General features: G+C 37.7%; 16 protein-coding genes across 36 annotated transcripts; 9 read left to right on the top strand and 7 right to left on the bottom strand.

The window, feature by feature from the left end:
- The first annotated feature begins 8536 nt into the window (after positions 1-8536).
- Positions 8537-15258, top strand: LOC131008861 (two-component response regulator-like APRR1). 3 transcript variants are annotated; one of them, XM_057935958.1, is made up of 8 exons: positions 9480-9598; positions 10329-10438; positions 10996-11157; positions 11239-11372; positions 11926-12096; positions 12429-12537; positions 13685-14656; positions 14753-15258. In XM_057935958.1, the coding sequence occupies exons 2-7, from the start codon at positions 10366-10368 to the stop codon at positions 14635-14637; spliced, it is 1602 nt and encodes a 533-aa protein (XP_057791941.1). In that variant the 5' UTR covers positions 9480-9598; positions 10329-10365; the 3' UTR covers positions 14638-14656; positions 14753-15258. The 3 variants fall into 3 exon arrangements, with proteins under 3 accessions (XP_057791940.1, XP_057791939.1, XP_057791941.1); XM_057935957.1 differs by lacking the exon at positions 10329-10438 and having other exon boundaries at positions 8537-9598; positions 14759-15258; XM_057935956.1 differs by lacking the exon at positions 10329-10438 and having other exon boundaries at positions 8537-9598.
- A 611-nt stretch (positions 15259-15869) lies between these two features.
- Positions 15870-18611, bottom strand: LOC131008865 (vesicle transport v-SNARE 13-like). Its single transcript, XM_057935961.1, has 6 exons — positions 18450-18611; positions 18035-18150; positions 16878-16936; positions 16605-16793; positions 16288-16458; positions 15870-16213 (listed from the first exon to the last, which is right to left on the bottom strand). Exons 2-6 carry the CDS (start codon positions 18126-18128, stop codon positions 16058-16060), a joined length of 669 nt encoding a protein of 222 aa, XP_057791944.1. The 5' UTR covers positions 18129-18150; positions 18450-18611; the 3' UTR covers positions 15870-16057.
- A 730-nt stretch (positions 18612-19341) lies between these two features.
- On the top strand, positions 19342-21322 carry LOC131008862 (probable xyloglucan 6-xylosyltransferase 3). Its single transcript, XM_057935959.1, has one exon. It carries the CDS (start codon positions 19759-19761, stop codon positions 21115-21117), a length of 1359 nt encoding a protein of 452 aa, XP_057791942.1. The 5' UTR covers positions 19342-19758; the 3' UTR covers positions 21118-21322.
- A 1060-nt stretch (positions 21323-22382) lies between these two features.
- On the bottom strand, positions 22383-25105 carry LOC131008860 (probable receptor-like protein kinase At5g61350). The gene has a single exon (XM_057935955.1). The coding sequence runs from the start codon at positions 24956-24958 to the stop codon at positions 22535-22537; it is 2424 nt and encodes an 807-aa protein (XP_057791938.1). The 5' UTR covers positions 24959-25105; the 3' UTR covers positions 22383-22534.
- A 6349-nt stretch (positions 25106-31454) lies between these two features.
- On the top strand, positions 31455-32641 carry LOC131008864 (transcription initiation factor TFIID subunit 8-like). Its single transcript, XM_057935960.1, has one exon. The coding sequence runs from the start codon at positions 31706-31708 to the stop codon at positions 32462-32464; it is 759 nt and encodes a 252-aa protein (XP_057791943.1). The 5' UTR covers positions 31455-31705; the 3' UTR covers positions 32465-32641.
- Positions 32642-35561: 2920 nt separating this feature from the next.
- LOC131008859 (uncharacterized) lies at positions 35562-37122 on the bottom strand. Its single transcript, XM_057935954.1, has one exon. It carries the CDS (start codon positions 36838-36840, stop codon positions 35908-35910), a length of 933 nt encoding a protein of 310 aa, XP_057791937.1. The 5' UTR covers positions 36841-37122; the 3' UTR covers positions 35562-35907.
- A 9129-nt stretch (positions 37123-46251) lies between these two features.
- Positions 46252-56955, bottom strand: LOC131008858 (formin-like protein 20). Of its 2 annotated transcripts, XM_057935953.1 has the most exons (17): positions 55931-56950; positions 54625-55331; positions 54275-54496; positions 51249-54196; positions 50760-50880; positions 50493-50564; positions 49904-50002; positions 49751-49792; positions 49519-49599; positions 49372-49422; positions 49206-49287; positions 48964-49058; positions 48421-48492; positions 47995-48111; positions 47848-47916; positions 47697-47763; positions 46252-47280 (listed from the first exon to the last, which is right to left on the bottom strand). In XM_057935953.1, exons 1-17 carry the CDS (start codon positions 56001-56003, stop codon positions 47150-47152), a joined length of 5049 nt encoding a protein of 1682 aa, XP_057791936.1. In that variant the 5' UTR covers positions 56004-56950; the 3' UTR covers positions 46252-47149. The 2 variants fall into 2 exon arrangements, 1 of the variants encoding a protein (XP_057791936.1); XR_009096358.1 differs by lacking the exons at positions 46252-47280; positions 47697-47763; positions 47848-47916 and having other exon boundaries at positions 48969-49058; positions 55931-56955.
- A 2217-nt stretch (positions 56956-59172) lies between these two features.
- LOC131008857 (uncharacterized) lies at positions 59173-62233 on the top strand. Of its 3 annotated transcripts, XR_009096357.1 has the most exons (6): positions 59184-59421; positions 59937-60582; positions 60682-61564; positions 61663-61746; positions 61827-61981; positions 62107-62233. XR_009096357.1 is itself a non-coding variant. In XM_057935951.1 (4 exons), the coding sequence occupies exons 2-3, from the start codon at positions 60003-60005 to the stop codon at positions 61557-61559; spliced, it is 1458 nt and encodes a 485-aa protein (XP_057791934.1). In that variant the 5' UTR covers positions 59173-59421; positions 59937-60002; the 3' UTR covers positions 61560-61564; positions 61663-62228. The 3 variants fall into 3 exon arrangements, 1 of the variants encoding a protein (XP_057791934.1); XR_009096356.1 differs by having other exon boundaries at positions 61827-62228; XM_057935951.1 differs by having other exon boundaries at positions 59173-59421; positions 61663-62228.
- LOC131009943 (uncharacterized) lies at positions 61871-63144 on the top strand. Its single transcript, XM_057937342.1, has 2 exons — positions 61871-61981; positions 62560-63144. The coding sequence occupies exons 1-2, from the start codon at positions 61871-61873 to the stop codon at positions 63142-63144; spliced, it is 696 nt and encodes a 231-aa protein (XP_057793325.1).
- A 1490-nt stretch (positions 63145-64634) lies between these two features.
- Positions 64635-71021, top strand: LOC131008856 (tip elongation aberrant protein 1-like). Its single transcript, XM_057935950.1, has 11 exons — positions 64635-65201; positions 65869-66018; positions 66519-66680; positions 67374-67526; positions 67648-67800; positions 68602-68766; positions 68866-69054; positions 69391-69577; positions 69665-69887; positions 70024-70171; positions 70735-71021. Exons 1-10 carry the CDS (start codon positions 65036-65038, stop codon positions 70162-70164), a joined length of 1689 nt encoding a protein of 562 aa, XP_057791933.1. The 5' UTR covers positions 64635-65035; the 3' UTR covers positions 70165-70171; positions 70735-71021.
- Positions 71022-73078: 2057 nt separating this feature from the next.
- On the top strand, positions 73079-74867 carry LOC131008854 (uncharacterized). Of its 2 annotated transcripts, XM_057935949.1 has the most exons (4): positions 73079-73251; positions 73619-73780; positions 73898-74020; positions 74094-74867. In XM_057935949.1, the coding sequence occupies exons 1-4, from the start codon at positions 73201-73203 to the stop codon at positions 74685-74687; spliced, it is 930 nt and encodes a 309-aa protein (XP_057791932.1). In that variant the 5' UTR covers positions 73079-73200; the 3' UTR covers positions 74688-74867. The 2 variants fall into 2 exon arrangements, with proteins under 2 accessions (XP_057791932.1, XP_057791931.1); XM_057935948.1 differs by having other exon boundaries at positions 73619-74020.
- A 1316-nt stretch (positions 74868-76183) lies between these two features.
- LOC131008853 (uncharacterized) lies at positions 76184-79910 on the top strand. Of its 3 annotated transcripts, none has more exons than XM_057935946.1 (12): positions 76200-76344; positions 76532-76636; positions 76849-76899; positions 76989-77030; positions 77537-77656; positions 78119-78264; positions 78345-78495; positions 78596-78679; positions 78829-78944; positions 79071-79129; positions 79284-79383; positions 79473-79910. In XM_057935946.1, exons 2-12 carry the CDS (start codon positions 76534-76536, stop codon positions 79698-79700), a joined length of 1200 nt encoding a protein of 399 aa, XP_057791929.1. In that variant the 5' UTR covers positions 76200-76344; positions 76532-76533; the 3' UTR covers positions 79701-79910. The 3 variants fall into 3 exon arrangements, with proteins under 3 accessions (XP_057791930.1, XP_057791929.1, XP_057791928.1); XM_057935945.1 differs by having other exon boundaries at positions 76225-76381; XM_057935947.1 differs by having other exon boundaries at positions 76184-76343; positions 79284-79910.
- A 1189-nt stretch (positions 79911-81099) lies between these two features.
- LOC131008852 (uncharacterized) lies at positions 81100-84919 on the bottom strand. 6 transcript variants are annotated; one of them, XM_057935944.1, is made up of 3 exons: positions 84507-84919; positions 83285-83516; positions 81100-82979 (listed from the first exon to the last, which is right to left on the bottom strand). In XM_057935944.1, exons 2-3 carry the CDS (start codon positions 83498-83500, stop codon positions 81333-81335), a joined length of 1863 nt encoding a protein of 620 aa, XP_057791927.1. In that variant the 5' UTR covers positions 83501-83516; positions 84507-84919; the 3' UTR covers positions 81100-81332. The 6 variants fall into 6 exon arrangements, with proteins under 6 accessions (XP_057791927.1, XP_057791922.1, XP_057791926.1 ...); XM_057935939.1 differs by having other exon boundaries at positions 83285-83521; positions 84507-84907; XM_057935943.1 differs by lacking the exon at positions 84507-84919 and adding an exon at positions 84368-84421 and having other exon boundaries at positions 83285-83521.
- Positions 84920-98535: 13616 nt separating this feature from the next.
- Positions 98536-100900, bottom strand: LOC131008851 (uncharacterized). The gene is made up of 2 exons (XM_057935938.1): positions 100464-100900; positions 98536-99435 (listed from the first exon to the last, which is right to left on the bottom strand). Exons 1-2 carry the CDS (start codon positions 100829-100831, stop codon positions 99363-99365), a joined length of 441 nt encoding a protein of 146 aa, XP_057791921.1. The 5' UTR covers positions 100832-100900; the 3' UTR covers positions 98536-99362.
- Positions 100901-102711: 1811 nt separating this feature from the next.
- LOC131008849 (ammonium transporter 1 member 3-like) lies at positions 102712-104391 on the top strand. Its single transcript, XM_057935937.1, has one exon. It carries the CDS (start codon positions 102866-102868, stop codon positions 104264-104266), a length of 1401 nt encoding a protein of 466 aa, XP_057791920.1. The 5' UTR covers positions 102712-102865; the 3' UTR covers positions 104267-104391.
- Positions 104392-104419: 28 nt separating this feature from the next.
- On the bottom strand, positions 104420-108774 carry LOC131008848 (uncharacterized). 8 transcript variants are annotated; one of them, XM_057935932.1, is made up of 11 exons: positions 108610-108747; positions 107860-107944; positions 107307-107548; positions 106925-107008; positions 106402-106488; positions 106067-106314; positions 105755-105982; positions 105575-105673; positions 105405-105500; positions 104903-105325; positions 104420-104658 (listed from the first exon to the last, which is right to left on the bottom strand). In XM_057935932.1, the coding sequence occupies exons 3-10, from the start codon at positions 107485-107487 to the stop codon at positions 104909-104911; spliced, it is 1440 nt and encodes a 479-aa protein (XP_057791915.1). In that variant the 5' UTR covers positions 107488-107548; positions 107860-107944; positions 108610-108747; the 3' UTR covers positions 104420-104658; positions 104903-104908. The 8 variants fall into 8 exon arrangements, with proteins under 8 accessions (XP_057791915.1, XP_057791917.1, XP_057791919.1 ...); XM_057935934.1 differs by having other exon boundaries at positions 106925-107005; positions 108610-108746; XM_057935936.1 differs by lacking the exon at positions 107860-107944 and having other exon boundaries at positions 106925-107005; positions 108610-108774.
- Between the last annotated feature and the right edge of the window lie 14375 nt (positions 108775-123149).

The raw sequence follows: 123149 nt of genomic DNA, 5'->3' as shown, positions 1-123149 counted from the left end.
TCGTTAAAATCCATGACCGTTGCTCCGATTCTCGTTTTTCCCTTAGTGACGTTTTCCGACCATTAATTAGATGACGTGTCACCAACGTGGCACACTTGTGCTGAGTAGATTAATTAGAAGCTAAACGACGCCGTTTTGCGTCTAACCTAATAGCGTCAAAATCCCTGAAGTTTGGCACGATTCTCGTTTTTCCCTTGACCTTAAAATGACGTTTTCTCGCCATTTTACTGAGCTTCTTGTTGAAGGTGTTTGGTTTGGTTGAGGAAACAAGGCGGTCGCCGGTTGTTTGTCGTCGTCTGACTTAGGGGCAGAGTTGAGGGAGATAAGGGAGGCTGGGTCAGCAGCGGCGGTGTCGCTGCTACCCAGCCAAGGGCGGATGGGAGTGGACAGAGAGGGAGATTCTGAGGGTGTTTTAGTTTGAGGGAATACATACGAAGGACGAGGCCAACACTCCTCGCCGAAGTTATAGCGGTGGCGGTCTCGTGCTTGTGTGTCCGTGGCGGCCGGAGGAGAAGAGAGGAGAGAGGGGTTAGCGGGAGAGAGGCACCCGGAGGAGAAGAGAGGAGACGGGCAGATCATCTCTGAAGAACCCTAATTTCATTTAAAACGACGACGTTTAATGTTCTCACTTAAACACAGTCAGCGATTCGCTGAAAATTTAATCCTACGTGGATTTCCGACAGTCATGTCAGCATAAGTTTAGGGGCCGATTAATTTTATGGGAAAATTAAGAATCGAGATTTAGGTCAAGGATTTTAACAATAATTTTTTATGTCATGGGAAAAATGCGAAACGGACGAAACTGCCGGAATTTTGATGCTATTTGCCCTAAATTAAATTTGGGGGAAGTTGGGATAAAGTGGCTCAATCACCCAATCACATTCTCAGTGTAGGAATTCAAAGATCACAAATACTCATGAACAATCGGTTGTAGGAATCACCCAATCACATTCTCAGTGTAGGAATTCGAAAAATGACACTTGAACATTTCCGAATGACACTACTTCAACAAAGTGTCATTCAGAAACCAGTTCGGTGCAATCGGTTGCATAGGAGAGTGCCTCATGTCTAGTCGAACTACACTAAAAAGAAAAAATAATCAAAGTTTACGCAATAATTTTGTTTTTATTTCTATTTTTGCATATTGACGTTGCGGATTTGAAATACAACATTGATAAAGAATTTCTATATGGAAAATAAAGTAAAATGCTCTTATACTTTTTTTTTCCTCTTGCAAATACATTAGTCATTAGCCAATACATATATTACTGTCAAAATCATATTTCTACCTATACTTGCAATCAATTTGCATTGATGACGCCAAATTAAATTCCTTGTCAGTCCCTTCATTCCAACATTCACCAATTTCTTTTCCAATATATAATTACTAGCTCTTGTTTGTCAATTTATTTGATTTATCGTTTCAATTTGTGATTTGAATTATCTAATTTATAAAGACATACCCCCTTCATTTCGAAAGAGTATGCTTAATTTGTTTGGCACGAATTTTAATAAATATTAGTTGAGTGTGTTGTGAGTGAAGAAAATGATCCACTTTTGTGAATGGATCGAAATAAAGAAATAATGGTGGACCATATTGATAAAATTATGAATAAGTGTTAAACATAAAATTAAAAAATAAAGAGTTAATTAGTAGTGATCCGTTGAAGTTATGTCCAAAAATAAATGTGCATATTACCGTGTGGACAAAAAAAAAAGTTAACATATTATTACGAGATGAAGAAGTATACAACATGTTTAAGTACTTTTATTGGTTCGGTTAGTCCCGATTCCCGAACAAATAACCCATTCCCTTGATTAAAAGTGGGACAAAATCAGAAGTTGAAATTTATTTCCAAAAATATTTGGATGATCTTTTTTAAAGGCAAATAACGCCAAAATTTACGAACATTTATCCGATTCTCGTTTTTCCCACGACTTTTAAAAGTTAGACAAAAATACATAACTTTTTGATTGATTCTGATTTTTCTCATGATTGTTAATTTTGCCCAATTTAAAGCTTAGGTGGCATGCACTCAGAATTGCCAACATGGTAACGTCGTCCGGCGAATCAAACAACGTCGTTTTCCAGTTGTTAAAAACACTGCCGTTTGTGTTAAAAACGATAGAAATTGGCTGCAACTCATAAATTATGCAAATGGATCGATTCGGAGCTTACGTCGTATTACAAGCTCTGTTTTCAGAAGTTGAAGCTTGAAAGGGACAATGCTTTGGAGCATCTGAGAACCAGAGGGTTGGTGGATGAAAAACTACATGATGAATGCTTTTTTCGAAGAAGATAAATCAGAGAGAGATACAATTGTTGGAATATAAAATTAGGGAAAGTTTAAAATTTTATGATTGAACGTCATTTTAATTTAAATTGTAACGACGTTGTATGCTCATCAACATTATCAAGCCACGCCAGCTTTGATTTTTGCTAGAAAATTCATCGTGAGTAAAATCAGAATCTACTAAAAGGTTGTGTACTTTTGTCTAACTTTTAAAAGTCGTGAAAAAAACGAAAACCGGGTAAAAATTCGTGAATTTTGGCACCATTTGCCTTTTTTTAATTATAAGATATGGGGCATCAGGATAGCAATAAGAATCAATGTCACGTCTCAAGCATGAGAAAAAATTAATTAGTTCATTCAGAAGGTTTCTTTGACAAAATTAACACGTCATACAAAGCACAATAACAATAATACGCACAAAATCTTGGGTACACCCGGGTGTACCGTACAATCGGGTTGACCCGTATTCAAAATAGTGTTATTTATATGATTTGTATCTGAATATGAGTTCAAATTAGGGTACGGATCAAAATTTAAATGAAGATGCAACTCAGTTGTACGGTACACCCATGTGTACTCAAGACCACCTCAACAATACGAAGGGGATGCATGTAACAATAAATATTTTTATAAAGATATATCGAATAGATTCGATTTAGACTGTGATAAAAACGCATAGACAGATACTAAATCTGGCCTAGTTTTGATCTCAAGAACCCATAATATCGATAATATCGACTATAATAATTTAACAAATATCAACACTATGAACTTTCTTAGGTATATATAAAGCTTGCCCCCTACCATGGATTGATGAATTCTACAGCGGAGATTTGTCCTAATTGAGTGCAATTAATACCCCAATTTTCAATTCACACGTTTTAAAAGTGCACAAACAAATATAAATTGCCAACCTGGGAATTTGGCAAGGCCAGACATTGTGCCTCGCTCCCACTGCACAATTGAAGCACCTCGTATTTAAAACTAGCATTTGCACCCCGTACATTTATTTTTATATTTTTAAATTTATACAAAATTAATATTAACTCAATATCATATTTATAAATATAATAAAAATCAACTTTAATTAATTAGATATATTTTATTTGAATATTGAAAAACGAAAAAATAAAAAAGAATTCACAATAATAAAAATTGATATTATGTAAAGAGACAAAAAAAATAAGTTAAAAATAGATTTATTCAAAAAAAAGAAAATAGAGGAGAGATTTTTTTTTAAAAAAATTAATCTTTAAATAAATATAACTTTTATATTTCAAATAAAATATTTATATAAAATATATCAAATTAAAACTCTTATTGTGATCTTTAATTTGATATACACATTAAATATATTATAATTAGGCGAATTCCATAATTTTAGAAAGAAATAAAAAGTTAAAGAAAAAGAAAATAAATCTTTTTATAGATTATAGAATTGTAAATAAACCTTTCGTGAGCTAGTGGGCTTAAATACTTTAATTAGATATGTGAGAATATGAGTGAGAGATAGTGAGGTTGTGAATGAATCATTTAATTCCTAATCTTCATGTTAAAAATATTTTCAAAATTGTCATTGAAATTGAGAACTCCTTTTTTAATATAGTATAAATATACAAAATATTTATGGTAACACTTATAAACCCTTGCATAGTAGGGTTCCATTCCATGTTGCCATCGACAGTTGTTGCACCCAAATTTCTGTCATATACATTATTCATTTTAGGCTAGCATAGAAATATGTAAATCTCACTGCAAGTATCTCTTGTAAGAGTACATCAAATGGAGCCTATATATACTCGGAATTAATTACTGATTTAAGAAGTTATAGGGGGGAGTTTGGTTCATTTTTCAGTTTGAATTTCAATAATATTTCCTATTAGATGGTAAGATGCTTTTCTTCCGGCTATTAGGTTGGACTTGGAGATTCGAGTTATAAAAACTTTAAGCGAACATGTGAAAAGAATAGAAAAATGGGGAAAATATATGTATTTCATAATTTTTCAGTATAAGACATGAAATAGTGTTGGTTAGAAAAATAAAAATTATTAGAACAACTCCAAATATTATCTATCAATTATAGCCTCAAAACCAAGCCCCCTTTTTTTCTCAGAATAATTCATATAGAGGCAAAATTGGATATACCCTTTTTGAAAGATGAAACATAAAATGTACCCACCTTTTTAAAACAATAAAATCTACCCACTTAAGACATTTTTACCCCTATGTGTAATTCGCGCATTGCTCACATTGCTCGACACTGAAGCGTCGAGCATTGAACTGTCGAGCATGTCGAGCAATAGTTCAAATTGAACTATTGCTCGACGCTTCGACGCCTCGAGCATCGAGTGTCGAGCAATTAAGAACTGTCGAGCATGTCGAGCAATAGTTCAATTGAACTATTGCTAGACATTAAGTGGAGTGTCGAGCAATGTGAATTGTCGAGCACTGAACATTTTTGGCGCAAATTCAAAAATCAAACTTCAGATCTTGGCACAATTTAAAAAATCAAACTTCAGATCGGAAATCGTGCGACTTCAGATCGAAAATCGTGCAGGTGGGGGAATCGGTAGAGAGTGAGAAGAAGAAGAAGAAGAAGAACGAGGAGGAGGTTGCGCCTGCGATTTATGGAGGAGTCGCGGCGAGGCTGCGGCGGAGGCGTGCGTGGGCGTGCTGGAGAGAAACGGAGGCAGATCTGGGCGGCCACGGCGACGGGATCTGTGGCTGCGGCGACGGTGCCAGCGCGGCGGAGGCGGAGACACCCTGGAGGGCGGCGGAGGCGCTTTGAGAGAGAGAGAGAGAGATGGGGAGAGGCTGCAAGTTTTTTTGGGGGGAGAGGCTGCGGTTTTTTATTTTTTTTGGGAGAGATGATTTGTTTGGTATTTTCTTTTTGTTTTAAGGGTATCTTAGTCATTTCAACCTCAAAATGGGTACATTTTATATGTTTAATTTTGGGTGGGTACATTTTATGTTTCATTTTTTAAATAGGGTAAAAAACACCATTAACCCATTCATATAACTACAATTGATCTCTTTCTAAGAAAAATTAGGCCAGCCCTCAAAATTTGGCAGGCCAAACTCTTTTGTGAGTATTATGTTAGTTGGGAAAAAGGAAGATATTTGAGAAGTTTTATAGGAGAGTTTAGATTGCTTAAGACATGACATTGTATTACTGTAGGAATTGGTGGTTTAATTTTGTTGGTTCAAACTAGGCGAGATGAGGTGTCAGTGGCTGTGAAGGCGTCGAGACTTGAAGCCGCAGGCTATCTTCCCAATTTGCACATGCTCTTGCAAAACTACCATTGATTAACTTAATTTATGCATATCAATTTCAATTTTCTCAGCAGCTCCAATTTTTTTTTTTATATATCTCGGGTTATCACGTGCATACTGAAAAAAGTTGTTGAACTCAATTGGATAATTAATCATAAATCCAGTTGTTTCTTTAATATTATGGTAAGAGTTGTAATGTTATGAATCATGTGGTTAATTGCCAAACAAATCATCAATTTAACTCGATCGATATTGTTTTTTTTTCTTGGGGGGTGGGGGTGGAACTCGATATTGATTTCAGATAAGGTTTATAAAACGTTTCAATAATTACATCACACACTCATAATTTTTTATGACTGAAAAAAATACCATACTACTATAATTTTTTTTAAAGATATACTATAACATTTGTTTGGCGCTTGGCTTCAACAATATTAAAAAAAGAAAAAGAAAAAAAAGTTGGGCCTTTGTTCCTAGCTATGAGGCTATGATTATGCCATCAGGCCCATCACTTTAAAATTGATTTTGATAAATGAAATAAGGAAAAATACGATTGTGTTCCATTTGACCTCGTTTAACATAGGTAAGGGCGTCTATCTTTTTGGTAAATGATAGATTTTAAAATTATATTTTGTTTTTCAACCAATATAGTCAACTTATCTACCTTTTTTTTTCTTTCTAAAGCTACCCCCTTACTTATTTAACATATCTTTCTAGATACATATAGTTTAATTCGGTCTTACTATAAAAGGAATCAACTCAATATTTTAATTTAGGAGTGGAGCCAGCAATATGATAAAAGGGAGAAAAAACATCGAATATATTTATTAAATCATCTAAACTTTTGCCCTAATTATTTTTGGAAGCGCAAGTCCAACTTTAGAGTGAGATATTAGATCGCATCTTTTTCAAAGTTCGGAAATAATACAATATTTAAGATTCCAACATAAGTAGTCACAAGCACGTGTATGTGCCTTCAATATGAACATTAGAGTTACAACTGCTATTGTCATTAAAATTAGGGCTGGGAATTCCGGGTTCGGGTAATCGGGTACCCGATACCCGACCCGAAAAAATCGGATATTGGGTACCCGATACCCGATTTTTTCGGGATCGGGTACGGGTTCGGGTATGTAGGGGTCTGCGGAATCGGGTATCGGGTATACCCGAATTACCCAATAATTTTAAATAATAAATTATAAATTTTAAACTATTTAATTAAATTAAATTAAATATGAACTCTAATTTGAAACTACTCCCAGCCTTATTCGGATTCTCCCTCCCGCCGCGGGTTCCCAAATTCATCCCTCCCAAATTCCCAATTCCCAAACGGCCAAACTGAACTCCCAGCCCGCCGGCGCCGGCCCTGACCTCTCGGCCGCCCCACTCGCCGTCGCCCCTCGCCAGCCCGGCGTCGGCGCCATCCCAGCGCAGCAGCCGTTCCGCCTCCCCTGTCCCCAGTCCGCGACCCTCGCCGCCGCAGCAGCAGCCGTTCGCCGCCGCAGGTGCAACCTCCGAGCTCCGACGACAGCGTTGACAGGTGAGCTTCTTCTTCTTTTTTTTTTTTGCTTTTTTAATGCAGATTTCTAATTTATTTCAAGATTTCTTTGTCATTGATGTTAATGTGGTTAGAGAGATGAAAAATATGTTACAGATACCAACTACTCTACAAGAGATGCAAAGAATCTCTCATTCTGTTACAGCCACAGCATGCCCTCACACTCAGAGATTGAGCGATGAGCTTTTCTCTTCATGAAGATTCTGTTTCCCTGAAAATCGGAGTCGAATATGAAGCTACAAACTTTACATTCATCTATAATAAGGCTTTTAATTACCATGGTGTCTTTTGGAGTTTCCTATTCTAATCGGGTAATTTTTTTTTAAAAAAATAGGGTATTTTTCGGGTATTAGGGTAATTCGGGTACCCTATTACCCGAAATACCCGATTTGCACAGTTGACTTGGAAGAGGATGTTTTGACCGGGTAATTTCGGGTACCCGATTACCCGACTCGGGTACCCGAGTCGGGTATTAGGGTACCCGATTTAAAATTCGGGGTCGGGGTCGGGTAGTGCATTTAGGGTATTTTCGGGTTCGGGTACCCGATTTTTTCGGGTAGGGTACCCGAACCCGACCCGATTCCCAGCCCTAATTAAAATACAAGATTCACTCAAGTAACACTTTAAATTAAGCATACTTCAAGTAAAATTCGCCAAATTAGTCAAAATCAGAATTTAAACACTAAATATCATATTGATAAATCATGTTATTGGATCCAAAGACAACAGATTTTAATACGTTAGATAGTCTTACACAAATAACTTAATTTTCAAGTTGGAGTATTTCTTTCATTTTCCATTTAATTTTTTTCCAATCATGCTTTGAGTTCTCACAATCTCCTAGTCTTAATCAATGAAGTTTTATCCCCACCAACTTGCCAAACCCACTATCAATATGATATTTAGGAGCAATCTTGATCTTCAGTTGAAGTTTGTAACTTTTTTTTAATTATTTAATATAAAGAAAAAAGTGGAATTTAAATTATGGACTCCATTGATTCATTTTAAAATCTGCATCGTTTGAATGTCTCGTCAGGACAACTTAATATCTAGTTAACATCTAATCCGAACTTAAGTTGTCATACAAAATTTATGTAACCAAGCTAATATGCTAATTGGTTGGTTCGACTAGTCTCCTCATATTTTTGAAATTAGAAATTTGCAAGGCTATTTTTTTTTTAAATCATGATTATTTGTAGGACATTTTTTTGGTAACTATAATTATAATAAAGAAATAAAATTAACGAGTAATAATGAAAGAAAAACGTATCCCTTTTGCCAAGCCAAAATTGTTTTGAAAGTATCCAAAACAACAAAAGATAGGCATTCCATCTCTTATATGATTAAATATCATAAAATATCAAGCGACACTCCCCCGAAAAAGAACAAAAAAAAATCTAGTGACATGATTGGGGAGTACAAATTATAATTTAAATTTAAAAGAAAAACAATATTTGTGGATACAAAGATTGATGGCCAATGAAAGTTGCTAAACGGGCCATTGGGGCCCACCAAAAAAATCGAAATGCTTGCTCGAGTCTATCTAGATTCACAATCACAGCTCATACATGCCCTTTAGATCTCTCGGCTGACGTGGCATCTTGCTATCTCTGGAATTAATATCTATATCTTGCTTTTCCACTTTTCCCACCCTGCCTCTCCTAACCTTCCACGTCACCCCTTTTCATAACCTGCGCCAGCTGCGCACGATCTCCGCCCTCCATTCCCAATCTAGACGGCTGCCGTCACGCCAAATCGGGCCGCTCATTTTAGCACCCACCACTACCGGTTAGAAAAGAAAAAAGCGCCATTAAAATATCTCTCTATTCTCCTTTTTCGGTATTTTATTCTGAGCTTTTCGGCAGCAAGCGAAGGCAAATTCACTGTCGCTCCATTAATAAGTGATTTATGTGCGAAGAAATGGATATAGAATTGTAGGTGCTGGATAGGTACAGGTTTTGATAGGTGGAGTGCTAAACTGCGCCGGATTGGGGACGGTGCCGACGTGGCGGCTCGGGTGCCGTTGTATTGGGGGTGCCTATTTCAGCTGCTTGCGGAGCTGACCTTCCCTGTGATGAATTGATGATTGATTGCCGTTTCTGGAGTGCGAGAATTGTCAACTGGCTGATGACTTGACGCCATCAACGCAGCTGCCTAATTGATAAGTTTGTGGTGGATTATTGTGGTTAAGTGGATTGGATTAGAGTAGTTTTGATTTTTATCGGTTGGAGAGGTATTTCGGGGTGTGAGGATGGTCTAGTGCTGATTGTTTTTGGGGGTCAATTTCAAACCCTAGTTCGTGGTTGAGATTAGTCTTGGAGGCTGATAACTGAGAGAGCGATGGAGAACAGTGAGATGGGGAAGGCCGGGGATGGGTTTATTGATCGGAGTAAAGTGAGGATTTTGTTGTGTGATAATGATGTGAGAAGTTCTGAGGAGGTTTTTACACTTTTGTGTAAATGTTCCTATCAAGGTTTTAATTTGCTATTCTTCTTCTTTATTTGGAATTCATTGATTTCCTTATTGATTGAAGTTGCTCTCTAAGTTTAGTTAGTCATTTATTATATTGATGGTTCTTACTTGCAATATGTGTTCTTTGGATGTATGTACTTCTGCTATTTATTTATAAAGTAGTTGCAAAGCTTTTAATGATCTATAGTTGTGATACGTATCTTTCATGGATCGAATCGATTAAGGAAGCTTACTGTGGATTAAGAAGCATATGCATCTCTCTACTATGGCTTTACCAGGGTAATTACGCTCTTATAGAAAATTGGTGTAATTGCCGATATGATGTGACGTAGATTAAGCCGACTATGTAGGTTACTATATTTAGACGCCTGACTTGCTCTAAGTCGCATGTCGGAAAGATTTTATTTGGAAAATGCATTGAACTCCGTTTGGAATGCTTGATTAGACCCAATAAGTAGGTAATTGGCTAAGTCTAACTGCATTCCTTAAGTTTCAGTACGATCTTCTGCTAGGCTGGATCAGAACTTAACTTCTGTAACTGGAACCGAGATGTCCCACCTGTTTCCATATGCTAAAACACGAGCCCAGCTGTTGGCTATATCAACCTTGCAGAGCTCCTCCTTACTTTTATCACTTTCATCTTTGCCATGGCAATTCACATGGAAAATATTGGACCTGTTTACTTAAGAACTCATTCTAATTAACTTTTACATCATTTGTCACTTAATCAGTTGACGAAGATATAGGACTTCATTCAACTCCGTGTATATGCAGTACTGCCCATCTCTACAATCGGTTGCTTTAGTACTACATTCTGGAATAATTCTCAATCGTATCTGCAGTAAGGGTTTCTGTTCTTTTTCTTGTCTATAAAGTTCCATCAGACACGTGTAACAGATGTCTGAATCAGATATACTTTCTTTCAAGTTCCAAATCTGTATGATGTCCTCCTTTGTACTCCTGCTGATTATTTTGGGTTGTACGCACACTAGCAAATACAGATGAGGAGAACAATATTAAATTACATTCGGTTTGGTGATGGTCTGAGTAGAAAATATGCTGCAAGTTCTAATATTAGTGTGTTCCTTCGTACCCTGGAAGGGGTTGTTAGTGTAGCTGGTGCTTGCTTCCCAGAATTTGTACTGTGATATATAATGATTTTTGGTAACTTCAAAGAAAAATGAAGACAAGTTTAGGAACTGTCTTAAGAGCTTGGAGGAACTTATGTAGTTTTGGAATTCGGCAACAGTTGCCCAGATAAGATTCTGACAGACTTGAGAAAAAAAAAACAGGGATCTAGTTATTGATTCTGGAAAGTTGATTTGAGTTTTATTTTATTTCATGCATTCAACTATCTGTGAATTTTTTATGCTGAATGTAATGGATCTTTCTTTTCAGTGACTGCTGTAAAGTCGCCAAGACAAGTGATTGATGCACTGAATGCAGAGGGGCCTGATATAGATATTATTCTTGCTGAGGTTGACCTTCCAATGTCTAAAGGACTAAAAATGTTAAAATATATCACAAGGGACAAAGAGTTGCGACGAATACCAGTGATAAGTAAGTATTCACTCTTTTGGTTCCCCGTAGAGCTTTTTAATTATAAATATTTGAATTATTTTGCTGTGTATGTTTTTCTAGTGATGTCAGCTCAAGATGAGGTTCCTCTCGTTGTCAAGTGTCTCAAATTTGGAGCAGCTGACTATCTAGTGAAGCCATTACGTACAAATGAGCTGTTGAACTTGTGGACTCACATGTGGAGAAGAAGGAGAATGGTACATACTATCTACTTTACATAAAGTAGTTACTATTAATATTTTTCAAATGGGGTTTTCCTTTAATATTTTAATACAGATTTTAAAGTTGGTGGCAAAATGAGAATATTTTGAAAGTTCAGTAATTTATATGCAATTAACCCTTTCCTTTAACAGTTGTGCCGGACTCTTTATTCTTCGTTATATGGAAATTTCCCCCCTAAAAAGGGATGTATTGAACAAATCAATCATAAATTCTGAGTTTTTACTATCTTGGCTCATGATGGGTCTAAACTGGCTAGTGCCACTTGTTCTTTGTTGAGTATAATCTACATCATGCAAACCATGTGCATAAAACTAGTTTGTCATCATTTTTAGGCATTTCTAGGACATATCAATTCTTGTATCACACTCTTTTTTGCACCCAGGCTATTACCTTGAAGCAAGGTGTCGTAGTCCTATTGTCATATTTCCTATGGATTGTGTTTTCTTCGGCAGAGTACATTAGCCATGTATTCCTTAAGGCTTTAGTATTTATACAATGATTGCATCTGTCTAACTTTTCCATCTACAGCTGGGACTTGTGGAGAAGAACATCATAAGTTATGATTTTGATCTGGTGGTGTCAGACCACAGTGATGATGCTAACACCAATAGCACTACCTTATTTTCGGATGACACAGACGACAAGTCTCGAAAGAGTACTAACCCAGAGATGTGTATCTCAACTCACCAAGAAGATGAGGTGAGTTTGGTTTTATGTACTGAAATCACCCTTGGAGGGTCCAATTCATGACTTCTAGGTTATCTAGTGGGACAAGTCATCAGGGAACTTCAATATTTATAAAAAAGAGGAGGAGTGATCTTGAGGGGAGATTAATGTGGTTAATCAATCTTGGAATCGATGTCCTTTCATTGATTCCTCGGCTTATTCACTCTTATAATTAAGAGCTTGCTATTAACAATGTCTACTACTATATCAACATCACTTGCAGATTCAACTGCTTTTAAGCTGTTTATTCTCAATTAAGATTTGATCTGCGTGCATTTGATTTGTCTTTGCATCTACATTTTCAGACAGCTACCACCACAGCTGCTCCTATAGCTACTGTAGATGAGACTCAACGGGAGTGTAAGCCTGACGTGCCAGGAATAAGTGACAGGCGTACATTTGAAATGAGGATAGGTGAATTGATCGCAGGATTTAATTATTTTGTGACTGCTGATAGCTGCTAATCTTGTGCATTCCTGTATGTGTGCATGTATTTCAAGAATGAAGTTGAAAGTGTTTTTTTTTGGCTTATTCACACATACATTTCCTATGTGACTGTTAACTAAACGCTGGAAGTATGGATCAAATAGTTAAAGTGCCTATTTCATTTGATATGTAGACCAGGAAATTTTTGGATCGCTTTGGTCCCAACTTTTTGGGAACTCCTTTTTGTTGGATACTGGTATTGTCATGAACATATGACGTGTGGTCTGTAGTCCAAATGAAACTGGAAGAAACTAAAGCAGTAGTCATAGGTTTTCCCAACCCTTGCCTCCCTTTTTGGGATTCTTAACCTTAATTCATTCTATTTCCGGACTGCTGAAAAATGTGAAGATGCTGTGCTATCATATTCTGGATGTGGCCAAACTGATACATCAAAGTTCTGAAGTTTTCCTGTGTAGACCGGAATTTATGGACAAAGTTCCATACTAACTAGTAAAGGTACATAGGTAACTATTTGGTGAAATAATTGGATTAGACTAGTCAAGATTGGAAAAGGTAAAGTTTTCACCATATGGATGTGTGTCACTTCTTCACAAGAACATGCAACTCGCTTTCTTGTTCTTGAAGCAGGCTATTGATATGTTATAGCTTCAACTAGAATGAAATTTCTTTGCTCATGAATTCAAATCATGTCCTACCTGTTTCAACTTAGAATTCTCTCTTTTGTTTCACCGAAGGGTTTTTGCCCCTTCCATCAATTTTCATATATTATTATGATTGTAAATTCTTTTGTAGCAATTTCTGTAACTCCAGTGCATTTACATGCTAGAGAACTGTAATTTCGAGTTTCTTCTTCAATCAATTTCATTTATATGAAAAACTTTGATTAAGTTTAATTTCTAGTTCACTCTGCTATTTGATAGTTTGCACGGCAAGGTTAGCATATGAGTTATCACTTATTGATTTCTTCTGGATGCAGCACTTTAGATTCTTTTGAGTTATTTCTTGAACTTCTTACTGAGATTTTGAAAGATTAAGGCTTGATCAAAGCAAGCTTTTGCTGAGCTTTCCAATTTCCATATGACATAAGTCTAAGTGTGCTTTTAAATTGCTTCAGGACAAATTTTACCGTTTTTAAAGAAGAGCGAATTGAAGATAGGTGAATCTTCTGCTTTTTTCACCTATGTCAAAGCCAGCACATCCAAAAATATCAACCATGGGTTTTCTTCTGTTCCTGAAAGTACAGCTCAACATGTGAGCTTCGTGGAGAATCACATACTGAATGGTGACGTGGGTTCGAGCATCCAAGGAGAAAAAGCTCAAGAGACCCTGGAAAACCCTTCACCACCAGATGAACAACCAAGCAGTAATAGTGCTCCTGAATCGTTTGTTATGGACAGGTCATGCACTCCTCCTATATCAGTTGACATATCTCAACAGAGGAACTCAAAGGAGTTCTCTCAGGAGCATATGCATTTAGGAAATGATTCTCCTAATGATGTGACTGGTTGTTATAACCATACCCCTTATCCTTATTACGTGTCTGGAGTAATGAATCAAGTGCCGATGTCATCAGCATCTATGTATCCCAAGAACCTACCCGACAACCATGCTAATTCTGCTTTAATTCCTCAATACAATCATGCTCCACAATGTCCTCCTCACATCCCAGGAATGGCATCTTATCCTTACTACCCGTTTGGCATATGCCTACAACCAGGTCAAATGCCTAGTCCACATCCATGGCCATCATTTGGAAATTCTACGTTCAGTGAAGTGAAGTTAAGTAAAGTCGACCGTAGAGAGGCAGCACTGCTGAAGTTTAGGCAAAAACGGAAGGAAAGGTGCTTTGACAAGAAGATCAGGTACGTGAATAGGAAAAAACTAGCAGAACGTAGACCTCGTCTAAGGGGCCAGTTTGTGAGGAAGGTAAATGGTGTTAACGTGGATCTTAATGGCCAACCTGCTCTAACCGAAGATGATGAGGAAGAAGAGGAAGAGTATGATGAGGAAGATCAAACTGTTACTATGGAACTTTCACATGAGGATGGTGCTTCCATGTGCCAATAAATATCCTTACCCAATGAAGGTACTCAGTTTGTAATGCTTTTCTCGCTTTTTCCATTACATACATTCACCTCATCATTCACTTGTGTATCTAATCTCTCTGTAATGCTGTCTGCAGAAACAGAAAGCATGTGGCCTGTGGGTCTTGTTGATTAGTACAGATAACATGTGGCAGTTCCTCTCTGATAATCACTAGATGATTTTGCATTCATCTTTGAGATCAGCCAGATGTGATCATAAAAGATAAATATCTCAGGATATGAAGGTAGGAGTACATGGAGCTATTCTTGGAGACTCTCATTGGGGCCGGACCGAGGAGACGATTTGTGGATTTCAGCAAGTTCTCTAAGTATCTCATTGGCTTCTCAAGATTGATATCCCAAAGAGGAAAAAGGTAAAGTTAGATATATGGATTAATTTCCATCTGTGACACCTGCGAGACTGCTTATGTTTTAGCTGAAACTATAGTCATCCTACGCACTGTGCATGATATGATCCTTTTCTGAAGGGCTAAGGGTGTCTTGACTATGACAATCTATGCCTTCTCTTTTACATGACTTGTGTCTAAATAGTACAAAATATGTGTTGTATTCGTTTTCTATATATGCTTTGTTGTGGTTGTTAGTTGTTATATTTTTTAGAGTATAGAGAGCTACATACCCTACAGATCATCGTACGAACTTCCTTTTCATGTAGTACTATTGATAGATCCTACCAACTTTCTTTTAGGTTAAAACTTCCATTATAGTGTAGATGTGCAGCTTAACGTAGTTTTCTTTTAGATGAAAGAACGGTGACGCGTGCTACTGTGCATTGGTGGTGCAATACTGCACTCGGTAAGTTACTCTTTCTACTTTATTTATTTATTTATATCTGTAGATGATTTTATTCATCCGTAACTGCTTAGGCTAATCTTGCTATAATTTTACCACTGCGTAACTTTAGTGTTACAACTTATCTCTTCAACTCTAGTTGCAAAAATTTAGAGTCAAATATCTCAAGTTTTTTGTTCAGTTAACGGCCGAATAAATCCTCACTTTCTGACCCATTTTGCAATTGGGACACTACTTAAAACATTTCTTTAGTTACTTCACCTTTTGACTTGTAGCTAGGAATTTTAATATTCACTACATTTTCAGCATTGAAAACATCGACATTTTTGGAAGAAATGTTTGTCTAAAATTGCGACAAATCAAAAAATGAAGTCGCTATTGAAACGTTTAAAAAGTGCAAAATGAGTCAAATATTGATTTATTTGACATGGAAACAACTCCGAGGATGACATATAAACTGGGCCTTCAAACAGATTAATGAAAAACATAATCCACACACCTCATGATTACAACAAATCAAGGGCATAGAAATACACTTGGGCGTCGTGTAATGAATGACGAGAAAACCAAGGGACTTCCTGCAGTTGAAGTCAGCGGCGGGTCAACTTGAAGTAGAGAATGACAAGTATGGCGATTACTAAGACTGCAATGATAATGCCGATGATCCATTTGTTCCTGCTCATCCGTCTTGACATGTTGGTCAGAATTTTCTTGCTCCGGCCAATGTTATCATCCACCCCATGAAGCTGCAAAAGGTTAATCTCGACAATTAAACAGTTTCAGCAAAAGGAGGTAGGCCGGGAAAGAACACGAGACGTACAGTGTTATGTGCGTGCAGGAGGGCTTGACGTTGCTGGTGCAAATCCTGAAGAATTGAGACGCCAAGCTCCTCCGTTTCAAGCATTGTTTTCCGACCTTCCCTGATCCTGTCGCTCGACTTACCTAATTTTTCAGTTGACATCAGTAGCCTTGCTCGTTGATCTGCTGATGCCTATATAATCGAGCATCAAATTGTAAGCTAAACTGGGGCATAATTTTAGGAGGAAAATAAACCAAACAAGTATAAAATCCTTACAGGACACGAATAGGTATAGGAGTAGCCAGCAATACTAGAAGAACAAAGGGAAGGATCAGTACCGTCAATGTGTTTGCCATTCCAGATTCCAACAAGTCATCCCGAGCTGCTTGGTTGGCATTACCCGATGCGATCCTCTTCACTTCTGATTTCAAATTGTTCAAATCTGTTTTGTACTCTCTCAACTTGACAAGAAGTGTAGCTTTCACACTCGGGGGCAAGCTCCGAGCTTCTAGATCCATTTTACGTATCTTGGATGTTAAGCACAGGTTGGACGTTAGTAATAGAGTCTAAGGACATAAGGATCAATAATTCTATGTGTGTTACCCAGTTACCAGTGCCTCAGCATCTTCTAATCCTTCAGTAACTTCAGATAGTTTCTGTTTCTTTTGTTCTGCCATTGGAAAAGTTACACCAGTATCAGCAGCAAATGGAAGTATAAATAAATTATGTGCTTGTTTAAGGAACTATAGTTGAGCGTCTTAAACAAGAGATAAACCGATCATCCATGAACTGATGGCTAATTGTTTCTGTCACACCTCCTAAGTTATAAAAGCTCAAAACACGCCTAGCAATTTTACTCTCAAGCAAAAGTAATAAACAAATTAAAAGGCTACATCTACCAAATTGCAAGGGAAGGTCTATCAGGGCAACTGAATCTCCATTTTAAGCAAAAACCAAAAATGGGCAACTGAATCTCCTCTCTGAAACCTGTGAAGCATCCATCAATCCCCAATATTTAGAAATTGACAGTTTACACGAATCATGGTCCACATCCTCCATCAATCCCCAATACCATTTCCCCCCAGACAAAGTCAAGAAACACCCAATCATCATGACCCATACGCCTTGGTAAAATCTATCAATCACGCACCAATCAGCCTGCATTTGAGACAAGAAGCAGAACTGCTAACACGGAGCCTAGTTCTAACTAGAAGCAGCTAGATCCATCAATTGAACAACTAAATGGAAATTTAGCATTCTAGTCCAAAGCAACTTCCTTAGATATGCACAAATCTGACACAACATCATGGTTAGAAATTTCAAAACTGCCAGAAGGAAGAATAGGAGAATCAAGCATACTGTTAAAAAGATGAAATCATCAAATCAAACGCTAGTGTACAGACTTTTATTAACACAAAAATAAAATAATTTTCAAAACATGCACAGCCAACATGTTTTCATCAAATTATGAGTATCATCACATTTAGTGTTTTGATCCATTTTCTAACATTTCATAAGTGGATCCATTGTTATTTCAAACTGGCAATGCGATTGTCATCCTACATTCAGCTAGAAGCAGCAATGCCCTCTAAAAAATTGCAGGCAATTAAAGACAGCAATACTCCCTCCTCGAAGAAATGCATAGACATTAAAGATCAGACTTATCATTACTTATTACATAACATATTGGCAAAACAATCAAAATTCACAAAACTGAATGTATAATCTAATAAGAAACTCAAAGCGGACTGGAAATATTTCGTCTCACCGCCATCAAGGACACTAGCTGAAGTAATCTTCTTCGAAAGATTAGCAGATATCTCACAGTATTGCCGCTCATAACCTTCAAATACTTGACTCATCTTTTGATCCCTCAACAATCTCCTGCAACCAATCCACAAGAACAATACTCAATTCCAAATAATCCTACACCGCACTGATTCTCATTTCTCAAATTTTAAATATTGAGACAGACATCCGATCAATAACCACTATCAACTAATTCTAGCCTCTTAAAATTTTATACGACACTCATTCGGGCAACGCCACTATCAACCAATCCAAATCGTCAATTTTCAGACATTGCATCACTGATACGATCAACGTAAACCTATTAATCACCCGGAATTCGAGGATGTGAAATGAGAAGCGCCGTTGAACTCTGATTAATCGAGACGATTTACCTTAGGTTGATCGGATCGGCGCCGGAAAAGAGAAGGCAATGATCGGAGAAAACACTCCGAAATGCGATGAAATTTTGTTGGAACAATCTAGAACGGTTAACGTTGATGGCCTTCGGAAAATTGTTTAAAACGTTAATGGAGAGAGGCTCATAATGATTCCGAGCCGTGGCGCCACGTCAGAATATGCAAAGACGGAAATGCCCCGCTTCACGTCGGATGCACAACTATGACTATCGCTCCACGTCTGATTTTGCATCGGGCTGGGCTATATTTTTGGAGCCCGATAATATTTTCGGGCTGAATTTTTCATTTGGTTTGTGGGCTTGGGTCAGCACGAAAAGAATTTGCCTTCGGCCCGACGAAATCCTTCTAGTTCGATAAAATGAAATTTTGCATCGTAATGTAATAGAGTGTTTGAATAAAAAGTTGATTTTTTTTTTGAGAGAATAAAAAGTTGAAAATTGTTATCTAAGTTGTCACGTGAAAATGTAATGCCCTTATATGTTTACTAAGTTTCTATAAATGGACCAAAAATTGCATTTTTTGAATCATTTAATTATAATTTGTAGAGGTCGTTGGAAGATGTCATTACCAAATCTACTATAACAGGTCGTTGAATTTGAATAGTCGGTCTATTTTGTTGAGATATATATCTTGGAGATTTTCCGGCAATGTTTTTAAGGAAGTTGTATTTAAAAGTATTTGTACAATTTTTTTCGTCTCAAATATAATTTTCTTACGATCTAAAGTAATTTAGTTAATCAATTTTTTGGCTCGTGCTCTTGCTAGAGCGCTTAGGAATTTTTATATCTCATATTTTTATCTTATTATTTTAAATAAACTGGTTCTTTATATAATATATAGATATGGGCTATAATATTTAGCTAATACGTAATTAAATAAACCGTTGATATTACACTGAGTTTTGCTAATATATAGCACTGGCGCCAATAAAAATAGAAAATAGGAAGATGACAAAAATAGATTTATAGAATTTAACATTTTCTTTTAATCGAAGAAGATAAGATGCAGAACCCCAACATAAAGATGGCAATCAATGGCAGCTTCAACATAGCCCCAAACAGGGCCCCCGCAGTCGCGCTCAATCCACCCACCACTCCCCTGCATTATTCATCAAAACTATTCAATTCTCACAACAAACCCACACAAAACACCATTCATTTCCAAATTAGCCTCTACACACACACACATTCTGTATGTTTCTGCATTCATTCATGAGATTATGCATTGCCATTTCTAGAGAGAGAAGGAATACCAAACCTAGCATTGTTGTGTTGGTGATTGATTGATGGGAGCGGAGGCGACGTATTCCGCCCAGAAGCGGAGCTCCACAATTCTGCCCCAAACGACGGCCGCCGCCGCCAACGGTGCCGCCCGCGGCCACCTCCCCAAGGGTCGGCAGGCCGACCGCACATTCAACAACATCAAGATAACAATCCTCTGCGGATTCGTCACCATCCTCGTCCTCCGCGGCACAATCGGCCTCAACAACCTCGTCTCCTTCGAGGCCGAAGCAGAGAGCCAATACCTAATCGAGGAAACCAGGCGAATCGTCGCCGCCATCCGCTCCGACGACGATCCGCTCGATTCCGATTCCGATTCCGATTCCAATTCCGATGCGTCCGAAAAAACCCCCAATTCCAACTCATCCTCCATTTTGGGCCCTAAAATCACGAATTGGGACGAAGACAAGAAGCTATGGCGCCGCCGGAACCCCCAATTCCCGTACTACATCAACGGCCGACCCAAAACCTACCTCGTCACGGGCTCGCCGCCGAGGCCGTGCGAGAACGCCATCGGCGACCATTACCTGCTCAAGTTCCTGAAGAACAAGATCGACTACTGCAGGATCCACGGGATCGAGATCGTGTACAACATGGCGCATTTGGATAAGGAGATGGCGGGGAGCTGGTCGAAGCTGCCGCTGATGCGGCGGCTGATGGTGGCGCACCCGGAGGCAGAGTGGATATGGTGGATGGACAGCGACGCTCTTTTTACGGACATGGTGTTCGAGATACCTTTCCATAGGTATCGGGGTTCGAATCTCGTAATACACGGCTACCCCGACATGCTCTTTAAAGAGAAGTCGTGGATAGCCCTCAACACTGGCAGCTTCCTTTTAAGAAACTGCCAGTGGTCATTGGAGTTATTGGATGCCTGGGCCCGGATGGGGCCCAGTGGCCGCATCCGGGAAGAGGCCGGGAAGGTTCTGACGAGTAACCTGAAGGGCCGGCCGGCATTCGAGGCCGACGATCAATCCGCGCTAATATACCTACTCGTCTCGGAGCAGGAGCGGTGGATGAAGATGGTGTCGATCGAGAGCTCGTACTTCCTCCACGGGTTCTGGGAGGGTTTGGTGGACCGGTACGAGGAGATGATGGAGAAGTACCGGCCCGGGTTCGGGGACGAGCGGTGGCCGTTCGTGACGCACTTTGTCGGGTGCCGGACGTGCGCGGCGGCGAGGTGCTTGAGGAGCATGGAGAGGGCCTACAACTTCGCGGATAATCAGGTGTTGAACTTGTACGGTTTTAGACATCGGGGGTTGGTTAGTCCTAATATTAAGAGGATTAGGAATGAGAGCATAACGCCGTTGGTGAATGTAGATAAGTTTGGGATTCGAAATTCTTTGCGCGGGAGAAGAGGCTGACTTGTTCACCTTCAAACAGATCTTTTGCCATGTATTAATAATAGTTTTGTCATTGGATTTAATTTAATCAGCTTGATTGTTGTTGTGTACGAGTGGGGAAATGGCGTTTCTCTTGTTGTGGACTTGTGTGTATTTTTATCTCCTACTATAGGAAGATTTGTTTTTTGTTTTTTTGGAAAATTGTATTATTATCGGAGTTTGCATAGATATGATGTTTTTGGATGAATGGGCAACACTACCCTGTGGAAGGATCAGAGGAAGGCTTGTGTTTTGAGGAAACTTTGATCCTACCATGGCCTATGGGTGTATATATAGTGTCTAAAGTTAGCTTGGATCTCACATTTTTAGATGAATTTGGGAACACTATACTCTGGTAGTTGTGGGATCAAAATTTGGCAGCATTGTGTATTCAGTTTGGATTATCGATTTGGAATGCATGAGTGAATCGATTCATTTTCTTTTATTTTTCGTAACCGTTGTTGCCAAAAAAATAAGATTTAGGTTGTATATTTGAAATTTTAAAATTTGAGAGCCAATTTGACAAATTCAATTTAAACTCAACAGAAAAACAGATGTGCTATGGTGTTTCACATGCACAAAGGAACAACGTGTGTATGTGCATACTAAAAGAAGAGGGGACATTCCGATATATATCCGGATTCACAGGGGCATCGTGTGGAGAATTTTGGAAGGCCAAAAATGAAAATATATATCTTCAAAAACTGAACACGGGTCGTTGAGAAAATTGGGGAGAGTATCAAGTTCTGCCAGTAGAAATGGTTGAAGTCACACTAATCATTATCTTTTTGTGTTTTTTTTTTTAAATAATTGAAGTTCACATCCTCTCGTTTGTATGTATGCAGATTTCAAAATTTTCTATTTCATTCTCTTTTCGTGTGTTCGTGGTATCAAAATTGATGGACCTTTCATCCTTTCTAATACTTCTGATAATCTTGAATGAGAATATCATCTTTACTTATAAAGAATGATTTTCCTTTAAATATGCTACAAGTTTTGTAATAAATGTAATCCTTTGTGTCATTATTAGTGTCTATTTTGTAATATCTTATTAAATTGATCCACATTGCACACTCTGGCTCGAGTCGATTTGATCGATGAGTCGACTAATGCAGCATATGCGTGTGTCATCCGAATTAATTCATATGAATCTGCATGAGAAGCTAACAATGCAGTACGTGAACAATAAAATTCCATAGACACAATCTCATCCGTTTTTGTAAACCATAGGAGTCGTTCAAAGTGAAGAAGAACTTAAAATTAGATTATTCATCTCCAAACAATCTTCACGAAACATTTGAAGAAGATTGCATGAAATCACATAAATTAAAAACATTGATAGATAGATACTTCCAATTAACCTATGTAAAACAAATTAAGAAGAAAGCACATTTCCTCATCATCTTGCACTCAAACCCTCAAGAAACATAGGAGAAGAAGCAACAAGCAGTCCTGAATCATCAGTCATATCTGCCCCATGAATCTTGGAATCCTCCGCCCCCTGCAGCTGCAGGGCATACTCAAGATTCCACAGCACATCCCCCATGGATGGCCGGTCCACACCATACTCCGCCAGGCACTTCTCCGCCGCCTCCACATACTTCTCCAGCGACTCCCGCGTGATCGTCCCGGCAATCGCCGGGTCCACGATCCCCTCCGTCTCCCCCTTGGCGTGCCGCTGCTTCGCCCACTCCGCCAGGTTCACCTGCTCCCTCGGCAGCGCCGGGTCCAGCGCCGCCCTCGCGCACAGCACCTCGAACAGCACCACTCCAAACGAGTAAACGTCCGACTTCTCCGTCAGCTGCTGCCGCCGGAAGTACTCCGGGTCCAGGTACCCGAAGCTCCCCTTCACCGCCGTGCTCACGTGCGTCTGATCCACCGACGCCGGCCCAGCTTTCGACAGCCCGAAATCCGAGACCTTCGCCAATAAATTCTCGTCTAGGAGAATGTTGGTTGTCTTCACGTCGCGGTGGATGATCCCTTGCGTCGACCCCGTGTGGAGGTAATGCAGCCCCCTGGCCGCGCCGATGCAGATCTCGAGGCGCCGCCGCCACGGCAGGGGAGGGAGGTGGCCGGAGCCGTAGAGGTGGTCGCGCAGGGGCCCGTTGGCCATGTACTCGTACACGAGGATCATCTCCGACTGCTCGTCGCAGTAGCCGATGAGCGAGACGAGGTGCCGGTGCCGGAGCTTCGACAGGAGGTGGATCTCCGTTTGGAACTCGTTGATCCCCTGCGATGAAGATGGATTGCCTCTCTTGATCGCGAGTTTGGTGGCGCCGCCGTCGATTTCGCCCAGGTAGACCTTCCCGAATCCGCCGACTCCGACGACGCTTTTCTCGTCGAAGTTTTTCGTTGCTTCCTTGAGCTCGTTGAGAGTGAAGAATCTGCCGAGATTGACGCCGGAGTTGGCGATGGTGGAGAAGGTCTTGCTCTTGCTAGACATGAAGCTGCATTGACTCGAATTCAGAGGGAGCAGCCATGAAGAGAAGGTTTTTTGTTTCTCATACCCTAATTTCGGCCTCCTGCACCATCTCACAGCCGCAAAGAGGAGCAGCGCCGCCGCTGTGGCTGACAGCGCTAGGCCAACGACGGCGGCAACTCTCATGCCTGAATTAATCTTCTTCGCGCCATCGGATGAGAAGAGGCCGTCCAAACTGCCGGCGGAGTTGCTCATCTTCATCACCTCGATGCCGTTGAGGATGGCGTTGGGCAAGGCGGAGACGACGTTGGAAGCGGGGCCGACCTGAACCACCACGCTGCCATTGGTGATCGCGGAGGCGTTGAGCACGAAGTCCTTGTAGTAAGGTATCGCTAAACCATTCGTGAGAGTGGAGAGGTCGAGATTGGCGGCGCCGGTGGCTCCGTTTATGTAGACGTTGAAGTAGAGCTCGTTGAGCCCTTTGCTCACAATGTCACAAAAATGGAGTCTAATTAGGTATGAAAAGCTCGGATCAACGCTCATTATCCATGTTAGGTTGAAATTCGGATCGCTGGTGGCGGAGTCCGCCATCTGGTCCGCCGTCGCGTAGACGGGGTACGGGGCGGTAAGCGGCGTCGCGCCGCCACTCGGGTAGGTTATCGCGTCGTTGGGCACCGACACGTTCCTCGCGCCATCAGGGAAGGCCATGAACTCCCCGGAGGTCCGCCACGTCCGAGAAAGAGTGTCGTTTCTCGGGGTGACGGCGGGGCCGCCGACGTTGAGGCGGTAGGAGACTTCAAAAGCGTATTTATTGACGACGGAGGCTTCTCCGGCGGGGACGGCGGAGGCGGAGTCGGGGACGAGGTCGTCCGGGGCGGAGACGACCTCGAGGGCGTTGACGAAGGCGACGGAGTTTCTCATCGGGGAGAATTTTAAGGTGAGCTTGTCGGAGGTGGTGTTGATGAGGTACTCCTTGAAGACGGCTGTGGCGGCGGAGAAGCCATGCAGGAGCACGGTGTCGTCGGTGGAGACGGAGAAGGTGGCGGAGGTGAGGTTGTAGGTGGGGTGGGGGAGGGGGTGGAAGTGGAGGCGGATCCAATGGAGGCCGGGTTTGGTTATGAGGAACCTGTACATGGAGGTGTGGTGGAAGATTCTTGCAGTCAGAAACAGCGACGGCGGCGGAGCGTCGGGAAGAGAAGCGACGGAAGCTAGAATGTCTTCGTCTGTGGATAAGTAGGAAGAGGATTGGGGGTCGGATTTGAAAGTCCTGGCGTCGTCGAGAAGGGTGGGATCAGGTGATCCGCAGTTGATGAGGTAGTTATCTGCGGGAGTGAATGAGGAAGAAGAAGATTTGGCGTCGGCATTGATGAAGAGGAGGAGGAGGAGGAGGGAAATGGGACCCATTTCCGCGGCGGTGTTAGGGCGGCGGAGATGGGAAGTATGAGAAGAGTTTGTGTTTTGACAAACTAAAAACACTAGTGTTTTTTAGGGTGGGAATGATTGTTGGAAGCATGTTGGGGTTGGGGGAGAACGTGCGATCTTGTAATGAAAAAACGAGGGTTGTTTATATTTGAAGAGGAGAGGAGACTTTTCGGTTATGAAAAAAATTAGTTGTCGCGGATGACAGTTTCTTAATTTGGGTTTAATGTTTTGTTTTTAATTAGAATTGTTGTTGTTGTTATTATTGTTATTAAGATTAAGATTGAATGTATAAGGTCGTACATAGGGTGAGAATTTCAAACCGCGTATCCAGCTGGGAATGGCTGAAGCGAATTAGTTTATGATTTGACTTGCAAGGAAGATTAGGTTTCTTATTAGTATAATCTGAAGAAGAAAAAAAATGAGGGAAAAGAACCACATTTGATGCCGGGAATTGGGTATGATTTGATGATTATGTAAATTATTATTCATTTGGAACGACTCTGTGGTATAATAATAATAATAATAATAATAATAATAATAATAATAATAATATTATTATTATTATTATTATTATTATATTTTATTTTATTATTATTATTACTTCATCCGTCCCTGAAATAAGTTCATCTTTTTCCTTTTTGAAACGTCCCCCAAATAAGTTCATCTTTCTTTCCTTCCATTTTTGGACAACTACACCATCATTAATAATACTTTATTTATTCTTACTTTTCACTTTTTCACCGCTCCCAATACTAATTATAACATTTTTTCACATTTTCACCACTCTCAATACTAATTATAACTATTTTTCTCCACTATCAATACACTTTATCATTTTTCCTTAAAACCCGTGCCGTCCTCAAAGAAAAATTTATTTTGGGGACGGATGGAGTATTATTTATTGATAGTTTGCAGAAGTTTTATTTTGCTATATATATAAAAAAAATTGACATTATATATACATACATGGAGAGGTTCAAATGAATACGAAAAATATTACTATGAACTTTTGGATGATGAAGGTCTATTATAGATATATGATGTATCATTTTGATGATGAATGCATTCTCAACTCGAGTGCAATTAATTGCATTATTGCACATTAATGAATGTAGTAACTTTACACGCTAATACAATATGCTCATTTTAAATTACGATTTTCACTATAACCAACCCCTCTCTCTATCTCTCTCTCTCTCTCTATATATATATATATATATATATATATATATATATATAGGGGAGGGCTAGAATAAAAACACTCTTAAGTGTATAAAATATAAATGATTTTCAGCCCTTAGATCATCAAGATCTACGGTTGATTCGTAATCCTTTTGGATGAATTCGTGGTCCTGGGTTCGAATCCCAAAGGTAACAAAAATTTATTTTTCACAATTCGTAACCATGTTGGATGAATTCGTACATTAAAAAACGTTTATATTTATATTTTAAGAAGTGTTTTTACTGTAGCCCTCCCCTATATATATATATATATAGGGCGGGGTTAATATATATATATATATATATATATATATATATATATATATATATATAACCCCCCTTATATATATAGGGTGGGGTTAATATAACCAATCTCTCTCTCTCTCTATATATATATAATAAATAGTAAGTTTAATCACTTGTTTACTTTGATGGATTGAAATTTTAGAATATTCCAAATCCTTGATTATTTCAATTATTTGAGCTAATTTGACTTAATCTCTATCATTTGGTGGAATTAAAAAAATCTTAATCTTAAGAATAAACGCTCTCTTGACAAACTAAGCACAGATTGGGAAGTACATACATATATATATACTGCACCAATTCATAATATGTACCTGATAATCAGCTAGAACACATTATTTTTAGGAACTTTTTTTATTTTTAATACTCCTTCCGTCTCACTTCAATAGGCTCATTTTTCTTTTTGGGTAAAAAATTGTACTTAATTGGTGTGGACCACACCATTTTACTACCACTTTCCTACTAAAAAGTAATTTTTCTTAATCTCCGTGCCCAAAAGAAGTGAGCCTATTGGAGTGGAACGAATGAAGTAATATATATGGTAGATCCTACTGTCACATATCACAGAATTATAAGTTGCTGTATTAATTACATCCATATACCGTCACATATCATACAATATGATATACAATACGATCGAGTAACTTTCGAGACTGAAGTAGCAGTGTCCTGGACTCACAGAAGTTTCTGAATATATGACTTTAATTCCAGCTTGTTGGTGTCCAAAGAAATAAAATTATATTCTAGCTTCTTGGTGACGATAGAAATTACTTCTATGTGATCTTCAACTAATCTTTTACTCGGCCATTGAAATTGATACGCTAAGGGTCGTTTATTTTCTAGAATTGATACAAGTTACTAAGTTAGAGTATGTATGTACACATTATGTAGAGACATATGGTGTTACGCGTTTATCATATATGATATTTTTATGGTATGCGCGAGACTTTTACTTGAAGTATAATTAATATTCAAATATATTTCAAAGCTTTCTAATAACCCATGAATTTGTTCAAGCTAGCATCATGCGATTGATCTCTTATTTCTTGAAGAATAATTATTAAATTGATAGATCAATTAAGATCATCCGAGCAGAATCTTCATTGAGCTAGAACTTTTGTTTCCATCTACAATTAGAAAATGATTAACTTGAGCAACAAAGATTCTTGTTTCCATCTACAACTAGGAAATGATTAACTTGGGCAATAAAGAAGATCGAAGGCGTGAGGTGTTTGTCGGTGTTCACACCTAGAAAGTTAGTCGTTGTCTAGCTTTTAATTGTAGTGAAGTTTTGGGAAATTATAGAGGCGTAGTTAGGAAAGAGTTTTATTGTATAAGACCTTGTATATCTTAACTTTATATAGTGGATAATTTTTCTTGTGTGAAGCTCCCAAACCTAGGTTTTCTATCACCGAACTATATTATCATTTTTTATGTTTCGTTTGATATAGCTTTCGTTATATTCTGTATTATTGTATCTGCATACGTACTCACACTGACTGATACAATACATCTCACCACATACCCATTCGAAAAAAAAAATGAAACAATCGTTAATGAGTGAGTTAGAATTCTTACATACATACAGGTGAGTTAGGACAGCACCTGCGCAGAAGTAAATAAATGCAAGAAACAACTAGCCTATCTAGTAGCTAGAGATATATATAGGCTTGCATTAATTCTGTACCATATATAAATTTGATTCAACATATATAGCAACACAATTCAGTGTCCATCAGTTTTCACCATTCCCTTCTGCATATCATTTTGGATAACACACCATGACCACTGTGTATCTATAGAGAGACACTCATGCATTCAAATGCTTTCCCAAAATGCAACCGAGGTGCCATCCTGCTCATCAATATGAAAGCAACCCAACATCAGACAAGATCAAAAAATTTCCTAAAGCGTGCTGAATCTTTGTCTACAGTGACTGCTATCATTATCCACAAATTGTAACATGATTTTCTCCTATCCACGAATTGAATAAAGGGTGACCTACTCATATAGTCATATGGGTAAATTTACTCCTAAAAATTACTCCCTCCTCCCAAATAGACACAAAAATTAAGAAAATGTAGATAAAGTAAGTGAAGAGAGCTAGAGAGAGTAGTGAAAAAGTAACAAAGAGAGAGATTAGTGAAAAAAGTAAAAGACAGTGTAGATAAAATAAATTATTTTCAATGAGACATTATAGATGGGACGCCAAAGAAAAAAATTGGGACTATTATTATTGGGACGAAGGGTGTAGTTTGGATAGATAAAAATAATATAGACTTTTCTAAAATTAATTGAAACTTTGAGATATAAATAATATCCATTAAAGATGGCACTTGTGAAACCAAAAGATAGATAAGTTGACAAAAACTTAAGAAAGTCTTAATATTTCCTTCAAGTAGATGAAAGCAAGTGTATCGATTCTGTTCTCTCAATATATTCTTAAGATTTTAGGTAACTTTTTTTAACTTATAAAAGAGGAACGATGGGGTTTAAATACTGATCAACGACATCGTGTATGGTGTATTAGTCCGTTATATTGGAAAGCTTAAATAAAACCAAACTATTCAGTCTTAGGTTTCTCATTAATCCCGGGGGGCCGTTCGGTTTGAAGGATTAGATAGGATTGGATTAGATTAATCTTATGATATCTTGTTCGGTTGAGTGGATATGGCCCGTGATTCAATCTTGGAACAATGTCACATAGGAATAGTCTTGGCTTATGAGTATTGGCTTATCTCCTATGATAAAATTAATCTCGAGCCAACTCAATCTCAGATAATTTCGAACTAATTTAATCTCGGCAACCGAACACCCCCTAATACATAGAGTTGGGGTACAGCTGTACCCCAAGTTTTTTTTTTTGGAGATGATGTAATATTGTATGTTAATTTATTTTATATTCAGATTTTGAATCCCCATGGCTTATAGTTTGAAATAGACGTGTCTTCAGCCCACTTATCATTGGGCTTTGGGCTTTTTTCCTAAAAATAACCTCACGCTAAGAAAAGAAAAAGAAAAAAGTTAATTGGGAGAACTGGATACAGATTCTGTTTCTTTTTTTTTTGAAGGAAAAAAAAAAGAGCTACTCAACTTTAGAGAGACAAAGACTGTCGAGAGAAGAGCTCCTCGAATCTTTTCTTCCTTTTAATCTCATTGCGTTATTCGTCTTCTCTCCTCAAATTGAGCTCTTCAAAAAAAATTAATTCTTGTTTCTTTTAATAATGAAAATTTGGTTGAAAAGAAATAATGAGTTACAAAACTTAGCCCATGAAGCGTGACCCATTTCTTTTCGGCACGGGAATTAAGAAATTGATATTTTGTGTGTTAAGTGTGGTAGGTGAAAAAGTGAATAAAGGATAAATCTTTTGCCATTTTTAGAAACAGGTCAAGCTTCGTGGGACAACCCAAAAAGAAAAGTGGGTCACGCTTCGCGGGACGGAGGGAGTATTAATTCTCTTTCAATGAAGCTTGTTGATACAAAGAAACATATGATGTTTTTGTTAATTAAACTGGTGTTGATTTTTCCAATGTCAATATCATTGCAAGTGTGGAGAGTGCGTTCTAAAATGACTTATATTAAAAATAAATTATAAAATAGTATGAGAAATAAATGTGAAAGTTATTGCTTCCGCAAATCAGAGTATATTAGACTAATTGTTTGAACAATGAATCCAACAACAACTTATGAAAAGCAATAAAACAAAAAAAAAATAAAGTACCCACATTGAAATGATTTTTTATACTAGAATATTTATTGATTGCAGTTGTGAATCCACTAGGCTTAATAGAATCCCTCTTATTAAGTAAATCTAATAGAAATATTTTCTAAACTTATCATACTTAGTAGCAACAACTAGACTCTACTGAAGCTAATACTAACGTCACAGATAAAACAAACTCTATCATAGAGGGTGTTTGGCTAAGCTTATTTTAAAGAGCTTATAAGATGTTTAAATAGCTTATAAGAGATGCAGTTTCTTAAGAGCTTATAAGTTGTCAAAGTGTTTGGATAATTGAGATTATAAGCTAGAGAGATGATTTTTAGTTAGTGAGAGAAAATCTTTGTTAGAGAAAGAAAATCGAAGAAAAATAAAATTAGAATGATATATGATGAAAATAAAAAAATCATAGCTGAGTTATTTTTGTAAAATGAGTGTTGCTTATAAGATAATGAGAAAAGAAATTGGGGTAGATGAACTTATTTTATGGGGAGCTTATAAGCTCTTTAAGAGTTTATTTTACCAAACAATTTGAAGGAGCTTATAGGCTCCTAAACAACTCATAAGCTGTTTTAAAGAGCTTATAAGCTCACGAGTTTTCTATTCAAAGTAATTAAATTAGATGTTGGTTTGAACGTTGTAACAATATAACTTAATAGTCCTACTCTTCAATACATGTATTTTGCCTTTGATAAACTGGTAACAAATCTAATGGCTTCTTCAATACATGTATTTTGCCTTTGATAAACTGGTAACAAATCTAATGGCTTCCTCTTTTATTTATAGAGGTCTTAAATTTGGAGATCAAGGATATAGTAACTGATGTAGGTAGTTACAAATATGAAACTATTTTCAAGAGTTCCATTATTCAATCATTTTCCTTTTTCGTCTTCTTGAATATCTTGTCGCAGACATCTAATTAATTGTTTAAATCATATAGATATTATAGATTTTTATTTTAATATTAATTTAAAATAATTGTTAATCGTATAAAAAGTTAAAATAACTGAAAGTTTATGTATTTCAAAGAATAATTTCCAGTTGATATATAAAATTAAAATTTAATGAAAACTCGTGTAACTACTAACTAGGGGTAATTTTTTTTTATATAACAAAACCACTACTCCACTAGTCCCCAATTAATTCTCTAAAAAAATTAATCCCCAAGTAAAAAAAAAAAATCCCTAATTAAATTATATAATGCAAAATAATTAAGTAATTAGTTGTATAAATAAATAATAAAAGTCGCGAAACCTGCCCCCAGAACCCTCGGCCTCACCACATTCCACCCCACCGCCGCCACCGCCGCCCCAAAAGCCTTTCCGCATCTCTCTAACATCACTGCACTTCCACCAGCGTTCGCCGCCACCAAACATCGCCTCTTATTGTTTTCTCCGACAACCACCAGGCCTTCAACCACAGGTTCCCGTCGTGGGGAGTGGATGCAAAATATTTAGTTTCCCCCAATTCGCGAATATCAATGCGGGAAGAGAAAATCATCGGCGACGCGGCGGTGCCGGAATTCTCATTTAGCCTAGCTCGAGTGGCGGTAGCGCAGATCTGTCAATCGATAGGCTACAAAGGAGCTGAGAGGCCGGCGCTCGAATCCCTAACCGACATCGCCACCAGATATTTGAAAGCGGTAGCCAAATTGAGCGCGGAATCCGCCAATTCGAGCGGGCGCACCGAATCAAACCTCTTCGACATCGTCGCCGCGATCGAAGACTTGACATCGGTGCAAGGCTTCGACGGCGCGTGGAGAGTGAGATCGCGATCGTTGTGGAGGTCAGCCGTGATTAGGGATTTGATGAAGCTGGTCAAGTACACGGACCAAACTCCGTTTGCTCAGCCGTTGCCGCCGAGGAGGAGTTGCTCCGATAAAGAGAGATTGTCGAAATACAGGGATGAGAGCGGGTGGTACAATGAGGGGAGATTGAAGCACGTGCCGCTGTGGTTGCCAGCGGTGGTGGAGCGGGGCGGTGGGGCGGAGGAGAGGGAAGGGGAAGTGAAGTGGGAGGAGAGTTTGGAAAGGGAAAAGGCGGCAAATTTGGGGTGCAATGAGATGAAGAAGTTGAAAAGGGAATGCAATGGTGAAGGAGTGGAACAGGTGCGGGTGAAGAGAGGGAAAGTGAGATTTAAAATTGGTGATTTTGGAAATTTGAGGGTCAACTGTGAAAACAACGGTGGCGGTAGCGGCGGTGGCGGCGGACGAGGCGAGGGAGACTACGATGGCTATTAGAGCATCATCGCGTTTGTGTTGGTAGATAGAAGAAACCCAGATATTGTTAGCCTTGCTGAATTCAAGCTTAATTCTTGAAGTTTAATTCAACCCCAACGAAAAAATAGGATGTAACAAAATTGCATATAACATATTGATTGTTTGTTTTCTTAATTAATGCAGATTTTGGTTGGGGAATTTTGACCCTGTAACGCCAATCACATCGATGTTGGTAGCACAAAACTGGATAGGACAAGTAAGATTTTCATTTTAAATACCGAAAACTGGGATCTGAATAGTGAATATGCCTATTAAACAAAGAGAAATTTGTAGTATGTTTTCACAGAGTACTTGTGCAATTTTCTAAAGTGAAAATGTGTCTTTTACCCAAAAAAGAAAAAGTCTCACTTACAGTGGGACGCCCAAAATAGAAAGAGTCTCAGATATAGTGGGACGGAGGGAGTAAAAAAATAGAGTTAGCTCATTCTATTCAAATTCGGACACATAAATTAGAGAGAAGCAATAAAACTCAGCAAACTGGAGGGCAGGAGGCAGTGGCGGATGCGAGGGGGAGGAACGCCCAAAATAGAAAGAGTCTCAGATATAGTAGGACGGAGGGAGTAAAAAAATAGAGTTAGCTCATTCTATTCAAATTCGGACACATAAATTAGAGAGAAGCAATAAAACTCAGCAAACTGGAGGGCAGGAGGCAGTGGCGGATGCGCGGGGGGGGGGGGGGGGGTGTTGAAGCCCCCTCCCAATTTTTGAGTTTTTTTTTTAATATAGATATATATTTTATTTTTATATATGTATATGTGTATGTAAATAAGAAATAGAAGAAAAAATATAATACATTATTTATAGATTTATAGTATATCTAACTACCCATATTATTTGACATTGTACATTGATTTGTTATATTTATGTTATTTTTATCCTATTTTTTTCTTATTTAATTTTTAATGTTGAATTTGAGTTCATTCTAAAGTTAAAAGTAAAATTACTAATTATTAACAATGAAAGTTAGTTTATTTGTTTAGAAAATGAAATATATATATTTTAAAAAAGAATGCATAAAAGTATATTTTTGTATGCTTTCAATCTACTTAATATTGAATTAATTGAATTGCAAACAATTATTTATTATATTAAGTGATTGTTAAAAAAATGCATGAAAATGAAGTGTACGGAATGTTAAAAGAAAATTGCTTCTTCAGACGTCGTAGATCAATAAATTCAACCCCCTAACCTCAAATTCTGGATCCGCCCCTAGCAGGAGGGATTTAAAAATGGTAATGAATCTAATGATTCTGATGCCCACTCTTTCTGAGCAAGTGCTAGATATTTTATGTGTAAAGGATGAGTTTCAATTCAATCCGCACTAATCTTCACTTCCAAGACTTAACTAGGAAAATGCATGTATCGTTTGAAATTTGAATTGAACTTTTACGTCGAAGTTGGTTTTCACATTTTCTATATTATAGCATTCAAGTGGTCTTTCTTATCATGTCGAAACAAAATACGATATGATTATATGGATTATCAACCCTAGCTAGCCTCAATAGGTATAGAATAAATTATACAAAACTCAATTTAGTATAAGTGGAATACCAACTTACAAGTTTAGTTGGCCCTTTAATTGGAGATGGCTAATTGCAAAGTTAGTGATCTCATGGTCGAAAGATAATTATGTCAATGTTTTCATTGCTGAGTTAAACTTTGAGTAGCAGTAGTTGGCAGCTTCAAGAAAAGTAATGAAAACTCTTTGAGCATCTGCAATGGTTCGCTCCACGTTAGAGTAGTTGGCAGCTTCAAGAAAAGTAATGAAAACTCTTTGAGCATCTGCAATGGTTCGCTCCACGTTAGAGTGAACTTCACTCTATTATAGAATATAAAATATAGAGTAATTTTATATTGATTTCTGATAAAGTATTTTATCAACACCTAATCTAAATCACAAATTTTACCTAGTGTTTGATCGTGAGAAGCGAGAAAAAGTTGGATCGCTTGAGAGTCGAAGAAAATTGTTGTAGTATTAATAGAGAGAGAGAGCGTGTGTTTACAAGATACGGATGCATGGGTATTTATAGATTACATGCTAGGGGTAAAATAGTGATTTCATCTCTAAAAGCATGCTCCCCGCGTGGTCATGGGCATAATAGTAACTTTACCCGTAGGCGGGCGATTCCTCTGCTCTGGCGCGTGGGCAAATCACCTTTCTGTCTTTAGTGACTTCTCTGGCGAACACCATTCCTTTGGCGAAAGGGTCATTCCTCTGGCGAGGGTCATTCCTTTGGTGAGATCCGTTCCTCTGACCCTAGCGAGTCCTTTGTCCGCGTTCATTCCTCTGCTCCGCATATATTACTCCTTATCAATTTCTAACAATTAACTCAACATTTCACTTTACAATGGAATATTTTATTTTGAGTTTTCTATCTTTTAAATTATTATTTTTTATCTAATTATTACTATCTCCGTCCCATTAAAAATGACTCACTTCTATTTTATAATAAACTATTCCTTTCTTAATCTACGTGCCTAAGTCTTTGTGGTCTATTGAATTGGGACGAGGGAGTATTACATAATAATTGTAATTTTTTTTAGGATGAATCATATTAAGAAGACCAAGACGGTTAAGGTTCAAGTGATGCTTTCAATATGTTTAGGGATGAATTTTAAGGTTTTGGAGGATCTGGAAGTGATGTTAGAGAATTTGAAAGTGATCTTGGATCTAACAACTATTGAATGCATTGTTAATTTAATATTATTGTATTTCTATTTCTTGTAATTTTATGTTACAATATTTTTATGTTGTTGTAATTTTATTATTATATCGCAATTTTATATTATTGTATTTTACGTTGTTGCAATTTTAGAATTTTATATAATGTCTTTTATAATTTTGTAGTTTTATGTTATTATCAAGAATAAATGATAATACAATGAAACTAAACATCTATTTAGAATCAATTTAAAATATATTAATAACTAGAACTAATATCATAAAAAACATTTAAAAGTAAAAAAAAAAAAAAAACTAATTCTACAATTAAAACAAGATAAATAATAGTATCATATGAAAATAAAAGAAATAAAACAAGAAAATAAATGGAAAACCAAAAAATAAATGTGAGTATCGTGATAAACAGTACTCCCCTGCAAAGCAGAGGAGAGCGCTAATTTGGAGTGTCGTTGGAGATGCTCTACATAATCTTAGCTTAGTAATTCTCGACTATATATATCTCTGCAATCTGCCACATTCCCATTTGGGAAAAACAATGAAGTTTTTGGCAAAGAATGAATCAAGGGAACCAATCAAATATTTGAAAAAATGAATGCTAAAATTTCCCTCTTTTCCCTTGTCTCATCTTCAGACAATCAAGATTCCTCTGTTTCTTGAAGATGATTGTATTCAAGAATCCCCATTTGATCACTGTGAAAAAATGATTCAAGAAAGCAAGCCTTTAAACCTTTTCTTTGGCATAGAACTCATAGATTTCGATCGTGTAAGAGAAATCTTGATCGTGACCAATATGGTGATCTGTTTTGAAGCTTCTCCAAAACAAGCAGCCTACAACTGTATCGAGATTTAGCGTCATAGCATACAAGTAGGCGATGAGCATTCCCTCAAGAAGAATAATGGCTGGCCGGTTTAGGGCTTGATTATTATAGGCTCCAACAACTCTGTATTCGAAGAGGGCTTCAATGGCGGCCAAGGCCAGGTTGATAGGCAGAGCCAGAGACAATGCAGTTGCACTTCTCCCCTTGATCACGAGGCACGCCTCGATGATGGGCATGAGGCCACCGCGCTTCTCCATTGCAGACGAGGCCAAGGCCAGGTTGCAGATGATGTACGCGTGGGCAAGGATGATGGAGCAGAGGATGGCTCCAACGGCCGAGAAGAGGAGGGACGAGGGGGACGAGAGGCCTAGAATGTCGAGGCAGATGAAGAAGATGGCTAGGAGGAAGAAGCATGTGGCATTTGCTGCAAGGATGAGTAGTGAGTTGCATAGTTGGGTGATGAGGAGTGGTTTGTAGAGCTGTGATGGATTGCTGGTGTTGTGGTGCAGGGTCCCGACCACGGCGGCTTTGGCGAGGAGGAGAGACGAGCACGACAAGGGGGAGACGAGGAGGGAGGCGAGGGTGGTTTGGGAGAGCTTGAGGTTGAGGATGTTGAGGAGGGGTGAGGATGGAGGGAAGCCTGCGGCGAGGAAGAGGGAGGTGAGGCGGCCGTGGACTAGCGGGAGGAGGCGCGAGGAGGAGACGAGGGGCGGGGCGAGGAGGCCGCAGACGGCGAAGGGGAGGAGGAGGAGGATGGGGGTGGAGGTCAAGTGTTGGTAGTTTTTGAGGAAGGTGAAGATTGATCTTCTCATGATGTTTGTGCTTGTTTTTGCCATTTTTTGATGTGGGGGATTTTGATTAGAGATTGTGATTTGTGTTGGCTTAATTGAATTTGATTGTTGATGTTTGGTGTTTATGGGTGAAATTGGATTGGCCAACAGCTAAAAGACTACAAGAGAGAGAGAGAGAGGAGATACCAAGAAGAAAAAGACAGCATAGATGGAGTTGTCTCACCTTCGTTTTCATCAATTCTTCTTAGTTTGTGCTGTTTTTATATGTGTCCTTGTGATCTCCGGTCCCCCGCTCCAAGGGATCGCGCCAATATCATGTTTGCATCTCCTATTTTTAACATCATCATTGGAAATGGATTGAAAATAATTTTTTTTTAACTTTAATCATTTTCTAAAATTTCCATTAATTATATACTTTGATACAAAGGCAGTGGCGGTTCTGAGGGTGTGCGGGCTGGGCGACCGCACAGGGCCCCGAAAAATTGAGGGCCCCCGATTATATATAGGTCTATATATTTATATATACTTAAATAATTGATAAATGAATAACTTTATTAACTAGTTCAGTGGAAAGATGCTCTCTTCAAGTTATATGAAATCTTGTTGATGTAGGTTCGATTCTTGAGAGTTACAATTTTACATTTTTATTGCTTTGGGCCCTTTTCCTTCATTAAGTGGTGTGTGAAATTGATGATGAAAGTGTTATTAGTGATTTTGTTTAGTTATAATTTTATATTTTTATTGCTTTGGGGCTCCTTTCCTTCATTAAGTGGCGTGTGAAATTGATGATCAAAGTGTTATTAGTGATTTTGTTTCAAAATTTACAAGGAGAGCAACACTTCTCAAGTAAATGTTTTAGTTTTTACATGCTTATTGTGTAATAAAATAATAATAATAATAATAATAAAAACTACTGTGAATAGGCGAAAGTACCCACTTTTATAACTTGTCTTACAAAAGTACCCACCCAAGCCAAAGTCTAAAAAGTCAAAGCCGACATGCTTGGTTTTTTGGAAAAGCAGACCTGACATGCTTCGGTTTTTGTAAAATGTCTAACTCACGTCAATTTCACAAGTTAAAAATGTGATGAAGAGACAATAATTGCCCAACTCACGTCACTTTCACAATCTAATGTATACTGTATGTTTGAAAATTTATAAAAAAATTAGCTTACGTTTGCGTTATAAAAACATTAGTAAGAGGACTAAAAATTTCACTATTATGTGTATTATGCAACAAAAAAATATTTAGAAACCAATGAAACAATTAGCCGCCGGAAATTCATCGCCGTGAACAGTAGCCGGCGGTCCAAACTATACACGGCTACTGGTCAGCGGCTATGAACTTCCGGCGGCTAATTACTCCATTTGTTTTATAATATTTTTTTGTTGCATAATATACATAATAGTGAATTTTTGAGCCCTCTTAGTAATATTATATTATAACACGAATACCTTAATTTAGAGTTTTTATTTAAATTTTTAATTTTATTTTTTTTATATTACAAGAAGTATACATTGATGTCAAATATGAGAGATACTGAATCTGCAAAAAATTGGATTATAGTGGGGTAAAAATACTCACTTTATGCATGATTTGATTGAACACAAAATAATACAGTAAACACATAAAATAATAGGCTATTTTTGAAGAAAACACTTGAAACTCCTGAAATGTAAACACAAAAATATTTTAGCTCTAAAAAAACAATTAGCCGCCGGAAATTCATAGCCGTGAACAGTAGCCGGCGGTCCAAAATATACACGGCTACTGGTCAGCGGCTATGAACTTCCGGCGGCTAATTAATCCATTTGTTTCATAATATTTTTTTGTTGCATAATATACATAATAGTGAATTTTTGAGCCCTCTTAGTAATATTATATTATAACACGAATACCTTAATTTAGAGTTTTTATTTAAATTTTATTTTATGTGTTACAATATTAATTCATATTCAATTATATAAATTTAGACTTATTGAGTTTATTTTGTCAATTTCCTTCTCGTGAATTTACTGCAAAGAGATTGCCCCCTATAAAGCTGCATTGTACCCGTGAATTGTCCAATCACCCTTTAAGTTTATAATAATAATAAAAATTAGGTCTGTTTAAAAATTTTAAATCAAGATTATTATGAAACTAGAATTTTTTTTAAAGCTAATTAAGTATTTACCCGCCTGTTAATCCTAGCCGGTCACAGTAGCCGCTGGGATCCATTTCCAGCCGGCTACGTCTAACGGCTACGATTAACAGGCGGGTAATTGTTGTATTAGCTTCAAAAAAAAACTTGTTTCATAATACGCTACATTTAATTTTTTTTCAACTTTCTTATACATGTTTAATAACATGAATACCTGTCTTTATTTTTTCGAACTTAAGGCATTTAGGGTTACAAATAATGCCATTTCCTCAGATTTAGAGTCATATTTAACTACATCTCTTACACATTTTCTTACACAAGTGTACTTGTGTAAGAAAAGTGTAAGAACTTTTACGGAAAACGATGCAAACCTATCACCATCAATTGCAAAGTGGGTAGTTTTATAAGACATCTTATATGGGTGGGTAATTTTGTAAGATAACTAACCAAAGTGGGTACTTTAAATTCCATCCCTAAAAACTATCGCTCGATAATATATATATTTTTTGTTTTATATTTTTGATACATTTTTAGCTATAAAAAGGGCCCGATTTTAAATTTCGCACCGGACCTTCCGTAGGTTAGCCCCGCCCCTGTACAAAGGTAAACTCCAAATTATATGTGCTTTACTTATAAAAAATGTTTTGAACTATAAGAGATGTTTTTAAAATCCTAAACTATTAAGTTTGTATAAAAAATGTCCAGCGTTCATATTTCGGTCCCGAGAATCATGATTTGGCTCGCCGAATACCATCGTATAATTTATATTTTATTTTTATAAATGACATGACACAGAATCACGTTGTTTCATGTCATATCATTTATAAAAAACATTAAATTGACGTTGAATAAACTGACCTTCAATGCAATTTGAATCAACTGGCGTGACACAAAACGAGATTGTTTTTGTTGTCTATGATTTCGTAAGCTTATAATCCAGTTTGTATACTCTGGAGTTGTAAAGTTTACTCTGGTGAAGTTGCCAGAGCAGAGAGACCGCGCCGCTGCTTTCGCCAGAGGAATCGGTCTTCTGCCAGAGCAGAGGAATCACTGTTGCCAGAGCAGAGAAATCGCGCTGCTGGTAGAGCAGAGAGATCGCTCTGCTGCCAGAGTCAGAGCCGAGGCATATCAGAGTCAGAGTTGCCAAGGCAGAGTCAACACTTCAGAGACAGAGTCAAAGTTTCTTTTGCAGAGCTAACTGTTTTGCATAACGGTTTCTTTGATGGTTGTTTACAGCTCGTTATTTTTCAAAGCTTGCTATATAATGAGCAATTGGGTGTCTATTGTAGAAACACCAGCCAAAACACTTGTAACACCTTGTAAAATTCTCAGTTCGCGAATCAATAATAGAAGCTCCCTTTCTTGGTCCCGTGGATGTAGGGTTTCAGCCCGAACCACGTAAATCTTTTGTGTTCATCGCAATTTCTTCGTCGATTTTCTTTACAATTTTTTTAAATGATATGGCATACAACGACATCATATCATTTAAAATAATAAAATATAAATTATACGGTAGCATCTGGCGAGCCACGTCATGATTTCGAAAATCGAGAAATAGTAAAAAATATATTTGATACAAATCTAATTTTGGGGTTTTTAAAAATATTTCTTATAGTTCGAGATATTTATGGTTTGAAATATTTTTTATAAAACGAATATAATTTGATGTTTAATACTCGTATGATATTTAAGATACTATATATTAATGCAATGAAATACATGATAAAATTAGATATCGCCAAAAAAGTTTGCTAACTGCTCTCGAATCCTATGTGACTTAAAAGGCATCGAAATTGGATAAAATAAACGACACCACCTTATCCGTGATGATATATAAACTATGAGTTGTCTGTCAGCTAATGAAAAGGCATATAATACAGTTAGGTACAATGATTTAACATACATTACACCTAATTACGTATATATAAGGATGAGTTAAAATAAAAAAAATATTTTAAAATATGAATTATGAAAATGTTTAGACTTTTTATTAGACAAATAATTTTTAATCTTTCGATCATGAAGATCTACGAATGATTCATCACTTTGTTGGATGAATTCATGGTCCTTAATTCAAATCTTTATAAAGAGCGGCAATTTTAATTTTTAAATTCATATATTTTCACATCGAATTCATATATATTTCACATAAAATTCATGATTGCCTAATTTATATTTTAAAAGAGGTTTGTAGCCTAACAATTTCATATATATGTGCATATATGCACATATAATATATACTCCATCTTTGGATGAAGAATTTTAGAACAAGTAATGTTACATCATAAAAGGTAAGAGAGCTTAGGAATTAAGGCAGGAGTTTTCATGCATTGCTTCAAGTTTAAATTAAAGCGAGTACTTATTGGATGGCTTAAAATAGACTCATTGTCCAAGCGCAATGAAATTTAATTATTAGTATAACTTTTTTCGAATTTATATTACTCCAATATTCAATGAGATTATTACATAAAACTTTTGTTATAAGATTTTCAAACAATATATGGTACTACAAGATCTGGAAGGTCTCTATCTGAAAATGTTCCCATGGCCTATATAAATATAACGTTGGCAAGAATTTTGTGTGCATATGTCCTAAATCCAGTTACAATTTATTGGTTTTAAATTTAATTTATTTACTCATAATTAAATATATTAATGATGTTGGCTAGCACAAATATAAGGGAGATTAGCCAATAAATTAACAATGACATTTTTTTTGGTTAGCCTTAACAATGACACGGTGACTTTCATATCATTTAATTAGGGAAAATACGATAATTTAAGTTTATAGTGTGGTGTATTTGGAAAACGAGGAACGAGTGTATCTTCAACAATGGCTCTTGGAGTAAGGATAAGCTGATTGTCGAGATTAAGACAATGATGTGGAGCTGGAAGAATGTCTTTAAACTGAAAATCTACTCTTCGGACTTCCGATCATGGCTGGAGCAAGCAAGTTGGACGGAGTGATGTTGTTTTTCGTTCCTTTCCCTTGTTTCCTTCTTTTTCCCTCTCTTTGAGGCCCTGTGTTGTTTTTGTTTTCTCTGGTACTGCTGGTACCGAACGTTTTTCCATTGGTTTATATTAGTTTCCTTCTTTCCTGATCAAAAAAAAAAAATTACATTATTCAAATTTGAAAAATTGTTTTGATCATAAGTTCATAACTTCAACTCGTTTGCGACACCGAAAAGTCCAATTGATAATCAAATTTTACGCTTGACATTTTCACCTATATAAATTTAACGACATTTTCATCAAAACCACATTGCGTTATTGCTTTTTTTGGTTATAACTTATAACACAAAATCGAGAAAAGTTCTACCATGCATAATATTGGAGTTGACAACTCATTTTTGTTTGTGCAGGAGAAAAGCCAAGACATAAAATAGCAAACAAAATTTGGATTATCCAGCCAACTAGCTAGTGAAATAATACTGTATACCTCTGAATGATTTTATACATCATGACCATATATAATAATTGAATAATGATCGATGTTGATAATTCGAATATATATATTGGATCGAATATTACTCCCTCCGTCCCACGAAGCATGACTCAGTTTCTTTTTTGGTCCGTCAACCCGCGAAACTTGACTTGTTTCATTTTTTGGCAAAAAATTTACCATTTATTCATCTTTTCATTTTTTCACCTACCACACTTAACACACAAAATACCAATTTCTTAATTACCGTACCGAAAAGAACTAGGTCATGGTCATGGGACGGAGGAAGTACTTCCCTAAGCTTTCGATTATTATTTCTTTTAGATAGAGCCGAAATTCAATTGTATTATTCTATATATTCAGCAAGGAACATTGTTTTGAAAAAAGGAATAAATATAATAGAGAGAACAATTTTTTCAAACGAACAAATTATACTTAATTAGAGCCAAACACAGTCTTATTGATTTATTAATGCCCTTGGTAAGTCATCAATTTCTTCACGTTTTTTTTAGAACATTGATTTATCATTGTACTTGTTTTTGTATTTATGGAATTATGCATCGAAGGAAAGAAAGATAAAAATAAATAACTAAAATGGCTGACTCTTCTGGCCAAGGGTTGAGTAAAAAATGTTTTATACTAATTTGGGATAATTGCATATCTTATTTGTCACATATATAATTATGAAGTTGGTAACTGATTACTTGGAGCGAGTGATATTTAATTCTACTAGTCTATGATTTTGATATATTTATATTTTATAATGTAGAAGTCAACTTTTAGATTCACTTTTCTCCCTTTGAAATAGACATATATATTAGTATATTTTTAATTATTTATTTACTTTATATTCTGGCGATGCTTTGAAGTGACAAATAATTATGTCAATGTCGATAGTTGATCAATGTAACAAACCTCGATAGTTTATTTATTTTATTTTATTGGCGATGCTTTGAAATAGACATAATTATTTTACATATTAATTAAAATACAAAAAAATGAAAATTGATTTTGATATAATTAACTAATTGGCATATAATTTAAATTGAATCCCATTATTTTACAGGTTCTTGTTAATGCTGCTTGAATATTAATCTTTTCTCCAAGAGATAGCTAACTTCTCCATATACTATATATATTTTTATTGAAACATTTTTTAAATTATACTCCCTCCGTCCCACTCCAATAGGTTCATTTTCCTTTTTGGGTAAAAAAGTTGTACTTAATTGGTGTGGACCACACCACTTTACTACCACTTTTCTACTAAAAAGTAAGTTTTCTTAATCTCCGTGCCCAAAAGAAGTGAGCCTATTGGAGTGGGACGGAGGGAGTATAACGTAACAAAAAATCCGAGTATAAATTATTTAGTAGTTTGCCGTATAAGAAGGGAAAAAAATCCACTATCTGTGATACAGAACTTAAGTTGACTGTATATTGGACCATGACAAATAAAGTGTGCAAAAAAATCAGAATCCGAGTGTAAATTATTTAGTAGTTTGCCTTCCCCTCTCTCCACTTGGATGCTACATTGGACCATGACAAATAAGTGTGCAAAAACAGCTCAAATTTATACATTATTGTAGTCAACTATTTCGATCGTAGCTAAATTCAAATGAACTTTAATAGAGAATTTAGCACTTTTTCAAACTATAAGCCATAACTCTGGATTAGCCTATACATATGAAAAACACCGATAAGAATACTATCTCGAGCAGTAATAATGATATCAAGTATATCTTTCGGTAGAAAATCAGCTTCCTCCTCCGGATTAGCCATAACTCTCGCAGCCAACATCGAGTCAGTATAAATGCGTAATGGCTTAAAGTCACGAAATATACTTTTTCAACCCTCTGATATCAAATTATGGATCCGCCCTTAAAAAAATGGATAAGTATTTGAATAGGCATTGAGGCATCTTCGATGACCCTAAATGTACCCCATGTCACATGCAATAATTATTTTGCACCTTTGCTGTCACAGAAGAAGCACTAGTCTAAGTAATCCCAAATTAAAGCATGTGATATGAAAGGCATTCATTTGTATGTATATGATGATGATGCTATAAGAAAGTCGAATCTTGGGCCATGCTAAGAATGATATGTTTTGTCTTGTTAAATCACGAATCATTGTGATTGGAATCTGGTAAATAAAGTTTCGTCTCTTGTTTGATTCATGTCAATATTCGATAGTGTAAATATCATAATGCACGACCTTCTTGAATTGGGAGATTTCATATAAACATACATTACTTTGCTGCCTTCCAATGATGAAAACCTCCAATAATGAGGAAAGGTACAATTGGGACATATAGATTTCATGTTATTTAGGTGAACATTTCCTCAATATTAACAGAATGAACAAAAATTTGAAACTTTAATTTACAAAGGGTAAATATCCATTATTACCCCAATATTTAAGTAAATCAACGAGAATGTCTCAATGCAAATATAATTACAAAAAAGTACTCAATGTTTCAATAGAATCATGTTCGAAAAAAATGTCTCAATGCAAATATTGTAGCTCATATTCATTCTCCTTTTTTCTTGAATTAATTTGTTCATAATAAAAGGAGTTGCGATCTTCTATGACTAAAATGGAGATTTTATTCGCTTCTCGCCTGATTTTGCTACAAATTTCTATATAAACGATCTAAAGATATCTGATTTTGTTTTATTTTAGCTTTAAAGTACGTGTCTTCCACCTCTGGACAAGATTTCTCGAGACTATTTAATTGACCAACATTTAAAATCCATTTATACAACAACAAAGCTATGCTCAGTCAAGGCGAAACCTACTATATATAGAAAGGACTACCTCCTTTAAAATAGAGAATCTCATGTTCAGCCAAACCGAAACCTTCCATATAAAGAACTACCTCCTTTTGAATAGAGGATCTCGTGTGTCCAATTCAATTATGATTTTAAATAAAGAATCTCACTGTTGTATTTAATAAATTTGAAAATACTAGTACTAGTACATAAATTGTGAGCGAGTATTAGTGGTACACGTTGTGCATTACGATCAATGGCGGATCCAGAGAGGGGTAGGGGGGCTGAAGCCCCCTTCCAATTTTTGAGTTTTTTTTAATAAAAATTATAGATATATAATTTTATTTTATTCTGTATATCTATATCTATATATATGTATATAAATAAGAAATACAAGAAAAAAATATAATACATTGTTTATAGTATCCAACTATCCATATTACTTGTTTAATATTGTACATTGATTTGTTACATTTATGTTATTTTTATCCTATTTTTTTCTTTCTTATTTAATTTTTAATGTTGAATTTGAGTCAATTCTCAAGTTTAAAGTAAAATTACGAATTATTAATAATGAAGATTAGTTTATTTGTTTAGAAGATGAAACATTTTTTTTAAATGCATAAAAGTATGTCTTTATATGCTTTCAATCTACTTGATGTTAAATTAATTGAATTGCGAACAATTATCTATTATATTAAGTGATTGTTAAAAAAATGCATGAAAATGAAGTGTACGGAATGCTAAAAAAAAATTGCTTAGGGGGCGTGTAAATGTTTTCTGACGTCGTTCAACAAATTCAACCCACCCTAACATTAAATCGCGAATCCACCTCTGATTACGATTAATGACGTAAAATGATAGTATCCGACATAAAAAAAAGGCATTATTTTTGTGCATATGTTGAATTAATAATAAAATGGTTAATGTTTGAAGCCAAACACTGTCACACAATATTTTTAAATATTTGTTTATCCTAAAATTAAAAAAAGAAAGGGCACGAATGGTGTAAGAATGGACAAGTCTAACTATAATCCCCTCAAAAAACTAGTATCCAAGTAATCTTCGTACACAGACACAAGAGTATAAAAGTGCAATTGCAGAGGTTGAAAAACAAATGCTTTTTCATTAATGAATGAATTGATATATTCTATAGTAAAAACAAAGGAATACCTAACACTTCCTGTAAAAAACTGACTATATCTATAGTTGACTACCGCAGCCTATTTTCTATATCCACTCTATCCCTTAGCTTTACTGCTGTACAACAAAATTTCTTGGAAGGTTCTCTTCCTTCTAGAAGGATGGAACCCTACCATTTTCTATGCTACAACAAAGAATCAGTGTTAATCTCTAACTAGAGGGTTAGTGCTCTGTACATGAAACATTTTCGTATCAGCAATCTGCTTTATAGTTCCAGGATATCCTCATGTAGCTGATGTGGGAACACGGGTCGGATTTACAAAAACCGATCGGGCTCTGCTTCCAGACGGACGCGAGAGCTCAATCGGCCCCGATCAATCCAACCCGTGCTGAACATTTATCTCGAGATAGATAAGAGGGCCGAACATACCTCCGATCAGTGGCGGGGCCAGAAATATAGCTTCGAGGGGAGCTAAAGTCGAAAAAGTTTCGGCTACCAGGGTGCTGAAGCCGAAATTTTCCGGAAAGAAATAAATTTATAAGGTTAAGATGATACCCACACAAAAAACATTGATGGGGGGTGCTCGAGCCTCCCCCAGCTCCGGCCCCTGCCTCTGATGAATTGGTTTGTGAATAAGCCCTCCTCCAATAAGTACAGCCCCGAGACTAGCGTATCAGCTGCCTGCGTCATCCAAAGCAGCCGGAAAGAGCCGTTGGCACTCTCGTAACCGCCCCATTTGCAGACCTTGAGGTTTTGCAAAGCCTCGACTGCACCGCTCCGACTCCATTTCCGGAGGCGCATTGCTGGTTGATCCAGCATGGGCTGTGCTCCAATTGTTCTCTTCTTTTCTTTGTTAATATTCAAGCCTTGGACGCATTCTCTGCAGCTTCAGCTTCCTTCTGAGCTTTCTTCTTGTCTGCTTCAGCCTGCTTGATGTTTTCTTCACAGGCTGTCTGGAATAGCTTCACGAAGTTCGAGAGGGTTGCAGTGACTGGATACAATAAAACACACGGCTCAGCAGTCTGAAATGTGAATGTCGCACAAGAAAATAAAAGGAAAATATGTCCCAATGCTTAACAATTTTCTGAAAAATGTCCTAAACGTAACATTTTGGAACCCAACCTTTGAACAGTGTAACAAAAATGTCCTCAGTTTAATTTTTTCTCGAGCTTGGAAAACCGGTCAGATGTGTATTTAGGGTTAAGAATACTGCTGATTTATCCATGTACTCTCCGTCGCGACATGCTGACTTTCAGAGCCCGAGAAATTGACATTACATTGTTCAAAGGTTTGCTACCAAAATGTTACTGTTTAAACGTTGGGATGTTTTTGGGAAAACGTTAGATGCTGGGGAATTTTCGTATATTTTCCCAGAAAGAAAGAAAGAAGAGGTGATTTTCAAGTTACCTTGCTCGAGAGGGGTTCGGTTAGGATCTTCACCGAAGTACATAGCCACTGCTTCAGCATTTTTACCCTACCAAACGGTGAATAACCCAACCCCATTAACAAAGGAAATAAAATCATGTGTGTATACAAGATAATAAAGGTGAAATTTTACCGCAACAGAATATGTGTTCATTACAGAGGTCACTTCACTCTCAGCAGCACCAACAAATTCCTTCAACGTCTGCCAAACACAGCAACATGAAGATTGAATATCTCTATGATTGTGTCAAGCATGTACAAGATGCTTTAGGATTTGTACCCTGTGAAAAACTTCGGAGACAGGACCATCATGTTCCGAAGCATCCAATTCCTGCTTCACCTTCTCTAAACCCTTGGAGATAGATGTCATTTCATCTGCCAGCGATTTTAGTTGAATCTGCGGAAAGGGAAGTCATTTTCAATTCAAGGCTATCTACATAACTCAATTTAACTACTCCCTCCTCCCCATTACAAATGTCCCACTTTCCATAATGGGATGTCCCATTATAGATGTCTCATTCCTTTTTTGACAAATAATTAAAACACTAGTTAACTGCTTTTACAAATCCCAATATATTTTTCTCTTTCCACCAACTCACTTTATCTACTAATTAGTAATTACACATTCCTTAATCTCTGTGCCCAAAAGCAATGGGACTAATGGGATGGAGGGAGTATCATCTTGTAGTGTAAGTGAGATAAGAACCTTGGTGGAAGCTTCCAGGTTAGGAAGATCTTTGTAAAAGTCTAAAAGATCTGGATTCTTAGAGCCAAGGGCCTGCATACAAAAAACAGTAGGACGACAATAAGATATCTTGAATATTTTCACTTCTAATTGGTGTAATGTATTTTACAGCTAACATCCATATCAAAAGAAAGGAATTGAAAATGCACTGACTGAAGAAAATCTAAATTTACAATGCCTCAAACCTCAAACGCTAAAGCTGCCTACTAAAAAAAACTGTTAACTTATTCCAATAAGGTTATCTTTAGAAATAAGCTAGTTTACAAGATCACAAAGCTAGAAACACAAAATACAAAAATTATAATCAGATCCAAGTGCACTAATTGCGAATATTATTATGACACATTTGAACAACTAAAGCATATAGAAATACCAAAGCAACTAGTAAAGAGATTTCTTGCCGGACGGTTAGGTATAGATTTCTTGTAAAAAAGTAATTCTTCTTAGTCCAATAATGAGATTAAACAGACGGAAGAATAAGTCAAAAATGGTATGAGCAGATACCTTACAAAGATAATGCATAAGTGTCATCCTGCTAGTGCTCGAACGTGTATCCGTCAGTTTCAAAAGGCTATCCAGTTTGTATCCGACGGCAGCACCTGAATATGACAGAGGAAGTTTTCTTGATTCTGGCACATATTAGCGAAATTAAAATTGAATAATTAAGCTCAGGAGAAACTTACTCCTATGTCCTAAATTTACTGCTTGGCAAAATTTAAACAAAATTTTACTAAGTCCATATATACCTCTGGCAGTTCCCTCATTCAATGTATTTCCAAGAACTAATATTTTCGACAAAATTTCTCTCAGTTTGGTGGAGTTCCGGACCTGAAGCATGAGGAAGTTGTCAAATTTATTCTAAGTAACGAAAACAACAGGGCATCATAAACTCACAAGATTCCATCTGTTTACCTCTTCACAGGCGGAGTTTACAACAACCAAGCTTTTTTTGAAATCAGAAAGCTGGGAGCACAAAAAGATAAAAATAAAATAGAAGAAAAAGTTGGAAAATTTGCACATATTATTAAGTAATTCTCAGAAATTTTACATCAGTCAAACCTGAGAGTTGAATTGAATCTTGAAAAGGAAAACCCTTAATTTAGCTTCCACTCGAGGTGCCTTCATCAGCTCTAGGAAAAACTAAAACATGAAAAATGTCTCAAACAAAAAGAACCCATGCAGAAAAATTATGTGATTTAATTGGAAAAAAACTTTGTTCATATGTGACATGCCCACATTTCATCAGAAAAGGAGCACCAAAAGAAATAAAATAGTATAATAGTGATCGGACCTGTTCACACTTCCCCAACATCTCTGGATCACCTGTGTACGTCTAAAAGAAATAATGCTGAATCAATTAAAGTGACAGCTTCTTTGATCACAGTTATTACAAATTTACTACATATATAATTGAGCAAATGTCATTTTGTCTTTTGAAATTCACCTTGAGAAGCTCCATCTCTTCCTTTTTTGGACAAAACTTAATAAGATTTTCTACTTGATCAGCATCCAGAACTGTGTCATCCAGTGAAAGTGCTGCGGTCTGTGAAAGCAAACCATCCATGATATCAAAAGAAAACTGAAAACAAATAACAACTATATAATAAAAGCTTTAAATAGCTGTCACACAAAATTTCCTAGCCAAGCCATAAAACAAATTTTGTTTTGAAAATATCAATTATGTAATTAACTGATGCACATTTGTGAAGAAAGAAAGGCCACACATGCAGTATTATTATAAGCATTCTTCATTTACATAAGATCGAGCCTATCTTGGTCAGTAAGTAACATTACTAGCATAGCCAATTTTCCCCACTACTAACAAGCTCTCATTCATTCTGTTAGATGAGTTTGCACAAAATTATTTTCCCAATTTTCTCATGAGGAATATGCAGATGAAGAAAAAAAACCAAGACCAAATGATATGCCTACAATAATCAGTTGTAATTGTAAAATAATAGAAAGAGAGAGAAGACAAGGAACAAATGTAAAAAACAAACAATTGACAGAAAAGATGCACTAGTTTAGCTTACCATCATATCAGGAAGTGGCATTTTCACTTTTGTAAGCATGATTTCAACGTTATAGGCCCTCTTTAGGTCAATCTACACAATGACATGAAATCATAGAATAAGAAAAATTTTGTTTCTTGTTTACCCACTAACAAGGCAAACTAAATGATCACAATGTGACAAGTATATATCAGCTTGTATTTCATTGTTCTATAGTTTCTGAGAAATTTTGAAAAAGTTGCATTAGATTCCCAAATAATATATATAAGAAATACAAAATTACATTACCAGCTGGACTTTGGTAGGCTTAGCTGAAGCAGCCTTCTTGCCTCCACCTTTGCCTTTATCTTTAACCGGGGCTGTTGCACAGAAAAGAGTCTCAAGTTCTGACGCATCAAATTCTGGTGCACTAGAATTAGAGGGCAAGAAATCAGTAACTTCAAGGAATCAAGAAGCTACAAAGGGAAATAAATAACAAATTCATTAAAAACTCCATGCACATAGATGATACTATTTAATTCATGCAGTATAAGCATTCAAAACAAAGCAACAGGCATACTTCATATAGATTATGGCATTTTCTTATGGACTAGAATTAGAGGGCTGGATATTAGTAACTTTAAGAAATAAAGAACGAAATAAGTTCATTAAAAGGCATGCACATTTGATGATTACTAAATTGATTCTGTATAAGAATTTGAGCAAAGCTACAGAACAATACAATCAGTGGACCATGTCTAACATAAAATAATTTAACAAAGAGAGGAAGAGTAATACACTTGAGGGGTTCCTTGTTTCTGCAATTCTTCCCACAAGCTTCCTTTTAGTGCCCGGGTCACCTTGCTCCAATGAAGTGGCTTTAAATTGGACTTTTTCACTGCAGGGCGTGCCTGCCCCCTACCAGCACCCATCCCTCTACCTGCTCCAGGTGGGGGTGGTGGACCTCCTCGTGGACCTGGTGGCGGTGGTGGACCTCCTCCTGGTGGACCTGGTGGCGGTGGCGGACCTGGTGCACCACCTCCAGGAGGAGGTGGTGGAGGTGGGGCTCCTCCAGGTGGAGGAGGCGGAGGTGGTGCTCCTCCAGGCGGAGGGGGTGGAGGAGGTGGTCCTCCTCCTCCTCCAGGCGGAGGGGGTGGCGGAGGTGGTCCTCCTCCTCCTCCTGGCGGAGGGGGTGGTGGAGGTGGAGCTCCCCCGAAAGGCGGAGGGGGTGGTGGAGGTGGAGCTCCTCCAAAAGGCGGAGGGGGTGGGGGAGGTGGTGCTCCTCCAACAGGCGGAGGGGGTGGAGGAGGTGCACCAGCACAAGGAGGAGGCGGTGGGGGCGTTGGTGGTGGTGGTGGTGGAGCACAGGATGTTGGCGGAGGTGATGTTTCTGAAAAGGAAGAGGATAGAGGTGGAGGAGGAGGAGGTGGTGGTGGAGGTGCTGTTTTACAAACAGGTGGTGGGGGTGGTTGAGAAGCATCATTCTTTGCAGGGGGAGGATCATTAGCAGGAGGTGGAGGTTGAGTTAGTGTAACACCACTCAGAGGAGATGGAAAAGGTGTAGTAGGTGTTCCAAACAAAGCAAGGGGTTGTGAAAATCCTGGAATACCAGGAGGTATTGATGTTGTTGGTGTAGCACCACTCAGCTGAGATAGAGACTGAGGGAAATAATAAACTCCCTGATTAGGAGGTAGTGATGGATAAGCAGCGTGCAAAGAAAATGGGAATGGACCTGAAGTTGAAGAATTTGATAATACTAGAACCACGGTACACCAAGGGGGTGGCGGAGGTGGAGGGGGTGGTGGGATAACAGTACTAGTATTCTCCACACTGGACGAGCTAGGAGGTACGGGTGCAGGTGGAGGAATTGGGTTTCCTTGCAAATTTATGGCTAAGCTAGAATTTACAGACGAAGGTGGGGGAGTTGAAGGCTGAGGGATAGAAGAAGATAATAACTGAACAGCTGCATTCTGGAAAGATAACGGCGACGACTGTGCAGGTGGGGCTGGTGGCGGCAATGAATAAGTACCTGTATCAGTAGATGGAACAGGAGGAGGTGGAGGTGGTGGAGGTGTGGAAGTGGGTATGGGCTGAGATGGAGGCGGAGGTGGTGGTGAGGGAGTGGGTGTGGGCTGAGATGGAGGCTGAGGTGGAGACGTGGGAGTGGGCGTCGGCTGAGATGGAAGCGCAGGTGGAGACGGAGGCGTGAGAATGGGCGTGGACTGAGATGAAGGAGGAGGCGGAGGAACAGGCATAGGAGTGGTCGTGGGCTGAGATGGAGGCGGAGGTGGAGGTGGAGGTGGAGGCACAGCTGTAGGAGTGGGCGTGGGTTGAGATGGAGGTGGAGGCACAGGCGTAGGAGTGGTTGTGGGCTGAGGCGGAGGCGGAGGCGGAGGAGTAGGAGTGGTTTTGGGCTGAGATGGAGGCGGCGGCGGAGGCACAGGAGTCGCAGTGGGAGCAGGCGTGGGCTGAGATGGAGGCAGCGGAGGAGGCACAGGCGTCGCAGTGGGAGTAGGCGTGAGCTGAGGCGGAGGCAGAGGCGGAAGCTTCCTTGGCATAGGAGGTAGAGGCAGAGATACAGGTGGAGGTGGAGGTGGAGGCAGAAGCGGCAAACTCTGTTCTTTGACATGAGGAATTGATGTAGGTGGTAAAGCGGGTTTTACTGATACTGATTGTGAGGGAGGAGGTGCATCCGATGGAGGACGAGAGGCGGGTTTTACTGATACGGCATGCAGCTCCACTGGTTTACGTTTGTTGGGCTCTTGTATGACCTGTGCTTTTGAGGAAGAAGTTGGGGGAGCAGCCTCTTCGGCTGCTGATGAGTTCGAAGACAATGGAGAAGCAGTGTAGGATGCAGGAGCAGATTGGGTCTTTTTTTTAAATCCAGATACAGAATCATTGCCAAGAGCTATTAATGCTGGAGCACTGTTATGTCTTGACCGAGGATACAGTACATGCATTGAATTCGAGTAAGAACCTTTGTTAGAAGGTATCCCCCTCGACGCAGCATTTGACTTAGCCCGTCTGGCCAGAGGCGAATCTTGCAGCTTACTTTCCTTACTGGTAACAACTACATCTGCATCAGATCTTGATCTGTGCACCGGCTGTTTCATATGGGCAGTTGAAAGGCCCTCGTGCTCATAATCATCAGCACCTAACTTTTGGTTTGAACCTTCCTCTTCATTTTTCATCAGTATATGCACCTCTTCTCTTTGTTTATTGTCCTCTTCTTCAGACTTGTTGTGCACACCATCATTCTCAGATAAGGTTTCTGCATCGTTGACTACCTCAGAAAACACATACCTCGACTCTAGTTGGACTTCCCCATTCTGCAACGAGTTACTAATAGGGTCCACCGGGCTACCATAACTGCTACTGGCCTCATCTATAGCACACTCTTGAAATGCTTGTTGTTCCGGCTCATCCTCCAAGGGAATGTGATGACGACCTTCATCAACCTGGGTTTTGTCAACTATGGCTTCATGAACCCGGGCTTCGTCAACCACGGCTTCACCAACCACGGCTTCACCAACCATGGCTTCATCAACCTGGGCACTAACTTTAATTGGATGGCGATCAGATTCCACCTTACCATCCTGTGCTTCAACAAAACTGCTAAAGATCTCATCCGCCTCAAAAAATTCATCAGGAGTGGCAACTTCTGTTTCACTGTCATCTTCGTCATCTTCGCTCACAACTTGTGTGGTGATGATAGGCGGGAGAGAATCCGCATCTGAGAAGTGTACCTGATACAGAGAAGTAGGTTTTCAACCAGTAAGGTACCAGAGACTGAGGAATTTGGAACAAGCAATACAAAATCTTACCTCTGCTTTGAATTCCCTCGAGATAAGGTCCTTTGCATCCCAAAGAACATCTACCTCGTTGCGGGCTAGCATCAAAACATTTGACCGGACAAATTCAGTGTGGAACATAATTCGAAAAATCATTTTCTCACTTACTAGATCATCCCCCAAATGGATGCATTCAAGAACAACATCTCCTTGAACACAGCAATGGATATCTATTGTTACTAGAGCACACTCTTCCTGCACCCACAGATCATTATCACCATTATCATCAACCATCAAGCCTAGCATACCCAAGAGATCATTAAAGCAAATAATTGTTGTAGCCAATTCTAATTTAACTTGAAATTTTAGTAACATGCCATTACCTTTCGATAGTAAGGTATATCTTTTGTCACTTTAGAAGATGAAAACAAGAGCTTTGTACTTATATTGGACAATCTGGAAGAAGATTCATGACCATATACTCTTACTATTGGTCGACATCCTTGTCCATCATCATATAGAGGAAGGGCTCGGAGTATCATGTAATCCAAGGCCAGAGGCGGATCTGATGATGGCCAATCCAACCGAGAATCTCTTCTACTGATATACTGAAGATACCTGAGCTGAGATGGCTGTGGATTCAAAGGAGTCAAAAGAGAAAGAAGGTCCCGGGGAGCTTGTTTGTATACCATTTCAAGAGTCTTCTGCTCACCAGTGTATTGTTTCCTGTAAAGAAGAAGGCCAGCTAGCATAAATGCAAGCACAGGCCATCCCCCCCTTTCACAAAGCATTAAAAGTATATTATGCTGGCCCTCAACCGTCAACCAGTTCTCACTTGATCGCAAGAAGTGGTTGATCATCTCCATAGGTAACAGTGGACACCTTTCATACTGCTGAGGGTAATCCATGACTGTCATATCATACTGAGCTAACAGATCAGATAATATGCTCCTACCGTCCCCTTCTTTGAAATTGAAAACCATGAAAGCAGCATCAGGGTAGTGATTTTGTAGCTGAGCTACAATCCCATTCAAGTATGTCCTGTACTCATCCTCATCAAGCACATGAGTGGAGAAGCAGCAATCAAACACTGCATTCAGAACAAAACAAACGGCTTCATCATATAGTTGTTATTCACAATTCACATCATCATAGTAATAGCAAACATTGCAAAAGCACAAATTTGCGAACTGCTTCTAACATGCAAAATGTGAGATCCCATCAAAGTTTGCAGTTCAACAAAGAAAATGTCATAAAGAAGGAAAAGTTCATTTGGTTGTCCTCCACGATCAAATTGATTAACCATGTCATGCAATCCCTCATTTTCAAATAATACCAAAACAAAACAAAAAAACCAAAGTAGGGCAAACTTTGCTAGCACTTCACAATAATACAACGTTGTCAAGCTGCCTAAATATCCTAACAACTTGTTGCACCGTATAACAATATGTCGCGCAGTTTACACCTATATCTTGACAGGAAAGGCAGGATCAACTCGAATCACCAAGCTCAAAACTATTCAGCAACATGTTACTACCACAAATAGTCTTAAGTTACAACTTTATCATTCTATCCTCGAGCAAGGATTTTGCACAAGCTTGGCCTCATAGCCTACACTACATTAACCATAGAACAAAATCATCAACTACAATGCCATTAAAATGCAAGAAAAACCAGCTCGAAGCATACCATAGACCCTCTCAGAGATTTCCAGAAGTCGATCCGGCGGCTTCCGGTAGAAGAACCTTCTGAACAGCGCCATTCTAGTGGCGCTGTCTTATCCCTGATTGGATCCAAAACTCCTTTTCCCAATCCAATCTCTCGATTCTATTCTTGCCAATCACAATTAACGAAAAGATCTCCATAATTCACTGATTAGCACCATAATGCGATCACATATTCACTGCCGCGCCAATTACCGCCATAATGCGGTCTGAATTCGTCCCCCAGCAACAATTTACACAAACCGAGATCAATATGTAAGCAAGAACCAGCGATTTCAGCTAAGGTTTTGACCCCTCGAACAGCAATCCAACAGTAAACTGTTGCAATGTTGGATAAATTGAGCTCAATCAACAAAGGAAAATGAATTAATTCTTCGAGATAGAGGATTTATGAAGCAAGTGAGACAGTAGAGAAATGATTAATTCTAAGTTTAAGTGTTTCAGGTAAGGGGAAAAGAAATTAGAAATGAGAGGGAAAAAAAATTATTTCCCGATTGAGATTGGATTTTGTTAACCCCACTTTTTCGATCAATTAATGAAAATGGATAGATGCATGCAGGGAGAGAGAGGAGAGAGGAGAGAGAAAGAGAAATCATGCAGTTGTCTGCATTTGGGGAAGAAGCTCCGATTAATTCTAAGTTTAGGGTTTGAGGTAAGGGGAAAAGAAATTAGAAATGATAGGAAAATTATTTCTCGATGGCGATTGGATTTTTGTTAACCCCACTTTTTCCGATCAATTTATTACAGGAAGTTTTTGAAAAAAAGAAAAAATAAAAAAAAGATTAATGCAGGGATAGATACATGCAGAGAGAGAGAGATCATGGAGTTGTCTGCATATGGGGAAGAAGCTTCATCAGGTGGATACGCCTGACCCTGACAGAGATTCAAAGCCACTCCGATTTCCGTTATTGTTTTTTTATTGTTTATTCTTTTTTTTTGTTTTTTTGCTTTTAATTAATTTTTTTCTAGATTGCCATTTCGTAGCATGGCCCTACTTGGGAAGAATATATTGTATACTTTAATACTATACTCATTAATACCAAAAGGTCATTTTTGGCTTCATGCTTAGGGGAAATTTATTATTACTGCTTCAAAAGAAGCATGTGGAAAGTACTTCATTTTTGACCTACAATAATATGATGTAATATTTTTATTTTACCTTTAATTATATTTGTGAATTGATTATTTGATTTGATATTAGTTAATTTAATCGATTTTATTTTTTTTTAATCATTTTTATATCAAAAAAATACTCCCTCCGTCCCAATATTGTTGGCCACATTTAGTTTCGGCACGGGAATTAAGGAGTTGTAGATTAGTATTTTAAGTGTGTGGGTAATATAGTATAAAAGTAATAAAGTAGGAGAGAGAAGGTGATAAAGTATGAGAGAGAAGGTAATAAAATGATAAAGTAGGAGAGAGAATGTGATAAAGTAGGAGAGAGAATGTAATAAAGTGATAAAGTAGGAGAGATAATGTGATAAAGTAAGAGATTGAATGTGATAAATATTTCCATTTTAGGAAAGTGGCCAACAATAGTGGGACAAACTAAAAAGGAAATGTGGCCAACAATATTGGGACGGAGGGAGTATAGAATTTAAGAGAAAAAAATTATTGGGCGGGTTTGGTCCGACCGCCTGGTGGCCTGATAGGGTCCGTTTGGGCTTGTTATTTTAAGGCCCGATCATATTTTGGGTCGGCCCGGCTCGACCCGGTATAATTCAAAAGCCTAGTGGACTGAGCCGGGCTGGCCTGACCCAGCCCATTTGACACCTCAACCTTTTGACAATATATTATCTCTCCATACCTAAGACTCCATCCGTCCAATATTGTTGGCCACATTCTTTTCGACACGGAGATTAAAAATTTGAGTGTTATGTTTTAATTGAGTGTAGCCCACCAAAATTAATGAATTAATTAAGAGACTTTCTTCCTCCTTTCACTTTCTTCTTCATCCACCACCTCTCTCCTCCGGCGAAATCGCCGCCATCAGCCACCCTCACCTCTGGCGAAATCAGCCACCTCACCTCCGATGAAGTCGTCGGAATCAGCCACCCTCACCCTTAAACCAGAACACACTCTCACCATTTTCTCCATTCTCGTCGCCGCCACCTTTAGATTCAAGGGCACCACCCTCACCACCGTCGCCTTCCTCAAATCTGCTAACAACCACCACCCTCACCACCGCCAATCTCCACTCAATCTCCAAATCCTAAAAATCTCATCTTTCCAAATCCCAAAATTCAAAATTTCCCCCAAAATCAAAGAGGTGAGAGAGAGAGTTGAGGAAGGGAACCGTGGGGACGAAGCCGACCGACCTCGCCGAAAATTTCAGAGGCGGCGGCGGAGGCCCTAAACCAGACACCCACAAGGTGCACCGGCCAGCTCCATCTTCTCCAGTCAGACGTCGCCCCTGTTCCAATTTCCTCAATCCAATTTTCACCAAAACTAGACCCCAAAACCAGAAACCCACAACCACGACATCCCAAAATCAAATAACCAGATCCCGCCGGAGAATAAGAGAGAAGGGAGGACCACCCCCAAATCGTGTCCCCCTTAGATCTAGGGTTTGGCAGCCGCAGGGTTTCGAACCACCCTCTTGACGGAATCGAAGCCGCCGCTGCTATGGGTCGAGGGAGTCGGCGCTGCTGTCGATGGAGAGTAATAGAGGAGATGAGAGGCAGAGGCAGCGGCAGTGGCAACGGCTGTGGGGCTATTGCTGTCTGACTAGAGGAGGGGAGAATGCGACAACAGAAGAAAGAGAGCGGGGTAAAGGGTGAGAATGAGATGGGGAGAAGGTTGTCGTCGATGGTGACCCTCGCCAGAGAAGGAAGCTGTCGGATTTTTGGAGTTGGTAGGCGACGTGTGTGTGTCGCCAGACTTGAGAGTGAGGGAGAGACGAAAGGGGAGAGAGAGAAGAGAGAGTGTTTAGGTTTAGGCAAAAAGTTTAAATTAAATTACTAATTAATTGAGCTTAATTAAATTAAATGTTTCCATTTTTAGAAAGTAGCCAACAATAGTGGGACATACCAAAAAGGAAATATGGCCAACAATATTGGGACGGAGGGAGTATTTAAATAATTTTCATCAACCCACTTTATTTATTTTTTAGGGAGTACTTTTTTTCTTAAAATTCATGCATCTCACATGTGAGGTATTTTTTTAATTTTAATTAAAAAAGCCCTAATTCTATTTTTTTTCTAATTAAAAAAGCCCTAATTCTAATTTTGAATAATTGAATTACCCAACCAGTCCAGACCTCCGCCGTCGTCGACCCCGCGCGACTCCACTCTCATCCAGACCCCTGGTCCCGCCGTCCCGCAGCCTGTCTCGTTCAGAATCAGCTCGGATCCGCTCCCCTCCGAGCCTCCGACCCCGTAACAGAGCCACCTCATCTCCAGTCGCGCCACCTCCGATCTCCGGCACTCCACGACTCAGGCAGTCTTGACTCTTAAGGTAGGTGTTAACTTTGTTTAATTATTTCGATTTTTTTTGTCACAAGTTCTCGAACTATTTCCATGGTTTGCTCTGTTTATTTTGTATATGAAGTCATTTGATATCATCTCATACCACGCTGATTTTTTTTTTTCTATGATTTGCTCTGTTCTCGAATTTTTTATTTTGAACTACTCTTGATAATTGATGTGATTTTGTTTGATGTCTCATGTCTTAACGAATGTGGGCATTTTGATTGATGATAAAAAATGAGTCTTGGGTGATTGGGGGAAGCTGCTGCTTCATATAAAATCATAAGTTCTCGAGTTGAATTGAAAGCATCTGCTTCCTATAAATAAAATCATAAGTTCTTGAGTCTTGGTGATCAAGCAGAACTAGGGAAAATTTACAATGATGCGAGTTTTGAGAAAGTGAACTTCAGCAACTGCTGTTTTTGTAATGTTGTTGGTTGATGCTGGACTGAAGTCTAGTGTTATTTATTTGTGCATTAACCTATGTCATATTTGTCCTCCCAGGATTTGAATTCTGGAATATTATATGTGTAGCCGTCACCGCTGTAACTCTATATCTACCCTTTGAGTATGGATGAAATGGAAAATGTATATGAGCATCTCTTAGTTGCTTCTGACTCTTCGACATTAAAAGAATCACTCGAGTGTCTCATTGAAACTGCAAAAACTTCTGATGGCCGGTTAGACCTTGCTTGCAAGCGTATTGTTGTACTAGTCCTCAGGCTCTGCCAATCTCCACTTCAACTTTCTGTTGAAGACCTTTTCTTATCGATAAAGCTACTTAGGAACTTGTGTGCTGGTGAAATTAATAACCAGGATCTATTTATTCAACTAAATGGTGTTGTTATTATCTCGACTCTCATCAATTCTATGGGGTTTGTTTGCGGTTCTGATAATAGAACACTTCATATGATATTGCAACTCTTGGGAAATGTTTCATTAGCTGGTGAACAACATCGCAATGTTGTATGGCGCCAATTTTTCCCCCTTGTATTTCTTGATATTGCTAGAGTTCAAAACAAGGAAACATGTGATACTTTGTCCATGGTTATCTATACATGTGTCAAGGGTAGCAGTGAACGAGCCGTAAAATTTCTTGGAGATGCAGGACTGGATATCATAGTCGAAATTATACGGACTGTTACAATAGGTACCCAGCTATATGACCTTTGTCTTGAAACTAAATACGATGTATTTGTGAAAGGGTCAATTTAATGTGACACGTTGTTTCCATTTTTATCTTTTGCAGTTGGATATAGGGAACACTGGGTGAAATTGCTTCTCTTCAAAATATGTTTTGAAGACTCTTATTTTTCACCGATTTTCTCCAAGTTATCTCCGGTTGCTGAAGCTGAGAACTCTGATACGAATGTAGGTAAAAACAATAGTTTTGGAGCTGAACAAGCATTGTTACTGAGTATTCTTTCAGAAATTCTAAATGAGGAACTTGGAGATATTGTTGTTTCTAATGATTTTTCATTGTTCCTATTCGGGATATTGAGAAATGTTGTTGGGGTTGTTGACTTTAGCACTAGAGGAAAATCACCTCTCCCAACTGGTTCAGCTGATGTTGACGTCATGGGCTACTCCATGTCCTTATTAAGAGATATTAGCGCATGCCAAGGTCCAAATGTTGAGAACCAGGATGAAGAAGGTGATGCTGTAGATATGTTGGTCTCAGCTGGGCTAATTAAGTTTCTAATTAGATTACTCCGCGACCTAGAGCCTCCAGCAATCATTAGGAAAGCAGTGGTCCACAACAATAATGAAAACGACTCAACTTCACAACCTTTAAAGTATCAGTGCCCTTACAGAGGTTTCCGCAGAGATGTAGTTGCCATCATCGGAAATTGTAGCTACCGCAGGAAGCACGTTCAGGATGAAATAAGAGAACAAGATGGAATTCTTCTCTTGTTACAACAGAGCGTCACTGATGAAGATAATCCATTCTTGAGGGAGTGGGGCATCTGGTCAATGAGAAATGTTTTCGAAGGGAATGAAGAAAACCAAAAATTAGTTGCTCAGTTGGAGCTCCAGAGATCTGTGGATACTACTGAGATTGCTGAATTGGGCCTCCGAGTAGAAGTCGATTCAAAGACTCAGCGCCCAAAGCTTGTAAATGCCTAATGAAGGTATCAAATACAATTTATATGTTTTGTTGCTTTTTACTGTCACTTATGTTTTATCATTTAACCAGTGCCTTTGTTTATTAATTAACTATATCCTTTAGTGTGCTGCAAGAGAGGGCATGCAGTCGGAGGGCGCCATGTGTGATTGTGGAACAAAGAAACTCATTGAGCCAGGAGCCGAACAGGTGAACTCTCTCATACCCGATAATTTTCAATCCTTGATGTGGTTCATATCTCGAGACTGCAGGTGGCCGTCTGGTTATAGAGCGTTCTGCACCACACCCATAAAATGCTGATCTCCTGGTTTACATGTCCACATATCTGAAAACTGCATGCCTTGATATGGTGTGCGACGAGGAAAGTTTGGTTTTGATCCGTGTTCTCGTAGTATTGGGGTTATTATCCATGGTCATGACTCAGGTACGCTACGAGAAGATATCTTTCACATATGAATGTGTGTTTATAAACCATAGGTTTTTGTAATATAGTAGTATCTCTTTAAGTGGAAATTTTGTAATATGTTAATACTTGATATTTTTCTTTAGGGGGAATTTTCTGTAACTTGAAAACCTCTGTACAATGTGAAGCTCCCTCCCATCACAGGCAAAGCCAGTCTATATGGTTATTTTGTTAATATCAGTTTCAAGGGCATAAATTTGACCACCTATTAAAGGTGTGCTTTATCTGTGCTTTTTAAATTGTTAAATATTTAGTGGATATGCACTTGCATTGCTTAAATCAATACTCATTACAATTTTTTTTGAAAAATAATGCATTCAATAAAACTATAGTAGATGAAATTCAAGGTGGGCTCATGAAGAGAGATCTTAGCCACGTACCTCATCCTATCACCTCTGTTACTAGTTGAAGCATCTTTCCATTATCTTTGGTTTTATGATTTACAATTTATTTTCAATAAGTTTGCCATTATTTCTGGTGCAAAATAAAAAATGTAAGTACCATGAAAATTGCTTTCAAAATAAAGTATTTGGAGCAAGGCGGGATTCGGGATAGTCGAGGAGAATATTTCAAATCTGAAGAAGGAAATCCTCAAATGGGACTCCATTGATGATGTGTTCGGGTTGGAAGAGGAAGAGGCAGTTTTGAGATGTGAAGCGGAAGCAAATCTCCTTACTCAGTTGCAACATCGGGACAGTACCCTCGCTCAAAGGGCTTGTCATCGGTGGCTTAAGGATGGGGATTTGAATAGTAGCCTTTTCCATAAGGCTATTAATGGCAGAAGAGCAAGGAATAATGTTTCGGGGCTTAACGTGGACGGGGTTTGGATTCAGGAACCCAGCGAAGTGAAAAGAATTGTCAAGGATCACTTTCATTCTCAATTCAGGAAAAGATCCAGAGCCTGCCTTAGGTTGCCAGCTGATTTTGTTAACCGAAAAATTTCAGATTCAGCGAGAGAGTGGCTCGATCGTCCCTTTTCTGAAGAGGAGATCAAGGAGGCGGTGTGGAACTGTGACGGTGGTAAGAGCCCCGGGCCCGATGGCTTTAATTTCCTCTTTATGAAGAGATGTTGGGATGTCATTAAAGGTGATCTTCTGTCGGTTTTGAGGGAGTTCCACCACTAATAATACTTTATTTATTCTTACTTTTCACTTTTTCACCACTCTCAATGCTAATTATAACACTTTTTTACATTTTCACCACTCACAATACTAATTATAATGTATTTTTCTCCACTATTAATACACTTTACCATTTTCCTTAAAACCCGTGCCGTCCCCAAAGAGGAACTTATTTTGGGGACGGAGGGAGTACTAATTAATGTCTAAAGATAAAACTCAAAATGCATCGTTATGCAAGAAAACCACTTAAGGCCCCAATATAGTTTGTTATACTTATTAATGTCTAAAGATAAAAGTTTTGAGTTCGAATTCATTATAATGTTATCTTTAATTTTAATTATTTAATTGACAATTTATATATATATATATATATATATATATATATATATTGATTCACGTAATTTTATTTTTAATTTTTTTTTTCTATCTTGCTTTACATGAAATCATTAATATTGAACTTTCATAATTTATTTATTATTATTTTGATTAGAAAACTTAATTTTGGCACGATTAAAGTAGGAGTGAGCAAAATCCGGTTAAATCCGAAAATTCGAACCGAACCTAACCGAAATACTAATTCGGTTCTGTTAATTTGGTTTTCGGTTCGGGTTTGGTTTTGAATTTTGAAATTTTCGATTTTTCGGTTCGGTTATGATTTTTATGAAAAAATATTTGGTTAACCGAAAACCGAACCGAAATAATAATTAATTTAATAATTTATATATATATTTAAAAATTAAAATGATTATTATTACTACTATATAAAATAGTCAATAATTACTCTTAATATCGGTCAATTTTTTTAAAAAAATAAACTTTTCAATAATTACTCTTAATTTATACTCTTAATCTTTGGTTAAGATGTTTTGAAATTTTGGATTATTATTTTTTAAGGATTTCGAATCTTGTATATTGAATGTTAATTAGTTATTTAAACTTTAAAAAATATATTGTGTATTTATTTCGGTTATTTGGTTTTAACCGAAACCGAACTGAAATATTTCGGTTCGGTTTTGTTCGGTTTTAAACATGTTCGGTTCGAATTTGGATATTAATTATATAATTCGGTTTTAATTTCGTTTTTGTTATTCGGTTCGGTTCGGTGACCGAATAACCGAATGCTCACCCCTATATTAAAGTACAAAGTCTCATTCAACTCATCACCCATTGAATACAATACTATAAATATAATGTTTGGTATTTGAGGTTTAAGTCTTAAAATCAAATTAACGAATACATAATCGGTGGAGTACATGATTTATATTGGAGTCCATTTCATTATATGGAAAGCATACTCAATTTAGAACAAATTATTTTGGCAATAAAAGAGCCAAACACTTTTTTCTTTTTCCTCACTATTTATATAAGCATATAAACCCAATTTGACGTTGATGAAAGTAAAAAAAAATGCAAATAACTAAAAAAAAAAAAAGTAAAATAAGAGGTTTGATATGATTTTATAAAAATATAAGGACCAAATCCAAATATGGTTTCCCCTATTTATCGCCTTGTCTGAGTCTGATACTCCTACTTCTGTAAGCTAAAGCTGCTTACATAATGAAAAATGAATTAAATAAATTCATGGGATTCAATTTGGTTCTTGATTTCAAATTCATTGGTGGAAACAACAAAAACCCTCAACCCGTCCCACCAAAATCAAGGGATTCACCCCAAAAAAGAGCATTGATTCCCGCACACGTACTCACAATCTCTGGCTGGAGCTGTTAATGATTCATAAATGAGAAAGCCCCATAAACCCACATCCCTAGAAACCAAATTCTCACTCATTTCTTCATCACCCTTCTCTTTTTAACCACTGCTTTTCCCTCTCAAATTTCAATTTCTCTGCATTTTTTCCGTTCAATTGTTCGAATTCTTCAAGTGCTGAGAGAGTATGGCGATGAGATGGGAGAAGGTGCAGGTGAGTGGAGTGGGTGGTGGGCCCGGGGTGAGGTGGGGCCACACATGCAACGCCATTGGAGGAGGGAAACTTCTCTATGTTTTCGGCGGATATGGGAAAGATCAGTGCCAGACGAATCAAGTTCATGTTTTTGATACTGGTGATTTCTCCCGCTTCATTTCCTTGATATATTATTCTTGGGGTTGTGACTTCAACATGTTGTGTTTTGTTTCCCCTTTTCTTTCCAATTTCTTGTTGGTTTTTTTTTCTTTTTCTTTTTTATATTTTTTCCGCTTCATTTCTCATGCTTCTTGAACAATTTATGTTTTTGTAACTTGAGGAAATTGACTATTTGCATGATATATTTGCTTTATCTATATATGCTATTTGTGGGTCTTTTTTCAGGAGCTGAAAATGCATGTATTTTTAGGGGTGTGTAAAATCTTGCCTACTTCTTTGTACTGTTATGGAAAACCTTGTGATCCCAGTTTTCTTGCAAAACCTGCGGATGCGGTGTGTGTGTTTTGGTTATTCCTCAAATTCTTGCAAGATCTTGGTTTCCCATGGAGGTTTCTCCTGAGTAGATTGTGAATCTATCTATATGTTTTGGTTGTTGAAAATGTATGGCGCTCTTGGCCTTTTCATTTACATTTGTGCAGTTGGATTAGTAATGTGACCAATAGATTCGTTGGATGCTTCCATATACTTCTGTAATATTTGTGTGGTTCACATGGGGAAGAGCTGTTGAAATAGTGTTCCAAACTTCCAATGATTTCAAAGAAACCTGATTAATTCATGAATCGTGTGTTTATGTACCGTGTGCTCAGTTAATATGTTTTGGAGCGAGCCTGATGTGAAGGGTACACCACCTACCCCAAGAGACAGTCATAGCTGTACCACAGTTGGAGATAATCTGTTTGTATTTGGTGGTACAGACGGAAGAAGGCCACTTAATGATTTGCAGGTTTTTCAGACTTGTGAGTTCTTCATTCATTCTAATACTTATAGATCCTCCCCTTTCTTAGATAATCTATACACTGTTCCATTATTTCGTAAAGTGGAGCTTTAGACATGCTGGCTGTTGACTGCATTATTGTTGTTTTGATCTCAATTGGATATTTGGAGCAGGATTTTTACACTTTGCCGTGCTTGATTCTTTTTCATATGTTTCCACTTTATTCTTCAATAGGAAGATAAACCATTAGATGGAAAGGTTCAAGTAACTTTTATTTTTTCTGCAACTCATTCAATTCTTGCATTTCGTTAACAAATGCCTTTCTTTTCATTTTTTTTTCTTTTATATCTTGAAATTGGTCTTCTCATATGCATGAAAATTGTATAAATTCAATTAGATATTACTAGAAAAAAATAATCACTTTTGTGATAATCTAGAAATAAGGAACTTTAAACTTACCTTAGAAGTTGTTCGGTGTTTATGTAATTGACTCTATGTTTGCATATTCTTTGCTCATGATAGCCTCCAACACATGGGTCGTACCATGTGTTAGAGGTGATGCTCCAGAACCAAGAGAAGGCCACAGTGCAGCACTTATCGGTAAAAGACTCTTCATTTTTGGTGGATGTGGCAAATATGAGAACAGTGAAATCTACTATGATGATCTTTACATATTGAATACTGGTATGGACTTTTTACTTTGTCTCACAAAATTGATTTTGTCTTGGTGCAGTTTATTTTTGGTTCTTTTTATTTTGTTTCTTTTGTTGTTGAAACTTGTTGTCAACATTGTATACTACTTCTTAGTTACAATCTTATTACCTGTCAAGGAACTTCTATGCTATAAAGGTTAGAGCTTCTTTTCGTAAAGATGTTAATTGATAATTATTATGTCATGACTCATGACTGCATGAGTCATGGATATCAGACATAATTGAATTTCAGATTAGAGTGCATATTTATGTTTACTTTGTACTTTGCTTCATACTGTTACTGCCACCTATTGTTAGATAATTTTACATTATCTGTAAAAGCATTTACTTATCCTTAGTTTGGATTTTCTTTAGTGACGTTATTTATATCTTTCTTGATCACAATTTGCTTGAAAAAGAGTTTCGTACTTTTAAGTGCAAATTCTATTCTCATAATAAGTATGTTATTGAGATGTTGTAGACATGTCAGTATGTCACTGAAATACAATTGGATTTATATCAGAGCAATTGCCACACAACCTGCACACTTATATGACATACTTTACCGTCTCTTATATTTTTGAACTTTGATAAGTGGCTAAAACTTGGCTCGTAATGAATGATGAGTTATTCTGGGTGATTTAGCGAAAAAAGGCATTCAGGCTTTTCTGTGCTTTACTTGCAGAGACTTTCGTGTGGAAACGTGTGCTCCCATCGGGTATTCCTCCAAGTAAAAGAGACAGTCATACCTGCGTCTCTTGGAATAACAAAATCATAGTCGTTGGTGGTGAAGACTCCTTTAACTATTATCTGTCGGATGTGCACATACTTGATGCTGGTATACTTGAATTGTCTTTGTTGAAAGTTAATGTCATTTTCACATGGTGGATTCTTATAAAATCATGTTTAGTATGTAAATTTGCATCGACTTAGTTATATTTCCTTCCTTGAATAAACAGATACTCTTGTTTGGTGCAAGTTGAACACTACTGGCCAGCTATTGCCACCTCGAGGTGGGCACACAACAATTAGTTTGGGCAAAAATTTGTTTGTCTTTGGTGGGTTCTCAGATGAGCAGAACTTGTACAGTGATGTCTATATGCTCGACATTGGTAAGTAGTTTGTGGTTAATGTTATTTTGTTAATGTAATCATATTAGCTTCCTAGAGCCATGACCAACCACTTGTGTTTTTTTTTAGTGTTTTGTTTTTTGATTTTGAGTTGGGGAGGGAGAGGAGTGGGGATTGAAACTGACACCCCTTCCTTTTATATAGAGCACCCAACTTCTTCAAGGTGATAAGGAATCAAAACAAAAAGGGGCAACATCCACTTTGTTTGACTTTTATGACAATGATATTCTTCGGGAAATCATGATTCATGGGTGGGTGGCTGCTAGTCTGTAAGGGGTGTAACAGTTTTGTATGTATAAAATGTTCCTGTAAATATTGACCTTGAATTTGCTGAGAACTGTAACGAATCTTAAAAAGCAAAACCTACCGGCTACTCCAAGCCAGCTTGTTTTAGTTGTTTTATATTGCGTTGATCGGAACATTCAGAATATATTCATTTTTGAAGCTCTTTTAACTTGACCAGCTGCGCTTTGTTCTTGCTTTTCTGACCAAAACAATTAAACTTTGGAGACACGTTTTGGGCATGAGTTATAAACATATGGAATTTGCTGATGTTTCGATAGTGGTCGCCAGAATGAGTAATGGCTCACCGTACTATTTTCTAATCAATCTTGTTGAGATTCACTGAGTTATTTATATACTATTTGAGCTAAGTTGTGTGCATGTTATCTAAATGATGATAACAATTGTCCAATGGCTTACAGTATGATTTACTAGATGTGTCCCGATTAAAAGTGTGAAGCTGGTGGGAAAGATGTATGATTATGTAGCTGTCTTATGCAGAAACTGGTGCCTGGATCAAAGTTGCAGCAATGGGGGAAGGCCCTTCCGGCAGATTTTCCATGGCTGGTGAAAGTTTGGATCCCCAGATGGAAGGTGTTCTTGTTTTTATAGGCGGCTGCAATAAAAATCTCGAAGCGCTAGATGACATGTATTACTTGCACACAGGTTGTGTTTCCTCATCTTGAAAGCTTGCAGGTGATACCTAGTTACTGAATTAGCGCATAAATTGATTGCGCTACCTTGTGTCCCACTGTTTACTACCAGGGTTTTCTAGAGACATCGACAGAGATGACAGGCGTAATGAGAAGTTATCTTTGAGGAAACAGCTGAAACTGAAATGTCAAGAGCAAACGACGGGTACACCTGGCTGTGAGAAGGTTTCTTATGGTGCCGAACATGAACACGATACTAACATTTACCAACCCATGCCGATATCGACTTATATGCCAGCAGGCAAGATCACAGACGCCGTTCTTATGTTTTATCTCCAACTATTTTGCTTGACTGTGTTCCTCGGATGACCTTGTTGTAATTTTGCCACAAACTCTTGCGACGATTTCTTCATTATCCCTTCAGTAAAAATAACATTCGGTTTCTTTATTATTGTGCTTGTTATTTGCAATTTATCTTGACTCCATCGCTTGGGCTGTTACTTAGAAGTTCATTCCATGATCTTAATTTCCTTCATTACTATAAGTTTGTTGCTTTAGAGAGGAGCGTGATATTTGGTGGTGATTTAATCATGTGTGCAGGCTATAGAATGTAGTAATAACTTCTTTCTCGTTGCAGGCAGGCAGAATTTCTATTTGAATGAATTTCAAACCCCTGTTGGAAAAAGGACCTTCCAAGCTAAGGTCTTTAAAAGCTTCCCTGATGGATATACAATCGAAACTATCATCGATGGGAAGCCTCTACGTGGAGTGTTATTTTCTAATAAAGCAACCTCTACTAGCATGGGTGTCGATAATTTCGATAGGTAAGATTTTATGTGTAGATAATTATCTAGTAAACTGACTGAATGACGCAAAAATGTTTGATGGATTTTTATTAAACTTTATTACAGTAAGATGGAAGCTATGAAGATTGACGATCCAAATGTGCACGTCGATCACAATACCGGGATGGGGAGTGAGAAACCTCTGCAGCATGATGCGATTGTTGTTGGACAAGCAGATGTTGTTGGGCATGATGCAGAAGGAGCTAAAAATCCTGATGCTGGGAATGATATGGGAATCGCTACTACAGAAACTAAAAATCCTGATGCTGAATCGTCGATACCCCAAGAGGTTATCCAACTTCCCTTCCCCACACTTCTGGATTCGTCCTCCCTTGAACAATTTGCCACAAATTTATGTAATTATGTTTATTTAGATATATATTAGGTAATGTATTGAGCATTCACTTGTTTATCCCCTTAACCAGGTTCCTGTAGCTTCAGAAATGCAACCGGTACCTGCTGGTGATGCAGGAAGCGATGCGGCGGCTATTAATCAATTGCTACCTGATGTTGAAATGCATGATGTATATGTCCCCGCACCTATTGAGGATCAAACACTCCCATAATTTGAAGGTACTAATATATTAAACTAATTATTTTTAAGTCAAGTTGATTGGAATCCAGTAGTGCCTAATAATTGGGAACTTAATGGCTGACCCAAATCACTGTATCTGTATGAGCTAAAATATGAAACTTTACATTGAAAAGTGACCATAACTGAATACAAATTTAGATGATAGGAGAATATAATTACGAATTTAAATGATAGGAGGATGAATACGAATTTGTTTGAAATTCAACTTGAGAGAGAAATTTTAACCGAATTTGGGAAATATAGTTTCTAATCTTTGTTTCACAAATATTTTTTGTATTCAAGATGTTTTGTTACTACTACGAGACCTGCTTTTGCTCTGTGAACTTTGTACTTTTACTGGTGGAGATTTTAGAAAAATATGGCATGTTAATATTTTGAAGAGATTTGTCTCTCATTGCTGCTCATCTATGTTCTGAACAATAAAAACAAAGCTGGAACTATGTCATTTTAAATCAGCTACTAGTTGTGCAGAAGCTGGTGTTTTAATTATTTACGCGCATAATGTTTCTGATAAGTAGCTATTCTCCTTCTCTCTATGCAGGCTGAGATCTCGTGGAACTGAACTGATTTTTCCAGATGAGAATTCTTCTGGGCCAAACTCTGTATAGCTTCTAACTACTGAAATAGCCAAGAACGTGTCGACTATTTTTTGCAGTCTCTGCTTGGATTGTACGCCTCTCTCTCCCTTCAGAAACTACACTTTTAACCAAAATGCAAGTCACAGTTAGCTAGCTAGCCAAATGTTGAGTTCATTTATATTAGTTAGTAAAGCTGCAGATTCACAATTTACTTCTCTTCCAATTTTGCAGTAATATCATCCTTCTCTTATGTCCCTCTCTCTCTCTCTCTCTATATATATATATATATATACACACACACACACACACATATATAGGGTTGGGTTCCTGTGCGAACTGATGAACAACGCTGTTCATGGCAAACCATGAACAAATACATAAAATACATTAACAAAAACACATGAACAACGCTGCTCATGGCTTACTGTTTTTTGTTCATGTATTTTATGTATTTGTTTATTTATTGTTTTGCATGTTATTTTTTTACAATTTTTTTTTTCCTTATTCAAACTAAAATTTTACAATTTTTTTTTTCATCAGTGTTTTTTTGTGTTTATTGCAAGAAATTGGAGGTTTTGTACGCAAACATTTAGATTTTGTTGCATCATTTTGAGATTAAGCAACGGATGGAGATAGCAATATATAGGGTTTTTAATACCACCTTATTGTGGAAAGAGATGGCTTTTTTGAACCGTTTGTAAATGAGTACTAGTAATTTCATTGGAGCAAATAACATTATATTGCTTTATGGCCAAATATTGTTCATGACACTTGCAATACTTAATGTTCTAAATTCGATTTTATTATTTATAATATGATATGATATGATATGATATTTTATCTCTTAGTAGTAGTAATACATAACATTGATAAGAAGTAACCTGTCAACACATGGGTTATATGTAATAATACTAAGACTACGAGCATTACTCTTTTTTATTTTTTATTTTACAATATGCTTTCGAATGATCTAATGATTATTCCATGCATTCGCCTAGCTACTTTAAAAATAAAAAAGATTTAAATTCGGCGCTAAACTTAAGTTAAAATGCTTATCCCAATACTTTTTGTAATTGAATATTTACAAAAATCAAACAACTCGAAGTTGACTTGCATTTAATTTGATTAAAACTTTACTCTTTCAAGTTCAATTTGATAATATCTCACGGAGATATCAAACAGTGTGAACTCTTATATACTATAAATTTTATACAATGAAGACATTAAACAGTGTGAACTCTTGTATATAAATTTTATACAATCTTGATACGTAAACATGATTTGATTTTACTAGTAACGTCAATGTAGTAGTGCATGCATACATATGAGATTTTTTGTTTGATTGTTGGATGAACAAAAAATTTAGTGAATTCAAATATAGACTTTTGGTCTCAAACATTAATTACACTATTACCAAGTCTGCCCCTCAAAAAAAAAAACACATACAAGGCTGCATAAGATATTTTCTGTTACATGTGGCGTTACATTATATACTAGATTGCAACCTTGTATTGACAATAATTAAATAGGTGCGAAACACTAGACACCAACCATTATTTACATTTTACAATTTCATTCAAGTAAAAGTTCCTTAATTTGATAATTACATATCTTCTTGCTTTCTTTTCAATTGTTTGTGGATTTCTTTTTTAAATATGTTCATCTTCAATTTTGGATATATTTTTCAGTTTTTAATTCTTATATTGTTTTAGAGACTTTTGGATTTCTCTCTAAGACCGAGAGACAGAGAGAGAGAGAAAATGCATTTGGTAGTCGTACTTTATTGTACTCTCATTCACAACTTTCCCATAACATGATTATTTCGTTTGTTGTTTTTTTTCTTTCTTTTTTGTAAGTTTCAATTAAACTATACATAAAAAGTTGAAGATAAAAAAATTCTTCATTCTAAGACCCCATTTCTGCAAAGTGAAGTTTTTCCTTCCATTAAGGCAAGCATTGTTTTTCTTGCACGAAAAATATTGTCGAAAATTTTGAATTCGAGAACTTGTTTGTGTATTATGTTTTACTGTTGCTTTTCTTTAATTCTAAGTTGTATTCTCCCACATTCAATTTCACTTTCAAAATTATGATTTTTGTTGATTGAATGATCATTTACGAGTAGAGTGACTGAAATTCAAGCAGAGATTAACGCCAAATTAATGCTATTGGTTTTAATCATCATATATTTAAACTTGTTATGATTCTTGCAATGAAGAAGTTTCATACATATAATGATGCAGATTGTGTAGTAAAATCTTGTCTTGATCAACATAGAAACCCAAAAAATATTCATTCCACACAACGTTCAATTTTAAACAACAATATTTATTTCATGTAGTGTTAATTTTCCTTTTAAAAAATTTCACAGTTTATGGCGTAAACTCGATAGATGATTTGTTAAGAGAAGATAATTAATCTCATAGAGAAATATGGATGAATATGGTGAGCAAAAACCAGATCCCTCACTGTTAAAACTCCAGGTTCTCACCTCTCATCTGTTGCTTCATATATTTTCCAATTTTCAAATATTATCTGCCTTCAATTTCCCATTGCTAATCTTCAACTGCAATAGCATAAATTTTATTTAGTGATATTTGTGGTCACAAACATCATTTGCATGTATTCTTCATTTTCCATTATTTCAAAATATGCTTAACTAAATTATATGCATAAAACAGCATGCAGCAGATACAGATACAAACCAAACTGTGATGCATGTTTTGTTCCACAACATTTGTAGTCTTATATGGCAAAAACAGATTTAGGCATCCAAGAAAATCATATTCTTGCAAGAATGCAGCTGAAATAATAAGTTCAATAACGCGATATCCTACTTTCTGATGCAAGGTTGAATCGTTGGAACTCAATCGAACTTTAAGCTTCAAGGAGTGGATGAACAAACGTACAACCTCTCCAGCAAGCCCGGATGGCGTTTCCTCGAAGAAGGTACGATCATCTGTCGCGCCTCAAACTCAGACAGGAGGACTACTTATGATCAAGATCAAAGATGTGAGTTTTCTTTTTTCTCTTTTTTTCCCCCTCCAAGTTTCTCATCACTTTCTTCTATTGAATCCTCAAATTGTAGTTAAGGCTGTCACCTTCTTCTTACCCCGGTTTATGCAACAGGAGCCGTTGCAAGGCCCGCCTGGACTATCATACGACGAGCACCTAGCTTCAGCTGCTCGAGATTGGATAGGAACAAGCAAGGCTTCAAGCAACAAATTTCAGACTCATCCTCCACCAAATGAAGTAAAAAAAAAGTGTTGATACCTAATTTTTCTTTGTATGGTTGATTCAACATAATTTTCTCGTCGTTTCTCAGCTGCCAATTCCAAATCTTTACACCAAACCTAATCAAGTTGAAGGGCTAAAACTTCTCCCAGAGGCCGGCATCCCAACAAGGCCCGATTCGTTCCTGAAGAGGAAAGCAAGGGACAGTGAACAACCCGAGAAACTCGCCACTCCACCACTTCTTCCCACAAACAATGACAGCAAGATGGGGAAGCCCGGGAACAACTTGCTCTGCCACCTCTGCAACGTGAGCTGCTCGAGTGCCCTCACGTTGAAGCAGCATCTAGTAGGGCGGCCCCACAAGGCGAAGATAAAATACATGAAGATGAAGAGGGGCACCACCAGCAGCAACACATGGGGAAGGCAAGGAGGGGAGCCTAGATGTGACATCTGCGAAATCTGGTGCCCCGACGTGGGCTCCTTGCAGATGCACTTCAAGGGGCAGAAGCACAAGGCCAAGGTCCAAGAATCGAGCAAGGAGAGAGGTGGGCAGAAATCTTCGAAGGCGCCTATAATCTGTGACGTGTGCAGAGTTCCTTGCATGGACCAAGAGTTGTTCCAGCAGCATCTCAAGGGCAAGCAACATGCTACAAAACAGGAGCTCAAGCGCAGAGGATTTCTTTGAAGATCCAAGCTTGTTGCTACTAGCTACCTACTGCATGCCTCAAGTTATATGTATGTTTTGTTAAATTTTCAGACCAAAACAACTATCTGACAACTAGTTTTTCCTTAGTTTTCAATCAAGAACCTATGCTGTAAGACGCATTGCATGTTATGATCTCAAATTCTGGATTTTCTTGATTAACATGAAGATGGTTTTGCAACATGGGAGTTAAAAAGGTGAAATCTTTAGTAACTTAATGCAAAGAGTCATCAAAGAGCTAAGCTGATTCAGTTATATATGTTTGTTAATTTCAGACCAAAACAATGTGGCAACTAGTTTTTGCTTATTTTTCAATCAAGAACCTATGTTGTAAGAAACATTGCACGTTATCATCTCGACATTTTGAATTTCTTGATTGTGATGAAGATGGTTTTGCAACATGGGAATAAAAAAGGAAAGATTTTTAGTAAGAGTTCATCGAAGAGCTAAGCTGATTCAGTCATGTGGTTTGATACTAACATTGTTTTGCAAAATTTATTATGATTACCATCACCTATGTAAGTTTCAAATCAAGTTTTTGAATAAAATTGTGTAATATAACTTATTCATTTTAAATCAATTGTTTAATATACCGTATATCAAAAAGCTGGTGCCGCAATCTTCATTTCAAGATAACATGAGTTTGAAATGAATTACAGAAAATTGTTGGGGGGGGGGGGGGTGATAATCGGTCAATTAGATGCAATTTTAATTAATTTAATTTGATCTTCTTTAAAAAATTAATTTAATTTGATCTAATATTTGCACATATATAATTTCCTCTTTTTTTTTTTGGAAAATTTGTATCCATGTAGTCATTATTTTTTTAAAAATGACAAAATTATTATTTAAATTAATTTAAAACTAATTTCGAATTAAAAGTATGATATGTCTAAATGGTTATCAGATTTTGGTTAATCCATTAACCCAACCGAAATTTTCGGGTTTGAGTATCCAATAATCAAAATTTTTGGGTGATGGATCGGTTTCGGTTATCACTTTTAAAAAAAATTCAGGTATCGGAACCCGTTAATCGATTCAGGTTAACCGAATAATCGAAAATTATTTAATTAATTATTTAACATATATATATATATATATATATATATATATATTATTTTAATATTAATCGGTAGAAATTAAAAATATTAGTCTGTGGCTTCCGCCTCCCCCGTCAGTTCATAGACCCATTCCCTCTTCCTAAATCCCGGTCTCCCCTCTCTGACCGGACGCCGACCGCCGCCCTCTGTCCACACATGAACTCCTAAAACGGTTCGAAAATAGGTGGTGAAATATGGTCAATTTTGGGTTCGGGTAACCGAACGCGAATAGATGGAAAACCCATTGATAATAGAACGATTACTATTAATCTTTTACTTCTTGTGGGACCAATTTCAGTGGAATGATTTTACTCCATATCTAAAAGAGGAAATGGAAAGCAAGTAAAGCCGTAAATTAAAAAACATTTCACAAAAAAAAAAATGAATTAAAGAATATCAATAGTGGAAATATCAAATTCCGGAAGAAGTAAAATCCCCCGAGAACTTCAACCCCTCTTCCCCAAAGAACCAAAACCCGCCGCCGCTTTTGCGTCTCCCCACAACCCGCAACTCGTTCGCCACCGCCTCTCGCCGCTAAGTTAGTCTTCGGATTTTTTTTCTAGTAGCAAGTCTCTGGTTAGCTATTATTTGATGTCTGAATTTAATTGCGTATATCAAACAAAGTAGTCTAGTAATATCATAATCTGATATAATTATCCTGATGTATTGTTTGATTTTTCATCGTTTTAGCTTTTGTGACTGAAGTTAATGTGTTTGTTTTCTTAGAAATGAATGTGCCATCTCCAGTCCACGACGACGACAAGGATAATGGGGAGCAGACTTTCATAGATGAAAGTGATATAATTAACGAGTATGATGTTGATGAAGAAGGTACAGTTATGCATCTGTGTTTTTATTTTACTTTATTAGTATTTTTGTTTTATTTTTTGACGGAATCATTACACTAGCCTGGCTTGTTTGGAAATTGTGGTGCCAGAACCTATCTTCTATAGTATTTATTTGGTTGAAACTATGTCTACTTCAGAAAATATGTCATGTGCTTTTGTATGTTTTTGTGTTGATTGACCTGATTGTGGTTTCAGAACTCCCTGATGCGGATGAGGTGGGTGGCTCTGATGGAGAAGAAGAATTTGGTGCGTCCATTTTAATGCAATTTTCTTTCAACAATGACACTTGTAAAAACAATATCGTAATTTACCCTGTTTTCCTTCTGTGGCTGCAGATGTAGTTGATGATTCTGTACATATATTCACTGGTCACACAGGTGACCTATACTATTCTCATCTTTTAGTTTTTTATTTTTATTTTTGTATATATGAGTTATTTTACTTCATATTTCTTAGAAATTTTTGTTGATCTCTGTCGGTACAAAGATTTGCTAGTTGATAACTAAATATGCAGTCCTTATGTACAGTGCAAAAGGTAAAGATTATTTGACTTTGGCTAGCTGTTATGATAAGATTCAGTGGGTGATATAGTCCAAATTTCAGGCCTAGGACCACCAATTTGTTGAAAATTGTCGGTTACCACAGTAATAAAGAAATATATGCCCTCTACTTGCAGGGGAATGATATTTATGTATATTGAGAATGTCAGGCTTACCCTCATTGCCTCATAATAGGAAGACCGAAGATATTATTTGACTAAGCCAAGACATGCCCCTTCCCCTAGCAATTTAATGTGCATATATTGCTCATTCTTAATAAAATTGATCTGGTTTGTACATCTAAGAGTTGTGTTTATTTTAATAAGTGCTTCTTTTGCATCTAGGTGAACTGTACACCGCAACATGTAGTCCAACAGATGCTACTCTAGTGGCAACTGGAGGCGGAGATGATAAAGGATTTTTGTGGAGGATTAATCAAGGAGACTGGGCTTTTGAGTTGCAAGGTGTGGAAATGGCCTCCCTGTTCACAGTTTTAACTGTCTTATATATGAGAGTAATTGGCTTTGAATCTTTCTGGGGCGAAGAACAGGATGAAAAAATATTTAACTTTGTAAATAAATGTTCGGTGGAAAGTTTTCTATCAAAAAATTATCCAAGTTTACTCATTTTTTCATATGGTGAAAAATTATATATTATGGAGGAAGTTATTATTTCTATAAAGATACTCTAGTTACATGTTAGTTTTGCTAATGTATTAAATTATAGCATGGTATCAATGCATTCCTAGGAACACTGACAATGATAACATCAACTACATAATGAAGTGCACAAGTTTATCAGATTGTTTGCTGACCTATCTCTTATAAAGTGCATGCAGAAATATTTCACAACTTTGTTTTTCTTAATTGAGAAACTATTTAAGTACATCGGTTCATTTCTTTCATATTCTCAAACATTCACTACAGGCCACCAAGATTCTGTATCTAGTTTATCCTTCAGCATGGATGGACAATTGATTGCATCCGGAAGCTTGGATGGAGTAGTTAAAGTGTGGGACATAGCAAACGGAGATTTGAAATGTACTCTTGAGGGTCCTAACGGAGGCATTGAGGTAATATTTAAGAATTTATGTTAGTGAAATGTACTGTGGTTTACTTCTTGTTTATGCTATATCAACAGTAAATTGTTCAGTGGGTCAGGTGGCATCCAAAAGGACATTTGGTCTTGGCTGGTGCAGAGGATTCCTCAATCTGGATGTGGAATGCTGACAGGGAGGGCGCTTTTCTTAATGTTTTCACAGGTCATGGGGGTAGTGTGACCTGCGGAGATTTTACACCTGATGGTATTAACTTTTTTTCATGAGAAAAATCTCTTGACCTTTCCTTTCGCTATGATTTTGCATCTTTGGTGGCTTCGTTATCTGATAATTTCACTTTGTGAAGGTAAAACAATTTGTAGTGGTTCTGATGATGCAACTATGAAAATTTGGAACCCTAAAAATGCTGAAATTATCCATGTTGTTAGAGGTACGTTACTTGGTTGGTTTTCATTTTCACATTTACTTCATAATCTACAGCATTCCGATTACTATCAAACTCGACCAAGCTATTGCTAAAACATATATCCAGTTGTGCTCTACTGAAATCTAATAAAATAACTGTACTTTTACTGCAAGGTCATCCTTATCACACTGAAGGAATTACATGCTTGACAATCAGCTCTGATTCTACTCTTGTGCTTACTGGGTCAAGTGATGGCTCGGTCCACGTTGTTAATATATCTACTGGCAAGGTGCTCTTGATCTTATTTTGCTTCTTCATTATTTCTTATACTGTTCAGCAGTATATTTTTTCGAGTGCTGAAACAGAAATGCTGCGCCTGGGCAAATGATTGATCTTATGATGTCTCAATCCACAGGTTGTCGTCTCCTTGAGTGCCCATTCAGATTCAGTAGAGTGTGCTGCTTTTGAAGCAAGGTTTCTGCTTGCCACTCATTCCTCCACCTAGACAAAATAGATGTAGAAAAAATATACTTGGATAATCTATTATGAAAAGTTAATTGCATTTAATTTTATTTTCTTCTACGTTTGATGATTGCAAAAACTCACTGGTATAAATTTCTTCTGGTAGCTCTCGACGGGATAGTTGGAGGGTTGCAACTGGAGGCATGGATAAGAAGCTTATAATCTGGGATCAGCATTCATCTCCACGTTGCATATGTGAACACGAGGTTCACAAAAATAGTTCCCATGAATTCTTCTTTTTTCTGAACATCGAGGCCTAGAATGAACAGCCCCAAATGGTGCTTATGTTTTGCAGGAAGCAGTGACGTGTTTGCTATGGCTTGCCGGTTCTAGATATATAGCCACCGGCTGTCTTGATGGGAAAGTACGAATATGGGACAGCCTATCTGGAGATTGTGCCAAAGTACTCAGTGGACATTCGGATGCCATTCAGTCTATTGCTGCGTCGTCTACTGGAGAGTTCCTTGTATCTGTTTCGATCGATGAAACCGCTCGGGTGTTTGAGATTGCAGAGTTCAGATAGATACACGAGCAGCAAGCGGCATGTTCATTCATGGAAGCCTTATCAATTTTGAGCTTCATTTATCGTCTGGTTTGCTTTTCAGGCAGCTTCGAACTTTTATGCGACTCGTATACAGGTTTCTGTTTGAGTAAGTGCTGTATTTATATATGTATCATTGACTAGTGAAAAACCAGTTTTAACCCTTACTATAAACAGGTTCCTTATTACTCATTTTTTTTAAAACCGAACAGGTTCCTTATTACTCCATCCGTCCCTGAAATGGCTTCTTATTTGGGGACGGCACGGGTTTTAATAAAAAGTTGTAAAGTGTATTGATAGTGGAGAAAAAGTGATATAATTATTATTGGAAGTTGTCAGAAGTGTTATAATTAGTATTGGGAGTGGTGAAAAGTGAAAAGTAAGAATAAATAAAGTATTATTAGTGGTGGGGTAGGTTTTCAAAAATGGAAAGAAAAAAAGAGGAAGTTATTTGGGGGACGTCTCAAAATGGAAAAAGAGGAAGTTATTTTAGGGACGGAGGGAGTATTATTTTTGTTGTCGTCGTCGTCGTCTGGTCTTGAGGGTCCACCGTTGTACCTTAAAATGGTTAGTGCTATCATCTTCAAAGAAAACCCCTCCTTCCTATTAGGTAGCAATGGCTCCTGGCAAATCTGTTATTTACATTTATCCTTCTCTTAGATATATACATAATGAATATTCAAGTAAATAAATTACTCAAATAAATATAAAAAAATTTAAAGATCGCACTATGGTAGATTTGAATTTAGGTTCTTCGACTTTGAGCATTAACCACCTACCGACGCACAAATCGCACAAATATTCATAGAGTTTGCTTCAACAAAAGTTGGTTCTAGTTTATTTAGTGGTACTCGTTATTTGAAAATAGTTGAGTTTGAGCAGGAGAGGCAACTCTCCGACTTTTTAGCAAACGAGCAAACTTCTAAATAGATTTGTGAACTAAATCGAAAGTGTAATAATCTTCAATAAATTTGTGAAATAATTCGAAAATATAAAATTCTTAGATACTGAGTTATATGTACTATCAAATTTACCTTTTTTAAGTTGAATTAATCAACATTGATGAATATATAATAGTATCATTTAAAATAAAATAATTATTTTTAACAGGAAAATTTAAATACTTTAATTTGAATAGATTTTCAGAAATTTAGGCTCGAATATTTTCGAATAAACTCATGAGTATCTACGATGATAATACTATCTGAAGGGCCATTATTGTTTGTATTACTATATGTGATCTTAGACATGAATCCAAACTACAATCCTTCAAACCTACTACTCTCTCTCTCTCTCTCTCTCACATACACACACACACACATATATAACATGTATTGATGTACGGATAATAATATTGCCAAGATAAAATAGGGGGTTCAAATAGAAGAAATACAACCTAAGCAATATCCTATTGTAGAATGCAGTCATTTTTACTCGACTGCACAATAATCATGAATATCAAGCACAGCATAGCTACACATTATCTCATGTAAAAATGCCTACTGCTGAAACAAGTTCTCAGCAAAACTGATTTGTATATGTACATTAAACATCTTTCAATTTTCAACAACAAAATGTGTTATTGTTGCAAGTTATCCTACAATCAAGCCAAACTCAGCTTATCAGAGAGAATTGACTAGCCCCACTACGCGTTCGACCTCCTTGTCGTTTTCTCGTCCTTCCCCAATTCTGCACAACGCCGTGGTCGCTGCTAGCAGCAGACTGCTTCAAGATCGAGCTCATTGACTTCTTCATCACATCCGAAGGAGACAACTTGGGATGTTTTCTTTGTTTCGCACAAGAGCTCCTGCCCGGTTTTCTCTTCAGCGGACCTATTTCTGGAAACTCTAGAGCTTCTTCCGATTTGAAGCCCTTGCGTTGCTTCTTTCCCCTCTTCTGGCCCTTCCCAGTTCTTCTGGACGCGCTACCTGTTCCTTTGCCTTTGCTAAAACGAGACGTGTTTACAGCATTTTGCTCACCTTGATCATTCTCAGCTGTTGCATCGGTCTCTAGTTTCATGACCTCGTCTCCTACCTCATCTCCAGTGGAAGATACGATTTCAGCAAACCAACACAGATTTCTGAAGTTTGCTAATGGCTCAAGCGCTGCAGCAGCGCCCGTGGGCTCCTCGACTCCAGAAGAAAAAATCATGACTAAAGTCTGTGCAGCAGTCGTATCAAGTTCAATGAATGGCTCTGCCTCTCCTTGTTCAAATGAAAGAGGCGTCCCCATTTGAATATCTTCGGATTCTCCTCTTGGAGGAGAACGCTCCTCGTTCTCTGGGCTAACCGGACCCTTCAACTCTGTATCTTCTGCTGATTTTTTCTGAAGAGCTGAGCTTGATGGAGGCAGGGGATGCTCATCTGCTACGCCAGTGTTCAAGTCAACGCGACTTTCAGTTTTCAAGAAACTGTCACAGATGTCGTGCACAATGGGTTCGTCTTCAGAGACACTATCTAGAACTATTTTAGCTTCTCTATTTATAGACGGAGGGTTTCCGAAAGTCATCTCTGTCTCAGAGAAACAATTGACAGGCAACGAATTCAAATCAATAAGCATTGATGAATTCGTACCATCTGAGTTTTCTCGCGAAGGAACTCTAGATTCTGGTGTTGCCTTGACAGGAATGCGTTCGTCGCTGCAAACAGTCTCACTATGACCAGTAAAAGCTTCAAGAGGACCAGACGAACTTGCAGGCAATGATTCCAACTGTATGGGCTCGTTCAGATCAATGAAACAACACGTCTTCCTGATACCTGAACTAGAGCTTGATAAATCCCATGTTTTAGTCGAACCAATATCTGAATAAGTAGTAGCAGGCTGAAAGTCGAAAATTTTCTCAGGAGTACGACATGTCAATTCAGGCCCTGCTTTGAACTGCTTCACTCGATCATCATGGTGCATATAAGCTGGATTCGCAAGATCGACAATCTCATTTCCGTGTCGTTTAGTGATGGGCGACAGAAGAAATTTGACATCATCGGTTTGTAGAGCTGTAGGCTTCTGAAAGTTCTCTGCAACGAAACTTTGAGGCCCTCGAACATTCCCTGATGTTAGCTCAGACAACTTACGAGATGAAAGATTGCCAAGGAGCCAGTCTGCTGCAGGAGAAGGTTTCTGAGAGATCTCATCCCCAGCATGAGACGAGGAATGGATTGATTCCGATGTTCTAGATAGTAAATGCTGCTCGAAGATCTCTCTCACTCGCATTTCATCCATCAAGTCCCTCTGCCTTCTGTATAACCGGTGTAGCTCCTGAACCTGTGAGTCGAAGAAATTAAACAACTAAACACAACTAAACTAACAAGTATGTAAGAAACAAGAGAAGCACAATTTCACACTCATTTTTCACTTTGCAAAAAGGACAGATGCAAATTTCTACACAACTCCTCGTGATAGATGACATGAAATCTTCATTGCTCTCCTCTCACACTACACTACTCTAGCTTTCCTTCGACAATCAGTACATGATATGACCAGATGAAACGAATGAAGAACACTAAACATATCAATGTTTTGCTCAATCAACAAGTTCAAGCAAAGTTAAATGTCTGATGACAATATACCTGATACCTAAACGTGGCTTCGTGATTCTGAATGATTTGCTTCAGCATTTCCTTGTCGTAACCCAAGTACTGATCACACGATGGCATGGAGACACTGTAGCCTCTTTCTTCTCCGTTGTTACCATTACCATCATACAGGTGCCAAGAATAGCCACCTGCACCGGCATTAAGATCCCTCGCATGGTAATACACAGGCGTGTAGCTAGTGCACTGCATATTCGCTCCAACTCACCTGAACTGTAAACAAAAGAAGTTAGTATTGTGCATAATTAGGAGCTCAAAATCCTCCAAGAATCGAACATTTGACACAACATGTACAAAAACTCAAAGATCACACATAATTTTTAAGAAAAACGTGAAGAATCAGTTACATTACTCCTCACAAACTTCACCAGGTATAGATGCTTCACAAGTATGAAATCCTTAGACAAATAATCGTGAGCATTTCACATAGTTTTGTTCAAACTGTCCTCTCTTTTTAACTCCAAGTTGCTTCAAACATGAGAAAGATTCAAGAACCACTTGATCAAATATGAAAAGAAAAGTAGCAGCAACAAAACAAGAAAACCTTTGAGAAGAGATCATCATATAATCCAAAACTGTCCTAATTTGAGAGCCATAAAAATCTAGGTAGCATTTTTAAGAAATTGCACATCCATAAAAGACCAAACAGTATCCACGAATACTTTTTTTCGTTTGATAAGATGAAGCCGACATTTTTCCAGCTAAGCAAAGATAAAGAAACGCTGAAAGCAGGAAAAAAAAACCATTAATGAGATTCCTTATGTTGACATTAGGTGAAAAACCCTCACCTCCTCCATCAAAGATCAGATTGCAACAAGATAAGATTTAAGACTTAAAACACCACACCAAAAATTCAAGACCATGAACAAAAGTGAGAAGAATTGAATGATAATGAGATTGGGAAAATAATTTTACATTTTTACCAAAAAGTTGAAAATGGAAAACAAGAGAAAAATTGTGTCATATTATGAGAGATCACGTCGTCAGAAACCCATCAGTCCACCGTCCAAATCTCAACTTCTCCCAGAAGAGAAAGACAAAACGCACACACACACACACCTGGCACACTGACACACATGCACACACAGCACACAGTAACGCATTCTGAAAACAGAGAGCTGCCCAGATGAGAAAATGAAGAAAAGATCAGACCCAGAATCCATCTCCTCAGAGAAAAGAACAAAGAATGGAAATTTACCTAGAAACAGAAAAACCAAAACCAGCTCAAATCACAGCTTCATTACTTCACCAACATCAAAATTGCTCGTTTATCACACAGAATTCAGCGCATCCAGTTGCAATAAAAGCGGAGAAAGTAAAAAAAAAATATCAACGAAGAGAGGCCGTTATCAGAGAAGCAGAGACTTTGCGAAAGCTGGCATTTTTTTAGAGAGAGAATGGGGGGTGGGAGAGGGGTATGGTAAAGAGAGAAAATGAAGCCATGAAAGGAGGCTTAAATTTGGAAGCAAGCAAAGGCAAAAGGAAAAGGGAAAAGGTGCGCTGCGTGAGAGAGAGAAAAAAAATTGGAGCTTCTGGATCTGCTGGGGCCACACGCACTTGGCGAAGAAGGTGAAGAGAGAGAGAGAGGAGAATGTAACTTACATGGGAAGAGACTTGGGATTTGTCAATAAATGGGCCCCATCGTAGGTGGTGGGGGTGGGGGGTGTCTGCTTGCACATCATTAGTGCAGTTTTTTATTTGGGGCTATTTACAAATATTTTGTTGGATATAATCTATACATATATATAGAGAGAGAGAGATAGAGAGGGGTCCCAAAATATTCTGGATTCATTTGAAATATTTAGAATGTGAGATTGGGATGATATTTGTTGTTTGATCACTACTCCTGCATATTTTTCTTATTTCGTGTTGAAAAATGGCGTGTGCAACTTATAGATTTAAAAGGTTATTTGTTTTTTTATAGAAAATAAGATTAATTGTTAATTTTTCACAATATGAATTATCACAGTGATAATATTATTTAGCAAATTCTCCCATATAACAAAATGTATACATGAGACGGATCGAGATTAGGGGTGTAAGTGAGTCGAGCTAGCTCGCGAGCTACTCGGGATCGGCTCGAAGATTACTCGAAATCGACTCGATGTTAGTCGAGTCGAGCTCGAGCTCGAGCTACTCGAGTTGGTACCGAGCCCGAGTTCGAGTTTCGTGATACTCGACTCGTTAGGCTCACGAGCCTAATCGAGCTCAAGTAATTAGTATATAATATATTATATATTAGCCCAAAATTAAATATATTTAAAACCCACAAAATGGCCCAAACGAGCTCGAGTTCACCGAGTTTGAACGAGCTCGAGCTCAACGAGCTTAAATGAGCTCGAGCTCGAGCTCGAACTCGAGCAAGACTTCACAATCGAGCTTAACCGAGTCGAGCTCGAGCTCACAAATATAAAATCGAGTCGAGCTCGAGCTCAAAAAAATCAAGCTCGGCCGAGTCGAGCTCGAGCTCGAGCTTCATCAAAATAGTCGAGCTCGAGTCTGAGCATGGCAATACTCGACTCGACTCGGCTCATTTACACCCCTAATCGAGATTGGGACTGGGAGGCTGGTATGGGTGCGGATAGGAGCTGGGCAGAGCGCGGGTCAGATCGGACTGGGCGCGGGTTGTGGGTCACAATTTTAAAGTAATTATTATTGTAATGAAAAAACATAATATTTGTCGAACGTGGTTTTACTTTACGATAGTATTTTTTTACTCACAAGAACTTGTACTCTTCGTTTATTTAGTCAGGTAATTATTGTCCTAAAAAAAATTGTTAATATGAAAAAAAAATGTTTCAAAAATAAAAGAAGTGTTGCTCCTAGATAGTGCTACTGTCGTAAAAAAAAATCATTGATAAAAAATATAATGCTTCGAAAATCAAACTGAATAGTGTTGTTATCGTTAAAAAATGTAATACCAATTGATATGAAAAAGAAGTAATGTTTGAATAAGTAATTATTGTCCTAAAAAATGATAATCATTGATATGAAATGAAAGAAAGTAATATTTCAAAAATTAAATAAAAAAACGTTGCTCCTCCAAAATAATGTTATTGTCGAAAAAGAAAAAACTCATTCATTTATCAACGGTTGATAAATGAATGAGTTTTTTTTTTATATAATTGAACGAGATTATCAGTTTATCACTGGATTAGCGCGAATAGTTACATATGAATTGTAGTTATACGTTTAAGAACCGGCATCACAAGAAACCGGCTCATACTTTTTGATTTGACAAAAGATATTTCGACTGTCAATGAATTATGTGATGCCATTTTTTTATTCACATTGGCATAAAATTTGACAAATATTAATCGCATTACATATTTGAAGCAAAATAGATTCGGCGGTGAAAAAAATGATGAGACCTAATTTTCATCCACTATGAAAGAAAATCTTATATACGTTACTCAAGAAGCTATGGCGTTATATACGTATAAAGATATTAAGATCGAAATAACTTCTTGATTATGATATTTATGAATGAATATCTAAAGAAAATTAAATTAACAATTACTTTTTGGAGCAAAACTAATAATCTATCTTATGTGTATTCTTGTTGGCAGTCTTTTTACATTTAAAAGAGGAATAATGCTAAATACACATAATATGTGCGCACATAATTGGATTTTTTTGTCATTTTACACATTTTCATAAATTAAGAAAATAATCAAATTTTAATTGAATTTGTAATTTACATATTTATCCTCTAGCGATAATTAAGGAAGGGACAACTCATTGAATGCTATATCTTTCCTTAATATTAAAATATTTTATTTCCTTAAATTGAAATAACCTATTATCTACATTCTAATTTATACAAATATTAATTTTTTAGACATTAATATATCATGAAGTCAAATCCTACGGGAAGAATCAAATTGCATTCCTATAAAACATACAATATTTCTTTTCGTTAATTAATCTAAATCGGAATGCATAAATTATAAAGTGAGGTTAAATTATTATTTCAAATTCATACTTAAACTTAATAAATGTCAAATTTTGTGCTAATTCTTTTTTTCATGCACGAAAAAATTTGGGCCAAATTAGGAATGTTTTTTTTTTTTTTATGCGTGCCAAATTTTTTCATGCTAATTCTTTTTTCATAAGTCTTTATTTATAGGAAACTAGTATGCCCATTCGTGCGATGCACGACGAACATAAAAATAAACTACATGTTTAAATAAATAAGTATAAATATTAAATAGAATTAAAAATATAAATAAATACAAAATATATTTTTAAAATAAATAAAATAATTCATATCAATTAATCAATAAAATCTCGAATTTAAAAATATAAATTTTCAACTTTGTATAAAGTGTAATGATAATTATACTTATTAATTTGATAATGAAAATTAACATTACACATTATTATTATTATAGAGTATTACACGTCATAATAAATAAATAAATAAATATTTTCATACACAAAAATAAATAAAAAAGTAGTAAAATTTTAACGAAGAGAGAAAATAAAATATTTTAAAGTTTTCATAATTTATTCGTTTTAAATTCATTTTTGATGATTTTTTATATTTTATTAAATAATTTGTCACAAAATTAAATTTAAGATACATATTAAATATGTTTTTCATTAATCAAATTTGATGATATTTAGAAACGAATTAAATTATATAAAAAAATAGAGATAAAAGTAGTGAAGAAAAAAAGATGGGTGAAGAGAGAGAAAAAAAGAGGGAAAAAACTCCTCTTTTATATATTATATAGATTAGGAATGCTTTTTTTATTATTATGAGTGATAATCGCTTTTTCTCTGAAATATGTATATAAAAAATTTAAATTCAAATATATTGTAATATTATTAGGTGTTTGGCAAACACCCTCTCAATATAAAAAATATAGGATCTCTGAAGAAAAAAAATATATATTAAAAATAATAATAAGACAAAAACTCAAGTATCTCAATATTAATGGAAATAAATTGCAATAAAATAAAATAAAATAAAATAGAAAAGATAACAAAAAATAATAATAATTTCATAAAGAAATTTGAACTGTCAACGTCCCAAGATTTTAAAATTTTCATTTGCCTTTTCCCATAGTAACATTTGCAATATAATGAAGAACACAGTTACTCTTATAGTTACAAGACATTTTATATTGCAATACATTAGCGAATTTAAAATAAAAATATAAAACAGGAATGAATTACTATAACGGTTAGGATAATACCATACATTAACTGCATTCTTTGATTATTTCATAAAACTATATGCTGATGAAAAAATCAAAATAAATTAACGAAATTGAAAAAAAGAAAAAAAAAATACGGAGTATAAGTGAATGATTTTAGTTATGGAAATGTTGCGCACAATAATCGATAACTCAATAAAAAAATATAATAGAAAAATAATAGTTATAGTAGTAAAAAAATATGAGAATAATTATAATGGATATAGTAGTATCATACGTTAGCTACATATGAGAAAAATTATGAAAAGTAATAGTTATAAAAAAAATATAAAATTGGAAGGAATTGTTATAATGGTTATAGTAGTACCATATGTTAGCTACATTATTTGATTATATCATAAAATAATAGGTTAATGAAACAATGATGTTAAATTAGTGAAATTGAAATAAGAATAAAAAATTAATATAAATGAATGACTATAATTATGAGAATAATGTCAGACATTGAATACATCAAATCTATAAATCAATAATAATACTATAGAATTTAATCATATGTTTCAAAAGAAGTGGAACCGATGACATATCACACATATTACTATAATCATTTACCATCTTACTCAATAATAACAACAAAACATATTCAACACAATAATTCTTATGCGAATAAGTATAATAATAAATTAGTGAAATTGAAATAACAAATTAAAAAATATAAAGAAATGACAATAGCGGTGATAATAATGTTATACATTGACTGCAATTTTTATTTTTTTTCATAAAATTACATATTATTATTAATTATTAATTTATGTCAAGAGGAAAAGTATAAAGTTGTCACATTACAAGAGAATATTTCATATTTGTGAATATTTCTAAGATAATAATATGTGGGTCCATTTTTGTTGAATTGATTAATCATTTGTTTACATTAACAAACATTAAAATAGTTATATATTAATATAAAAGAAAAAATTACAAGGAATGAAATAAAAATATAAAATACGAAGGAATGCCTAAATAGTTAGAATAATATCATACGTTAGTTACACTTTTTGATTAATTTCATAAAAGTACAAGTTAATAAAAAAATCATAACAAATTAGTGGAATTAAAATTAAAATAAAAAAATGTAAATGAATGACTAGAATTGTGAGAATAATGTTATGCGTTTAGCACATTGATCAATAACTCAACAAAAATATACTATATGACAATATATCATAATAAATTAGTGAATATGAAATAAAAATTAAAACATAAAAATAAATTAATATAATAGTGAAAATAATGTCATATGCTGACACATTGATCGATTACTAAATGAAAATATACTATAGGACATTATATTACAATAAGTTAATGAGCTTGAAATAAAAAATATAAAATACGACGGGATAGGTAAAATGTTTAGAATAATATCATACATTAACTATTTTCTTTGATTATTTCATAAAAGTATAGGTTAATGAACAAATAATAATAAATTAGTGAAACTAAAATAAAACTTATAAAATATAAATGTATGATTATAATTGTCGGAATAATGTCATATGTTGAGTACATCGATCGATAACTAAAAAAAAAAAATACTATAAGACAATATATTATATAATAAATTAGTAAATTTGATATAACAAATTAAAAAATTTAAAAAATAGTATAATTATGAAAATAATATCATACGTTGAGCACAACGTTCAGTTACTCAAACAAATGACATTATAATAAATTTAATGAATTCGAAATAAATAAAATATAAAGGAATTACTATAATTGTGAAAATAAAAATGTAAAAATATATATAAAAAAAAGAACAAAACAAATTAAAACAAAAATGAAAAAGGAAATGAAAAGAAAAACAAAACAAAAAGTATTATAAGTACAATTAAATATTAGAGGAATATTATGATGTTTTTTACGAGCTAGATATGTAAAAACAATAAGTCGTATTATCTTATCATTGAATTTTTATTTTAAAAATATATCATGGATAGATCATGATTAGTGAAAAAATTTATATTTTAAAAGATTCGTAGATTGTGATTAGTGGGCATGTCAATCATTTGTTTCAAAATTGTTGAAGTAAAAAAAGAAACAAAATATCTTTAGAATCTTTCCAATGTAAATTAAGGGTAATTTAGTAATGTTAATAATTTTAAATTAGGTAATAAATTTTCAAGGGTATTATGTGTGCACATATTATGTGTATTTAGCAGTACTTATTAATTAGATAAAGGTGTTTTGAGTAAATTTTCAAATAATTTCAAAATATTTGCCATTGCAATTCAAAAAGGATTACAAAAAATATCCAACATTTTTCTTTATCAAGGTGATCATCCTGTATAATATTGCATTCTTTTTCTACTTTGTGGAGTTTCTTTTTCCCTTTTTCTATTTTTTTCCTTTTAATGATTGGATTTGCGAATTGCAGCATTTTCCATGCTTTAGGGGATCGTATCAGACCTTTTTCAACACGCAGATTAAATGGGAATATTTCTTATTAATATTTTTAAGTTATTAGAAATTGAACATTTCATAAGCATGCCTTCTTACAACTCATACACAAGTTTAAAATAGAAAATAATAGTAGACCCTTTTCTCAAAAACATTAAGTGAAAATACAATTATTATAAACAAATTATCGCAAATGAGAAAGGATAATAATAATAATAATAAGACTATCAAATTATCAATTAGCGAAATAAAGTAAGCTTTAATTTAAGAGAGAGATAATTTTGCTTTTTGGCTTCTTCAAGAGGCCTCAACTGATGGGGATAGATGTAGTCGATATAAATATAATCATATTTATATTTATGTTTACCAATAATGTGGGATTTTAATTATTCTACCAACAATATTCTATATAATCTGTAGTATAAGAGAAACCTAACAACCACGCATGTCAACTACTAATTAAAAATTTATTGTCTTAATTTCACTATATCAAGTCTAATCATCTCCTTCTTTTCTTGCCAAGTTTCATTATCTGGTGCTTATGTTCTTTTTCAAACTATATTAGTACAAATTTTCATATAAATACATTACTTTAAAATAAATTTGGGATTAATTTATTAGTTAATTTTGATTCTTAATTATTTAAGATTACTCGTTTTGCAAATTATTTTAATTAATTCAACATGCAACATAATTGTTCAATAATCTTAGTACATTTTAATTTGTAGTGTGACAACAAATTTTCGTGAATATATGTTATTCCTTCATATTTATTAATTATATATTGAAGTTTGTACTTCGCAAATCTAGTGTGCTACTATACGACATCCTAGAAATTATTCGTTAAAAAATAATGAATTAATTAACTACACTTCTCCCATTCTCAGATTCATTTAATAATACATTAACTCTGCCAACTACCCTGATAAAGTGTTGCATAAAAACAGCACATAATAGATTTCGATCGTGATCTGGATTTATAGAAATTAGAAAAGCAATTATTTGAAGGAAGAGTGTCAGGGAAATTTTAATGGAAACAGATTTAAATTCATAACTGAAGGAGCCAATTAAGTTTCCTTTTTTTTATTATTATTTTATTTTATTTTTATTATGTGAATTGCTTACTAGTAATTTTAAGTTACACAATGTACTGGTGACATCATGTCATAATATCGTGACAATTAATAATTATTCCTTCTCAATTAACTTGATTCGTATTCTTTTCTAGTCGTCCCAATTAATTAATTTGATACATTTTTTTATATGCCAGAAATTTTCCACTTTATTCATTTTTCTATTTTATTTTTTATTTTACTCATTAAACACCAATTTCTTTAATTTCGTGTCCAAATTTTTTATCTCAAGTTAGTTGGGATATTAATTAGCTACTAATGAAATAATATGAATATTGTTAATACCAACAAAAAATTATTGGGTATTAGTAGTATTCAAGATAGATATGTACTAGCACATATCGGTACATGTCTCAAGTGTAATATGATACGTATAATTTTATTTTTAAAAAAAAAAGATTTTTTATAAAAAAATAACAATATAATTGTAAACCAATATCGTTCATCAACTTATTTATGTCCACTGAATTTATAAAAATAAATTCATCCATATTTATATATCCCTTTCAATAATAGCTACGGTCCTAAAAATGAGTTAGGATTGTCGTGGAGTTGGATTTTTTGTAGGTCTCGCTTTCGCAGTTTCTTGAAATCAGATAGTCACCTTTTCAGCTAAATTCCTTCTATTCCTCACACAGATAATGGAAAGGAGAAGATTTATTTCCTATTATAAAAAAATGCGTATATATTATTTCTAAAAATTCATTTTTTATGTTTGGTTAATTGTTTCAGAAAGTCTTTAAGGTTGAGTATTACATAGGATAGGGAGTAGGTCTTGGGTGAGGTTGACCTCATAGCATGAGACGGGTCGGGTCGGGTCGGGGGGCATGGGTCGGGTCGGGTTTGGATGCGGGTCTGGGATAAAGTACACATTATCATTAATAAAAGTAACAATTATTGTGAACAAATGTAATAATTTAAAAACATTACATTTCTTCATGTCAATAATTACTTTTCATTATAATAACAATTACTTTGAATAACGGAGAAAATAAATAGAATATAGAAAAAAAAATTTAAATAATAATTTAAGTAATCATTATCTTGAGGAAAAGTAACTATTGATATGATGAAATAATCAAATAATAATTCAAATAATCATTGTGTTGAGGAAAAGTAACTATTGATATGATGAAATGTAATGTTTCAAAATTATTACATTTGTTCACAATAATTATTACTTTTATTAATGAGAATGTGTACTTTATTTCTGGTATCCCAGACCCGCGCCCAAAACCCACCCGACCCGTCAAACCCGCGCCCCGACCCGACCCGACCCGTCTCATGGTATGAGGTTGACCTCACCCAAGTTTTTGTGATAGGAGTATGTTTTAGTTAATGTTGGACTTGTTCCTTTATCCTGCAATCCTCATTGATTAAGAAAGCTAAAGCACTTGTTTTAATAATTGTTTATCACTTTATAGATTTATGATTTTGATTCTTTTTGTTTCTCATTCGAGTTTCGATAATTAACATCCAATTAAATAATAAATCAATATAACACACGGTTCACGAATAGACATGTGATGAAAATTTCGTTCCTTACATGATTCAAATGAGACGAGAATGATTTTTCATACGCTATATTTATTTATTCGTAAATTTTATTGACTTATTCGTCATTTATTTTATACAATTAATTCTAATAAATATTAGTGATAAGATTTGAATATCACATATTCCAAATTCATTGTTATTTCTCATAGTATCTAGCTAGCTATTATTATTGGACCATTTCTCACACTATATATGGTTTAGAATTAATTACTAGTAGGTTTAAGCAAATAGTTATTAAATGAGGATGGAATGTAAGTTTATGTATAATTTGGTTATTAAAAAAAATGACCAGCAAACACGCTCTAAAAATCTAGTTGAGTCTACAGGAGAAGGATCATAAAAAAAATAAGAAATTTTACGTTGATTTGCACTGGGGATTGAAGAATATACTAAAGTAAGTTTTAATTTTAATTTTTAATTATATTAGGCTTCTTTAACTTTTTCAGCTGGAATAGGATTCTTGCAATTTGAAACGGGTCTTTATTTTGTGACTTGAAAGACATTAAATTATTTTCCTAGTGTGCAATTAGTGCCTAAATTAATTAGCACAAAAGATGTTCATCAGTGCTCATAGTGATATAATTATTCAACTGCGTGTGCGTTTTTATTGCAAATTATTGCACGACTATTATAACAACGGGTTGCATCTATATATATATAAAAGCAATATAAACTCTATCCTACGTGGCATCGTATAATCACTTTATTCTAATTTTCCTCAATTCTCATTCATTCTTATTTTTTTTAAAATTTTAATCAACAAATTTCTATATGTAATAAATAATATATATTTCTTCTTTTTGAGATATTCGATATCTAATAAATAATAGATAGAGTATTTCTCTTGATTGTAAAATGGAAAGTATTAGATAAACTCGATATCTTCGAATTTTAATCAACAAATTTATATAGATAGACTAAATATCTAATAAATAATACTCAAATCTAGATTGAGCCAATTTTTCAAATTATTTTTTGTTATCGAAAGAATGAGCCAATTCTTTCGATAACATATACGAAAAATAGAAAGTATGTGTAGGCTTATAATTAGTAAGTAGCTTATAGGTTTTAATCAATTTTTATATCTAAAATAGATTCGTCAATGTCAAACAATATGTGGTCTCTATATATACGTATTCTTCGTATTATTAAAAAAAATCTATTTAATTCTTGCTCCATAATTTGAAAGATATAATGGTGACTAATAATTTAAATATTATTTTAGGTGTAACCAAAGTTTCCACAATGAAGCATGCAACCAGATTTTTTATCAGCTCTGATATTCAAGAAGTTAAAGATTTTATATTAAGGTTTGTATAAATATATATTTAAAAATACATTTTGATATAAGATTTATTCATGCATCATACAAGTGTTAATCACATGTTTCTCACATATTCAAGTTTAAAATAATTTCAGGTGCGGTCTTACTGAAGATTCCAACAATAACACCACAGCTGATATTTCCAACGTTAGCCGAGAAGTAAAAAGTGAAGAATGGTTGAAACCTGCTTTAGTGAAAACAATTAAAGAGATTAAAAACTCTGAGGTAATTTTTAATTTGCTATACATATTTTAAAATATTTTCATAATTAGAAAATAATTATCTTTCAATTTATAGAGTGGAACTATATCTGCAAAGGCGCAATAATTGATTTTCACCCTAAAGAAAAACAGAGGTTGTTGCTGGTCAACTTTAATCATAACTGGAATTATTGCCATGTGCAAATTATGATAAAATCAAAAGTTAATGTATTGTGGGGCTATTTTTTAAGGTCATGTACGAAATACAAATTTGGACAAACTTCGTGTATTTTACGGCCATTAACCCTAAAATATAATATGAGATAATTTTATGAAAATGTCATATTCAAAATTCAAATGCGTAATTTTGATATTTAATATTCGAAAGATTTTTATTTAATATTCTCCTCATTCTACAAATATAATTGTAAGAGAGATTGGTATAAATTTTTATAGTTGTAATTTAATATATCGTGATTGGATAAAAAGGGTTTATAATAGGAGTAGTGTTAACAACAAATGAGTAAACAATTGATAAAAGTATAGTGTTAACAACAAATGAGTAAACAATTGATAAAAGTATATTTTTGTTTCAGGCAAATGCTTCTGGTTCGAATGCAGAAGAAACCAAAGAATTTGTAGAATTGATACTAAAATAGATGACGGTACAGCCGGACAAAGTCTTGCTGATGGAGAATCTGTTGTGGTATTATCAAAAGATATCCTTATACATGATGCAACAAAGCCTATTGCAGCTATAGTGGAATAATGCATTTGATCTAGAAATGTTTAAGAATAGAGCTATCTTGGCCCCCGCCAATGAGATGACTGATACGATCAATGATTATGTCATGTCTCTACATCTACCAAGGAAAGAGTTTACCTAAGTTCAGACAGTATTTGCAAAGAAGATGGACATGGACCTCGATGAACAAGTATTATCGGTTGAATATCTCAACACAATCAAGTGTTCAGGATTGCCGAGTCATGAAATTAAATTGAAAGATTGATGCATAATCATGCTTCTCATAAATATTGATCCATCTAATGAGCTTTGCAATGGCACTACGCTGATAGTAACTCAGCTTGGGGAACGCGCAATTGAAGGCAAACTCATTTCAGGAAAAAATGCGGGCAATAAGTTTCCCATAGCTAGAATGATTATGAGTCCATCAGATTTCACTAGATTTTCAATTCATTTTCAAAGAAGGCAATTCCCTGTGAGTATTTGTTTTGCTATGACAATAAATAAAAGTCAGGGACAATTTCTGTCAAATGTAGGATTATACCTACCAAAAAAATTTTTTAGTCATGGGCAACTCTACGTGGCGATCTCAAGAGTCACTAGAAAAACAGGTCTAAAGATTTTAGTATGTGGTGAGAGTGGTCATATGCAAGACAAAACAACTAACGTGGTGTATGATAAAATTTTCGATAGATTATGAGGTAATTGCAAATTTAATATTTTATTCAATCTTTAAAAGTTAAGTCATTAACGATATTATTTAAAATAATTTTTTTCTTATTTTTTATTTGGCTGATTTGATATGTGCTTATTGATACTGCAGAGGTTGGTACAACATTTGAAACTGGAGTGAAAATAAGCAAAAGAATTAGGATGAGACCTCTAGAGTACTGGAAATGAGAGAGTTTCTTATACAAACGAGTTGAAGACAATGGGTATACCTCTAGAGTACTGGAAATGAGAGAGTTTCTTATACAGACGAGTTGAAAACAGTGGGTATATTTGTTTTTGTCTCTCAGTCTTTTGTTGGAATTTAACATTTGATATCTTGGTATGTGATAGGCCTAATTTATGACTTCAAATCACGTTTCAAATCATTGTTGCAACTTCTCTTCTAATATTTTTTGAATCAAAATTTTGCTTATATAGACATTTAATTTATGTTGATTTCAAATAAATATTACATCTTTTACTTTAGAACAAATTTATTAAATACTATATCTTATTGAAAAAAAATCATCAAATAAAAAATATATTGAATAATTACAAATATTTGTATTTTAATAGATCCCCGTCGATTTTCGACGGGTTACCAACTAGTAATTTCTAATTTCCCCATAAATACTTATAATTACACAAAAAGAAAAAGAAAAGGAATAAAGTCATCTTCAGCTGGAGGTAAGATATAGTTGACAAAGAAATTATTGAAATGTCAATTTAACAAAACAAGAATGATCATCACTTGAATGAAACTTATGTCTAAAATTAGTTATAGACCTTTATACTATATTAACAAAAGATATTTATAAGCAATATAACAGATCGATTCAATTAATTCCCCATAAATACTTATAATTACACAAAAAGAAAAAGAAAAGGAATAAAGTCATCTTCAGCTGGAGGTAAGATATAGTTGACAAAGAAATTATTGAAATGTCAATTTAACAAAACAAGAATGATCATCACTTGAATGAAACTTATGTCTAAAATTAGTTATAGACCCTTTATACTATATTAACAAAAGATATTTATAAGCAATATAACAGATCGATTCAATTAATTAAAAACTAGATATAAAAGTACCCTAACACAAGGTGAGTGAATTATGTGGTGAGCATTTTTTTTTTTTTGACATACATAAGGTGAGTATTTTTGAAATAATATAACATGCATAACTTAGGCGTGTATATAATACTATAAACCAAGGATGTCAACGCAATTAAAAATCGATGGATTGGCCCAAACAAACAAAAAGAAAACAAAGGTTAAATTTATCAAAAATAGCATGAGCCCAATAGGATAAATTTAAAAAACGAGTGAATTAATCCGATTTACCGAAATCAAACTCACTATTTATCCAAATAATTCTAACATAGACATAAATTCCTAAACACAAATTTAGTTTCTTGTTTTATTGGTCCTCCTTAATTTTCTCATCTTCTGCTTTGCATGTAGAATTAGAACTGTTTTTCTCCTTTTCCAATAAAATATGGAACTGCCATCCCACATTTTGCAATAACCCCAATCCTAAATCTCCCATAAAACTTTTTCATAATAATTTACAGTCTCCCTTTCACGTAAAACAACTTTTTATCGTCTCCTTCCATTTCTCCAAATTCTTTGATCTTAAAAAGGTAAGAATTTACAGTTTCACGAATGTATTATGTTTTATAGAGTTTTTGTTTCCTTTTCTTTTTCTATATTCAAATGTGATATGAAAATTCTGCATTATTCACAGATTTTATATAATTATAAATGAAAAGGGTTTTTGAAGGATATGTAATTTTGTATCCTGTTCTTGGGGATCATAGTTTTCCTTCAGAAATATCTGTTATCCTTTAAAATAGAAACTAAAATAGAATTGATACTTATATATATTTTTGTACTGTTTGATATCTATCATGCAAGTTCGAATCTATCGTCACATTATATTTAAACTTATTTGTTAATTAATCAAACTAAAGAGGTTCATTTTACATTCTCGCATCATTTCAATAGAGACAACAAATGAACATCAACGCCTATGCCCAAGGCCTGAAGTCCTGGGTTCGAGTTCACCGTGGTGCAATCACCAAAAAAAAAAAACAAGAAAAACAATGAACAAAAATATGCTCCATAGTTATATTTTAAGGATCCAAACACTAAAATTAATCAATATCTTCTTCTCTTATGTCTGCAGCTTTGTTGTTGTTCTACGATGGCCAAATCGATGGTCGATGCTGCAACAAAACCGAAGAAAATCAAGCCGGAATCCGGCGGCCTTCAACGTCGAAACTCCACCGGTGGCGCAGCCCTAATCTTCAGTGAACCAATCCCCATTCCGAATTATCTCAGAGCTTCAATAGGTTCCTGCCACGACCTGTGCAAGTACGGCAGCAGACGCGACTCCTCAGCCACCACAGACCAACGCAGGAACACAAATAATATGGGACCTCAGCCAAAATATTCAAAGACAAGTAGCAGAGGAAACTCCTCTGCCAGCAGCAGCAACGAGCAACGTAGAAACAAAAATAATATGGGACCTCAGCCAAAATCGAAGACAAACAACAAAGAAAACTCCTCAGCCGAATCCGCCATCGCAGAGCAACGCAGAAACAGAAATATCGGAGTGGGACCTGAGCCAAAATCAAAGACAAATAACAGTGCATGCAACGCACGTGTGATAAGTCGAAACAACGAGGGCAAGAGAGTTAATTCTCTGCCTCGTACGACTTCGTCCGAATCGCCATCTGCCAGGATTCCAACATCAAAGACTAGAAGAAGCAAGAGCGTGCCAAGGAAGGTTCCAAAGTCCGGATCCGAGAAGCTTCTAGAAAGTTCCGAGTGCTGCAAGAAAAGTGAACACTGTGATCAAACCGTTGAGGAGAAGATCATAAATGTTGTTGAAACAAATGATCAAAACCAAAACCAAAACCAAAACCAAAATGAGGATGTTGATGATGAGAATCAGAAAATGGATTCAGCAAGAAATGATTGTTGTTCAAGAAAGTTGGGATTGAAGAAGGAAGGAGTTGTTGATGAAGATACGATTAGTTGGAAGGATATAAGATTGAGGAGAGTTGTTTCGGAAGGGGATTCTGATAATATGAAAAAGGAATGTATGAGAATAGTTGTGATGGGGAGGAATAAGGTGAGAGCTCTGGTTGATTCTTTTGAAACTCTCATGAGCACTCCAGATTCCCAGGGCTCCAGAGCATCTTCGACTTCACCATAAATGTATTTATTTGTATACATGAAATGTGAAAAAAAGTAATTATCATAAGATATAGTATGATATTATCATTATTATGAACGCGTGCATGAAAAAAGTTATGTCGTTATCGTTTATTTTGGTGGATTATATACAAAAAGGTGATTAATTTTAACTCTCCTGATTAATTTGGTTTGGAGTAACTATATGGTTCGTACATCATTTCTTCCATAATGCACCAAAATAAACCAATCATATATTAATCCATTTTATTGTATCCAACCTTCTATTCACTAAACTAATTGTTTTAACAAGAGTAGATCTTTCTATATGTAATATTGGGATAGTATAATCCACAATGAAATTAATGCTAAAAATGTTTAACAGTTTATTGTTTGTTAAGATCTATGTATCAATAAACCTGACGCTTTTCTAAATAAAACGAAAAAGGAACAAATCTATAGTTTTTTTTAAATGCAAATTTAGGGTGTTCATTCACAGAGAAAAGCCCAATCCCAAACAAATACAATTAATTTCTGATAATGCATGATTACAAGTCAAGTGATTCTAGCTTTGGTTCAAAGTTATGAAACACATAACATAATCAAACAGAATTAAACATCTAGGAATAGCAAAGAGCAATCCAAACACAGAAGTGAAATACCTCAAGATCGGCCTAGGAACACCAATTGCTCGGCGCCACAGACGATGATTCCCGTCCGCTTCAGCGATTCGAAAAAGGGCCCCAACAAGCAGCGGTAGTGGATAGGCCTGGAGAGTTCCGACGCTCAACACGCCCATCTCTTGGAGGCGGATGCCGATCTTATCGCCGATTCTGGAAGCGGTTTTCGAGTCCCAGTAAATGATGCAGCGTGGGAAACGGTTCAATTTCGCTCTGTAATCTTTTATGAATTCTTGCTCCGTGGATGACGCCATGGCTACGATTGAGTTGGAGCTGCTGCACGTAACTTGCGCCGTCATTTTCCGGCACGACAGAACTACGCGGAGGAGGTGGGTGCCCTGGGCCGCCATTTCCGCCGCTGCCAATTTGGGTTTACGGGAATCTGGAAATTACTAAAAACAAATCCTAGGCTAATAAAAAAAAAGGGTTAATAGCCGAAAAATACACGAACTTTCACGAAATTTTCATATTTCACATGACCTTCAAAAATAGCCCCAGAATACACCACCTTTTAATTTAATCGTAAATTGCACACGGTAAAAGTTCCGACAGCTCTTAAGTTTGACCGGCAATGACGTGGACAATATTTAACATTACATGGCATTATTCGTGGCTTTTTTTACACGCTGGCAAGCCACGTGGGCAAAACGACGTCGTTTTGATATTTTGAAGAATTTACTAAAAAAAAAAAAACATCCTCCCTGCCGCCTCCTTCCTCTACTCAACTGCCACCTCCATCCTTCCAGATCTGGAGCCGCCCCCTGCTTCTCAGGCGAGCAACGCCTCTCCGACATCAACCGCGACGGGAGGAACGCCTCTTCCAGATCTGGAGCCGCCACCTCCACCCTTCCAGATCTAGGTTTTGCCGTCTCCCCCTCCACCCACGACTACACAGCACTGCGCCTTTGGAGAGATAAGAATAGGGCACCAATGGCTGCGGTGCTTGGGAATGACAAAACGAGGGCACCACCACCTCCGCCGCCAATACCCTAGATCCCCAAATCGCAGCCTCCTGCTCGTCGATTCCCGGCGACCGCATAGCAGGAAGGCTGCCGGCGCCGAGCCCAACCCGAAGCCCCTCCTTCTCTCCACACTCCGGCTACAACAACGGCTTCTTGCCCCAAATCACTCAACAATCAACAATCACCTTCAACAACAATTTTTTTCTTTTTCAACCCCAAATCACTCATCAATCAACAATAATCTTCAACCCCAAGTTTGAGTAGGACCACCTGGCGGAGGCGGCGGCGGGGGTTGCGGGGTGAAGAAGAAGGTGAGCGGTGAAGGAGACTTGGCAGAACAACGTCAACGTGAAGCTTTTTCTTTTTTCTTCTTTTTTTATTTAAAATATTTGACAAAACGACGTCGTTTTAGGTGTTGTAATGTAACAACAAAACGACGTCGTATTCCTACATCGGAAAATCGTCCACGTCAACAAAATCCGACAACCACGTCACCACCGATCAAGGTGGTAGTCAACGCGGGTGCAATTTGCAACTAAATTAAAAGGTGGTGTATTATGGGGCTATTTTTGAAGGTCATATGCAATATGCAAATTTCGCGAAAGTTCGTGTATTTTTCGGCTATTAACCCAAAAAAAGAAGCAGGACTACCTAAATTGTGAAGATATGGTTAAGGCCGCGTTTGGTTAGCTCAAGTTGGGCCGATGATTGGCATTCAATCCATCAGCCCCTCACCTTTAGAGTATGAAAACTGATTGCCTAAAAATGATGTTTTTGGGCAATAGCAAGTTTACGAAGCAGATGAGGAATTCAGGCCAGCACGAAATATTGAGTATGACCAAAATAGATCCTATTTTGATACCTTTAATTTAATTAACAGGATCATAGTCATGGGATCCCCAATTGTACAAACAAGGCCACCACTCAACTTGAAGGCCATGGACAAGGAATATATGGGCATCACTTTCTTCAGTAATGCCATTGCCATCTCACCAGCAATGGGACTCATTAATTGGAAGACTAATTTATATATGGCCCTCGTGTCTAGTGTTACACCCCTCATAAATCCATATTTATATATGAACACCATTATATAAAATTCATCACATCACATCACACACACACATATGCACGTGGTCTTTTTATGCACAATGATTTTCAAGGCCATGATTTCATATTTGTTATGCAATATACATGATTAGTGAGTTGAGCCTTATGGGGCTTATCACAACTTATCTATAAAATAACAACACAATACATGCAAGAAATCAATGATTCTTAGTGCTTGGGCTATCAATTAATAACAAGTGACCATGCATTCCAAACATCCATGCAAGCAAGTTGAGCTAAATTTCAAACATCTCAACAAATAATATCTCCATATATACTAACCCCACACTCTTCTTTCTAGCTCCAAAAACTATGGAACTCTCATGGGAGTCAAGTGTGGAAGAATCCATCAATGCCATCTATCTCCTCTTCTCAGCCTACTTAGTGTTCGTCATGCAACTCGGCTTCGCCATGCTGTGCGCGGGCTCGGTCCGGGCCAAGAACGCCATGAACATCATGCTCACCAACGTGGTCGACGCCGCCGTGGGCAGCCTCTCCTACTTCTTGTTCGGGTTCGCCTTCGCCTTCGGGGAGGGCCCGAACGAGAACCCCTTCATCGGGACGAGCTACTTCGCCCTGAAAGACGTCCCCACGGCCTCCTACGACTACAGCTTCTTCCTCTACCAGTGGGCCTTCGCCATCGCCGTCGCCGGAATAACTAGCGGCTCCATTGCGGAGAGGACTCAGTTCGGCGCCTACTTGATTTTTTCCTTCTTTCTCTCGGGCTTTGTCTACCCCATCGTGGCCCATTGGGTTTGGTCGTCTAGTGGGTGGCTAAGCCCGAACTCGAGCTCGCGACTGTTCGGGTCGGGGGCCATTGACTTCGCGGGCAGCGGCGCCGTCCATTTGGTGGGCGGCGTCGCCGGGCTCTGGGGGTGTATCATCGAGGGCCCGAGAGTGGGCCGGTTCGATGCGTTCGGGAAGTCCGTGATTATGCGCGGGCATAATGCGACCCTGGTGGTTCTCGGCACGTTCCTCTTGTGGTTCGGTTGGTTCGGGTTCAACCCGGGGTCGTTCAACAAGATAATGGTCGCCTACCCGACCACGGTCGGCCAGGGGAACTGGACGGCCGTGGGGCGGACGGCGGTCACCACCACGCTGGCCGGCTCCACCGCTGGCATTGTCACGCTGTTCGGGCGGCGGATGCTGGCGGGCCACTGGGACGCCCTGGCAGTGTGCAACGGCGTCCTGGGCGGGTTCGTGGCAATCACGTCGGGCTGCGCCGTGGTGGAGCCGTGGGCGGCGATCGTGTGCGGGTTCTTCGCCGCCTGGGTCCTGATCGGGCTCAACGCGGTGGCGTTGAGGCTCCAGATCGACGACCCGCTCGAGGCGGCACAGCTGCATGGCGGGTGCGGGGCGTGGGGGCTGATCTTCACTGGGCTGTTCGCGAAGGAGGAGTTTGTGGTGCAGGCGTACGACGCGGGGCGGGCCGGGGTGCAGGGGCGGGCGTACGGGGTGCTGGTCGGGGGCGGGTGGGGGCTGGTGGGGGCGCAGGTGGTGGAAGTGGTGGTGATATTGGTGTGGGTCAGCGTGACCATGGGGCCGTTGTTTTACTTGCTGCATTGGCTTAGGATCTTGAGAATCTCCATTGATGAAGAAGTTGCAGGGCTTGATATATCCAGTCATGGAGGGTATGCATACAATGCTCATGAACAAGAAGACACTGCTCCTAGGTTTTATGGAGACTATGTGAGAATGCATAATAATTCCTAGTTTATGTTCTCTTCGAATTCTCTGTTTTTGCTTGTGTTTATGTGATTATGATTTGTATGTAAATGTACAGTAAAATATCGTGTGACAAAGGTTTGTCAGTTTGTGTAAATTTTTTATTTCATTCATGCAAACTGGTGGCCTCTCAAAGTATGAAATGCAGAACTCTGTGCAAAATCCATGTGCCTTCAGATAATAACCTGTACACATATATTATGAACAGTTTCCCAAAATTTCTGCCCTTCCAGAGTATGAATCCGGACAAAAATGGAAGGAGAGAGAGAGAGACAAGATCCTTCACAAAACTTTCATTTAACAACTGCAGCACAAAATTGTGTCACTTGAAAAGAGATTTAAGTCCCATGTCCCTTCTTCTTTCAATCCTCCCTGGATTCCTGAATGTTTGTGAAAGGAAACAAAGTTAGATTCATGCATATAAAAGAGAATATTATGATAAATAACTATCTCAAAAGCATTCAGATAATAAGTTAGTAGTACTTAGTAGCATTCTACTTTAAGTAGGACATCAATCTGTGCTCTTGCCAATGATCAATGCGATTAAGGCCTTGATGAATCACTACATCACGAGGTAGGGATGCAATTCTCGAAGGAAATAATGCCCTAACTAAGATAACTTACTCCAAACTAAGGCCGAGGAGGTGGTGGAGCTGTCAATGATTGCCCTATATCAAAGGCTAACTTCTCAAAAACATGCTTCATCATCCGTTGATTCGCCTCCATAATCTGTGTGTTTGCCTGTATGGTCTCCTCTAGGCGCCTCTGATTCGCCTCCAGTATCCATACTTTATCCTCCGTCAATTGTAAGGTCGTTTGCATGCTATGTAGCTCACTCTGAGTGGAAGCAAGCTCGCGCCTAAGCTCTGCATTTGCTGCTATGAGAGATGCAGTAGCATCAGCAGAAGTTGACTTAGCCGCTTGAAGGTCATCTCCAGGTCTCGCTGTGTGTCCCGAACGAACTTGGTCACACGCTCGTGTAGCTACATATACTTCTTCAAGAGATTGGCGACTATTATGGTTATCTAAGCCAATTTGCTTCTCATTCTAAAACAAACACATATATTAGGAAACATATGTGATTTTATTTTACGAATTGGACAAACATGAACGGGAGAATGTGTACGTTGGCTGTCTCAGCACTTTCTCCTCGATAACCTCTTTTCGAGTCGTTTGTTACATTAGAATCAGGAATACCATCTTCTTCTCGGGATCCATCAACCTACAGATAATGTATGTGCATAGTCAAAAATTGAATCCATAAGGATTTGAATGAAGTTAGAGATTTATACTTACAGCTTCATATCTGTATTGTGACAAAGACTTTCCACCTCCCCGGTACTTATAAGTTGGTTTAATTTTAGCTTGATTTCCGGAGTTTATTACGGAATATTTCTGTAACAATTAGTTGAAAACAAAAAAATAATTAAATAAAACAGTAGAAAATGTAATTGAATTTAAGAACACAACATTTACCTTGAAAGTCTCTGACTCAAACATTTTACACATAAACTCCCAATCTGCTTCACTTTTACAAAACTCTACCGGTATATGTTTCAACCGATCCTCCCAAGGCAGGTGCGTGAGAGTTTTGTAATGTCTGTGCATCTTTTGGCGGTAATCACGATATCTTTTACTCATTAATTTATCGGTCTCTCTTTTGACTGACCTCGGTCCTAGGCTGAAGTCAACCATAAATGCACTCTACAGGAAGGACCAAAACAATTAGCTATTCTTTAGCATATTGGATATGAAATTAACTGACAAATAACTTCATAATTTACTGACCTCCAATCGCTGAAACATTGGTCGTTTTTGCTCCTCTGTTACTTTCTTCCAACCCTTAACTTGTAAGGGTGCATGTTTTTTCACAGCTATACCGAGCTCTGTCATAAACACTGATGCATACTTTCCTACAGGATGACCATCTTTCTTATGAAATAAAACAGGAATTTTGTCGTTCTCTTTTAAGTATTTACGAAGCCTGTCGGCATGTTTTAGTGGTTGTTTGTCTAAACCTTGTTCTTTGCTAGGTGCTGCATGATAGAAATAAGTGTTATATCCCTATGCACCATGATTACCAAATAAATAAACTAATTCAAAAAGATTCAAAGTTGGCGAACCATCAGGTGAGTTCTTTGTCACAGATGATCTCCCAATGATAGGTACGTCAATGACAGTGTGGTCCTCAACCCGTTTAGGAGGCATATCTATATTCCAAATTACAAACACATAGTTAGATAGATGCAACAAATAAAACTCACAAAAATCAAGAACCGAAGAATAGAAATTTTATGTTGTAGTTAGATCAATAGAACCAATTAAATCGCAACTTAAAAAATGAAAACTAAATATCCAAATGTTGAGCAGATGAATAAGTTACAATGTCCAACACTAAGAATTTCAAGTAATTGGCATTCATTTAAAATGGGATGGAGCACTTAAAATGGATGAGAACGGGTATCACAAAAGTCGGGAGTTCCACCATTAGCTCGGCTCATTGGCTTTATCAATAGGATATAAAAACGGCAAAAGAAGACTATTCAGAATCAACAGACAATTTTAGAATCACTTAGGCTTGATGATTCTACTGAAACTTAATCCTTTCAGAGAGTAAAGAAAACTCCAAACTGTGATCATTTTTACCATCTAGACATGCTGAGTTCTTGCTTCCAGGTGAAGGCGTATCAATGCTGCTGCCAGGTTCGTGCATATAGTCATCGCCAACTACTTTTCCAGGACAAAACAAGCAACATAGAAAATCAGAAGAATATCCAATCCAATGTTTCATGTATGTGTTTTACAAATTGCAACTATAAGTAGCATCAGCCTACGAAACAGAAAATCGAGAAATTACAAAAGAAACATGATGAATTGATGATTATGCATCTCATCAATATGCTAATATCCTTTTCTGATTCCCCAATATCTTCCCCTCAAATCTAGTTTTCCAGAAAACAGAGAACTATAATACAACCAAGTCACTTCCACCCTGAAAATAAAGCAGTTAATGCAAAAACTTAATCACCTTCAATTTTGGGGGAGTGTGATGGTTGCTGATCGGAGATTCCCATACAGTCAAGTAACTGAGTTTCTAATTTCTGGAAAGATCCCAAATGAAGATCATCCTCCGAGAATGGATTGGCCTCAATCTTGGGTTGCAGAAGGCTTGAGTTTGAAGCAACTGTCGACGGGGTAAATGACTGCATGGCTCTGGAAGAAACTTACGCCGCTTCTTCAGCACTGATGTATCTAGTCTTCCTCACATATCTAGTTGGAGAAGATTTAGAGCCACATTCACAATCCTCAGAAACAAAACCTAAGCTAAGGTATCATAACATCAACCGCTTCCCCCAAATCCGAAATATGAATTAAAAAAATTCAAATTGCAACAAAATAAAATGCAACATAGAATACAAATACAACTCCCAATGCAAAAACAAGTATAATTCGTCTTCCACTCTCGAGGAGTACCATAGTATTAGAAATGTCTCTGCCTTCTCTTTCCACATATCAACAGCCCACCAGCAAAGCAAGAAACAAAAGAAGGTAGAGTGAGAGTATTGTGAGCGGTATCTTACTTATGCTCACTACTGCTTTGACATCGAGAGCATGAATTATTGCTTCAGTAACACCAATGTCACCACATATGTCCCAACATTTAACCTAAACATAAAATACTTGGAAGCATATCAATAGAGTTCAATTTGTATCATTAACAGTTCCAGAACTACAGTGGCAAAAACAGTCTATCACCACATACAATTATTATGCTACAAACAGAAATCAACAATTGCTAAAAGTGTTCAGTAAAATAAAGAGGTTGTGCAGTATATAATTTAATTGCAGAAAATGCATCGACCAATACAAAGGTATACATTGTGCAAGAAAAAAAAAAATTGATTCCTCAACAGGAAAATGATCAACACTTCAAACGCATTACACTAGTATCAATCAACTTAGTGTTTTTTTTTTTTTTTTTTGAGAACGGGACAATCAACTTAGCTGATCACTAGGTTTAACAGCTACATAATGAATCAACATGCAAGTCCGCCAATTTTAGAATTCGCCGTTTCCACCGAAAGAAAAAGATAAGGAGAGAAATATAGTGTATAAAAACTCATGACATGCGAAATGCACATGCTTCTTTGCACAAAAATGCTACGCCACCATGTTCGCCTTGGTCGAGATATAGCAACCACTAATAAAGGCAAACAAATCCAGCCTTTGAGAAGCACAACGACAAAATAATGGTCTTAATGAAGGAATAGAAACTGTCGAAAAAAAGAAGTAATTGAGAGAGAAGAGGGCTTTGTTTGCGGGTTTCTCACCATGAATCGGAGCTGACAGAGAGAGAGAGAGAGAGCGCGCTCAGCGAGGTACGTGTGTGTAGTGTGCGAGACTGCACCTCGACTTTGATCGGAATTTAATTAAAAATGTCGCAATTTTCAGGTGCATCCCAATCAATGCACCGTGTAGCCATGAGACAAGTCTCGTATAAAACTCTTTTAAAATAATGAATAGTAGTCGATAACAGTGCATTGTGGAGTTTGAGTTTCACTATATATATGTGTAAAGGAAAATAAAGTGTTATGTAAACCTTCTTACTATAAATGAAAATAGAAATGATATTGTTGATTAAAATGACAAAAGTAAAAACGATATGGAAAGAAGTATACTCTTAATGTTTTTTATAAACATTTAATCTTATTGTGCCCTTCTCTAGCTCTGCCATTGTGCGTGACATTGAATTTAAACATTTAATCTTAAATATTTCCTTTGTCTTTATAAAAAATATTTGTTTTTAAATTATACGAGTTTTAATAAAATAGTTGAATGTGCTGTGAGTAGAGTAAGAGTCTCATTTTATTGTGAATTAAAAACTTATTAAAAATAAATTAAATATTTCATTCGTCCCAGTAAAATAGTCATGTTTCTTTTTGGCACGAAAATTAAGAAACTTGCTTTTTGAGTGTAAAAGTGTATAAAGGTATATGGGGTCATACGGGCTCGTTTGATTTTCAGTAAAGGATTATGTAGGATAATTTGTAACCAGGATATTTAGCGTGGATAATGACAGATTATTAATACTGAGTTGATGTTTGCTATCATGGCTAAATACAAAATATCCTGATTTAAGTTAATCCTAGGGCAGAAGTGGTATTATTAATCCTAATAAATCTAGATTAATAATACTGGGTCGTAGGATTAAACCGGATCATCCGCATTATTACTAAATAATACCAAACATTAAACTGATCTATACTAAATTAGCTAATACAGTGTATTAGTCAATATCACACATGCTCGTAGTGTAAAATCATTACAAAAAATAATAATAGGACTATTCTTATGGGATGTCTCAAAAAGAAAAACGTAACTATTAGAATGGGACGAATGGAGTATATTTTATGAGGACGGACGAAAATGGTAAATTGAATACATTTCAGGAACACGGAGGGAATAGTAATCACTATAGGCCAAAATATCCTTTTTTTCAAAAAAAATTGTCCCAATTTTCTTTTTGAGTGTTTTCAAAAATTTGTCTCAATTTTTTTATTTTTTATTTTTGTACTTCACCACACCATCAATTATAGCCCTTTAACAATATTTTTGTACATGACCCTAATAAGTACTCCATCCGTCCCATGAAGCATGACACACTTCTTTTCGGCACCGGAATTAAAAAAATTGGTATTTTGTGCGTTAAGTGTGGTAGGTGAAAAAGTGAAAATGTGAATAAAGGATAATTTTTTTGCTATTTTTAGAAACGTGTCATGCTTCGTGGGACAGACCAAAAAGAAAACTGTGTCATGCTTCGTGGGACGGAGGGAGCATAAAATAACTTTTTCCCACTTTTTATTAAAATTTGTACCACTACCGTTGGGTCAATTTTTTAAAGGGAAGAGGGAGTATCACTTTTATTAATGATGATTGTCACGTTTTTCATGATAATTATCACTTTTTAATAATGATTACTTTTTCTATTAATTAACAAATAATTTTAAAAATGATGTGCTGATACTCAAATATATAAAATAAAAATAAAAATAAAAAAGTAGCAGATGCGTCCAAATAATAATAATAATAATAATATATAATTATTATTATTATACTCGCTTCGTTTTCATATTTATGCATACTTTTTTGATATATCTTTCAAATTTATGCACATTCGGTTTTGGGATAGTACCTCACACATAATTTGGATAATTTTATCCTTGTAACTTACATTTATTCATTTATAATTTATTTGACAATGTTTTTAATGTGAAATATTTATTTATCAATATTTTGAACAATTTTTTATTAAATTCGTGTCCAAAGAAAATATAGATAAATATGAAGGCGGATGGAATATTAATTATTATGAAGGCGGATGGAGTACAATATTGTGAAATTTTTAAATTTTTATATCAAAAAATTAAAATTGAAAATTTTATATACCCTTATTTAGCTTGTATGGGAATATTATCAGACATTCACTTCTGTAAAACCGTGCAGAACCGAACACAATATGATAAGTTCAATGCCATTATTATTGTCCCAAGATTGTTGTTGGGGTTCCAAAATTTATTTAAATTTCTTATAAACTGCCCAATGTAAATCCGATACTGAAGTCCGTTATTTAAATATTACTCCCTCCGTCCCATTATTTATGGAATGTTACTGTTCGGCACGGAGATTAAGAAAAGTAGAATTAAGGGAATTAGATGTGTAGTGTTATTTTAATTAAAAACACACACAGTCACACACACTGCCTCTCTCTCTGCCTCACCGGTACACGGCGGCTCGCCGCCTCGTCGGCTCCTCCCCCCGTCCTATCTCTCCCTCTCTCCATGGCAGAAACCAAACAAAAATTAAAAATTCTTCCCAAAATTGAAGAAATTGCAGAAACCAAACAAATTTTTCAGAAATCAGATCGAAATTAATTCCAAACAAGTTTCGAAATTAAATCCCCAAATAGGAGCCCTATATTCCCAAATCCACGGCCTCCTCTCGAATCCACAACTCCACAAATTGGAGCCCTAGAGGAAGGAGAAGATGAACGGCGCGCCTCTTCTTCTTGTCGGCAGCGCTGCCCTCCTTCGGTGACGCGGGTGCGACCAGGTAGGGGGCGCGAGGGCGGTGGTGGCGGTGGAGGCGACGGGCGGTGGTGTTTGAAGAGAGAAAGGAGGCAGGCGGCGACTGGTAGGGGGGAGGAGAGAGAGAGAGAATAGAGTTATAATTTATTTAAATTTATTTAAGGGTAATTAGGGAGTATTTTAATGCTTAATACACCCCTTATTTTTTCCCAAAAAGGAAATGTGTCATGAATAATGGGACAACCCAAAAAAGGAAAGTGTGCCATAAATAATGGGACGGAGGGAGTAATAATTAGTATGACTGTATTAGTGGTGAGGAGCAATATATGCAGAGTAGGGAGAGAGTACAAATCAGAGGAACCACTCTCATCAGAGGAGCCGTACGGGTCAGAAGAACCATTTATACCAGAAGGATTTCATCCATCAGAGGAATGACTCTAGCCAGAGGAGTCATCCGCACCAGAGAAGTCATTCTTGACAGAGGAGCCCTCTCTTCCAGAGAAATCATCCGCGCCGGAAAAATCACCATCATCAGGGAAGCCATCGTCATCAGAAAAGTCAACTCCATCAGAGAAGTCATTACCGCCAGAGGAGACGCCCTTGCCAGAGAAGACGTGTTTACCAGAGGAGTTCTTCATGACAGAGAAAACGTGTTTACCAGAGGAGTCCCTCCTGCCAGAGATGTCAATATCACCGGAGAAGACGCCTTCGCCAGAGAAGACATTTCCATCAGAGGAGCCAATAAACGCGCGGGAAGGTCTCCCGCGTATTATCGAAATTACCAACGTACCCTTCCACCACGCAGGACGCATGCATCAAAGATGTTTTTACTATTTTACCCCTCCGCTTGTAAATCTATAAATAGAGCCCGAGCTCGTGTATTATTTTCTACGCTATCTCATATTTTCGAATACTACAGTTGTTTTCTCTCTTGAGCAAGGTTCCCGATCAACTATTTTTACTCTTTCCAGCCTTCTCGACTAGGTAGAATTTTACGTTTCCTTTTATAGATTTAGGTGTTGGTCCCGTAAACACCAACTGGCGCCGTCTGTGGGAAACAATGGGCTAAGGCGTGAGAATTCCACCCCCTGCGTATGCAGATCCGGAATCGTCGCCGGATTTGCATGCGTAGGTCCCAATTACGCCATCATTCGGAGGTTTCAAGTTATTGTAGATCAGTTTTTATGTTTTCGTGCAAATTTACTTACAAGTTCGGGAGATCTACGTTCACTTGTGTTTTTGTGCATGGGGAAAAGGTGGTGACGGTTATAAATTATGAATTAGGGAAAATTTACGTTTCTTCACTGTGGATCGGGGTAATTATGGGCAAACGTGAGTTTCCTTTGGAGAATGGAGAGATTATTCGTAGATCTAACGGTTTTATCGGTGAATTATGGAATTTTAGCTCTGTTTTTGCTTAATGATTGGCTCTGTGTTGGGGATTTGTGGGTTTGCAGCGATAGGGTGTTAGTTAGCACTCCATTTTGGTTATGATTGGGCTTGCGTGGTTGATCTGTGAGTGTTCTTTGTTCGCGGATGATGCTTATCAGTATTTTCCATGTTTTTATGGTTAATCCTCGTGTTTTATCGGTGGATCGGGGAATGGTGTTTTGTGTCCGTTATGATGAGGCTGATACTGTTAATTTACTGGTATTTTTCATTTAAGAAGGATGTTTATCAGTGTTTCCATGGTCTCTATGATTAGTCTTCGTTGTGCTTGGGCTCGGGTGGTTAAATCTGTGGGTCTTCTTCGTTTAAGGTTGATAATTACCGTTACTTCCTTTGCCTGGATGACAAATCTTCGTTCTATACCGTTGGATCGGAGTGGCTGCCCTGTTTTTGTTATGTTGGCTCTGTGCTGGGGGTTTATAGACGCTTTTCGTTTAAGGGAGGGGGTTTATGGGCGTTTTCCATGATTTTCGTGGTTAATCTTCAATTCCGATGATTGAATTGGGAAGTTACGCTTTGATCCTGATGTATTGGAGTTCTTTGTTGCGGATTTATGGGTTTTTGTGGTTAATCGTCGATGTCGAGAATATTTATTGTCGTTGATACAAGAGTTTTACCTCAATAATATGATGATTAAACACTTTGTCTTAGTTATGGTGAGATCCATATTGTTGTTTTGTGAATGATCTTCACTTATGGGAAACGATTATTCATGATTCTCCATGTTTTCCTTGACTAATCTTCGAATTATTAGCTTCGTCTCTTACATAATTCCTTTTCTTATCATGTTTATTGCAACCGTGCTAACATATCTTCTGGTGGTAGCTCTGCTTGTATTTATCCCTGGTATTTTGCGTCTGTTGAAGTTTTATTGAGGGCTCTGTTTTCTCAATCTATACTCTGGGTTTATTTCCCCGAGTGTAGAATTACTTGGAAGGGAATTTTTTAACGGTCTCTGCACCGGAAGCCGGGATTTCTTATTGGATTTCTTACATTGGGACTCCAATCGGTAATAAGGGGTTTATTCTTTCGTCGTTAGAATGGTTTCTCACTTTGTTTATGTGTAGGTACCATGGGATCATCAGATGCTCACCGCAACCTAGAAAGGGAGTTCGACTCTGCTGCTCTCACCACTGAGGTGCCACCTTCACTGTTCCCTGGCCTACAGGGCAATGCTACCTTCACTGCCCCACCAGGGTTTCAGGCTATCCCCGCCACTCCGTTGACAGGGTTGAATGCAAGCCTCCAGAGATCTGCTCTGGTGACTCCAGGATCTGACATGCCATGCTTAACTCCCGCGTCTGGAGCGGGACAACTCACGTTTGGATCGATGGAACAGATGATGGCGCTGCTTCACTACTCCGCCGTGCGTCAGGCACTAGGAACTCCCATGTTGTCCACTGTTCCCACTGTAGCTCCACTAGTGGGAACGGCTACTCTGCAGGGCGCTGAGGCCCCACCTCCCGCTGCTCAGGAGGTAAACACTTTAGCAATCAACAAACAGGCTGCGATGCCTCTGGAAGTGCAAGGGGACCCTGCTGACAGGGAAGTGGAAAGAAGGCCAGAGGGGAGCCGGGTCAGACTCAACAGTGTTGTGAGAAAGGAGAGGGTTGACGAGTCTGATAGTCAATCCGTCTCCTTGGTGTTCGAGGAAGAGAGACCGAGGGAGAAAGCTCGACTAAAAAACCAAGTGTCTCAGCTGAAACATCAACTCCAGGATCTGGAGGAATCACTGAGGGAGAAATCCCGAAGGGAGGACAGGGAACAAAGGTCAGGAAAATCGCACCGGGTGGAGAAGTCCCATCGATCGGAAAAATCGCGCTACACAGAGAGATCAGAGGAAAGAGAGCCGGAGTATTCCTCTGGCAGACATGAATATAGAGTCCACAAGCGCCACGCTCATGAAGTGCCCAGGGACAGAAGGGAACAGGGGAGGCATAAGGGGGACAAGAGAGCTAAGACATCGAGGTTCCACCCGATCCACAACCGCAGTCCTTTCTCGGACGATATTTTGGCAGATGCCTTACCTAGAAGCTACAAGCCCATCTCACTGGATTACGATGGCACTACCGATCCGGAGGTACACCTCAATCGGTTTGAAGGGTTGGTTACGTTGCACATGTACACGGAGGGCATCAAGTGCCGGATCTTCTCCACTACCCTTACTGGACCAGCTCAGTTATGGTTTGGGACGCTGCCCCCAAATTCCATTCACTCTTTCGAAGAATTACAGACTCGTTTTTTGCGTCAGTTCGCGAGTTCACGGAGGGTGGGGAAGTCAGCCCTTTCGCTGATGGATATTAAGCAGGAGCAGGGAGAGACGCTTCGGGAATACACAGCAAGGTTTAACCTTGCCGCTCTGGAGGTGCCAGAGGCAGAATCGCAAATTAAAAACTGTGCCTATGTCAGAGGACTCAGGCCAGGGATCTTTTTTGACGAATTACAAATTCGACCAGCAAGGGATTTTGATGACATCATGGCAAGGCTGCCGGGGTATCTACAGTTGGAGGACGCCAAAATGGCGAGGAAGGTGGAAAATGAGAAACACAGAGTCAAGAAAGCTGAGGAAGCACCCGAGCGACAAAGACAGCAAGATAGGGCCCCATTCAGAGGGTTGCCTCCTAGGGTACTCCCACCCCAGGGAGGAATGCCATCTAATCAACAGCGCACAGTGAATGAAGTAACACGGTTTACCGAATACACGCCCTTGATTAAACCACAAGAAGAAATTTTTCATCTAATAAAGGATCAGCCGTTCTTTAGGGCACCGGGGACCTACCGGACTGGGCCGCCGCAAGAAGGGCCTAACAATAAGTTGTGTGAATATCACAATTCCTTCGGGCATTACACGAAATATTGTGGACATCTTAAGCACCAATTGGAGTTATTGGTGCGCCAGGGATGTCTCGACCACTTCATTGACAGGGGAAATGAAGGTCAGAGGAGGACTGATCCGAGGGATCAGCGAGATCAGAGAGATCAGCGAGATCAGAGGGATCAAAGAAATAACCGGGATCAGCGACGAGAGCAGGGGAACAACAACAGAGATCGCAGGCCCGATGATAACCAGGATAATCGCAGAGAAGGGGCAGATAGACAAAATCTTCCTCCCCCCCCATATAGGAGGGAAGTTCACATGATTTGTGGGGAAAACGGGATGCCCACATCAAATAGGGCTAAAAAGCAAGTCGTCAGAGCAGTCAAAGCAGGGTATTATCCTAAAAGGGTCATGGAAGTCACCAGCGCGGCAGAGGAGCCGGCAATCACTTTTGGAGCAGAGGATATACGCACATTAATGTATCCACATGATGATGCGCTGGTCATCACGGCAGACATTGCTGGCTGCATTATTCACCGTATTTTCGTGGATTCGGGCAGCGCTGTAAACATCTTGTACAAGGAATGTCTCCAAAATATGGGAATTAACGCTCATGTTGAACCGACAAATGCTCCTCTGTTTGGGTTTGGAGGAGAGATGGTCATGCCCCTGGGGTATGTAGAGCTGCCGTTGATTCTTGGCAGTACAGTGGCGGGCAACAAAACAAGGATGGTACGTTTCTTAGTGGTGGATATGCCTAAACCCTCGTACAATGTCATACTCGGTCGGCCCGCCTTGACGGCGTTCAAGGCGGTTATCTCTTTGTTTCACCTAAAAATGAAGTTCCCAATCGAGGGTGGAAGAGTGGGAGAAGTTTGTGGCGATCAGACGACATCAAAAGCATGCCACGTGCAAATGCTCACACAGTCAGCGGGGCAGAAAAGGGAAAGATGGACAGAGGGGTCGAACGCCCGGAAGAGGGGGAAAGTGGGCGAGGTGCATGCCCCAACAGAGGAACGCCAAGAGTTGGCGGATTTATTAAAAGACAGAGACTCCACAGAGAAAACCGCGCTGGTGTCCACTAGCGATGTTTGCAATATGATAGAGTTATTTCCAGGGAAAGAGGGTTTCCAGACTAAGATTGGATCGGCCATGAGTGATCAAGTCAGAGAGGAGCTCATTGGTTGTCTCCGGCGAAATGCGGATGTGTTCGCTTTCAGCACCGCAGATTTGAAGGGAATCGATAGAGGGTTGGCGGAGCATTGCCTCAACGTGGACCCTAAGGTCAAGCCGGTAAAGCAACGGACAAGGAATTTTGGGGCTGAAAAGGACGCTGCCATCAGAGAGCAGGTCTATGAACTATTGAAAGCTGGGCATATTGTGGAAGTGCAATACCCAGAGTGGATCTCAAACGCAGTGATGGTACCCAAGAAGACAAACACCTGGAGGATGTGCGTGGACTTCCGCGATTTAAACGCCGCTTGTCCGAAGGACCACTATCCTCTGCCGAGGATTGACCAATTGGTGGACTCCACTTCAGGATGTGCTTTATTATCCATGATGGATGCGTACCAAGGGTATCATCAGGTAAAGATGAACAGGGGAGACATCGCCAAAACGGCCTTTGCCGTCTGTTGTGGCGTATATGGGTGGAAGAGTATGCCGTTCGGTCTGAAGAATGCAGGAGCCACATATCAGCGGATGATGGAGAAAATTTTCAAAGAGCAGCTTGCTAAGAATATCTCAGTATACGTAGACGATATGCTCGTACGGAGTAACAGGGCAGAGGACCATGTGGCGGATCTGGAAGAAATCTTCACGGTAGTCAGAGATCACAGACTCATGTTGAACCCAGCCAAGTGCACTTTTGGGGTCACAACAGGGAAATTCTTGGGGTATAAAGTCACACCAGCAGGGATTGAGGTCAACGCCGACAAGGTCAAAGCTATTTTGGAAATGACACCGCCTAGAGGAATCAAGGAGGTGCAGACTCTGAACGGGCGTATCACTGCCCTAAGCAGGTTTATATCGAGATCGGCAGAACGGAGCATGCCGTTTTTCAAAGTACTGAGGAAGGGAACCAAGTTTTTATGGACAGAGGAATGCCGCGCGGCGTTTGAGGATCTTAAAGTATACCTAGCGAAACTCCCAACCCTGACCAAGCCGGTCCCGGGAGAAACGTTGTATTTATACATAGCTATGGGGGAGGAGTCAATCAGCTCTGTGCTAATCAGAGAGGAAGGAAGTCATCAGAGACCCATCTATTTTATCAGTAGAATTATTCAGGGCCCTGAGCTCAACTACACAGAGATCAAAAAGGCGGCTCTGGCGGTCATGATCACGGCAAGAAAGCTGAGGCCTTATTTCCTTTCACATCGAGTGGTGGTACGCACGTCTTTACCTTTTAAACAAGTTTTGGGGCGCGCGGATTTGTCGGGAAGAATGGTCAAATGGGCTGTGGAACTAGGGGAATATGATGTAGAGTACGAGCCACGAACGGCGATCAAGGCGCAGGCATTGGCAGACTTCATACAAGAAACAACTCGTCGTCCCATACCAGAGTTCTGGGTGGCTTATGTGGATGGGTCAGTGACAAAAGAGGGGTGCGGAATCGGGGTTTATATTACTTCGCCAGGGTATGGGACATACCAGTTCGCCATCAAATTCACCTGTCGGTTATCTAACAATGAGGCGGAGTATGAGGCCGTGGTCAGAGGGGCTCATATCCTGTCAGAGCTTAAAGCTGAGTGTGTCATTATAAAGACAGACTCCCAGTTGGTTGCGCAACAATTCTCGGGAAGTTACAGTGTCAAGGATCAGAGGATGAAGGCGTACCATACCAAAATTAGCGAAATGAAAGAAAAATTCATGGAGTTTAAGCTCGAACAGATTTCTCGGGAGGAGAACACGAAGGCCGACCTACTGGCGCGCATGGCTAGCGCAGTAGAGCAAACTTGGAGCGACGAGATCATTTTACTCTGTGATACCAGAGAGATGGAAACTTCGCAGGTGTTCTCGGTAGAGATCAGAGATGATTGGCGGGCTCCGATTATACACTTTTTGAAGACAGGGGAACGACTAAGCAGAGAATCCAACCAAAGGGCCCGCTATGAAAATTACTGCCTAATCAATGATCAACTCTTCAAAAGATCTTTTACTCAACCTCTGCTAAAATGTTTATCGCCAGAGGAAGCTAACTTTGCTCTGAAAGAGATTCATGCAGGTTGCTGCGGCGGGCACACCGGATTTCGAGACCTCGTACGCAAGATCATTCGGGCAGGTTTTTACTGGCCTCACATCAACCAGGAAGCCAGAGAGTTTGTCCGCAAGTGTGAAGCTTGCCAGCGGCATGCCGGGAAAATCAACATACCAGGGGAGCCCATGGGTGTAATGTACGCCGCTTGTCCGTTTGATAAATGGGGCATTGATATAGTTGGGAAGCTGCCTACAGCACCTGGAGGGAAATGCTTTCTCATTGTGGCAGTGGACTATTTTTCCAAATGGGTCGAAGCTGAGGCCGTGAGCAAGATCGATGAAGTTACAGTGGAACGTTTTATCTGGAGGAATATCTGCTGCAGATTCGGAGTGCCACGCATCATCGTGTCTGATAATGGGACTCAATTTACAGGGCAACGGGTTGCGGACTTCTGCGACCGAATGGATATCACACAGCGCTTTGTCTCGGTGGCTCATCCACAGGCAAATGGACAAGTAGAATTGGCTAATAGGACCATATGTGAGGGCATCAAGAAGAGGCTAAATCAGAGCAGAGGGAAGTGGGTGGAGGAGCTGGATACCGTTCTTTGGGCTTACCGAACTAGTCCAAAAACGGCGACAGGGGAGGCACCATTCACACTGGTGTATGGATCCAATGCGGTGATACCAGCAGAGGCACGACTAGAATCATACCGGATTACCACGTACGACACTGAGCACAATGAGGAGCTCCGCCGAGCAGAGCTGGACTTGGTGGAGGCACAGAGGGAGGAAGCCCGTGTCAGAGCGGCCAAGTACAAAGGCATTATCAAAGCGGGATATGATAAACGGGTCAGAGTGAGGAAATTGTTGAAGGGAGATTTGGTTCTCAAGCGAGCTGATGCATTAAAGGCGGTGGGTAAGTTCGAAGCCAATTGGGAAGGGCCATACATCGTCACAGAGGTTTTGGGAGGCGGTGCGTACATATTGTCGGATTCAGACGGCAGAGCTCTACCCAGACCATGGAATATAAACACACTCAAAAAGTTCTATGTATAACTGCTTCTTAGCAGGAGTAATCACTTGTAGACCGGATACTCTTTTTCCCCACAGGGGTTTTAACGAGGTCCGGGGCCATAATATCAATAAAACAGATATGTGGTTCTAGGGAATTCCCTGGTGTTGTGTTTGTTTATTTCAATTTTTGTTTTCTTACATTATATATGCTACCTAACATGTTCGTGCAGAGCACTGCACATGTCACCAGAGGGGGGAGTAGGGTGTATACCCATAATCCTCAATTTTTAAATTCAAAATGCAAACTCAAAATGCAAACTGCTTCTTAGCAGGACAAGGGAGAAATAAATACAAAAACTGCTTCTTAGCAGGCCAAAGGGAAAACAAGCATCAGGGATGGACGTCTCTCTTTCCACGATCCAACACTCCGAGTTCTTCTTCGTGGCTGGGACACGCTCACCTTTCAGATCTACTCCAACTCCACTCTGTGTCTGCAGAATACCAAGAAAAACAACAACTCAAAATGCCAAAAAGAAAGAATACAGAGGAGGAACAAACTAAAGGCCAGATCTGAGGAGCCAACGCTCAGATCCGGAAACCCAACGCCCAGATCTGGGAAATCAACGTCTAGATCTGAGGAGCCTGGTTATAAAACACTCAAGCAAGGGAACTCCACTCGTTACAACCACAAAGTTAGAGATCTACACCAGAAGCACAGGGGAAAAGGCGGAGCCCTCGGGGATGTGAGTGTTTAGAGGGGAAATTCCCTTACTTGAGTGCCTTACAACCGATCTAGGGAGGCAAAACATCAACAGATCCAGGGTTTGAAGGATCGGAAGAGGATATATATAGAAGCGATACTGGGATTAAGAAATGGGCTAAGGGGTAATGGGCCCGCATGAGCTTATGGGTCGGAGAAGGGAGTAAGAAATAATTGGGTCAACATGTTCATAACAGAGTATTGCACATGTCACCAGAGGGGGGAGTAGGGTGTATACCCGTAGGTCCCAATTTTTAAATTCAAAAATTGCTTCTCAGCAAGACTAGGGCAAACCAGAGGAATTACGCTCCACCAGAGCAGAGGGGTCATGCTCAACCAGAACAGAGGTTGCTGTTAATCGTAAGCCGCGAAAGTTGGTTGTGCCGCCCGGGCCCTCCATGCTCCGCGCAGAGATAGCACTTAATCATAAGCCGCGAAAGTTGGTTGCACCCCCCGGGTTTTCCATGCTCCGCGCAGAGGTTGCTTTAACCGTAAGCCACGAAAGTTGGTGGCACCCCCTGGGTCCTCCATGCTCCGTGCAGGGTGTTCCTGTCAATCGTAAGCCGCGAAAGTTGGTTGCGCCACCCGGGCCCTCCATGCTCCGCGCAGAGATAGCACTTAATCATAAGCCGCGAAAGTTGGTTGCACCCCCCGGGTTTTCCATGCTCCGCGCAGAGGTTGCTTTAACCGTAAGCCACGAAAGTTGGTGGCACCCCCTGGGTCCTCCATGCTCCGTGCAGGGTGTTCCTGTCAATCGTAAGCCGCGAAAGTTGGTTGCGCCACCCGGGCCCTCCATGCTCCGCGCAGAGATAGCACTTAATCATAAGCCGCGAAAGTTGGTTGCACCCCCCGGGTTTTCCATGCTCCGCGCAGAGGTTGCTTTAACCGTAAGCCACGAAAGTTGGTGGCACCCCCCGGGTCCTCCATGCTCCGTGCAGGGTGTTCTTTCAATCGTAAGCCGCGAAAGTTGGTCGTGCCAACCGGGCCTTCCATGCTCCGCGCAGAGGTGGCACATAATCGTAAGCCGCGAAAGTTGGTTACACCCCCCGGGTCCTCCATGCTCCGCGCAGAGGTTGTCCTTAACCGTAAGTCACGAGAGGTGGTGTGCACCCCCCGGGTCTGCCAAGCCTCGTGCAGGGTGTCCACTTAACCGTAAGCCATGGAAGGTGGTGTGCATCCCCCGGGTCTGCCAAACTCCGTGCAGGGTGGACCTTTAACCGTAAGCCACGAAAGTTGGTCGCACCCCCCGGGTCTTCCATGCTCCGTGCAGGGGGTTACTATTCAATCGTAAGCCGCGAAAGTTGGTCGCGCTATCCGGGCCTTCCATGCTCCGCGCAGAGGTGGCACATAATCATAAGCCGCGAAAGTTGGTTACACCCCCCGGGTCCTCCATGCTCCGCGCAGAGGTTGTCCTTAACCGTAAGTCACGAGAGGTGGTGTGCACCCCCCGGGTCTACCAAGCCTCGTGCAGGGTGTTCATTTAATCGTAAGCCGTGAAAGTTGGTCGTGCCACCCGGGCCTTCCATGCTCCACGCAGAGGGTTACTATTTAGTCGTAAGCCGTGAAAGTTGGTCGTGCCACCCGGGCCTTCCATGCTCCACGCAGAGGGTTACTATTTAATCGTAAGCCGTGAAAGTTGGTCGCGCCACCCGGGCCTTCCATGCTCCACGCAGAGGGTTACTATTTAATCGTAAGCCGCGAAAGTTGGTTGCACCCTTCGGGTCTTCCATGCTCCGCGCAGAGTGCTCAAGCATGGATGGGAAGCAGCGTGGATGGGAAGCACGAAATCGCCAGCAAAGAAATCAACCAAATCCTCGTCAGAGGAGGCGGTGAAATCCTTTCCAGAGGAATCAACCAAATCCTCGTCAGAGGAGGCGGTGAAATCCTCGCCAGAGGAGTCATCACAATCCTCGCCAGAGGAGCCATCACCATCCTCGCCAGAGGAGTCATCACCATCCTCGCCAGAGGAGTCATCATCATCCTCGCCAGAGAGGTCATCACCATCCTCGCTAGAGGAGCCATCACCATCCTCGCCAGAGAGGTCATCACAATCCTCGCCAGAGGAGTCATCACGATCCTCGCCAGAGGAGTCATCTCAATCCGCAGAAGAGGAGTCATCACAAGAAATTAAAGCAATTCCAAGGGAGGGGATTAGAGAAGCATCAACAACAATCATAACAAACCAATTCAAATCAACAGGGGAAAGACGGAAATATAAACCCCACCTCAACAGGCAGCGAAAACAACACAAATAACAGAGATAAAAGAAGCAAGGAGGGGAATGAAATTTCATTAAAGCACGCTCAAGAAGCAGAGCTGTACATCAAAAACTGGCGGTAAGTGTTTAATTGGTACAAATTAAAGAGTTACAAAATTTTCTTCTGGTAAAGTCAGGAGAGAAAGGGGAAACATCAAGAGGGAGGAATAGGGGCAGCTTGGGCAACAGTAGAGGAGACGGGAGCAGAGGCAGAGGGAGCCCGGGAAGGAACACCACTTGCAGAAGCATGACCAGAAATGGTTTTCTCTGAGAACACGGGCAACAGGCCA

This window comes from Salvia miltiorrhiza, chromosome 2 (genome assembly GCF_028751815.1).
Source record: "Salvia miltiorrhiza cultivar Shanhuang (shh) chromosome 2, IMPLAD_Smil_shh, whole genome shotgun sequence".
NCBI classification, from domain to species: Eukaryota; Viridiplantae; Streptophyta; class Magnoliopsida; order Lamiales; family Lamiaceae; genus Salvia; species Salvia miltiorrhiza.
This window is presented reverse-complemented; position numbering and strand designations above follow the sequence as displayed.

Coding starts and splice junctions, on each gene's coding strand:
- LOC131008861 (XM_057935957.1), top strand. CDS start 9,466: ATGGAGAACAGTGAGATGGGGAAGGCCGGGGATGGGTTTATTGATCGG. Junction 9,599..10,995: donor GTGTAAATGTTCCTATCAAG/GTTTTAATTTGC, acceptor CTTTCTTTTCAG/TGACTGCTGTAAAGTCGCCA. Junction 12,097..12,428: donor CAACTCACCAAGAAGATGAG/GTGAGTTTGGTT, acceptor CTACATTTTCAG/ACAGCTACCACCACAGCTGC.
- LOC131008865 (XM_057935961.1), bottom strand. CDS start 18,128: ATGAGTCAAGTATTTGAAGGTTATGAGCGGCAATACTGTGAGATATCT. Junction 16,937..18,034: donor AGCTAGTGTCCTTGATGGCG/GTGAGACGAAAT, acceptor TTCCAATGGCAG/AACAAAAGAAACAGAAACTA. Junction 16,794..16,877: donor TAGAAGATGCTGAGGCACTG/GTAACTGGGTAA, acceptor TTAACATCCAAG/ATACGTAAAATGGATCTAGA.
- LOC131008862 (XM_057935959.1), top strand. CDS start 19,759: ATGGGAGCGGAGGCGACGTATTCCGCCCAGAAGCGGAGCTCCACAATT.
- LOC131008860 (XM_057935955.1), bottom strand. CDS start 24,958: ATGGGTCCCATTTCCCTCCTCCTCCTCCTCCTCTTCATCAATGCCGAC.
- LOC131008864 (XM_057935960.1), top strand. CDS start 31,706: ATGCGGGAAGAGAAAATCATCGGCGACGCGGCGGTGCCGGAATTCTCA.
- LOC131008859 (XM_057935954.1), bottom strand. CDS start 36,840: ATGGCAAAAACAAGCACAAACATCATGAGAAGATCAATCTTCACCTTC.
- LOC131008858 (XM_057935953.1), bottom strand. CDS start 56,003: ATGGCGCTGTTCAGAAGGTTCTTCTACCGGAAGCCGCCGGATCGACTT. Junction 49,059..49,205: donor GAATGAGGGAACTGCCAGAG/GTATATATGGAC, acceptor TGTCATATTCAG/GTGCTGCCGTCGGATACAAA. Junction 48,112..48,420: donor ACCTGGAAGCTTCCACCAAG/GTTCTTATCTCA, acceptor CCCTTTCCGCAG/ATTCAACTAAAATCGCTGGC.
- LOC131008857 (XM_057935951.1), top strand. CDS start 60,003: ATGGATGAAATGGAAAATGTATATGAGCATCTCTTAGTTGCTTCTGAC. Junction 60,583..60,681: donor TATACGGACTGTTACAATAG/GTACCCAGCTAT, acceptor TATCTTTTGCAG/TTGGATATAGGGAACACTGG.
- LOC131009943 (XM_057937342.1), top strand. CDS start 61,871: ATGTCCACATATCTGAAAACTGCATGCCTTGATATGGTGTGCGACGAG. Junction 61,982..62,559: donor TATCCATGGTCATGACTCAG/GTACGCTACGAG, acceptor ATTTGGAGCAAG/GCGGGATTCGGGATAGTCGA.
- LOC131008856 (XM_057935950.1), top strand. CDS start 65,036: ATGGCGATGAGATGGGAGAAGGTGCAGGTGAGTGGAGTGGGTGGTGGG. Junction 66,681..67,373: donor TCTTTACATATTGAATACTG/GTATGGACTTTT, acceptor CTTTACTTGCAG/AGACTTTCGTGTGGAAACGT. Junction 69,888..70,023: donor AATCGTCGATACCCCAAGAG/GTTATCCAACTT, acceptor CCCCTTAACCAG/GTTCCTGTAGCTTCAGAAAT.
- LOC131008854 (XM_057935948.1), top strand. CDS start 73,201: ATGGATGAATATGGTGAGCAAAAACCAGATCCCTCACTGTTAAAACTC. Junction 73,252..73,618: donor CCTCACTGTTAAAACTCCAG/GTTCTCACCTCT, acceptor TTCTGATGCAAG/GTTGAATCGTTGGAACTCAA. Junction 74,021..74,093: donor CTCATCCTCCACCAAATGAA/GTAAAAAAAAAG, acceptor GTCGTTTCTCAG/CTGCCAATTCCAAATCTTTA.
- LOC131008853 (XM_057935946.1), top strand. CDS start 76,534: ATGAATGTGCCATCTCCAGTCCACGACGACGACAAGGATAATGGGGAG. Junction 78,496..78,595: donor CGGAGATTTTACACCTGATG/GTATTAACTTTT, acceptor CACTTTGTGAAG/GTAAAACAATTTGTAGTGGT. Junction 78,680..78,828: donor AATTATCCATGTTGTTAGAG/GTACGTTACTTG, acceptor TTTTACTGCAAG/GTCATCCTTATCACACTGAA.
- LOC131008852 (XM_057935944.1), bottom strand. CDS start 83,500: ATGCAGTGCACTAGCTACACGCCTGTGTATTACCATGCGAGGGATCTT. Junction 82,980..83,284: donor AAGCCACGTTTAGGTATCAG/GTATATTGTCAT, acceptor TTCGACTCACAG/GTTCAGGAGCTACACCGGTT.
- LOC131008851 (XM_057935938.1), bottom strand. CDS start 100,831: ATGGCGGCCCAGGGCACCCACCTCCTCCGCGTAGTTCTGTCGTGCCGG. Junction 99,436..100,463: donor GTTCCTAGGCCGATCTTGAG/GTATTTCACTTC, acceptor CTTTTCTTGCAG/CACTCGGAACTTTCTAGAAG.
- LOC131008849 (XM_057935937.1), top strand. CDS start 102,866: ATGGAACTCTCATGGGAGTCAAGTGTGGAAGAATCCATCAATGCCATC.
- LOC131008848 (XM_057935930.1), bottom strand. CDS start 107,487: ATGCAGTCATTTACCCCGTCGACAGTTGCTTCAAACTCAAGCCTTCTG. Junction 106,489..106,924: donor GAACTCAGCATGTCTAGATG/GTAAAAATGATC, acceptor TTTGGAATATAG/ATATGCCTCCTAAACGGGTT. Junction 106,315..106,401: donor GACAAAGAACTCACCTGATG/GTTCGCCAACTT, acceptor TCTATCATGCAG/CACCTAGCAAAGAACAAGGT.